This window comes from Gasterosteus aculeatus, chromosome Y, assembly GCF_964276395.1.
Source record: "Gasterosteus aculeatus chromosome Y, fGasAcu3.hap1.1, whole genome shotgun sequence".
In the NCBI taxonomy this organism is placed as follows: domain Eukaryota; kingdom Metazoa; phylum Chordata; class Actinopteri; order Perciformes; family Gasterosteidae; genus Gasterosteus; species Gasterosteus aculeatus.
Genome location: NC_135709.1, coordinates 622820 through 761842, shown reverse-complemented (window position 1 = coordinate 761842; position 139023 = coordinate 622820). Strand labels below are relative to the sequence as shown.

Genomic DNA, 139023 nt, shown 5'->3' with positions numbered 1-139023 from the left:
AGACTAACTATCTGAAAATCGCGTAATTGTGACCCTTGACCAAAGGGGAAGACAGGGGCAATTGACAATTGTGACCCTTGACCGAAGGGGAAGATAGGAGGGATTTTGAGAGTTGACTGAAATCGCAAAATCTCAGCCCTTGACCTAACAGGAAGACAGGAACAATATCGGGGTTTTCGGACAGTAATCTGAAAACAGATATTTGCGCCCTTGACCTATATTTATTAACCAATAGTTCTGGTTGGGTTTTAACTTGTATTTTTCCTACGTAAAAGAAAATCAAGACTTATAGTGACGACTATATTTTAAGTAATAAAAAGTATACTTCACCACGCCTGAAAGATGGGTGGTGTACACGGTAAAGGTAAAAAGGAAATGGGTTCTCCGGAGGGACCCATTGTGGATCTGATGAGAAGGAAATATGGAGATCAATCTCTAGAGTTTTTGCCCGAGTGGTCAAAAGATTTTGGGTTCCCTGCAAATGGTTCTTTCAGTAGAATAAAACTGAACATGTTACGAACAGGCTTAGAGGCAAAAGAGAAGCGTATAAAAACTCAGAGGGTGATAAAAGGCAAAGACTTGGAGGACATTGAGAAACAAAGTAAATGGTTAAAATGGTGGGAGGATGAATGTGAATGTAGAGAAAGGAAACAAATGGCTAAAGAATTGACATGCGCAAAAACCACATTGGTTGAAAAACCAGATACAAATGTTATTGAACAAAATGACCGATGTGCTTCTTCTCCCTTGTATCCGAGTCTCACAGGGGCTGGCGGCCCTCTCCTCAACACATGCCCACCGCCGTACCCTGCTTCATCTGCGAACCAGCAACCTCCGTCTGCAGGAGCACATATCAAAGTTCACTACACCCGGCAGAGGGAGGAAAAGGAAGCGGCAGTGAAAGCAGCACAGGAACGACTCCTCGGCGAAGAGGAGGAAAAGAGACAGGCTGCTCTCCCCACTCGCTCTCGCTCTCCAGGAGCAACCGGAGGGGACACTTCTGCCATCAACAAACTGATTGCAGAGCAACCATCTACATCAGATGTTTTTTCCCCCTCTTTCGACCCAGAGGGAGTTCCCCCGGATGCAAAATCTGTGCTCCAAACCCCAATGATTCAAGTACCAGGACACTCAGGTCCCATACTTGTTTTCCTTGGACTGATACGGACATTAGAGCTGCAATGGCTTATCTCCCGCCGATACAGCACTCGGGAAGACTGTTTGCTGAAGCATTCATGGACTTCTGTAAGCAATTCCTGCCCAACTTTGCTGAAATTCGACGTGTTCTAATGAGTCACGTGGGTCCGACTCACTACCAGAAGCTCAACCAGCTGGTTGCAGGAGACACCAGTGCGGCCGATGTTGAATGGAGTTCAAATCAAAATAAGCCGTACAGAGACGCACTCACGGCTTTGAACGACGGCATAAAGACTTTGTTCCCTGACAAAGTGGATATGACTCCCATCAACAATACCAAGCAGGCAGCGGGTGAGTCCGCCCATGATTACTACCAAAGACTTCTCACAGTGTTTAATCTTAACAGTGGCATTCCACAACCCGCCGCGTTAGGAGACGCTCTGGGGACGTGGGAATCACACCTGAAGAATGCTTTCATGAATGGACTATTGCCCGACATAAAAATGAATGTGCAGCGCTCTGTTGCTGGAATGGAAGACTCGCGACTCGCGGATGTAAAGAAACATGCTGCGCATGCGCAATCCATGGACATAGAGAGAACTGACCACGAGGGGAAAAGGCGCTCACGTCAGATTGAACTCGCCCAACTGACTATGCTCCAAGCTGTCACTCAACTTGCCAGAAACGACCGCCCACGGGATCCCAACCAACGGGGCGGATTCAGGGGGCGTGGTCGGGATATGACGAGGGGACGCTCCTCCTGGAACCAGGAGGGATCACAGCTGTCTCCACCCAATGACTATGATACGTGTTTCCGCTGTGGCGAACAGGGACATTGGCACAGAGAATGTCCACAAAATGCACCTCGTAGAGGATGGGGGCGTGGACTGGCCAGACGAGGAAGGGGTGGCAACGCACAATCCGATTGACGTGAGGCGGAGGGGGAGGAGGCTGCATGTGAGGGGGAGACGGCAACCACGCTGAGGCCTCACATGATAAGGGAAGTAAAACACACACACACCGCAGCCTGCAATGAAGAAACGCTTTCTGCACTAACTCCCTGCACGCACACTCACACTCACACACACACACCAGAGCAACAACAAGCTCTCGTGGACATCACAGAGCAATTGAGAACACAACAAAAGCTTTCACTTAAACACACATATGCAAAGTTTTCAGGAAAATCATTTGAAAATATGCCCACCACTATGGTGCAAATTCAAGGGAAACTTTTATCGTTTTTGGTTGATTCGGTGGCTACACATTCTGTAATACAACAAAAGTATTTTCCAGGTCAGAAACTTAGTGGAAAACAGGTTTTCTCACAAGGAGCTTCAGGGATGACTATTGTAGAGAGATTTACGGCACCTATGACCAGTACACACACTGACTCAACTGACCCTGAACCAGACATCACAGTAAAACATTCCTTTTTGCTGTCCTCTTGCTGTCCCATTAATCTAATGGGCAGAGACCTCATGTGTTCTTTCGGCATTAGCCTCATCTCCACTCCTACAGGGTTGCAAGTGGTGAGATGCAGAGCCATTGACCAGATGGCAAATACAGTTATAAGTGATCCAATGTTTGTGTACCAGTGGTGGCTTCCGGTTGACTCACAATCAGAACTGTCCCACCTGGCAGCATCACGCGTCCAGCCTGAGGCAGAGTGCATGGATGCTTCATATCTCCACTGCACAGCTCATGTGTCACATGGGCCAGATAAGCAATATGATGCATTATTTCTACAGGATCTGAATGATCAAATTGCATGTATGACATTGTTTTGGTCCACACTTAAATGTGCTGTGTCCGTTTCTCTCACCCCCTCTCAGCAGCACCTCTTTGATGTGGACTCTTCTTTCCCACACATCTCCTTGTCTAAAGCAGCAACAGACCAATGGAGAGATTTGGGACCTTTTGTCGCAGCGTGCGAGGCATTGACAGATTGGGAGGCTACACCAGATCCACTTGTGATGCGCTCTCCGTCGACAGGCTTCTTTAAACAGCCATTCGCATTTTGCACACCTGCTCTCAGATCTGTTTATGTCATGGATGAAAATAACATATTTTCTGACACACACACTGATACATTTTTGACTAATGTCTCCTCTATTTCTCCTGCCCTCAGTTCTGTTCCAGACACCTTGTGGGCAGCGCATAAATATGACGTGGGACTCATCAAAAAATGTCAACCTGTGGTCATCACTCCTCGATCAGACTTCCGTCCCCACAAACATCAATACCCACTGCGCCAAGAGGCCATTGACGGTATAACACCGGTGTTCAACTCCCTCTTAAAGGCCGGAGTCATTGTTCCATGTCCTGACTCGCCGGTAAGAACACCTATTTTTCCAGTTAAAAAGATCAGAGATGCAGGCAAACCAACTGAGTGGCGCTTCGTGCAGGACCTAAAAGCCGTTAATACAGCCGTCCATGCACGAGCCCCAAATGTTCCCAACCCTTACACCATTATGGCACAGGTTCCACCTGATGCTCGATGGTTTTCCGTGGTTGACCTCTCAAATGCTTTTTTCAGTGTCCCTGTGGACATTGACAGTCAGTTTTGGTTTGCGTTTAATTTCAATGGCAAGCCTTACACTTTCACACGCTTGTGTCAGGGCTACACAGAATCACCTACGATCTACAACGAGGCACTCAGGGAAAGTTTGGAGAGCCTCACTTTGTCTCCAGGAACAGCTCTTTTGCAGTATGTTGATGACTGTTTAATTGCAGCTCCAACACAAAAGCAGTGTGAACAGGACACACTCAAATTACTTCAACACTTAGCAGCGGAAGGACACAAGGCCAGCCTATCCAAACTACAGTTTGTTTCACAGAACGTTCATTTCCTAGGCCATAACATTTCCGGTGAAGGGAAGACACTATCACCAAAACGCATCGCCTCAATTGTAACACTTCCAAAACCACAAACCAAGAAACAGATGATGTCATTTTTGGGAATGTGTTCCTACTGTAGGTCATTTATTCCAAATTACTCCCAACTCGAGCAACCTCTGTCCGCATTGATACATGGGAAAAATATCAGCGCGCATGATAAAATTCAGTGGCTCCCTGCAGCCTCTCAAGCTTTCACGGACATGAAATGCGCGTTACAAGTTCCTCCGACTTTGGGTCGTCCTGATCCTCACAAACCGTTCACACAAACCGTGGATGAACGTTCTGGATGTATGACATCAGTGCTCCTACAATCCCATGGCGATAAACTACGACCAGTAGCTTATTTCTCTGCAAAACTCGATCCGGTAGCAGCAGGCTTACCACAGTGCCTTCGAGCTGTGGCAGCTGCTGAAAAGGCTCTTACAGCCTCTCGTGACATTGTAGGCTATGCTACGCTAACATTATTGGTTCCACATTCGGTTTCACTGATTCTTCTCGAACAGAAGTCGTCTCATTTGTCTGCAGCGCGTTACCTTCGATATCACACATGTCTCCTAGACATGCCGAATGTTACAGTAAAACGCTGCAATGTCCTCAATCCTGCATCTCTTCCCCCCACTCCGGAGGATGGAGAGGAGCATAATTGTTTGGCTGAGCTGGAAGCTCAGTGCACACCTCGACCAGACCTCGCAGACACACCTCTGCTCAACAGTGACGTGGTAATGTATGTTGACGGATCTGCTTCACGGGATCCCCTGACTGGTTCTAATCTTGTGGGTTTCTCTGTTGTTTCAGACTCAACTGTTCTGTGTTCCGGCCCTCTTCCATGTCACCTCTCAGCCCAAGCAGCAGAATTAATCGCACTAACAGAAGCTTGTAAACTAGCTAAGGATAAAACGACAACCATTCACACTGATTCCAGATACGCTTTTGGCGTGGTTCATGATTTCGGCGCGCTGTGGAGACACAGAAATTTTCTCAAATCGGATGGCAAACCAGTGTTACACCACACTCTGATAGCAGAACTATTGGATGCCATTTTGTTGCCCACAGCTATTGCCGTTTGTAAATGTGCAGCGCACACATCCGGCACAGGCGACATCGCAAAGGGGAATGAGCGAGCAGACTTAGCTGCAAAAGCGGCTGCTAGACGTCCTCTTCCCAAACCATCACGCCCAGTTCCTGCCATGTGTTCTCTTCCCTCCTCTCTTGCAGCCGTGCAGTCCCTCTCTACTTCAGATGAGAGACGTTTTTGGTCCTCCTCAGGCTCCAAATTCATAGACGGCATCTGGTATGGTCCAAATGGTAATCCATGCTTACCTAAACATTTCTTCCCTCACTATGCGAAATTGACTCATGGGTTAGACCATGTGTCAAAAGGGGGAATGTTAAGTATCATTGATGCAACATGGTTCACAAAAGGTTTTGCAGCTTACGCACAAAGGTTCTGCCAAGCGTGCATAACATGTGCAACTCACAATGTAGGTCGTTCAGTACAGGTGTCACATCATGCAGCACATCCACCGCCTGCAAGACCATTTGAACATGTAATGATGGATTTTGTGGAACTCTCCCCATCGGAAGGTAAGAAACACTGTCTTGTAATGGTAGACATGTGGTCCAAATGGGTTGAGGTGTTTCCCTCCAGTAAGCAGACAGCCTCCACAGTGGCTAAAGCCTTGATTTCAGAGATCATTCCCCGCTGGGGAATCCCAAGCAAAATTTCTAGCGACAATGGTTCACATTTTGTCAACCAAGCAATCACAGAATTAAGTGCATACCTGGGTATTGACTTAAAAACACACTGCGCATACCACCCAGCTAGTGGAGGAGCGGTAGAGAGAGAGAATGGAACATTGAAAACAAAACTGGCCAAATGTTGCACAGACACAGGTCTACCGTGGACAAAAGCACTGCCCTTGGTTCTGATGTACATGCGGATGAGGAAACGAACACGCAGCAACCTAAGCCCATTTGAAATCCTTTTCGCAGTTCCTCCCCATATAGGTGTGGAAGCTCCAGGAACACCACTCCCTTCCACCACAATGTGCGAGAATGACATGTTAACCTATTGCATTCGACTGTCTTCCACTTTGTCTGATGTAAGAAAACAGGTTGTAGCTGCACTTCCAAGAGAAGCAACGGGTCCACTACACCGACTGCAACCAGGTGACTTCGTGGTGGTGAAGGACTTCAGGAGGAAAAGTTGGAAAGCTAAACGGTGGCAAGGTCCATTCCAGATTCTCCTGGTCACCCAAACAGCGGTCAAAGTAACTGAAAGAGCAACTTGGGTCCACGCATCCCATTGCAAGAAGGTTCCAGATCCAGTACCAGCAGTGGGCTCAGGCGACCCTACCTCCACAACAAGTGTCAATCAACAGACACCACCGATCCAGTGACCACGGACGGGCAGTTGACCGACAGACACACAGTGCATTGTGATCTGTGTTGACTGTCTACAACGCGGATGCCTCACAAGAAAGAGGGTTGGCAGACTCCACATCCCAACGTGTACCTGCGGACCAACACAAGAAGAAGAACACGGCCAGGACCCCTCCACATAGACACAGTAGTCGTTTGTGTCACTACGGTTTTTTAGATTTTGTAATCAGCTATCTAAAGAGTGGTTCTCTCTTATCATGGAACGACTCTGACAATAACCCCAACAGTGACTCGGACTCCCTTGACGAGCTGAACACTTACGACCTCGACACATACGCATAGTGACATAGTGACACACTGTCTGTGTGCATTCCTGGTGTTCTAAATGTTTTTTGTTTCACAGTAGCTTGCTAAAACAATGAGAAATAACATTCTCACAAAAACAGCTTTTATCCTTGCATTTATTAGTATGTAACGTAAATATGATTGATATAATGACCTTTCCACAATATTCTATATCTGTATTGTGTGAAAGGGGATCAAGTTCTGGTATTGTGATTTAAACATGTTCTCATTTCTTTTTTATTTCAATACTGTACACATGACATCTGGGGTGTAACGCTCAAATCCTGTGAGAAGGTTTCCAGTCTTTATCTTCTCCTAACAGATTTCTTCCTATTTTCCCATTTCGGAGGGTTTTTTTAGGGAGTTTTTGTTCTGTGGCAGGAAAAGTTTTGTGAGCGATGTCCGGATGTTCATGTTTTGTGATATTTGATGTGGTAGATATCAGCTAGTAAATTTTTAGAGTAGTCATTCTAAATTGATTGCATAGTTTGTGATTATTATGTAATCAAAAGAGTGGAATGTAATGGGAAAATGATATGTGACCCTTTTAAAATGCTTCATTTGTATAACCAGTTTATTAGTTGCAAGTGCTTAGGTCACAAAGGCCCTGACATAAGAACTGATGTCTCCCACTTGGATTAGATGTTTCCAGCGTCATAGCTGTAGAGATTGAACAAAGTGTTTGTTATGTCTATGACCACCTTTGTTTAAGCATGTTGGGAGAGCAAGGATACGGTCAAAGAACTGACGTGTCTCACATGGACGAGGTGTTCCCAGTACCCTGGCTGTAGAGACTCAACAAGATGGTTAACGGTCTCTGTTGACGCCACCGATATCTAAGTTTAGGTATAAGAACTGCCTCGATGTGTTGAGAGGAAGAAAAAGGAGGTTCTTGACAGTCTACTGACCACGTAGCTGTTGTGACCCTTTTTCCCTTGCAAGGAAATAAACGGAGAAAAGACATACTTGACTCAGAGCCTTTGATTCTTACTTAACGATTGTCTGTGCAAAATCTTCCACCACAACACGCACACTGGCAGGGACGGAAATCCACATCACGGTATTAAGAAAGATTCTGACGGTATCCCGGTATATCACGGTATTGCTTTTTCATTAATTCATTGACCCCGAAAAGGAGTTAGCATGTTAGCTAGTTAGCGTGTTAGCTTGTTAGCGTGTTGGCGCTGCTAGCGTTGCCACCGGAGGCTCGAGCGACTTTGCAGCAAATCGTATTCTGATGCAACGTTCTCCAAAACCAAAAAACCCTCCAAACGGACTCCTCTTGTGTTGGTGCCTCTCTGGTCTCTCGTTGTTCCTCCTGTGTCGCTCTTTTCCGTGTTTTCATGTAGCAGCAGAGTCACCTGTTGTGGCGCGGACGATGCGGTCGTTGTAGTTCTATTTTTTAACTCCGGTCACGTTTAAATCTAAACGGGACGAAACCAGACGGCAACCCCCGTTTTTTGCAGAACGTCTCACAACTTGCATTCTCACGATCAACCACCAGGGGGCGACTCGTCTGGTTATACAGCAGTGGAATGAGACGCCACTCGGACGACGTATTCCCTCTGTGAACACGGGTTCATGGTGTCGACCTCTAGTCGATGGTCCACTTAGAGCCACAAAAGCGTAACGCAGAATGAATTGGTTAATTCATCAGGGGGATGATGTCCTTGTTCCGGAAACTACCGGGATTTCACACGGAAAAGATCGTTGACAGAAGCAGTTGGAACGTTGTGTCATTTGGAACTTTGGAGAAGAACGTGCCTGAGGAACGTTAGAATCCCAAGTGCATCAAGTGGATCATCACACACACACACACACACACACACACACACACACACACACACACACACACACACACACACGTCTGCCTCCCGGTTTGTTTGACAACAAATAGGCTACTAAGCCAAACTGTCAATGACGAACCCTTAAAGGGGTTTGGAAATAAAAATAAAGCAATGGGTTTTTCTTTCCACATTTACAAATAACATACAAAATATATGCTGTAACTTTATTATCAATAGCAAACTATTGAAACACCTTCAGTTTTGAACGAATCTGCTGAGCGTTTAAACGCGTCTGCTGTGACGTCACCAACAACCAACGGCTGAACGTAAATCTTACTTTGCTTTTTATGAATGGAAAACGATTTAAAGGCGCTGACAGTTTATTACAACAACACATAAACCTCAAACAGACACGATACTATGTGACTATTGTCACATCATCGGACGCGAGTGACGACGGAAACACGCCGCTTGTAACCGAGACGAAGCGCGGCGAGATCCACCAGGGCCGCAGTGTCCCCCTCCTCTCCCCTTCCTCCCCCCTTCCTCCTCCCCCCGACCACCCGCGCGAGCAGCGATGTATAATAATAATAAGTGCGGACGCGCCGCGGCCTGCCGAGAACAGCTGTAGCGCGGCGGCGGACCCGTATGCGGCCTCACTGGACCGGACCCGCGTACTAGTGAGGCCGCGCGGCTGATGAAGCTCGTTCCGGGGCGGTCCGTCGGTCCTTTACCCGACTCGCCCGTCGTGACACTGACGGGATAAAAGCGCAGTGCGTGTGTGTGTGTGTGTGTTGCGTTCACGGGCAGCTGTCAACGTGTCTCGTCCCGCAGGGACACCGGGGGGACACGACACACTCACCGGGACGGACATGGTGCCGGCGGGGGTCCGAGGCTCCCGGAAGGTCCGGCGCTCTTCTCTCCCTCCCGTCGGAGGCTTCCTCCGCGGCTCCCCGGGGTCAGTCCGCCTCCGCTGCCCGACCGTCGGGGGTCCGCGGGGCCTCCGCTGGATTCAAAAACGCGTCTCCGGCGGAACGAGGCGGAGGTTTTTCCGGCAGCAGCAGCGGCCCGAAGGTGCCGCAGAGCGGGCTCTGTGTCCCTCTCTGTCTCCCTCTCTGTGTCCCTCTCTGTCTCCCTCTCTGTCTCCGCCGCTGCTTCGCGCCGGTCGCGGTTCCCCCCTCGCGGACGCCCCGGTGAACGCGTCGGTAATCGGCGCTGAACGGCGGGTCTCCCGTCCGGGCGGCACGCGCTGACAGGCGTCAGGTGGGACCCGCCCCTCCGCGCTGCTCCTGCGGGAAGATCCGCTTCCCCTTAAAGAGACGCGATCACTCCCACAATTTACGGGGGCTTTGAACGCCACCCCCCCCCCCCCCCCCGCTGCGTTATTACATTGTAACACGTAGTAACATGAAGTACTAAAGCACATTGAACGAGAACAGATACAACAAATACCAAGACTGAATAATTTGATTACATCCATTTACGGATTAAACCCAGAGGCGGGACTTAGCTGCCATGGGTCAAAGGTCAGTCGGGTGATTCTGCTCGTTTTCTACAACGTGGCCCCGACCTCGATCATTTATCGCCGAGGCGTCATCGTGACGAGAAGGATGGATGAGAATAAAAACAGCCGGAGCGCTTCGGCCTCCCTGCTTCGGTTTCAACATCAGCCGCGGTTCTCCACGCGTCCGTAGCCGGGCTTCGCCAACGTGACACCACGCGTGTGTGTGTGTGTGTTTGTTTGTGCCTTTGGGAAAATCAAAAAATGCCATTTGTCTCTTTTAAATGAAGCCAACTCAACCGTTCAGTGACATGCATCCCTCATAAAGTGCACAAACCCCCCTGAGGTCCACTCACAGTACCTGAGCACCAGCGTTTAGAACACCATTAACTCAAACTGCAGCAGTGGAGGAGACCTTCGCGGTACCACCAGACTCCTCCATCGTGACGAGCATTAAACGATGGCGACACGTTCCCGTAGAGGCCGTCCGCCCTGATGCCGTGCAGGAGGATGATCCGCTGTATGAACCCTCCTCAGCTTCAACGCAGAGGTAAAGGCCCGCTTACAAACCCGCCCAAAAGAGGAATAAGAACAGAACGCGACCATGCAGAAGTTTGCAGTATTTTATTCACAATACAACATTGATACACGTCACATGTTTAAACTGAGAAAATGCATCGTTTTGAGGGAAAAAAATTTAAATTTGTATCCGTTCTGACCACAGTTTGCCACGTGGCCACAGTCCATCTAAAGGAGCCCCGGCCAGAGAAGAGGCCCGTGCTTCCGTGTATTCCTGAGCCTAGAAGCATTCCTGTAGGAGCTGCGGGGCCCTCTGAGGGCCTCCGCGGGGCCTTCACCCGTCACGCACGGAGATCGTTCCAGACGACCTTATGCACCGTGGATGCTGAGAACTTCAAACTCAAATCTTTTCCCTTCTGCTCCACTATTTCTCACCGCGGCGTTTGGGGGGGAATTGATCCTCCGCCCATCTGGACTTGTGAGAGACGCTGCCACTCGTAGCTCACCTGAAACCAAGAAGGCAACAAGACGACAGCGCATCCAGACCGAGAGGAGACCTGCACGATGCTGCAAACCAGAAGCCAGTCAGATGTGACCTTCAAAGGCCTTCTGAGGTTCTACGAGCAAACACAGTAATTAATAAGCTATTAGCTAAAGGCAAACGGCATGAAAGCACAGATCCGTCCGCTCTTGTGTCAATGGTCCGGGCTGCGGGTGGTGTAAGGGTGGAGGTGTAAGGGTGGGGGGTTTCCGCACACACTCTGGGGCCCACCACCAGAACGAGGACGGATGAGGCGACACCTCAGCAGAACAAAAACAACCCATCTGGCCTGTTTAAGATGTCCGGTTGGTGTTTATTGCGTATCTGACATTTACATGAATGAACAGAGCAAAGCAAGGAGACGTCCGTCCACCCGCTCTCTGTCCGCGGGACGCCGTGGTTCCTCGCGGCGTCCCAACAGAGCGGAACCGTTGTGTGCGTTGTGTTCCCACAGGATGATCGATGGGCATTGATACTAACCTGACAGGCCTCAGCTGAGGACCATGTTATATGCAAATAAAACAAGAGAACAAAACTACAAAAACTACATTTATTCTAAATCAGCCGCGTCAGGAGGAACCTCACTGCCCCCCAAAAGTTGCCTTTAGTGTCGGAAGCACAGGAGACATTCAGCCCCCCTCCAGCCAATTACCCCACCCGACCCCCACGGTCAGGAGAGGCGCCTGTGTGTGTGTCTGTGTGCGCTCAGCATGCCGCGTCATTGCTTTGTGTTGCTCTTTCGCACGGCCTTTTCTATCTCGAACTGCCGGTGGTCGACGCGCTCCAAGAAGTTCTTCCGCTCCACGTACCTGAACACACACACACACACACACACACGGGAACAGTTAGTGGAGCTGCTCCATGTGCCCATGAGCAAGACAAACCAACCCCCAACCGCCGCCCCGGGCAACAAAGGATGAAAGCGTCAGCTGTAATGTGAAGACAGAGTACAGGAATCAACTGCTCGTCGCACACACTTCCTCTCCTTCCACTTCAGCACGGGAAGCACTTGTGCAACTTTTTCCTGCAGTGCGTCTGTGTGCGTCTGTGTGCGTCTGTGTGCGTCTGTGTGCGTCTGTGTGCGTCTTTCATTTAAATAAAACGGCCCGTTGAGTCACAATGTTTTTTTGAGCAATGAAAGTCTTGCGATATTCATGAGTTGCTCCAGCCTCGGCTTAAAATAAACGGTTATTGACAGTGTGTGTGTGTGTGTGTGTGTGTGAGAGGCAGGTGGAATTAAACCAGCCCAGTAACCACGGCGATTTATTCCAGTTTACGTCTCGTGTGTTAAATCAGCTGCCGCTCTGATGCCAAAACAAACAGTAATTCCGTTGTCTTCTGAGTGTGTTTGGATTGATTTCCATTAACATGCATCCCTATCGGCGTCACCAGTTTCAGTTGTTGTTCAGATCAGAGGTCCACGACCTTTTTGCCCCGCGGACCGTTTTCATGTCAGACAGCATTTGGCGGCGCGGTGGAAGAAGGTCCGGCGGGCCGACCAGACCGAAGCTTCTCACCGTCTCACAGACGTCCGAGCTTCGCTGCTGGCGCCATGTTTTTTACCACATGTTTTGGTCTTAAAGGGCCGTCAATGATCAACGGTCGGGAGAATTCAATCGTACGTTTGAACACGGCGACCTGTGGGTGTGAACTCTCACCCCGCTCTGCCCCGGTTGTGGATGGCCAGGTCCTCGGTGATGCCCTCCTCCGACTTGAAAGCGTCCCAGTCCATCTTCGACTTCTCCAGCGTGCTCATTTTCAGTTTCTTTGACCCGATGCGACCCAAGATGCTGGACATGCCCGCCGGCCGCTTGGCGCTGCGGACGCAAAGCAGGTGACGAGTTATGTGACGGCGTAGCGGGCGGCGGCGGGCTACACGTGGCAGAAAGCTCATGACGAAGGTCATTGGCTACTGGTTCTCTACACAGACGTGACACATGGAGCATTCAGCCGACGACCATCTGATGTTATTCATCCAAAACGCCTTCATCTTCCTTTCCTCCCCTGACCCCTGACCTCTGACCCCAAGTAGAGGGGAGCCTGATTCAACGGGTCCCCACCAAGACGGCAAAAGCAGCATCCTCACACACCCAGCGGAGTGAATCAGTCCAATGAGCCAATTTACTCGCTGCCCTTTCACACACACGTCGATCTAAATGAGATGAGTTTTAAATGTCACAACAATTAGCAACGGACGCGCTTCCACCAACAGTATAAAACAGCCAGGAATCGAAGTTTGCTTCCCCCTGAAGGCTCATCGGCCTAAACGCTCCAGTGTGGTTGGTTTTGCTAAGCTAGGCTAACAACGTCCTCTCCCCAGAGAGACCGTGTTTGCAGTCTTAATGCTAAGCTAGGCTAACAACGTCCTCTCCCCAGAAAGACAGTGTTTGCAGTCTTAATGCTAAGCTAGGCTAACAACGTCCTCTCCCCAGAGACTGTGTTTCCAGTTCTTAATGCTCAGCTAGGCTAACAACGTCCTCTCCCCAGAAAGACAGTGTGTCCAGTCTTAATGCTAAGCTAGGCTAACAACGTCCTCTCCCCAGAGAGACCGTGTTTCCAGTCTTCATGCTAAGCTAGGCTGACAACGTCCTCTCCCCAGAGAGACTGTTTCCAGTCTTAATGCTAAGCTAGGCTAACAACGTCCTCTCCCCAGAGAGACAGTGTTTGCAGTCTTAATGCTAAGCTAGGCTAACAACGTCCTCTCCCCAGAGACTGTGTTTCCAGTTCTTAATGCTGAGCTAGGCTAACAACGTCCTCTCCCCAGAAAGACAGTGTGTCCAGTCTTAATGCTAAGCTAGGCTAACAACGTCCTCTCCCCAGAGAGACCGTGTTTCCAGTCTTAATGCTAAGCTAGGCTGACAACGGCCTCTCCCCAGAGAGACTGTTTCCAGTCTTAATGCTAAGCTAGGCTAACAACGTCCTCTCCCCAGAGAGACTGTTTTCAGTCTTAATGCTAAGCTTGGCTAACAACGTCCTCTCCCCAGAGAGACCGTGTTTCCAGCCTCAATGCTAAGCTAGGCTAACAACGTCCTCTACCCAGAGACTGTGTTTCCAGTTCTTAATGCTAAGCTAGGCTAACAACGTCCTCTCCCCAGAGAGACCGTGTTTCCAGTCTTAATGCTAAGCTAGGCTAACAACGTCCTCTCCCCAGAGAGACCGTGTTTCCAGTCTTAATGCTAGGCTAGGCTAACAACGTCCTCTCCCCAGAGAGACCGTGTTTCCAGTCTTAATGCTAAGCTAGGCTAACAACGTCCTCTCCCCAGAGAGACTTTGTTTCCAGTCTTAATGCTAAGCTAGGCTAACAACGTCCTCTCCCCAGAGACAGTGTATCCAGTCTTAATGCTAAGCTAGGCTAACAACGTCCTCTCCCCAGAGAGACCGTGTTTCCAGCCTCAATGCTAAGCTAGGCTAACAACGTCCTCTACCCAGAGACTGTGTTTCCAGTTCTTAATGCTAAGCTAGGCTAACAACGTCCTCTCCCCAGAGAGACCGTGTGTCCAGTCTTAATGCTAAGCTAGGCTAACAACGTCCTCTCCCCAGAGAGACCGTGTTTCCCAGTCTTAATGCTAGGCTAGGCTAACAACGTCCTCTCCCCAGAGAGACCGTGTTTCCAGTCTTAATGCTAAGCTAGGCTAACAACGTCCTCTCCCCAGAGAGACTTTGTTTCCAGTCTTAATGCTAAGCTAGGCTAACAACGTCCTTTCCCCAGAGACAGTGTATCCAGTTTTAATGCTAAGCTAGGCTAACAACGTCCTCTCCCCAGAGAGACCGTGTTTCCAGTCTTAATGCCAAGCTAGGCTAACAACGTCCTCTCCCCAGAGAGACCGTGTTTCCAGTCTTAATGCTAGGCTAGGCTAACAACGTCCTCTCCCCAGAGAGACCGTGTTTCCAGTCTTAATGCTAAGCTAGGCTAACAACGTCCTCTCCCCAGAGAGACTTTGTTTCCAGTCTTAATGCTAAGCTAGGCTAACAACGTCCTCTCCCCAGAGACAGTGTATCCAGTCTTAATGCTAAGCTAGGCTAACAACGTCCTCTCCCCAGAGAGACCGTGTTTTCAGTAACGTTGTAGTTTGGCATTAACATCAAAACATCGGATTCTGTGTGAGTGCGTGCTGACAAAGTTAATGAGGGAGTGGTGCTAATGGTCCTTTCCTGTTGTCTGACACACACACACACACACACACACACACACACACACACTCACACTCACACACAGGAAATAGCTCGTGAACACGCTGCTTCCTGTCTGCTGGAAGATGACTTCTCATTTCCTGTCGGGCGGTTTTGGGAGACGTGCACATACGATGTGAGTTGCCATGACGACAAAAAAAAAGTATCAAAAAGAAGACACTTAATATTCATAAATGCAAACTCATAAGGGGCTTTCATTTAGTAACGGCAGGTGGTGTGAGGATTGTACCGGCGCAGGTGTGTGTGTGTGTGTGTACCTGGTGCCAGGGAGAGCTGGTTGTCCCGGCGATGGGGCCTCGTCCTCGTCCCCACTCTCCTCCGCTTTGGCGTTCTGGCTCTTGAGATAACTCTGGGCTTCCTTGGAGTCCGCTGACACCACTTTGTTCACCCTGAGACAGAAACACGCCACTTGAGATGACGACGGGGCGATGCACGCGAAGGCTGCAGCACCTTCAGCTCGCGCGTCGCAGCGACGACTCCCGGGAAACGCCGAGTCTCACTCACGGCACCGAGCTAAGCCATGGTGGGGCGGGGGGTATAAATGCACATACACACATGTTCAAGTGCACACGTATAACATGTCAAACCAAACGTTGATTAACGCGCACTTTCCCTTACAAATGCACGCGTTACACAGGAAAAAGCGTCCTTTCAAGAGACCAACATCCATCAACACGTATCTCTGCTACGCAGCCGCTGAGCTGCATCTGCACAACAACAAAGGCTGCATGAGACACGGAGGCCATGTGAGGAACGTCCTCCGAGAACGCCGCCGCGCCACAGACTCCACGACCGCTGGCATCCATCACGGCGACAGCAGAAGGCCCCGCCCCCCTCCCCCCCCCCGTGATGTATGCTGATCACATGCAGGCATAATTACACAGAGCGCTCGGCGAGGGCGAAGACGGCATCGGAAGAACCAATGAAACGATGACGCGAATAAAGAAAAAAGACGCGGCCTCAGAGGTCAACATTAAGGACGCCACAGGACAAGGGGGCATGATGATGATGATGTTTGTCCTCAGGCGTTGGTCAAACTGAATAATAATAATAATGATAATAACATCATGTAGGTTTCAGCAGTGTCATCAGTCTCTGCATCAGGATCCGCCGATGGAGACATCCACCTGGTGCTGATGGATCCATAAGCATCAACGCCAATAAGGTAGAAGAAATGTCCGTGGTGTCCAAGCGGACCAAACGATGGACGCCAGCTCCCTCCTGAGGCAGCGGCGGGTAGATCCCACCCGGCCCGGCGGTTCATCCGGCACTTCTTTTCGTTTTAAACCTTTAATTATTGGTTTGTTCATTTTCTTGTTGTGCCTTGCTCTTGTTGCCATGGTAACCAGGCTCCGGCTCGGTCGTCAGGGCCGGGGTTTGGTATCGTCTGACGCGCCTTCACTCGGCAGGTCGGCGGCTCCACCTGCTGGACAACGCGAGGCTGCGTTTGATCGTCCTGCGGTTCGTTTTGGAGGCTTCGGGCGGAACGATGGGCGTGTGGAGGAACACGGAGCTCGTGTTCACTGCGAGGTCATCACCGTGGACGACGGCTGTCGAGTCGGTTGAAACGAGCTGCCGGGTCGTCCCGATGCTTTTGTGTCTTGAGACCTTTTAAAACTCTTGATTTGTATTCAGCGTTTCCTCCTCACGCGTTCCAATGCTTTGATGTTAAAAAGCAGAGTGGCGTTTCCATAAAACGTCCCGTTTGAACAAACGTAACCACGTCATCCGGGGCCTCCGAGGACTCACCTGACCTCTTCTCCGGCGAAGTCGAACACTTTGGTGATGGTGACCTGAGCCGGCTCTGACGCCTTGGTTCCTGTGCTCAACGCAGCCGCCGCCGCCGCCACCGCCAACGCCGGGGAATCCTCCTGAGGATCCGAGACGAGTCATCACAAAATACAACACACGCTCGGCCACCATTACAATTTTTGTGTTGCGATTAGTTGCATGATTTTATTTGAACATTGCTGCCGCTACCTTGGGCGCGGTGCCGGGGCGCGGGGCCGGCGGAGGGTCTTTGGGTCTGGTTCCGACGTCGGACAGGAAACTGGCCCAGAGGTCGTCGGACTTTTTCTTCTGTTTGGCGTCGTCCTCCTCCCGGACCGCCGGCACCGGCCCCTCCCCTTCCTCCTGCGGCGGCCGAGACTCCTCCTCCTCCTCCTCCTCCGCGTCGTCCTCGTCCACTTTCAGGCCTCCTCTCTTCCTCTTCCTGTGACGGGTTGGAGGGAACCAGTGAACTTTGTATCATCAAAGCCAATAAGAACAGCACATAAAAACTATGATTCTTTATACGGAACTAAAGTCTCTGTAACGTGACGAGCGAAGCGATTCATTTCCGCCGGAACTGGTGTCTGACCCACGCGGCCATTTTTATCAGAATGTGAAGTCGAGCACGGAAATGTGTGAATGGCAACATCTGGGAGGAGACCTTCTCACCTGGCACCGACCTCCTTCCTCTTCCCGCCCAGCTGCTCAGGAGGCTCCTCCCGCTCGCACTCACCGATGACGTCGTCCTCGCTGAGGTGATCATCTGAGGAGGAGGACAAAGACAGGGGGGGGGGGGTTGCGGGTCAATAGGTGGCCTTGAGGGTGAGACGCCGCGTGCCACCTGCGAGGTGAGTAAATGAAGCCCACCCCCCCCCCCGCTCACCTGACGGGACGTAGTCCGCGTCCTCGGTGGACGAGTACCCGTCAGAGTCGTAGTCGGAGTAGCCGTTCATCTCCGCAGCAGCAACAACAGGCCGGTGGAGGCAGTGACGTCAGCGTCAAGCGAACAGACGCGCGCTCGTTTCCCGCCTCCGGCGCGCCCGTGACGTGAACGCGCCTCTAGATTCTCCCCCCCTCCCTCCTCCTCGCGTGGAAACAAACACGCGGTCCGAGTGTCGCCGCTTCGACGCCGCACGCGACAAACGCCGCGGGAAACGGACGCTCTGGAGAGAAAGGAGGAACGCGGCGTGACGTCATCAGGCGTCGACGGAACGCGCCGAGGTTCAGCTGCTCCGCTGACTGCGCATGCGCGACGACAAGCGGGCAGCGGAGGAATGAACAGCGCCGCCTGCTGGCCGGAGGGCCAGTTTGCACGTTTTAACACTTATTCCGAGTTAACTTGTTCACACTTCGTCACTTTTGTCACTTTCTGTTCGCTAGTGCACTTAAAATGTGTTTATAAAGTATTATTTTATTCTAAACTAACCCGTAGCCTTAATACTACTAACCTATAGCATTATATTTCATTTTATTGTCGTACTGTTACGAACCAACCGCCAAGTCAAATCCCTGTATGTCTGACATATTATGACAATAACTGATTTAACACTGACACGATTGGGACAATATAAACACCAGCTCGGAGTTCAAATTGAATCTCACAGAGACAATTTAACTCTCTGAAATTTGCTGTGTTCATAATGTATATATATTTATATATATATAGCTTAATGCATTGCTTTACCTTTTTTTACGGTTACAAAAGGACAGTAGCAAATAAATAAATGTCTCAGGATATCGAGCAAAAGCAAAATGTATCCCAGTATCTGAATATGAATCTTTTCTTTGTGCCTTTGTTCCATATCTGGTGACTTTAAGTCACATTTTGAAAAAAAAAATTATTTAATCACTGCCTGCTAGTGATGCACTGTTGGGGTGAAGTGTTCCTTTGTGTTTCAAGGAAATCTCGTACTTCTTAAGCTAAATACAAATATATATTTGTATATATTTGAGTGCCATTTGATCAGAATGAGCATCTAGAGACACTTCATGTACACATGAGCACGTTATTGTCGAGGATGCACGGCGTGATTCAGTCCTTACTTCACACACCCTTTCATTCCTGTCGTCTAAACATCTCTCTCTAAATCTGTGATGCCAACGAGTGTTAAAGCTGCGCCCAATGGACCGGGAGGGAACGTTCTGCGTAGGAACATGAGGAAGAAAAGGGAAGAAGAAGATGTTGAGCTGTGCTTTGGTGTCGCTTCGTGCTCCGATTGACTCTAAATGAACTCTTCTTATTGGAGAAGACTTGAAACTAAAGATTGAGACCATAAACCTTCACAATGTTTACAGGCGGAATAAACCACGTGTTCTTTTTCTTTAAAAAAAAAAAAAGTGCGTGTTTTTCTCTGCAGCGTCTCGCGTCTCTTTTTGTTTGAGACGAGGCGACTGATACAGAACAGCAGCCTCATTTCACCGTGTGTGTGTGTGCGTGTGTGTGTGTGCGTGTGTGTGTGTCTGTGTGCACATGCATGAGTCATCTAAATAATGTTGTTCTTTGTAACAAGAGACCAAATTACTGGTCGTGACTCATTCTGAAAAACACGTGTTTAATGGGGAAAAAAGAGGGGGTTCAATTTGTAAAAACCACCCAATAATCCTCCAAATCCCATAAACACCCACCGGGCCGCTGTTTATCAGCAGAGATCGAGTTTGGTTCGAGTTCTCTCGTTGGTCGTGTTGTTCCTGGACGGACGGATGGAGACTAGACGCGTTACTAGACAGTAAAGATCACAAAGGAGACAAAGAGAGACGAACATTGTTCCCAAGAAAAAATAACCCATAATTCGCGCGTCACGACGTCTGAAGATGACCTGAATGACGAGTGATTAAGTGTAATTTGCACATGTTATTAAGGGACCGGGGGCCGATTGGCTCCGTGATCCGAGCGGTAAACTGAGGGTTACTTTCGGTTTTGAAAAGAAGCTCGATGGTCGAAACCCAAAGTGAGCGTTTTCCTCCGGTCGCTACAATGTGACACGGCAACGGTACTAATACGACGTCTGAGATTTCCCTCTTTCGTTTCTACCAGTGAAAGAAAAGAGGGTAAAATCATGCGAGAATAACAACACGGAAACGCTTTGTGCGTTTGCTATATTTGTATATATATTTGTGATATAGAGAAAATATCATCTATTGCTCGGGTGCTCAGTTCTTTCAACTTCACGTGCACGTCAATACTCGCGTGAATGTTCAGACAACTTTTACCTGTTTAGTTGCCACGAGGATCCTTTTACATTGACCGCGTCACCATTTGCGAACGAGGGTGTTACTGTCTCACGTTTATGTGTGAAACCAAATTCAGCAGCGAGGCGTTTTATGACCTTTAAAAGCACAAAACACAAAGTGAAAAAGGAAAAGTGTGATGCGCATTCAAACAGGAGCCAAAAGAATAGAAGATCAAAAGAGGTAATTAATAAATTAACGCAGGAATATGAGCTGCAGATGCAGAAATATATATAATATATAATGTATATATATAATAATTTTATATATATATATACACATTTACATTTCAGAGAGTTAAATTGACTCTGTGAGATTCAATTTGAGCTCTAAGCTGGTGTTCATATTGTCATTGTTAAACCAACTCTCAACCAAGTGTTAACAATTTAACTGGGAATAAGTGTTAAATGTCTCTATGTGAGTACTGGATAATGACTGCAGCTCTTTCGTAAAACTCACTCTTTAATCAACTCTTTGGCCGAACACCGGAAAATCAACTGAGGATTGTAATGTCCATTTTGTGGAGCACTATTGTTTCAGGGGTTTAATAACTGTATTTTATTATTTAATTTATTTTAAGACACGTATAACATTTCTAGGGGGCCTCGATGCCCCCACATGTCGTATTGATGCCACTGGGGGGGGATTGATTTCATCAGCTCTAAATGCCTCCGATTCCTGACAGGATTCAGGTAAAAGCACAGAGACACATTTACTGTTTACAATGTATCTAAACAGCATGTGGCCTGATACTGTGCCATAAGTCAGTTAATAAAATGGTTTTGTCAATAGGTGAAATAACGGTCCAGTTCATTCCACACGCAAAGAAGAAACACAATTTCATTTTGTAGAGAATAAATATATCTTCATAACTTTATAACAATAGAGGTTTATTTGCGGCTCTGCATTTCCACATTAAGCGCGATGGAAGGAAGAGAAGTTGGACGTTGAAAAGGAATAAAGGACTTATACGAGGACTCCCTCCTCATGTGACCTCGCCACAGGAAGAGGACACACAGGGACGGATGCTCGTCAACCTACTGAATTATAATTCAACATTTCTACTGTTGCCTCTTCCGTCTTTTGTGCGTGACTGTGAGAGCGTGGAGACCTTTGATGGAGTTTGTGTGTTTGTGCGGATCCCGGGATGATCCCAGCCTCTATAAATGCTAATGATGTGTGCAGGTGAACGATCGAGTCCTGCTTCAGACCAGCAGGGGAGAACCATGCAGCTACTCATTGCACGAAAATGATCCCGAAGATGGGTTTTATTCTAACTGTATTACCCGAGGAGACTTTTCCTCCTCCACGTGGCATCTTTCTCACCCTACGTACATTTTAAAGGCATTCAAAGGCAGGTCAAGTAAGTATGAGTTTATGAGAGTTCATCCTTTTTGCTTCACTAGACAAATACGTGTATTTAATTCTAACGCACCCAAAAAAACTCAATTCAATTTGAATTTCATAAAATATCAGTAAATTACGGGAATCAGGGACAGGGACAGTAATTCAAGGGTATGTGTGTGAATGTCATACCTTTGCATTTCATTTTCCACAAATAAAGAAAAGAATACAAATGAATTGAAAGGCCCGGCAAGTGTATTTGTTTAGCACATTGTGACGGCAGGGCAATTTAGCAAGTCACATAAAACCATTTGATGCATCAAAAATAAGGTCAAATAAAAGGGAACATTGTCAAAACATTACGCAAGCTAAAGATAGAATAAAAGTTGCAGTTCTGTTGCAGTGCCTTTTATCTGCCCTTTCGTGAAACCACTGTAATTGGTGATTAGCTTTAATAGCTATGCAGTTAGCTTACTAACCTTTCCAAGGCTAGCTGAAATCTAGCTAGCTAACATTACACAGTACATAATATTCGTCAATATCATTAATCTAATATAATGGAAATGGGACCAGATGAATCATAGATGTTAACAGTTGATTAATGATCAACACGAAGCAGAACTGGAAACTGATTTCCTACATTACTACTCAGAAAGTACTTTATTATGCTGTTGAATTACAGTAGTCCTTTGCCGTGGTTAAATTACAGCACACACTGTTAATTTACATGCAAGGGATGAATGTGTGACTGTATGTTACAGTTATTACGTATAAGATACTTTATAAAATTCACTGTATATGTGAATTGTGAGATGTATAGATTTAAAATAGAATAAAACTTGCAGAGTAATTTAAGAATGTCTTTAAGAATTCCGAATTGCAGAAACGGTCGATTGAAGGCAGCAGCAAACAGAAAAGTCTTTAATCTGGATTTGAAGGAGCTGAGGGACTCAGCAGACCTGCAGCTTTCTGGCAAAAACTGAACGCTGCTTCTTCATGTTTAGTTCTGGCCCTGGAAACAGAAAGTAGACCCGTCCCAGACGACCTGAGGGTTCGTGGCGGTTCATAAGGTATCAGCAGATCAGAAATGTGCTTTGGCCCCAAACCATTCAGTGCTTTATCAACCAGCAGCAAGATTAAGTTTTTCCAAATGTGGTTTATAACATAAATCCTCTAATCCATGATATATTCTTTAGGTGATAACAGGGTGATTTTGTAACTAACTTGATATGAATGTTCAGGTTGAGGTTTGAATCTGATAGATTTCTACCTTGGTTTGTGGTTTTTAACATTTTAACAGTGATTGAAGCTCAGCGCTGACTTTCAATCGTTCATCCTTGTTACCAAAAACAATTACTTCTGTTCTATCTTTGTTTAATTGAAGAAAGTTTTGACACATCAATTTGTTGACTTGTTCAATGCATTTACCCAGACCCTGCATCGTACTGTAGTCCCCTGGTGATATAGTTATATAGATTTGCGTTTCATCTGCATAACTATGATAACACACTTTGTTGTTCTCTATAATCTGAGCCAATGGAAGCATGTAGATGTTGAAAAGAAGGGGCCCCAGCATTGAACCTTGGGGGGACACCACATGTAATTTTCTTCAGCTCTGATGTTTAATTAGATACCGACACAAAGTATTTTCAGTCTGTCAAGTAGGATTTACACCAGTTAAGTGCTGTGCCAGAGAGCCCCACCCAGTTGATTAGTCTATCCAGTAGTATGACAGTATCGACTGTGTCAAATGCTGCGCTGAGATCTAGTAATACTGAAATTCTGCCATTGTCTGTGTTCAAGTGGATCTCGTTGAAAACCTTTAGAGCAGTTTCAGTACTGTGGTGCTGTCGATAGTGATGTTACACATCAAATTAAACAGCAGAACCAGGGCTAGAAGTAAATGCACACTACATTTAACGTACATGCTCCAACACAACTCAAAAACGAATGACTAAATATCATAACTCACACGAGAGACAATTGGACAACAGAGGTTATGCGTCAACCTATTGTTCGCAAGCCCGACCTTCCCCATGAAACTCCTCTGCTGATCCTCGTTGGATAACAGTGCTGTCAATCTCATGGAAATGGCTCAATTCTTTAGAGTGTAACGATTTCAATGAGGTGTCAACCTGCTTGTTTTGCAGCCTTTTCTATTACTTCCAAAATGTCTGAACAAAGTCCTAAGCCTTCATTTGATTTTTTGTGGTTATTTTTAAAATATATATAATTTCATACATGATCCAATTCAAATGGCACAGAGGACAAAAATGTGCCCAAATGGTCATTTTGGAAACCTCGCCTTAACCGCCTGTATGAAGCGCATCTCTAAAAGTGTGTCCTTCACTTTATCAAAATTATCCTTTGCAGAGAGAATGTTAAAATATGCTTTGATCTGATAGAAGTTTGAAGGTATAACATTATTATTCCAATGAGATCATCCGAAATGTGCTTATATTTTTTAGAGAGATTTCAAGCTGTTTTCTTGTTTCCACATTGGGATTTAACCCAATAAACGGATCGTGCACCTTCTACATCATTGAAGACGTAGACGGTGCATGGTCATCAGGACGGCCTTGGCTACCTCCTTGTCCTCTCGTGTTAGACTGAGGACTGATAACCAGGTAGAATCTGTATTTCAAGAAAGGTTGAGCCAGTGCTAGCTGGTTAGCGGGCTAATCTGAATCCTGCAACGTTACATCAAAGTCTTTAACTAAACATTTACACTAACACTTGTTTAAACGAAAATTTGTTATCCATCTATATCCATCTAAAACTCTCGCCTCTCATCTCTCTGTCATTGCTTTAGGTTAATTCGCCTTTGAATAATCCAAATGCAGGATGAGTGTCCATTTCACGAATGACATGCTCTGTGGTGAATGTCTTTGTGTCCTGCTGAGGCTTTCCCATTGTGGCCGTCTCTCCAGCTACCTTCCTGGTTCCGTCAATGATGCTGAAATAGCTCACTGGTCCCATCCTTTCTTTTTCTGCTCAGCAAGACCCCTGTTCCTTCTCAAAGAACAGAGGTGCGTTGTGCCGCACTGCTGCTGGGTCTCCTTTGATGCTGAGGACAGCACAGACACATATGAAAGCAAATGAAACTGAGGCCCCGATGCTCCCCAACTCCCGAGCACTCACAACTTGGTAATTGGTAATTCTGGGAAGAAGAAAGATAGGCTTTTTCCTCTGTTACAGAACTTATCGCTATGTCATTTATATATAGATATGATGATCTAAGATCGCGTCGGTAATTTAAATGACTTCTCATCCTTTATTTTTAAATGCTTTATTATATATCCCTCCAGGCCATAGCCTTGTATTTTATTTCATAGCGTAGAGTCAAATTGTAAATTTGTAAATAAAGGTCTGTCTGTCTTGTTGTCCGTTGTCCTACTGTCTGATGTTATGCACCAACCGCCAAGCATAGTGCCCACCCTTCAGTTCCCCCTGGTAAAACAATGTCATCTCCGCCATGTGAATACTGGCTCTGAAGACCCAGATTTTGCACCCTGTCTGAGTTTTGGTGTCTTTGGAAATATGAAACTCCGGTAAAGGTTATAAGGCACTGCTATTGTGAGCAACTTGGCCAATACGTATAGTGCAAATGTACTTTGCCAGGACTTGGAAATCTTTGGAGGCAACTCTTCCTCGTGTGGAAGATTCATTTGTCACAGAGGTCAATAGTTTACAATGTACTTTATTCACTTATTCATAACTGCCACTCTAACCTAATTCAGACCTCCACGTTCGTCAGCGTTGGCCGCAGTAGAAGGAGATTGAGGCAAAGCAGAGCCGGATTATCGGGTTCAAATCGCGGACGCGACACTCCGACCGATCGTAACTCAATCCACCAAGCTACGTAACGCTGTGGCATCCAGGCGTGTAAACTCAAATATATACTGTTAGGGATTTAAGCCAGAAGTGCACCCCTAGTCAGGGAAACCTTAACAATACCCCATCCCGTCCACGGAAAAATAAGGCTCTACGTTTTAGAAGTAAAAACAGTAACTCTCGACCATTTGCACTAGAAATGTCCGACAGACAAACCCGCGTAGCCACAGCTCATTCACCCAATGGCCAAGACTGAAATGTACTTTAAAACAATTCCAGTACTGTATTTCATGAATGTGGAAACAATGTTTGCGTTATTCAGACTTGGATTTAACAAGACTGAAAAGAGGAGATACGTTATCTGGTAAAACGACTTCTGATTTCCTCTGAAGTCGACGGATCCGATGCACACAGCGTGACTTCAGGCGGCCGCCTGTAATGGAGAGAAGCTTTCCTAGAACACTCTCACCACTTCGTCAGGGGATCTGTCAATGGCCACAGTGTACCTTGACATTGTGTAACCAGGTGCCTGAGCACTCGCTCCCTCAAGATCCTTTCAGGAACGTGATGAAGAGTTCACTCCAATTCCTGCACAGCCTCAACAGAACGGCTCTGATCGGGGGGGTTTACTTTGTACGTATAATAATACATTTAACAGAAACTGCAATTTGGTCCTTTGTCACGCGTGGACTCGCTTAACAATAACACTGTGTTATGATTATTATGGAGAAACTGTGTAATCATGTCCATGATGCATTGTTAATTACTTTTGCCTTTTTGTAAATCTGGCAAATGAAGGAAATGAGGTTATTTGTTCTTTGCGGCTCCACAAGCTCTGAGGACCTGCACCTCCACCGGGGCCCGTCACGATTTTTTAGTTTCTTCTTTTTTAAAGCATGTTCATAATCAAATGCAGATAAGATGTTTTTTGTTGACGCATATTGAACATATTATAATTCCCTATGAATTGGATAACTACACGACTGGCTGTTGTAAGTCAATTTAAAAGTTGAATTCATTTGCGAACCAGGTTCTGGGTATTTTCCCAAGGAACTCGAGTTGTATTTCCTTGGTGTAAACAAGGTTTCTCCTTCAATCATGAATGACGATGGTGTCTCTCTCTGATGTGTGGACCAGTGGGAGCTGATCCAGCCCTCCCCTGAGGGGGGGGCGGGGGGGGGGCACAGATGTTTGTCACCTCGGAGAATAAAACTCGAGCCGAGGAACGACTCCTGTAGCCCTGATGCACGTCTTGTATGTGTGTCAACTCGGCTCCAGCATTGAATTGTTCAATGATCTCACAGGGGTGTAAGTAAGTAAAAACGCCGGTGTTTTCCCTCGGTGAAAGTCTGCGTTTGTTTTCTTGTTCTCAACCAACCACATAATAACAAACGTAGGATCAAAATAAGTCAACGTGGTCCTGGTTTCACTAGTTAAGAACATTGGTTTGCTGACTCAGCGCCTGTGTTTGTTTGAAGCAATCGTCCGATCCAACCTCCTCAAGTGAACTTTCTCGCTCTCCAAACTGCGTCAGTCGCTGCGGCTGTGTAATAATGACGCGCATGAGTCAACATCTGGATGTGTCAAAACCGTCGGCTGAGTCCCTCAGCGCCTTTAAATCCACATTAAAGACCGTTCTCTTTGCCGCTGCCTTTCATTGACCGTTTCTGCAGGTCGGAGTTCTTAAAGACATTCTTAAATTACACTGCTTTTATTCTATTTTACGGCCAGGACAGACTTTGTGAGGGAGGCCGGTGGTGGCGCTCAAATGTTTAACCTTTCCCCCCATTTCTCCATGCATCACGTCTCACTGTGTCTCTGCTCCTCCGCCATCATCTCCATCAGGTGACCTGACGCCATGGTAATGCCGACCATCATGTCTGATGCCAGTGGCCATCATTACAGCCAGTAACGGTACATTCTGGTGCGGTAAAGGCCGAAGGTCGGTGCGTGATGTGTGTGTGAGAGAGAGAGACATTAAATCCCACCTCTGCTGTTGTTTCCACGCAGCTTTTAAACCATCACCACGTTTATTTCGGCGACCGCAGGGACGATGTAAAATGCACCCAATATGTTTTGTATGTTTACCCCTAACAAACATTTTGGATGAATTTCATTAACATTTTTTTTTTTTTGCTGTGGGCTTCTAAATGGAGTCTAATGACCTTCGACTTGATGATATTGCAACAAATCAATATTACTGTTGCAGAAGGCTGTTATGTCTCAGCAGCTTTAATCCACCCACCCTGCATGATGCATCCCTACAAGATACAAGACCATTCACCTTCCAACTAGGTTCTACTCAGTCTTTAGATTGACCTTTTTTTTGTGACATGCGAACAGTCTTTTCAAACTAAACAATAAGGTTTCTTAATATTTAGTTAAACAAAAAAGGTTTTTACTTAAAATAAGCACCACATGTTTAACACACCAAAATGTTACAATTCACTGGACACAAATTGTGGCCTCGTCCGTCCTCTCCCTTAGGCCTTGTCGTTTGCACAACCTGGGGTATCCGATATCAGTAAATATCATATTTAACCGGCCCGCCAGTCATTAGGACGCACACGGCTGCCTAAAAGCACCAGAAGGCACTACAAAAACTACCGGTGACCAAGGGTTCGTATTCATCCTCATGGTTGGGTTCTGTTCATTTCTACAGTAGTAGAGTAGTTGATACTATTTGTACCCTCTGATTCTGGTGTCTTCATCGTGTGCTCTTGTTCTGCTGACATTCATTCCTTAAGGCTCCGTAGTAATTAATATAACCATCTGATACCAGCCCAGAAGTAGGAATATTCATCCAGCGAACCAAACCCACCTTGGAGTATCACAATAGCCAGTGTATTATTTGTGTGTCCATTGAGGCAAATTGGTGAATCCAGATGTTTTGATAAAAACATGATGTCATTTGGTTGTAATCGGGTATTTTTCCAAGAAGGTGCGACGCGTTGAGTGGGCCGTTCTGACAGTAACTCCTGGGACACTGTTTTCCTTACGGTGGCCTCCCGGTAACGTGAACAAGTGAGAGAGTCTCTCCAGAGCCCGTGTAGTAGAAACATGACGGTGCAACATGGAAAAGTCCTTACGTTGATACGAAGTCCCGCTAAATCCTACACATACCTTCGACCAAGGAGTAAATATCTGTTGATTTTTCTCGGAACAACGTGAAACAGGATTAAGCACTTGAGATTCATCCATTACAACAATGGCTTTTTAGTATTTATTTCCCTGTTGTTACCAAGATTCTGCCGTCCCTGGATGGATATGAAGACAAATGAACGTCAACAATCCGGGAGAGCAAATCAATCTCGAACGAGCAAAAAGTCCCCTTGAGCGTCCTCATGGTTGTGCGTGTTCATCCTCATGGTTGTGCGTATTCATCCTGATGGTTGTGCGTATTCATCCTGATGGTTGTGCGTGTTCATCCTCATGGTTGTGCGTGTTCATCCTCATGGTTGTGCGTGTTCATCCTCATGGTTGTGCGTATTCATCCTGATGGTTGTGCGTATTCATCCTCATGGTTGTGCGTGTTCATCCTCATGGTTGTGCGTGTTCATCCTCATGGTTGTGCGTGTTCATCCTCATGGTTGTGCGTATTCATCCTCATGGTTGTGCGTATTCATCCTCATGGTTGTGCGTGTTCATCCTCATGGTTGTGCGTGTTCATCCTCATGGTTGTGCGTGTTCATCCTCATGGTTGTGCGTATTCATCCTCATGGTTGTGCGTATTCATCCTCATGGTTGTGCGTATTCATCCTGATGGTTGTGCCTATTCATCCTGATGGTTGTGCGTATTCATCTTCATGGTTGTGCGTATTCATCCTCATGGTTGTGCGTATTCATCCTCATGGTTGTGCGTATCCATCCTCATGGTTGTGCATATTCATCCTCATGGTTGTGCGTATTTATCCTCATGGTTGTGCGTATTCATCCTCATGGTTGTGCGTATTCATCCTCATGGTTGTGCATATTCATCCTCATTGTTGTGCGTGTTCATCCTCATGGTTGTGCGTGTTCATCCTCATGGTTGTGCGTATTCATCCTCATGGTTTGTTGGTTCATCCTCATGGTTGTGCATATTCATCCTCATGGTTGTGCGTGTTCATCCTCATGGTTGTGCGTGTTCATCCTCATGGTTGTGCGTGTTCATCCTCATGGTTGTGCGTGTTCGTCCTCATGGTTGTGCATATTCATCCTCATGGTTGTGCGTATCCATCCTCATGGTTGTGCATGTTCATCCTCATGGTTGTGCGTGTTCATCCTCATGGTTGTGCGTGTTCATCCTCATGGTTGTGCGTATTCATCCTTATGGTTTGTTGGTTCATCCTCATGGTTGTGCATATTCATCCTCATGGTTGTGCGTATCCATCCTCATGGTTGTGCGTGTTCATCCTCATGGTTGTGCGTGTTCATCCTCATGGTTGTGCATATTCATCCTCATGGTTGTGCGTATCCATCCTCATGGTTGTGCGTGTTCATCCTCATGGTTGTGCGTGTTCATCCTCATGGTTGTGCGTGTTCATCCTCATGGTTGTGCGTGTTCGTCCTCATGGTTGTGCATATTCATCCTCATGGTTGTGCGTATCCATCCTCATGGTTGTGCGTGTTCATCCTCATGGTTGTGCGTGTTCATCCTCATGGTTGTGCGTGTTCATCCTCATGGTTGTGCGTATTCATCCTTATGGTTTGTTGGTTCATCCTCATGGTTGTGCATATTCATCCTCATGGTTGTGCGTATCCATCCTCATGGTTGTGCGTGTTCATCCTCATGGTTGTGCGTGTTCATCCTCATGGTTGTGCATATTCATCCTCATGGTTGTGCGTATCCATCCTCATGGTTGTGCGTGTTCATCCTCATGGTTGTGCATATTCATCCTCATGGTTGTGCGTATCCATCCTCATGGTTGTGCGTGTTCATCCTCATGGTTGTGCGTATCCATCCTCATGGTTTGTTGGTTCATCCTCATGGTTGTGCATATTCATCCTCATGGTTGTGCGTATTCATCCTCATGGTTGTGCGTATTCATCCTCATGGTTGTGCGTATTCATCCTCATGGTTGTGCGTATTCATCCTTATGGTTGTGCATATTCATCCTCATGGTTGTGCGTATTCATCCTCATGGTTGTGCGTATTCATCCTCATGGTTGTGCATATTCATCCTCATGGTTGTGCGTGTTCATCCTCATGGTTGTGCGTGCATGTTGAACTGGAGCCTCGCTAAGATGAAGCATTGTTTAATCTCAGTGTGTAACGGGTTCCACACAGTAATCACGCTGCTCTCCAGTCTCATTAAAAGGGATAGAAAGGCTGTATTGAATTGTACCAAATTAAAAATGCACCAGACAATGCAATAAACAGCAATTACAAGGGCTGTGTTATTAAAAATAAAGCATTTTTTCCTTAAGGGTTTAAATCCAAATTATTAATTTAATGTACAGTGAGTTGAACAGATGTTGGGATCTTTGGAGAAAATCTCTTGATTAGTATTTTTCAAATGAAGATGGAAATCGTTCTCATTTTGCACAGAACAACTGCAACACGGCGTGTTGCTGAATGTGTCTGTGGTCTGCGTTGTTGTCCACCCCTCTGTCTGTCCGTCGGATGGGGGTTCACTGAAAGGACACGGTTCCTACAACATGTTTAATCCACAGTGAAAACCGATGCTGCATCTCCAACTGCAAGAAGTGCAGTGAAGCCCTGCAGGGCAACGTAGCGACAGCAGCTCACGGCAAGCTTGGTTGGCGAGGTGCATCAGTTATTTCCATACCGTGACAATCTGGATGCCAATTCTGACCAACAAAAGACACTTTTTTTACTTACTGGAAAATTTAAAAGAGAGATACTTTAAGTCTGGGTTCACCCGCATTTCTGAAACTCTGAGCTACTTTAACAATATCGAGTAGTAGAGCTGCCTGTTTGATACAACACGTCCTGAATAACAAAGTTGCACAGATCACCCTTTTATAATAATAATACTAATAAGTGAATATGTGTCAATGTTAATTATCCTCAATGAATTCCACAACAATGATGGAAACACAGATATATTTAAACATGCAACATTTTTATTTCTGTTAATCAGTTTCAACATTCAATGTTTCACATTATACATACATTAGTACTATTGATCAAATCGTTAGCAATATCAACAAACGTGATTGACATCTTTGTCACCGACAGCTTTTCTAATGGTACCCTTTTAACCATGAAGAATATAGAACCCTTGTCGCTGTCTTCAGGGGCAGAAGAGTCAGGACTTCTTCTTTAGCTGTGCTGTCCACGGCTCGTCCACTGGATGCTAAACCCTCTGCACTTGACCAGATCCCGGTCCAGATGCCCCGTCAAGTGTTCGGACTATAGCCGACACTCGTACTTGAGTAGAGAGATGGGCTCGTTTGCTCAGTCGGGCTTCTGTTTGCAACCAGAGGGATCTGCTCCGTGCTGAGTCCCCACGCAGAGTCCTCTGTCTTCAGCTTGGACTGTCTGCACACACTATGCAAACGTGACCCTCAACTGGGCTCCTTCAACGCTCCTTCTCCTCCAACGGCGCTGCAAAATATAAAGAAAAAGGTTCAAAATGTTATTATTACGGAACAAAAGGCAACCGAAGAATCAAGAGCAGTAAAATCTTTGACGAGCCTTAACATTTCTAACACGTTAAAGGACAACATTTTATTAACCGTTCCCTTCTTTAAAAGAAGTCACGTATCAGCTCAGGACAGAAGAATTGCACAGAATTACCCCCCTCTCCCCCCTCCCCCCCCCTCCCCCTCTCTCCCCCCTCTCTCCCCTCTCTCCCCCCTCTCTCCCCTCTCTCCCCCCAACCACCCTCTGTTTAAAAGAATCCAATCCCAAGTCTCCGAGGGCGCCATAGAAAGACATCAGATGATGGCATTACGTGATATTATTGAATTTCATTGTGCGCGGTGTTCGTGACCCATCCGGTGGGCTGGGGGGGGGGGTTGAGGAGGGGGTTTGAGGGGGGGGGGGGGGGGTCTGGTGACGCGCAGTGCGGTCGGGCCGGAGAGGATAAAAGGGCGCGCGCAGTCTCCCCGGTTCACCGTCAACGCGCAGCAGCAACATCTGCCGCAGACATCAAAGCGCAACGAGCAACTTGTGCCGCAGACATCAAAGCGCAACGAGCAACTTGTGCCGCAGACATCAAAGCGCAACGAGCAACTTGTGCCGCAGACATCAAAGCGCACCAGCAACTTGTGCCGCAGACATCAAAGCGCACCAGCAACTTGTGCCGCAGACATCAAAGCGCACCAGCAACTTGTGCCGCAGACATCAAAGCGCAACGAGCGGGAAAGTCACATCAAAGGTAAGCGGCTCTTTCATCTCCGGACTAAAGTTCCCGACCAGCGGTGAAAGTTTCCCAGAATGTAGAAGTATGCGAGTATGTGGCCGACGCGGGTGTTGACGAAGTACTACTCGTGTCTCTCACCAGATGCGGAGGTACTTTGCAGTGTTTTGCGTGTCGCTCGTCTTCCTCTCGGAGACCGTCGGCTTGGTCATCGCGGTGAGTGACGCTGGACGGACCTTCTCTCACGTACACCGGCGACACACAGCACGTCATAGAGCTTCAACGCATTTACACAATGTGAATTAAATATCTGTTTTCTTCTAATTTAAACAAGAACTTTAAATGCACAATGAAGACAACCTATATATATACATGTGGGTACAAATACAGAGTAATCACCTTACACCTTAAATAAACATGTTATTTCATGAATGTGTCTTGGAGACATTTGGGTTTTAGAGAATTTAAATGACATATTTGTTTCATTTATGGAGAAAAGAACAATGCAAAGCTTAAATGCAATAAAAGCAGCTTCAAACTGAATGCATTGTGAGTGAGTGTAGTGAATATAAATATGGAAATTGGATACGAACATGTTTCATGTTGCATAAATGATCACGGTGTGTCTGGTGACCCTGCAGGCGAAGGAGAAACGCGGCTGGACGCTGAACAGCGCTGGATACCTGCTGGGCCCCCGTAAGTACGGCAGACACGCACACACACACACACACACACACACACACGCGCACACACACACGCGCACACACACACGTGGACTCACAGGAGACTTTACAAATGATTCACCCAAACCAGCGAATTATTTGGCTGTGCTTTTCCTTCAAAACGCCGGTCACATAAGATCTTGAATATTTATTTTTGTACCAAACATTTAACAATTACAATCTTTTAATCATAACCAAGAACTGTTGTTGTCTAATTATATTTTTTTTAAAAGTTCATTTAAAAGAGGCGCTGTGGTCGGTCTGTGCGTTTACCGCCATGATGCATCGACACGACGTCCTGAACCGACACGCGTGAACATCTCAGCCGTTCGGCTCCTTCACGCTCACTTCATGCGTTTGCTGCCGTCAGACTCCATCCCGCCTCCGTGCGCTCACGCCACGCGTGTTCTGTCCCGTCGAGGCATGTTCGTTTTTTTCAAAGACAAAACGAGCCGCGCGATTAAAAATCCCGGCGGTCGTCAGTGGAAATAGCGTCTGGTAGCTTAGCGTCTTGTTTAGGCCCTGTGGTGAAAAGGCTTCAACGGGGATTCGTCAATATTTAGAGGCAAGTTAACACGTATGTGGACAGCAGACACTTTACTCACATCCATTAATCACACTGTCCACACGTTTAAAATTGTGTTAGTTGATATTTTACGGTCACAACAAGCTCAGGTGAAGGTTGCTCCTGTGTTGCAGGTCGTATTGATCACCTAATTCAGATAAAGGATTCTCCCAGTGTGCGAGGCAGAGACGACCTGGTGACCCCATGTAAGATAGAAACGTACGGCCGCTGCAGGGCCTTGGTGTCGGGGGGGAGGAATTGCTCTGTCACACACATCCCGCCTCCTGAGCTGTCACTCATCTGGGAGGACGTCTGTCCGCCTGCTGCTGTCGCTGCTTACGCGTCCAAACGTGGCTAAAAAAAAATGTATTAGTTGTAGTGGGAAGCTACTTAAACACAGACCAGCTGACGCAGGTTAATCAGTGGGTTTAGTTTTTTATGGTTCCGCTCACTTTGCAGCCATTTTCCACAGCGACAAACGTGGTTTATTGGCGTGAGGTTGCGTGTTTAATGTCGCACACGGTAGGACGCGACATCGACACTGATAAATCTTTAAATTAAATTAAATTAAATTAAATTAAAATAAATTTATTTAATCTTTAAATTTACCATCTGTGAGATTAGATAAGTAATGTCAGACACAGATGCTGTTGATGCAGGAAGGCGTAGCTTAGCATAAACTACTGGCATTGAAATGAAACAGCAAAGCTGTGTTATAATATATCATTTCAGCTAAAACTTGAGTAACGTAAATCTTAATATCATGCTTTTATCTCTTTTATTTTAGTTGTGTGAAATATATATTTTTTCCCTTTTAAATGGAGCTGGTCGTGTCTCTGCACGGACGTTATGAACCTTTAAGTTGAGACCGGCTAATTCCTGGATTCAACAGTTTTTGGTATAAAAGCTCACATTTGCAAAGGAGAGGTAACTTTTTCCCAGCATGCCGTTCGACAGTATAAAGCCCTTTTCTGTACGATCTGTTTGCACCTCAATCTACTTTAAGAGCTTTTTAAGTCATTTTACACCGAACCAGAAATTACAACGCAACGCAATTCTCTTCCCATGACACAGTTTAACTGAAAAAAAAGAGAACAAGAACATTACATCACCTGTTATCAGACCAGATCCCTCCCCTTCCTCTTTGACCTTTCACAATAAAAGCCCCTGGATGTAAATGCTGAGGAACTGTTTACCAGAGGGAGGTGAAATTGACTCATTCCACTAAAATGAAACAAAAAAGTCTGGCAAAAAAGTGGGCTTTTTTGACATGGAGTGTTTTTAAAAACCTTCAAATTACCGTCATCGAAGTGGTTTAAGATCTTTCACTTACAGGTTATGCTTTTCTGTAAATAGACACAATATCAGTCAGACACGGGGAGAACATACAAACCCCACAGAAAGCTGCTGGACCACCAAGTACCACTGTCTGAAAAAGACCCCAGTCAGCAGGAACGGTTTGTTCATTTCGGCCCTTCCTGGTCACTCCGAGGTCACGGATTTGAATTGTACTCGTAGTTAAACACACACAGCTAAGCAGCTCGAGCTCTACTCAAGCTAACGAGTAACCCAAATTACCTCCAGCCAATTAGCATCCGTCCCGTCGAACCTTTCAGTGGGACACGCACTATTCAACCAAACGATAAGAGGAGTCTTCTAAGGGTTCTAAGCAGACCTCTGGGTCAGCAGTCAGTGTGGACCTCTTCATTGGGGCGCCACACATCAGGAGGTTGGGGGGGGGACACGCCGCCGCCTGATGGGACTCTTATGTCGCCATCGACAGAGGTCTCCGTGTGGCGTTTGCACAATGTGCGAGTGTTGGGACGAGGCTTGTTTCAGAGGACACCTCGCTGTGACCTGCAGGCTCGCAGGAACACGGCGACCGCTAGCAAAGCATCGCCGCGGCTAAGCATCACCGCGGCTAAGCATCACTGTAAGCATCACCGCGGCTAAGCATCACTGTAAGCATCGCCGCGGCTAAGCATCGCCGTAAGCATCACCGCGGCTAAGCATCGCCGTAAGCATCACCGCGGCTAAGCTAACCACAAACCATTTCACCAGCATTGTTCTAACGCTTTCTTTGTGTGCATGTGACACCGCTGCCAAAGACGTGTTCCATTTCTTTGCCGCAATTCCACGAGCCAAGCCCTGCAGGTGGTCCGTACAAGAGTCTCAACCAAACATTTCAAAGCAAATAGAGTGATGTAATAAGCAAGTGGACAACATTGTCCTTTAGATATTCTCTGAAGAGCAGATGTAGTTTGAACAACAGCCTCGGCTGAAATGCTGTAATAAGTGAACTCACTTATTTGTTTGACTGCATCAATCGTGATGTCACTCCTCATTGTCCAGATGGAATAGATGGACACAGGACACTAGGAGACAAGTCGGGTCTAGCTGGCAAGAGGGACATGGGCCAGGAGGAGGACTTCAGAACAGGTCTGTCTCTCTATCTCACTCAGTTTTCTGTGTGGTATTTTTTGACGATTGAAGTAAATGGAGGCCTGATTTAAACGATATCAAGACATCTGTTCAAACTCTCACTCGCATGGGAGTCAAATGCACACAACTCTGCCACCATTGTACTATTTAAAATACTCGCTTATCAGGAGTTTGTCTGTTTCAGAAACAGAATATTTCGTATATGCAAACAGAGCAGTTGTTTGAATCAGAGTTTTCTATCATGTTGACATTTTTCTGAAGGAATCTTTAGGACTCTTCTCGGTGTCAGGATGTCTTAGTGTCCGGAGACACTGATATTCTCACGTGAGAACTTCCAGTTGGCTGCATTCTGTTGCTTTACGTCCGCAGGTTCCCAGAGAATAGCAGATGGAGACGTCATCCACACCATCATTGACTTTCTGTCGTACCTGAAGCTTAAAGGTACGTTCATCGTCTCTATGTGGACTCATCTCAAAGCGAGGAGTGATTCTCTGCAGAAGACCCACAACCGCATTGCCAAATACGCAGCAAATGTTTCATCATCGATGTTTCTTCAAACCAAAGACACGTCGAAGGTCGCCTTGAGATCGACGACGCATTGAGCGGCCGTCATCAAAACGATAGATCAGAGTTGCCCAACAGGTCGATCGGCAGTAGATCGTAGTGGATTGTGACGTGACGCATGCGCGGGAGCTAACGGAAAACTAATGCTAATTAGCGGCGAACCCCACTATAACAGTAGGGAGAACACTGCTGTTAGAATGTTACGATGCCACGTTAACGTGGGACGCGACCCCCCAAAGGGTACGCCAGCTTCAAAGGTTACCGGGTTGATTCATAATCACTTCACACTGTTCATCGAACCGGTTTCTGGTCCAGAAACGTCAACGTTCAACGTATCAGGTGGTTTGCAGGAAGCTGCACTAATACATACGCACATTTTAAGCGGGGTAATGATGTGCATTGTCTTTATTAACACTACAACGTGTGTGTGTTGCAGAGATGGGAGCCTTGGACATCCTGCCGTCCTCTGTGACATCAGATGAACTGGCCAATCCCTAACGCCGGTTCCTCTTTCGTGCGTCTCCGTCTCCCCGGGTCCACGTTCCTGTTGTCCGGACTCCCGCCGCCCTAAATGTTGCTCCGTCACACTCTGATGCTGGACGTACCGGCGTTTGGGCGGTTTACAAATCGTACAGATGCTTCTGTTGCTGTGTAAATAAGTCACTTTTTACGGAGGACCTCTGTTCAGTAAACAACAGTGTTATCTTATTATGCTTATTATTATTATCGTCTATCGATTTATGAGAATGGGAAATAAATAAACGAATCACGTTGCGCTACTTGAATTCTTTCTTGCCGTCATTCATGCGTTTGGGATTTCAGAATAAAACGCATATGATATTTCTTGTCACATTACAGGTCATTTAGCGGACGCTTTTTTATACAAAGCACTCACGCTGCATTTTTAACACGTGGCTTCTTACATCTTTTCCGGGGAGCAATTAGGGGTCATGTGTCTTGCTCAGGGACACCGCCGGGGCTCGAACCGCCAACCTTGCAGGTTCAGGCTCACCTTCTCCACCATCGACTCCAACCGATCCGTAGAGATGAAGAAAGAAACACAAAAACGTATTTTACCATCAAATTTCTGAGTGATGTCAACTCCACAAACCATACAATGTAACATTAGTGTTATTAATATGAATTATGACAATACATTAAGTTCTGTCCAACTGTACTTTACGTATTTCAGGGTTTACAAGGTTCCATTCTGCGGACATGTTACATGCTAACGTGGCTGGAATAAAGCCCATTATGTTTTAAAACTTGAAGGTGTGAAGATGTGAATCCAGCATTGTAATCATATTTTTAATAATAGGCATGATTATCCACGTACAGGCATGGAAACATTTAAAAACAGCTTTTTTAATGACTTGTAAACAAAGGTATCACGTACTTGATAACAGGCAGGTTTTATTTCATCAAATTCGACTCCAGCCAAATTAACCCGATGGTTGATGTCACAAACTAATCTGCGCTCAAACGTTAATTTAAACTACTAGACTTCAGTCATCAAGATAATTGCGCTCATCCAACTTCTAAAGTCACATCACAAAGTGAGTCTAGCCATAAGAACACAAACTGTACATGTTTTACTTCCGTGGCTCAGTGTGCTGAATGCCTACAAGTCCTGTTAAGGTGCCCTATTATATTTATTTATGACTATTACACATGTATTTGTCTATTCTGGATGAAAAAAGGTGTGTGTCATGTCTTGACACATCAAGAATTGAAGTGTGTAACTGTAACTATCAACAGGGCCCTGTGATTGTGAATGGTTTGTGTGACGGTCATTAGATGATTTCAGTGCACACAATGATTCTTACAACATGATTCTCAATGTGAAACTCACGAGACAAACTCGTGTTAAAAGCACCAAAGTGATTCGGTCTCAATAGAGAAATCCGCCTGTGAGACGCATGCGCAGTATCACACAGAGGACAACCAATCACGCTCGAGCAACCGCACAGTGACATTTGCATCTCGTTCATATATGAACACCGTCCTGTTCACATCGCGACATTGTCAGTCTGCGACAGAGACTTGAATCATGCCTGAGGTTGTGAAAGCGCCCAAGAAGGGCTCCAAGAAAGCCGTGTCCAAGGCCGTCAGCAAGAGCGGCAAGAAGAAGAGGAAGACCAGGAAGGAGAGCTACGCCATCTACGTCTACAAGGTGATGAAGCAGGTGCACCCCGACACCGGCATCTCCTCCAAGGCCATGGGCATCATGAACTCGTTCGTGAGCGACATCTTTGAGCGCATCGCCGGCGAGGCCTCTCGCCTGGTTCACTACAACAAGCGCTCCACCATCACCTCCAGGGAGATCCAGACCGCTGTGCGCCTGCTGCTGCCCGGCGAGCTGGCCAAGCACGCCGTGTCTGAGGGGACCAAGGCCGTGACCAAGTACACCAGCTCCAAGTGAGCCTGATGTAGACCACCAACCCAAAGGCTCTTCTAAGAGCCACCCACCTCTTCTAAAGACCGTTTCCTCCAGTGTTTAATTGAATACAATTGTCACTGCAGGTATAAAGGCTATATAGATCTTTGAATCATAAAAACTTGGGATATTCATCCTAGTTTCTCATCGATGCTTAAAGTGAGATTTCCATTTATATATTGAGGAAAAATGCGTATATCGTCCAACTTACTTCTAGGGAATCTATAAACCCAAAGGCTCTTTTAAGAGGCACCCACTTCTAAAGAATAAAAAAGTGGCGCTCCGAGAGTGTTAGACTGGATTTACAGTCCGTGCACATGTGACATCCTGTCCCAAAACCCTCACATTGGGACAGAAAAAATCCCCATTGGATAATGTCAGGAGGGATTCATCTCCCGGGATGGACTACAATTGTCATTTGTACAGAATGAACGATGTGGAAGACGTTTCCTTCCTATAACCGAAGTGATTCAAATAATTGCGATTAGTGAGCAAGGTGTATGGCAGGACCGCTGCAGGGACAACGGTCAGAACCACCATCCACAGAAGCCTGTGGGGAGGGAAAGCACAGAGACTTTAGGAGAGGGTAATGTTGGTTTATGATGACGGTAATATTAATATTCATAATAGCAGCCGCAGGTGTCAGCAGGGCCACGGTAGGAGGCCAGATATAACCATGACCCATGGAAACCTGTGTTGCGAAAAAGCCCAAATACTCCATTGAAGGAACAAATAAATGTTACATTAATGTTTACAGCAAAAGAAATTGGGATATTAATGGTGTTAGAGGCGGTTGGTCCTGACTCCTGCGTGGCCCTGTTGACACCAGAGTCCAGACAGAACTACGATTGACGGAGACCTGCAAGAAAGCACAAAAAAAAAGATCCGGGAAAGAAGCTGAATTAGTGATCTGTATTAACGAGATGTGGATTATTGTAGAAGGAGAGAGTGAGAGGAGCTCGGTGTGTCCTAAGAAGTCTCCCGGCAGTCTAAGCCCATAGCAGGCAGAAGTAACCAAGACAAATCAGGTGGTCTTCTCGCAGACCGCCTTTGATCAGTCTCAAATCAATTAATAGTAAATGTGAACAAGACAGTAGCAGACGTGAACAACACATGATAAGTGGCGTTCTCGCAGATGGCAGAGCTCTTTTTCTGTGGATTTCAGTTTGATGTTTCTAAGACATTATTGAAGTCTAACAAGCTGGTCGGTCTGCATAACAACGGAAGCTTATGCAGTGTTTTCTGATAACATCGCCCAAAGGAAGCATATACAGGGCAAATAAAATCGGTCCAAGCTCAGAACCTTGTGGAACCGTGAGCAACATTGGTGGTCATCGAGGATTCACCGTTTACGAGCACAAACTGGGATTGATCCAATAAATAGGATTTAAAACAGCTGAGAGCAGTTCCTTTAATATCAATCTATCAATTCTAGTCTCTGCAACAGGACAGAATGATCAATGGTGTCAAATGCTGAGGCCCAGCAAGGCAAGAAAAGAGATGAGTTGGACTTGGAAAACCGTGCTTAAAACTCATATAGTCAATAACAGGTACCAGTATGAGCTGTTCTTGTGCCCATCCCCAGATTTGCATAGTTTGCTATTTTAACTTTGTGCAATCAACATGATGTAAACAGGCTGCAATTGTGTAATTTCATAAGTGTTGAACATAAAACATGTTAATTCAGTTTAAAATCTCTATTTATTTCTGTATGAATTAGTCAAACCTTTTGATTGTTATGCATAGAAATACTTTTTTAATGAATGTCAGTAATGGCAATGATGGTTATTTGTATTCACTTAAATGCAACTGCATCTGTGCTAATAGGATTCATCAGCACAACAGAAATAACGTATGTGTTATAGTAACAGTGCTATGGGAGCATAAAAGTGTAATTGAGGATTACACATTGATGTATAAAATAACAGAAGACATGTCCACAGTGAGGAGGTCTGATTAAACTGCACCATAAGCCACCACCGTCTCCAGTGTGTTTACTGTTCGCAGTATAACTCTAGTTTATTAAAAACTGATCAACATCTGATGGTTATTTTTAAATTGCAATCCTGAATAAACATGTGGAGCAGTTGGAAAACGACTTTTGATGGAGATGTGATGCAATTTAAATACTTTTAGGAGAGAAATGAGTGTGAAAAGCCGCTGGTCAGCGCTGTCCTCGGCGCTGAGTAGGTGACGTTTGAAGGCTCCTCAAACCAAACGCATCGATCATCAGAGCTCCACGTGACCTGAACACGCAGAGAAACTAGTCCGCTATCGGCTCCTCCGCCTTCAGCCTCCAGCACCTGAAGCACATTTAGCTTTTAGTCTTTAATCAGTGGAGAGAAAACACACGTGACTCGACTTTCACGCTGCACGAGCAGCTCCGGGCCGGGTTGAGTCTCCACGGTTCTCATGGTGCGTTTAAGTGCAGTCCGCTGCTTCGAGCTCTTCATCGGTCTCAGTCTCCCGAGTCCTCGACGACGCAAACGCACAACAGCGGGACGAAATGGCAGAAGAAGCTCCAGCTGCGGCCGCCGCCGCCGCGCCCAAAGCGGCCAAGAAGAAGGCGTCCAGGCCGAAGACGGTCGGTCCCAGCGTCTCCGACCTCATCGTGAAAACCGTGGGCGCGTCCAAGGAGCGGAGCGGCGTGTCCGCTGCCGCCGTCAAGAAGGCTCTGACCGCCGGAGGATACGATGTGGACAAGAACAAGGCCCGCGTCAAGACCGCCATCAAGAGCCTGGTGGCCAAGGGGACTCTGGTCCAGGTCAAGGGGATCGGGGCCTCCGGCTCCTTCAAGGTGAGCAAGACCACCGCCGACAAACCGGCAAAGAAAGCCGCTCCTAAAGCCAAGAAGCCCGCGGCCAAGAAACCCGCAGCGGCCAAAAAGCCCAAAGCAGCGGCAGTGAAGAAAGTTGTAGCCGCTAAGAAGTCACCGAAGAAGGCCAAGAAACCCGCAGCGGCCAAGAAGGTGGCCAAGAGCCCCAAGAAGGTAGCAAAGAGCCCCAAGAAGGTGGCCAAGAGCCCCAAGAAGGTGGTGAAAAAGGCCCCCGCAGCCAAGAAAACCCCCGTGAAAAAGGTCGCTAAGCCCAAAGCCAAGAAAGCAGCAGCACCCAAGAAGAAGTAAACTGACCTCAGTCTGAACAACCAACGCTTCTATAAAAGGCTCTTTTAAGAGCCACCCAATCCTCCCTTAAAGAGCTTTTACTTCATTATTCAGCTGTAGACTATAGCTGTGATTTCCAGAATGTATCATACAAGGGCTAGGTCATTCACTCATGTAACATTAGCTAGTATGAGCATCTAGGGAGCAGACACATGGGCTACTTAAACATAGCAAAGAATACCCATCATGTAAAACTGCACATAGAATTGTTTAAAATTGTTGTTGATGGTTACAACGTATACTAAATTTTGATATTAAACAGGAGATCAACTCTTCGGAGAGAGTGCGTGGCCCTTAAAAGGACCGTTGTGGTTTTGGTAGTAAAAGTCGGCCTTTATCCACCGAAGCCGTACAGGGTGCGTCCCTGTCTCTTGAGGGCGTAGACCACATCCATGGCGGTCACCGTCTTCCTCTTGGCGTGCTCGGTGTAGGTGACGGCGTCGCGGATCACGTTCTCCAGGAAGACCTTCAGCACACCGCGGGTCTCCTCGTAGATCAGACCGGAGATGCGCTTCACTCCGCCGCGGCGAGCCAGACGGCGGATAGCGGGCTTGGTGATGCCCTGGATGTTGTCACGGAGGACTTTACGGTGACGCTTGGCGCCTCCTTTGCCGAGTCCCTTTCCTCCCTTTCCTCTTCCGCTCATGTTGTCAGATAAGTTTGAAACAAGACAAGCGAATAGGGTCAGTTCACAGATATTTAAACCCAGTCGGAGGACGTGACAGAAGACACGTTGCTTGAAGTTGGTTCCCTCGCGCCCCCTGCTGAACTACACCACTAATCAATGAATGTCTCCTGCTCGTTGTTGGACCTTCGAAATGTCCTTTGAATTCAGCCTTTGATGAATCTATGGAGGGATTTCTAAAGACAGACCCCTTTATAATATTTAGCAAAAAGTTAAATCCTTAATTTCTGAGTGAGGCTACTGCTGGTCCATGTTTTAGATCACTACATTTTCTCAGCACATGGATCAGCTGAGACTACAATGTTAAACAGCATCTGAAACCTTTATTTCTAGCAGAAATCAAATTAAAGATGCCTCTTTGCATGAATTTAAAACATTTTTTATGTTACCTTTAATTACCTGAGTAACCGATATCAGTTCATACTCCCAATATTTAAATATTGTAGAAAGAACAAGCTGGGTGTACAAACGTGCTCTATCGATCGGCCAACATAAAAAATGATCTTTCCTCATTTTTTCTGAAGTGAGTGAAGGTCCTTACTAGAGGAGTCCTCAGGGTTGCTCCTGTTGCACCTCCCTCCAACTCTTCCACAGCAGAAGATCTCGACTCTTCCCCAAAGCAACCACGCAACTTCAGCCTGTTGAACTGACCCACGCCGTCGTCACGGCCCATCGCCAGCAACATGGTGACGTTACCTAGCAACCGTCGACACCATCAGCGAGAGGCAACCACCAGACACTCGACTACAACAGACGTGTGTGGGTTTACCTGCACGGTACGAGGTCAGCTCCTTCCCACTCTGACTGTTGGTGATGTTGCTCTCGGCAACGGCAGCGTGCAGCCCGGCGTGGTATGCCATCTTGGGCTCGTGGACGTCAGCGCAGTCTCCCACCACGAAGATGTTGGAGAAGCCTGCAGGTTATCGGCCAGACAGCTGGCTGCCAGCGGGGACAGATCACCAGTCAAAGGCACAGAGGACTTCACGTGCTGTCTGAGTGTGACGACCTCGCTGTCAAACGGGGCTGATCTGTTTGAATTGATGCGTATGTTGAAAGTTGTTAACTTGCCTGCGGTATTTTGCCACACTTGTCTTGGCGGTGTCAGATTATGCCAAGAATATAATGCAAATTTTCCTCAGAGGCCTTTAGTCTGTATACTTCCCCCGTCCCGAAACCCTCACAGAAACAGGGAAAACTTTTGATAGGGAGATTAAAAAAAAACTTATGGAGAACGGCAGAGGATGCCAGACTGAAAGATGTGTACAGAATAAACAGAGAAGATGTAAAATACGTTAAATTCCTCCAACAGAAATGATTCAGATATACTTATGGTATGCAATTCTTCATATGTCCAACAAAGTAATATCAATATCACTCACACACCTTACGGTCCTTATGACAGCAGTAGAAGAATGGTTGAGATTATGCCTGTTAGCTGGGGCACTTTGACATTGAGGACGTACATTGTAAACATCTACATGATTAAAGACATTATTCATAAAACTCTGGATTGACAACTTTTCTAAAATCATGAGTTCATGTAGGTGGTCGCGTTAAGGAATAAGTTCTTTACAGAGAGTGAGGTGGCTCTTAAAAGAGCCGTTGTGGGGTCAGTAGGAGCAGACTTCTCAAGCTCGCTCCCCGCGGATGCGGCGGGCCAGCTGGATGTCTTTGGGCATGATGGTGACCCTCTTGGCGTGGATGGCGCACAGGTTGGTGTCCTCGAACAGGCCCACCAGGTAAGCCTCGCTGGACTCCTGCAGAGCCATAACGGCGGAGCTCTGGAAGCGCAGGTCGGTCTTGAAGTCCTGAGCGATCTCTCTCACCAGACGCTGGAAGGGCAGCTTGCGGATCAGCAGCTCCGTGGACTTCTGGTAGCGACGGATCTCCCTCAGGGCCACGGTACCGGGCCTGTACCGGTGAGGCTTCTTCACGCCGCCGGTGGCCGGGGCGCTCTTGCGGGCGGCCTTGGTGGCCAGCTGCTTCCTGGGGGCTTTGCCTCCGGTGGACTTACGGGCGGTCTGCTTGGTTCGTGCCATGATCGACTGGTCTCGCTCTGGTGAAGTGAACTCTGAGCGGAGACACTCGGCTCTTAAAGTGTGGACCGGCTGTGGAGCGGTGACGCAGCTTCAGACCTCGGCTCCTGATTGGTGGAGGACTCCTCCCGGAGCTCAGCCGCGCCTCCACAGGAGAGTCTGCGATGCTCATTGGTGGAAAACTATTTCAAACTGTCCGCCGAATCTCAGAGCTCCCGCCCTCGGTGCTCGTGCCTGGAGCCGCCCGGCTCGCTCCACGGACACGTGCATTGTTTGCTGGTGCACCTTATTTCTGACTTTTTTTAACTTTATTTTTAATTTAAATTCCTCTTGCACCACGTTGTCTTGTAATCATTGTCTTATAAAATATTTCTTATCAACCTACATCTTATATAAAACTGTTTTTTCATGGACTACTGGGATGTATGATTGTATGTGTATGTGATGTTTTGTACTAGTGTGTCTCTCGTGAGCAACTAGTCATTATAATTTGTGGTGATTGTGTACTTTACAGTTTTGTGCTACCACTATAAATTGAATCATGGGCCCCCACCTATAAGCTTTCTTTAGCTTCTTTGGGGGACCCATTCACCTTACCCAATTAATCTTGTACCTCCCCAGCTGTGTTATGTTTCAAGTGGTATTGTGTGAATAAATAAAATTCATTCATTCATTCTCTGATTCAAATTCCTTGTATGTCTTATATAATTTGGTAATAAATGTTCCTGATTCCTGATAATATAAACCATATAGTTTGAGATTAAATTCCTCTCTACTGCCAGTCACTGACTTGAGCTTATTTGAATTTACGTTAAATAGACTGTTTACAGCAGATGGAACAAAGCTGACGCCAAGCAGAGCTGATTGGCTGTTGCCCTGCGGACACGTAGTAACTATTCACTGTGTAACATCATTAACTACTATTCACTGTGTAACGTCATTAACTACTATTCACTGTGTAACATCATTAACTACTATTCACTGTGTAACGTCATTAACTACTATTCACTGTGTAACGTCATTAACTACTATTCACTGTGTAACATCATTAACTACTATTCACTGTGTAACATCATTAACTACTATTCACTGTGTAACATCATTAACTACTATTCACTGTGTAACGTCATTAACTACTATTCACTGTGTAACATCTTTAACTACTATTCACTGTGTAACGTCATTAACTACTATTCACTGTGTAACATCATTAACTACTATTCACTGTGTAACGTCATTAACTACTATTCACTGTGTAACGTCATTAACTACTATTCACTGTGTAACATCATTAACTACTATTCACTGTGTAACATCATTAACTACTATTCACTGTGTAACGTCATTAACTACTATTCACCGTGTAACATCATTAACTACTATTCACCGTGTAACGTCATTAAATCACAGATTACAACGGTCCCAACGTCTCGTTGCCATCTGTAAAGATAATCTTATTTATAAGAGAATTTTTATTTTGAAAAATGAACTGTTCAAAGGAAAAGGTCAGTCGAAGAGAATCCACATGCAAACACCTATTTACCCGATCAAGTGCAACAAAGACTGAATGTGCGGACGGGAACAGAATCTTCTTCCCAGCAACAGGTTGTTCAGCCAAAGGAAAGCGCTGATGGACCATCTGTTAGAGCTCAGGATATGACTCCTCTAACACAACCTGGATATAATGATCATAATCAAGGTGATATCTATCACATCATTCAGAAGCAAAGTGACATAACCACTCTTCTAGCTCAACACAATCTCTCTTCTACTTTACCACCAAGAGACATTCCCGTTTATGATGGGATCCCTTGCAATATGGAGTTTTCATCAGGGCATTCGAGAGAGGAGTGGAAAGAAAGACTGATGACTACAGCTATTGCTTTCCTAGAGCAATATACCAGAGGGTATCCAAAGGATTTAGTCCACAGCTGTCAACATTTGTCTTCGGCTGAGGGCTATAAAAGAGCAAAAGAGCTGCTTAAAGAACATTTTGGTAGCGAACATGAGATTGGTACAGCATACATGGACAAAGCAGTTGCCTGGCCAGCGATCAAGCCAGAGGACTTGAAAGCATTGCGAGCGTTTTCATTATTCCTGAGAGGTTGTTGCAATGCAACAGCTCACCTATATGGAGGAGTTGAACTTCGCTTCCAGCATGAAGACCATTCTTCTGAAACTTTACAAGCTCAGAGACAAGTGGAGGAATAGGGCATGTCAGCTCCAGGAACAACATGGACGTCGAGCTAGTTTCTCTGACTTGGTAGACTTCATGGAGAGACAAGTGAAGATATTGTCGGATCCACTTTTTGGGAACATCCAGGATGTCACAGTAAGAGAGAGGCCGAGACCAAGAGGAAGCAGTTTTTGCAACTACTGCAACACCTGTGGAAATGCCAATACAAGAAAAAATGACAAGTGGAATGAAAAATGTATCCGTCACTAACCCTCAAAATTCCTGTTTGTTCTGTGAGAGAGATGGTCACACATTGGTGCGGTGTCCACAGACCAGGAAAAAGATGCACAGGGAAAAAATTGACTTCTTAAAGAAAAGGGGAGTCTGTTTTGGCTGTTTGAAGGTAGGACACATGAGCAAAGACTGCGATAGTTGTTTGACTTGTGACATCTGCAACAAAAATCATCCTGAAATACTTCATATTGAATAAAGAGACATAGGAAGGAAAACAGAATTGGATGGAAAATCAATTAGGAGCAATGCTGTTCTCTCACCTCATACATGTGGGCATATTGGGGCCGGTGAAGAAGCCTGTCTCTTCTCTATTGTTCCAGTACAAGTTAAGACCCCCAAGGGAGACACTGTTGCAGACGTATGCGTTTTTGGACCATGGAAGCTCAGCCACCTTCTGCACAGAACGCCTGATGAGAAGACTGAATGTAACAGGACAAAAGACTAGTATTCTTTTGCGTACAATGAACCAAGTGAAACCTGTGACTAGTCATCATATCCCAGGTTTAGAGATATCAAGTCTGGACAAAACTGATTTCATACAACTGCCCAATGTATTTACACACAAGATCATGCCCGTTTCCAATCTCAACATTCCCAGACAAGAAGACCTGATTCAATGGCCTTACTTGAAGGACGTCAAGATTCATGAAATAGATTCTGGCATTGACCTGCTCATTGTCAGGGGTGCGGGTGGAAGGCAGGACTCAGATGCAGACTTGCAGGAAACAAAAGGACTTTAATAGTCAAAGGTCAAAAACACAGGAACCGGGAGGAAAAACAGCAGGCAACATGTGTGACGAAAGACAATGACGCGACAAGTGACACAAGAGACACACGGCTTAAATACACAAGGGAGGTGCAGGTGATTGGACACAGGTGGAAACTATTAGACGATCACAGGGGATGACGGGACAAGGCAGGAAGTGAAGTTACCCGGGGACACGAGTGGCAGAAAACTACAAAATACAACAGGAAGTGAACCACACCGTGACACTCATAGGCACAAATGCGTCTAAGGCATTGGAACCTTGGGAGATGGTCAACAGCCAAGCCAATGGACCATACGCTGTGAGGACCCTGTTGGGGTGGGTCATATATGGTCCTCTGAGAGGAGACAACAGCAGGGATGAGAATGGCTGCCCTGCTGCTGCTGTCAACCGACTGTCCATCGTGAACTTAGAGGAGCTACTGGTTAAACAATACAATCACGACTACAATGAAGAAACCTGCAAGGAAACAGAGAAAATGTCCAGAGAAGAGATAAAATTCCTGGATATTGTGAATCACTCATCATGAATTACAGATGGTCACTATTGCATAGACTTACCTTTCAAGCAAGAAAATCCCTGCATGCCAAGCAACCGTTGCATAGCAGAGCAACGCATCCAAAACCTGAAACGCAAGTTTGTTACAAATGAGAGGTTTCGCGAAGAATATACAACTTTTCTCAAAGAAATGGTTAACAACGGCTATGATACCGGAGGATCAGCTGAATCGTACTGATGGGAAACTCTGGTACATCCCACATCACGGGGTGTATCACCCGAGGAAAGGAACCTTGAGAGTGGTCTTCGACTGTGTGTCACGGTGTGGTTCACTTCCTGTTGTATTTTGTAGTTTTCTGCCACTCGTGTCCCCGGGTAACTTCACTTCCTGCCTTGTCATGTCATCCCCTGTGATCGACGCATCCCTTGACACTGCGGCGCTGGCTTCAAGGGAACATCGCTCAATGAACAATTGCTACAGGGTCCAGATCTTACCAACTCACTTACAGGAGTACTCCTCAGATTCAGACGAGAGCCTGTTGCCCTGATGGCTGACATCAAAGCAATGTTTCACCAGGTCAGACAACCATATTGACTACTTGCGTTTCCTATGGTGGCCTGATGGTGACGTGCAGCAGGATCTCGTCGAATATCGGATGAAAGTACACCTCTTTGGAGCAGTGTCATCACTGAGTTGTGCCAATTTTGCACTAAGAAAGATCGCTGAAGATAACCAAACTCACTTTCCAGCAGAGGTTATAGACACCGTAAAAAACAACTTTTATGTTGACTGTTTGAAATCCATGTCCACAGAACAGGGCGCAGTTCTTATGGTAAGAGACCTGACCACTCTCTGCCAGAAGGGAGGATTCATACTGACTTGGACAAGGACAACCTGCCGACGGAAAGAGCACTAGGATTGGACTGGTGCGTTGAGACAGACGTGTTCACGTTCAGAATGACTGCACCCTCACGAGCATACACCAGACGCGGCATCCTGTCCGTGGTTGGTCTGTATACGACCCTTTGGGATTCCTGGCGCCATTTGTTCTGCCAGCCAAACTGATTATGCAGGAACTCTGTAGAAAACACCTTGGATGGGATGAAAACACACCCCAAACCATTTCTCAACAATGGACACAATGGCTGACAGATCTAAACAACATGACAGAGTTAAAAGTGGACCGTTGCATGAAGCCCACAAACCTTGGTCAAATGGGACATGCACAGTTACACCACTTTTCCGACGACAGCGAAAGTGGATACGGTACATTTTCATATCTTCGACTGGAAAACAACGAAAAGGAGGTGCACGTTGCCTTCATGATAGGAAAAGCAAGAGTAGCACCATTAAAGCAAGTAACGATTCCCAGATTGGAGCTCACTGCTGCAGTTCTAGCTGTCAAAGTTGATATAATGCTTCGGAGAGAATTACAGCTTCAGCTGAACAAATCCTCCTTCTGGACGGATAGCACAACAGTGCTGAAATACATCACCAACGAAACAAAACGTTTACGAACCTTCGTAGCAAATAGAATCTCCTTCGTAAGGGACGCTACCGACGTGTCACAATGGAGATATGTCAGCACAAAGGAAAATCCAGCAGATGAAGCCTCACAGGCGTCTTTTTCTAAACCACATGAAGCTTTGACGTGTGTGTGTGTTTGTGTGTGTGTTTGTGTTTGTCTCGTGCGATCGTTTGATCAATGTGGACGTTTTATAAAATCCTACCATGGAATATTCCTTTTGTACATGACTTCTAATAACTGCTTTTCCCCTAAAAGATTAACCGGCGTCTCCGTTCTTCTTTCCTCATTTCAGGTTTTCAGATTCAGAGAAGAAGAAATGTGAAGAGGAGGCAAACGGATGAATAAAGGAAATAAAAGGCTTCATATCAGATGCGAGTTCTCTTTAGAAGATGCTTTGTGGTACTTGTGTGGTTGGTAGTAAATCCGCTGATGAGGAAACACGCCCCCCCGTGGTGACGCAGGAGATGACACCGACGGGACGGTTCTGCTGGTTGGTTTGGTTCCACGTGCAGAATGCTCACAAACACAATACAATCATCTTGAATTACACAAATCCACAGTTATTAGATCCGCACCGTCACAACAAACACGAGCTCATCGGACGCCTGAAGGACCCCCCCTCACCTGCTGACCTCATCGAGTGAGAAGGTCCACACTACCCGTCCTTTAGAGTCTGGACCTGTGTACTCAGACCCCCCTCTGACCTCAGACCAGAGAATGACCTCTGACCCCAAACCCCCCACCATCAGTCCACCTCTCAGTGACAACAGATTGAACTCCAGATCCTGCACTGTTCATTATGTCACATTACAGTATGTTTTATTAAGTTATATTACATTACATTCTATTCTATTATATCATATATTATTTTCTATTAAATCATGTTGTTACATTATATTCTACTATTTTATAATTCATGACATATTAAAGTAGATTTGAACTATTTAGAAATGCAGAAAACTTAAGTTCATATCACTGTAAGTGTTTCATGGGAAAATGACCTCTGACCTGTGTGTGTGTGTGTGTGTGTGTGTGTGTGTCTCTAGGTACATGTGCACTATTGTATTCCCAGTTCTGTTTGAGTGGAGAACAAAAAGGTCTCAACTTGTGTCTTTGATGGAAGAAAAGGAATGAAGTGGATTTGTAGCCTGACGTGTTTCAATGTAAAATAACAAATTTCATACGTTTCTTAAATCTTTCTACACAGAGACGCTGATGTGTAAAAAAAAGGCCCAGTGGACACAATTTACTGTGAAAGTATTTTATTAACATTAAATTTATACAATTATATTCCTGTTAACCCAAAGTAATACACGGGACTAAACATTATATTAACGTTATATTAACGTTAAGAAATTAGATTTGAACACATTCAGAAAGATTTGAAGTTAAAATTAAATCGGATCAAAAAGAATTAGAAGAATTAGAATTAGAAGAAAACGTATTTCATAATTTTGTTCCTTACAATCAATCCTTGAAAAAACAATTACATGCTAATGAAGCACACACACAAATGAGGGCAATTTATTCAATTCAATTCATTTTATTTTGTAGAGCCCATAATCATAAATTACAAATTTGCCTCAGAGGGCTTTACAGTCTGTACACATACAACATCCTCAGCCCCGAAACCCACCATCGGCACAGAGAAACTCCCCAAACAATGAAAAAACCCTTACAAGAGGGAAAAAAGGGAAGAAACCTCAGTGAGAACGTCAGAGGAGGATCCGTCTCCTGATGGACAGACTACAATGGATGCCATGTGGACAGAATGAACAATGTATAATACATGCAATTCCTATGACAGAAATGATTCAAGTAATTGTGAGTAGTAAGTCAGGCGCACAGCAGGACCACTGCAGGGACAACCACCATCAGATAGAACCACCATCAGATAGAACCACCATCACATAGAACCACCATCAACAGAAGCCTGTGGGGAGGGAGAGCACGGAGACTTTAGGAGAGGGTAATGTTGGTTTACGAGTACAGTAATATGATTAATATCTAAAATAATGACGATGATGATGGCAGCAGCAGGCGTCAGCATGGCCACGGTAGGTGTCAGGACCAGGGTCCAGAAGGAACCACGATCTACGGAGACCTGATAGGGGAGAAAGCACAAAAAAAACTCCGGAAAAAGAAAGAAGCTGAATTAGTGATGCGCATTAATAAAACGTGAATTATGGTAGAACGAGAGCGTGAGAGAGGAGCTTGTGTGTCCTAAGAATTCTCCCAGCATTCTTAGCCTATAGCAGCTTAACTAAGGGCTGGTCCGGGCTAACCTGAGCCAGCCCTAACTATAGGCAGAATCAAAGAGGAACGTTTTAAGTTTTACTTTAAAAGAGCTGACCGAATCTGCCCCCCGGACTGAAAGTGGAACCTGGTTCCACAAAAGAGGAGCTTGACAACTGAAGGCTCTGGCCCCCAGCCTACTTTTTAAAACCACAGCAACAACAAGTAACCAGCATCTATGGAGCGCAGTTGCCTTGTAGGGCAATAAGGTGTTACAAGCTCTTTAAGATACAACGGTGCCTCACCAGCAAGTGCCTTGTAGGTGAGGAGAAGTACCTTAAAATCTATTCTTGATTCAACAGGGAGCCAGTGCAGAGAAGTTAATACAGGAGTGATATGATCCCTTTTCTTAGTTCTTGTTAATACACGTGTAGCAAAACACGCTGCAGCATTCTGAATCAACTGGAGAGGCTTAAGAGATTTACAAGAGCAGCCTGATAACAAATAAATACAGTAGTCCAGTCTGGAAGTGACAAACGCATGAACTAATTTTTCTGCATCACTTTGAGACAGGAAGTTCCTGATTTTTGATATGTTACGTAGATGAAAATAGGCAGTCCTTGAAGTCTTCTTAATATGCGAGTTGAAGGTCATATCCTGGTCGAAGAGAACTCCCAGATTCCTGACGGTGCTGCTGGGTACCAGAGCAATTCCATCCATAAAAACTGTATAACGTGACAGCTGGCTTCGAAGGCGCTCTGGGCCTATCAGGATAACTTCCGTTTTTTCGAGTTTAGCATCAGGAAATTGCCGGTCATCCAAGTTTTGATGTCTCCAAGACATTCTTGGAGTCTAACTAACTGGTCCGTCTCTTCTGGCTTGATCGACAGATACAGTTGAGTATCGTCTGCATAACAATGGAAGTTTATGCGGTGTTTCCTGATAAGATCGCCCAAAGGAAGCATATAGAGGGTAAATAAAATCGGTCCAAGTACAGAACCTTGTGGGACTCCGTGACCAACATTGGTGGTCTTTGAGGATTCACCGTTTAAAAGCACAAACTGGGATCGGTCCGATAAGTAGGATTTAAACCAGCTGAGTGCAGTTCCTTTGATACCAATTAAATGTTCTAGTCTCTGCAACAGGATACAATGGTCTATGGTATCAAATGCGGCACTGAGGTCCAGCAAAACAAGAAAAGAGATGAGTCCTTGGTCCGATGCAAGTAGAAGATCATTCGTAATTTTCACCAGTGCTGTTTCTGTACTGTGATGCACTCGAAATCCTGACTGGAAATCCTCGAACAAAGCATTGTTTTGTAGAAAGTCACATAATTGATTTGCGACGGATTTCGCAAGGATCTTAGAGAGGAAGGGAAGATTAGAGATAGGTCTGTAGTTAGCCAACACCTCTGGAGCAAGAGTAGGTTTCTTAAGAAGAGGTTTAATTACAGCTACCTTGAAGGACTGTGGTACATGTCCTGTCAACAAAGACAGATTCATAATATCTAATAAGGATGTGCTAAAAAAAAACTTCCTTAAGCAGCTTGGTCGGAATAGGATCCAAGAGACAAGTAGAAGATTTAGACTTTGAAAATAAGTCAGTCAGTTGATCAAGGTTGATGGAAGAGAAGGCATCCAAACAGGCATCAGGGCCCACTGCTGCATCCAAGGTTCCTACATCGGAGGACAGGTCGGCACTGGTTGAAGGCAGGAGACCATCAATTTTCTCTTTGATAGTTAGAATCTTATCATTGAAGAAGTTCATGAAGTCGTTACTAGTGAGGTCCAAAGGAACACACGGCTCGACAGAGCTGTGACTCTCTGTCAGTCGGGCTACAGTGCTGAAGAGAAACCTGGAGTTGTTTTTATTTTTCTCTATTAATGATGAGTAATAAGATGCTCTTGCGTTACGGAGAGCCTTCTTATACGTTTTAAGGCTGTCTTGCCAAACTAGCCTAGATCCTTCTGATTTGGTGGAACGCCATAATCGTTCAAGCTTCCGCACAGTTTGCTTTAGGTTCCGTGTTTGAGGGTTATACCACGGAGCAGACTTCCTTCTTGTTGCTATTCTTCTTTCCAGAGGAGCAATAGCGTCCAGCGCCACTCTCAAAGAGCCTGTAGCAGTATCGACAAAATTATCGATCTGGGACGGACTGAGGTTCTCACAGGAGTCTTCTTGTATCTTGAGGCAGGGCAAGAACTTAGAGCAGAAGGAATGGCTTCTTTAAATAAGGCTACAGCGGTATCCGATAAGCGTCGACTGTAGAAACCCTTTGCAGGAGGAGGTGATTCTGATAGTAGAAATTCAAAGGTTATCAGACAATGGTCCGACAGGAGAGGGTTCTGTGGAAAAATAGTTAAATGTTCAATCTCAATCCCATACACAAGAACCAAGTCGAGAGTGTGGTTAAAACAGTGAGTTGGTTTATTTACACACTGATAGAAACCAATTGAATCTAACAATGAAAGGAATGCAGTACTAAGGCTGTCGTTGTCGACATCCACATGAATGTTAAAGTCACCCACAATAATTACCTTGTCCGTTTTAAGGACCAAACTCGTTATCACAGAGACATTGATCTCAAATTGGGGGCGGGGGGGGGGGGGGGGTGACACATAAAGAGTAAGATTAAACCCTAATTGGGACCCAACATCTAAATGATCTACTGATTCATCTACAGAGGCAGTCCAGACCAGCTCAGGTACCCCTCACCTCCTCCACCTGCATCTACACCCACATGAACCCACATCAGCTGTACAGACTGAACTATGTGGTGAGCAGAGAGGAAGGTTCTCCAGCAGGAGGAGACTCTCCCTCCTGAAGAGAACACAGAGACATTGAGGAACCAGACCAGAACCAAAACCCAGGATAAAGAGGTCCAGTGAATGTGGTGCTGAAGGTGTGGAGGTGGACCAGTGTGTCAGAGGAGACTCGGTAGAAGGACAGAGAGCCAGCAGGACAGTCCACATACACTGCTACTCTACCAGAGGAGGAGGAGGAGGTGATGCGTGTTTCTGTCTCATTGTGAAAGACAGTGTAATATCCATCAGAGCATCTCAGACTCCAGGACTGATCATTCATTCCAAACCAACAGTCTCCACTGTCTCCTTTCCTCCCGATTCTTCTGTAACTCACTGATACGTAAACTCTTCCACTCCACTCGACCTCCCAGTAACAGCGACCAGTCAGACCAGTGCTACACAGCAGGTTACAATAGTGGTCAAATCTGTCTGGATGATCAGGATATGACTGATCCTCCTTCACACGTGTCACCTTTATGTTGTTGTCAGACAGTTTGAGGTATTTGTTTACTGTGTTTGGGTCGATTGTGAGTTCACAGGAATCTGATGAGAGAACAAGACACAATACAGCTGCAGTTATTAATCATGTGTTCATCTACTGACACTTTGATGGTGACATCACAGAGGTGAATGAGTGATGTCACAGTGTGAAGATGGTTGAATCTTCATGAATCAAAGCACACTTACACTTCCTCAGACCTGGTCTGAACCATCGGACTCCAGCAGGCTCCACCCTGAAAGGAGGAGGGGGGTCAGAGCAGCATGGAGACATGGACATTACATCACACACACAGCTTTGTCCTTCATGTCCACATGGACCACCTCTTCTTCTTCTGATTGGCCGATGACCACAGCTCATCAAGAGATCAACCAGCTGCTCCCACATCCAGCAGGTTCACATCAACATGATGGTTCATCAGGAGTCTTTGTGTCACCTGATGGATGGAAGTCCACTAATCTCTCTTTTAGCAGTTTTTGGTCTCCACCACCTTCTGAAGCTTGGAGCTAAAAGAGGCTAACCAGCTGTGTAGAGCTGCAGACATGGAGACTATTCTCTGTGGGTTCATCTCTACCACATGACTGAAATCACTACAGCACCACAAACCCTCTGATGGAGGTCGGGGAGGAGGGTGGGGAAGGGGGTTGAGGAGGTACAAAGGGTCTGACTGTGACACTGTTGTTCACATCCCATCTCCTAGCAACAGTCAACACTGGTTGACACCTGTAGTCTGAAGGTGAAGGTGTTACAGCTCAGGTGGGTCTGCAGCCACAAAGCACTGCCTGAGTCCCCCTAGAACTTTGGTCCAGTCCTTAACAAACCTCTTTGGGCTCTGACACACCAGGTCCAACATCAGCTGTTGGTTCTTCACTGAGCGTCTGTGGTCGACTGTCACCTGTAGTTTCAAGTCCATTCTTATCATCCAGGGAACTGGCTCTCAGTGCAAAGCACCAAAACCAGGTGAAGCTGAACTTTCCTCCTGTGATGAACCATCAAGACGTTTTTTGAACAGATTGTTTCTTTGACGGTTTGTCTTTCAACGATAATGTCTGGACTAAAGGACAACACACACTGGAGGCAGATGACCAGCATCTAAATATCCAAGTGTTGTTTCAGAAGAGCCCACAAACCTGCAGCGTGTTGATGTTGACTCATATGAACCCACCATGATGCCATCAACGTGTCAGTAGACACTGTCCTCTCTTATAACGTGGAGACAAGACAAAGCTCCAGAGTAACAAGCCTTTCATCACCTTCCTCCCTGTTTAGGCTCATCCTGGCTACTGTTCCTCACTACTTCTGTCTGTGTCGATGGTCTCATGTGGGACACAAACAGTTTGATGAGTCTCTGGTAGTTTGAGGTCAGTTTGGTGAGTCAAGGTCTTATTAACCAGGCTGACAGTGGGACAGAGAAAAGGTTTCCAGCTCCTCTACAGACTGATGGTCTGTGGCTGCAGCCTCTTCATACCTGAGAGTCTCCAGTCTCCAGTGTGGATCCTCCAGTCCAGCAGACAGCAGCTTCACCCCTGAGTCTCCTGGATGATTGTAGCTCAGGTCCAGCTCTCTCAGATGGGAGGGGTTGGAGCTCAGAGCTGAGACAAGAGCAGCACAGCCTTCCTCTGTGATCAGACAGCCTGACATCCTGCAAATACACAAAACAACACACGTGTTGTGGTGGAAGACACACGTCACATGATCTGAGGGAGCTGTGAGGACTAGAAGGTCACCGCAGGAATGAGATATTGTCGGCTACTGAGGGGTCACATAAACATGGTTACACACCCACTAATGTACACCAACACTCCAGTAACATTACTGACAACTAGAATTGGTCTTCAATATTTCTATTTGTAACATTATAATAACAATAAACTTTGATTTAAAATCATGCAAGCAGAAGGAATCTCATGAAATTCAGAAATGTACCACTGATGTAAATTACATTACAGGTCATTTAGCTGACGCTTTTATCCAAAGCGACTTACATTGCATTTATAATCCATGGCTTTTACATTTTATCCCGGGAGCATCCTCTCTACCCCTGCGCCACGTCAACCCACCATAAATAAAGACACCAAGTGGAGATTAATTGAATCCTGACCTGAGAGTCTCCAGGTCACAGTGTGGACTCTCCAGTCCTGCAGAGAGCAGCTTCACTCCTGAATCCTGCAGGCCGTTGTAGCTCAGGTCCAGCTCTCTCAGACTAGAGGACTGGGAGCTGAGAACTGAGGACAGAGCTTCACAGCTTCTCTCTGAGAGGTTACAGTCACTCAGTCTGAAGAAACAACAATGAAGAAAATATGAACTAGTAGAAAATATGGCAGCATGTTTAAGTCATGATGTATGAATCTAACTCTCTTACTTACAGAACTTTGTTGGAGGCTTTGACCACTGGCAGCAGCCTCAGAAGAGCCTCCTCTGAAGCACAGTATTTCTTCAGGTCAAACACCTCCAGATCTTCTCCTGATGACAGTAAGATGAAGACCAGAGCTGACCACTGAGCAGGAGACAGTTTATCTGTGGAGAGACGTCCTGATCTAAGGGACTGTTGGATCTCCTCCACTAGAGAACCATCATTCAGTTCATTCAGACAGTGGAACAGATTGATGCTTTTCTCTGGAGACACATTCTCACTGATCTTCTCCTTGATGTACTGGACTGTCTCCTGATTGGTCTGTGAGCGACTTCCTGTCTGTGTCAGCAGACCTCGCAGGAGAGTCTGATTTGCCTCCTGGGAAAGACCCAGGAGGAAGCGGAGGAACAAGTCCAGGTGTCCATTAGGACTCTGTACGGCCTCGTCCACAGCACTCTGGTAGAGACGCTTTGGTTCAGGGTTGACTATATAGCGTCTAGACAACAAGGAGGTTGGTTGTTCTTCTGACAGCAGATTGACACCAGAGCTGAAGAAGGTCAGATGGACATGAAGAGCAGCCAGAAACTCCTGAACACTCAGATGGACGAAGCAGAACACCTTGTCCTGGTACAGTCCTCTCTCCTCTCTAAAGATCTGAGTGAACACTCCTGAGTACACTGAGGCTGCTCTGATATCGATGCCACACTCTGTCAGGTCGGATTCATAGAAGATCAGGTTGCCTTTCTGCAGCTGATTAAAGGCCAGTTTTCCCAGAGACTCGATCATCTTCCTGCTCTCTGGACTCCAGTGTGGATCCGTCTCAGCTCCTCCATCGTACTTGACCTTCTTCACTTTGGACTGAACCACCAGGAAGTGGATGTACATCTCAGTCAGGGTCTTGGGCAGCTCTCCTCGCTCTCTGGTCTTCATCTCCCCCAGAACTGTTGCAGTGATCCAGCAGAAGACTGGGATGTGGCACATGATGTGAAGGCTTCGTGAGGTCTTGATGTGAGAGATGATCCTGCTGGCCTGCTTCTCATCTCTGAACCTCTTCCTGAAGTACTTCTCCTTCTGGGGGTCTGTGAACCCTCTGACCTCTGTCACCATGCCAACACACTCAGGAGGGATCTGATTGGCTGCTGCAGGTCGTGTGGTTATCCAGAGGCGAGCAGAGGGAAGCAGCTTCCCCCTGATGAGGTTTGTGAGGAGCACATCCACTGAGGCCGACTCTGTGACATCAGTCAGGACCTCATTCTTGTGGAAGTCCAGAGGAAGTCGACACTCATCCAGACCGTCAAAGATGAACAGAACCTGGAACTCTTCAAACCTGCAGATTCCTGCTGCTCTGGTTTCACTGAAGAAGTGATGAACAAGTCCCACCAAGCTGAACTTCTTCTCTCCCAGCACATTAAGCTCTCTGAAGGTGAATGGAAAGGTGAACTGTATGTCTTGGTGGTCTTTGTCTTCAGCCCAGTCCAGAGTGAACTTCTGTGTTAAGACTGTTTTCCCAATGCCAGCCACTCCCTTAGTCATCACTGTTCTGATTGGTTCCTCTCCTCCAGCTGAAGGTTCAAAGAGTTCTTCTCGTCTGATGGTTGTTCCTGGTCTGGCTGGTTTCCTGGATGCTGTTTCAATCTGTCTGACCTCATGTTCTTCATTGACCTCTGCAGTCCCCCCCTCTGTGATGTAGAGCTCTGTGTAGATCTCATTCAGAAGGGTTGGGTTTCCTGCTTTAGCGATCCCCTCAAACACACACTGGAACTTCTTCTTCAGGTTGGATTTTAGTTCACGCTGACAATCTGCAGGAAGAAGTCCTGAATGAAGACAACAAAGAAGATCAATAGGTCAAAGAATATATTTAAACATGTGTTTTCCTCAGAGAATGACCATGAATATATTCTGTCCATCTCTTGAGACATTAGTAAAGGATTCATCAGCATGGTGAGTCTTTAGAGAAATCCTCTTACTGCTCTGCAGACGCTCAGCCAGCTCCTCCTGCTTCATTATCCTCAGGAAGTGCACTGAGATCTTTACAAATGCCTCTTTGCTCCTCCTCTGCTCTTCATCCAGCACCTCCTCATCCTCCTTCTCTGAGCATTGTGGGTAATCTGAATTTACAACCTTCTGGATCTTCTTCAGCTCGTTCTTCACAAAAGTGAGGATGTTCTCTTCCAGCAGCTGGAACAGAATATTCTATGAATGACACAAACTAGAACATGGAAGCCACCATCAGGTCCATGTTGAACAGACGGACAATCCACTTGTCTACAAAGTGCAGCATGGAGATGATGGTCAACTGAGAGATGTAAAAGTAGTTGTACATGTACACACCATAAAGATGGAGTCCATGTGAGGACAGTTTACTAGTTGAGTGACAGTCATCAGTTTGATCTGGTTTTAGTTCTTACTGTGGGTCATAAAAACAACATCTGCAGTACTCTGCATCTGCATGGAGTCCAAAGACCACATCAGCTGGTCCACAGAGCATCAAGTTTGTTCTAATCACATGTTCATTCACAGTCATCTGTCTTCAGAAACCTGCAGCTGTCTCCAGATGTGACCTCTGCTGATCCTGATGTGATGGAACTAGCTCACATTGAGTTTACATAATTGCTGTACTTCATAACTGAGGATCAGAACAGTTCTTCACCTGTTAAGAACTTACTCTGGCTCATAAGAACAGCGTTCATCTCTGAAGTTAATCAGACGATCTTTGGACAGATTACTCTTCATGGACACACATGTGGGTTCAGGAGACTTTCCTCTCTGCTGATGTGACCTGAAAGAAACACTGAGATGACATCATCACATCATCATCTAATCATGAAGCATCAGCTCACATAGTGTCCGTCCTCACAGAGACCAAAACAAGTCAAAGGTGCCTGACGTGAGGTCAGGAAGTGGACCAGGTCTACTGGTCTTGCTGGTCCCACTAAGAATCAACAGCTCAGTCTTTCAGCTCACTGTTTTCTTCACCAGTCAGTTTGGTTTAGTCCCAACAGGTCTCACCAAGTCCTCCATGGAGCTCTCCCTCCCTCACTGGACACTGCTGAAGGGCCCTTGAGCAAGAAACCCAGAACCTCCACCACAGAGTCTGATAGAAACACCTCATCCTCAGCCTGAGACCCTCACCTTGCATCAACAGAGGGACCATCTTTGAAGTCTTGAGGAGGGCTCGTAGACCGGATACGCTCTATGTTCACACAGCGGGGTTCAGGTCCAGGATCAGGTCCAGGTCCTGGTCTCTGGTGGATCCTGGTCACACATGTAGAACCAGAGTCAGTGAGTCAAAGACGTTGGGACATGGAGGAGACCGGAGGACAGTTGGAGATGGTCCTCTCACCTCTGAGCTTTGGTCTGGCTGTCATGTTCCCCACACAGAGGAGCTTCAGAGGGACGGACTCCGTCCTCTGGGTCCTCACCCTGATTCATAGCAGAGTCCACAGCTTCACAACCACCTGCTGGGAGAGCTCACACATCTTCAAAGGACAAACACACAGAGCTCATTCACCTCAACACTAAAACTCTCATGGGACACTTTGTGTGTTGTGTCTGTTAAAGTTTAGACTTCTGGAGGAAGACAAACTTCCCTTTTCCTTCTTTAAAATTTTCGTCCTGTAATGAGGGTTAAAGGCTGAAGGACGTGTGACCACAGTGGTGCATCCATCACAATGTAGATGTGAATCTCCCTCATTGTGTATTATTGTGTGTGTGTTTGTGTGTGTGAGAGTCGCTCTGCAAGAAATCAGGAACAAAGACATATCAGCACACTGCGAATACTGAACAGCAATATCTGCAACAGTTCTTTCTTCTTGCTCTTCCATAAAGGACAGATATGTGGAGGACACGCTGCTAGTCGTCCTGTGGACAGATTGTCCCCCTCAGCTGTGGATCTGTTAAAGACTTCTAGTGAAAGACAAACTTCTTTTTTCCTTCTTTAAACCCTGTTAACGCGTGAAGAGACGTCATTTTAAATGCTCGTCCTGTTTTACAAGATAAATGTCATCTCTCGTCTTCCAGCAGATGGAGCTGTGGTGTTTCTCCTCTTGATCTCCTTCAGAGTCCAGAAGTCTGTAAAACTGATGGAAACCTGATGGAAACACTGGTTACCATGGTAACATGGGGAAGCTTTCTCCTGATGGGATGGTTCACTTCACCATGTGATCAGTTAGTAAAAGGTCGACTTCAACCTGCTGATCAATGAGAGAAAAACTGAAGACTAAAGAAAACAAACACATTCAAACACTAAAAAGTGACTAAATGTGTTTAAAGCAGATGAAGAAGTGAACATGAAGCTTTGTGGACTTAAAGGATTGAAGAGGCAGGTGAGACAAACAGAGTCTCTCAGGTGTGTTTCAGGAACAAAGGCCCAGGTGAGCTCTGTGGTCCCTGCTGGGTCCTAGTGCCCCTCCGTCTGCTACCTTCTCCTCCTCATCAGTAACAGTCCTCACAGACCCCAGATCAGACTGAGCTCCTCTTCTTCATCACAGCGTCATCATTCAGACTAACAGCAGCTCCTCTCTGCCTGCTCACACAGGCGCCATCTTGTTTCCCAGCTTTAAACAATCACACCTTCACAACCTTCAATGATGTCATTCAACCAATCACAGCTGCACTTACTGAGCTTGTAGACATGAACTTCCTCAGTGAGCAGCTCTCTTCTGTCCTCAGCAGGTCCGTGTAGAAAAGGAGCTCCGTGCTTCACTTCAGCTTCCATCAGACGGAGTGAAGTGACGCAGCTTGTTGTCCTTCATCAGAGAGGGTGTGTCCTCACGTCACCATCAAAGTATGCGGTCTGACTGGTTGACTGAGTGTCAGTCTGAGCTGTTTACAGGGTCAAAGGTCATCGTGAACAGAATCGTCCTCACTGCTCAAACAAGACTCTTTGAGGATCAAAACCAGCATCTGTGGAACGATCCTTCCACCTTGTAAAGAGTTGCTATGACAACAGACTGGATGCTGTAGTTTGGACCAGATGGTTCAGAGGACCCGTGCACGTCCCTCTTTGTCTCCTGGTCTTCTTCTACATGTAGACTAGTAGGGAACACGTGATGAAGCAGGAACCTTTGTAACAAATGTAGTGAAGAGTTTATATTGAATAAAAACATCCACTAAGACAACAGAGTCTGAGCTGAGAGTGTTTTTATTTTTCACTCCTCTTTGATGATCAGGTTGAACCTGTCGGGGCGGAACAACTCACCCACGTATCAGTGTGAAGCTGCTTGTTAAACCATTTACCTTCATGACAAACTGCAGCTTCCTCAAGTACGTGTTGTTACATGCAGGATTCTACTCCCTCATCACGTGGCACCTTGAACCCTCTGAATATATCTGCTCTGCAAAGGATTGTGGGTAAGAACAGCCAGTAAAGAAGCCTGCTTGTGTAGGGTAGGAAAGGGCGGCACTGCCTAACCTGCCAAAATTCAAACATAAAAATATTTCAATTAAAAAAATGTTTATTTATTGCTTCTAGGACCCTGAAGCGAGCAATAAAGATTAAAGCCGACCCCTCTCAGCCCGGACAAAAACTGTTTGTGCCCCTTCCATCTGGCAGGAGGTTCATCAGAACCTGATTTGTTACTAAATAACTGCAAAATGTCTGAATGAATTAAAGATCAGAAGTTTCCATCTGGAGCCAAAACACACACTCACACATTCCTCCTCCTCTTCTTCCTCTTCCTCCTCCCCCCTGCAGAGTCTAGGAACGGCGTTCCGGCGCTGAGCATCAACCACGGGTCGGGGGCGCTGACCCCGATCCACCGTCCCTGACCGCCGCTGGCATCGGCTCCACGTGGTCAGCGACGGAAAGGTGGGAGGAGCTAAATAACAACTCAGAACTGAATGTTTTTGAAAACAACCTATTTGTTCATTTTTATTCATGGAGAGATTTTACATGAGACTCGGGTAGCGAGCTGGAGGCCGGGGGGGACAGTCAGGAGACAGACGAGTCCGGCTGCAGGAGAGACGCCAGGAGACCAGAGGTGAGAACCTGGAGGACCTGGAGTGAACATCTAACAAGCTCACGGACGCCGTCCTGCGGCGCTCACTCCTCCTGGGGCCCCTTCAGCTGTGTGTGTGAGGCGGGACCCCACTGTGACACCAGTGAGTATGTGTGTGTGTGTCTGCCTCACGTTTCCCTCCTCTTCCTCCTCTTCCTCTTCCTCCTTTTCCTCCTCAGCCGTCCCAGAGTTCTCCTTCTCCTCGGGCAGCAGCTCGACAGGAAGGAACTGGAATCTGTGTGCGTGTGCGAGTGCGTGTGCGTGCGTGTGTGTGTGTGACGGTGACGGTGTGGAACCAGAGAGGAAGCCGTAACAAGTTCAGGAAGCGAGGAGTTTATCACCCCGCCGGAAACCTGCATTTATTTTATTTCAACCCAAGGCGATCTTACCTCAACCTAACTATTTCATCATCTTTGTTACACATAACTAAGTTGTTTCTTTAAAGACACCGTTATTGTTGGAATGCATTAAGCATTCGAGTATTGTTCTTTATTCCAACATCTTCTATTTCTTCCGTGCAACCTTTCAACTCCTTCACACTTTGAGCTATTAAAACTATTCAAATATTAAAATATTCAGCTCATTCAGGAAAGGGGGGCTATGACTTTTCAGCTTTCTACCTCTTAAGATTGAATTTATATAAATCAATAATCATGAATATTTTAACATGGTTTTCCAATGGAGTTTGTTTTCAAATCCTCTTAAACTTCTTCAACTTTCAGATTTTTCAGCTTCGCCAATCTTTCAGCTACAGACACCATTTCAACTCTCAAATGTTGACGCAAGTCTCAACTGTTTTATGAAAAAAACACTTAAAAATCTAACAAAACACTGTAACTCCCACAGTAAGTATTTGCAAAAAAGATTTGCTACACCAACTTACACGTTTGGCCTCTTCATCTGCCCTCTGCCGCTTTCCGGATGGACGGTCACTCTCCTCCGGCGTGATTGTGTCACCTGAGTTGCAGGACACAATTTCGAGGGTGACTGTGTCACTTCTACCAGCAGACAGTTCACTGGAATTTAAATGCGCCGCAGGGTTCAAAGCGTGAGAAAAAAGTAACGGCTTATAGTCCGGAATTTACGATACATTGAGGACTACAGATTTATTGCAGACCTTATTGTGTGTAAAAATGTCCTTTAGTTATAATGAGGATGATGTATAATATAGACATAAAAAAAATAGAATTAATAAACATTTTTAACAAATTGCATGAACCTAATTAGAGGGTATTCATTAATACAGTACATTAATGTGATAGAAGTAAATAAAATGGGGCGAAAATAGTAACTTTGTTCCTCATTTGCATGATAAATTCTTCATTCATTCTTTACGACATACAAACATATGAATATATTTTAGTTTTCGACAGCAGAAGGAAACCGAAGCATCACAAAGACAAAATGTAAACTGCAGGTTCAAAAGAAACAACTGTGAAATAGTAATGATTTGAAGTCAAGTGATGTTTAGAAAAACTGAAATTTGTATTGATTAGGTTTTAAATTTAGGCTTCACTTCTTTTATCAATGTATTCCAATGTAAATTAAAAACAGTGAATGAAAGTCATTCACATTTTGGTTGTAGCTGTCACATTCCTTTGGATGTCTTTAGATTACATTTCAGTAAACTGCATACGGATCTTTGTGGGAAATGATTCCCATAACTCATGAACTTCCTCGCACAAATTTCCAAAGTAGAAGCACATCACGTTGGAGTTCTGGTGAAATGGGTTCTCTCGCAGTCGATTCCCTTTGATGAACTGGACACTCCACATTTTAACGTCTCGTAACTCCATGGTTACAAATTACAAATTTAATTACGCACACTAATAGCATTTTGTATATTAATGTGTGCACAGAATCCCACTTCATGCCGCGTCCTGCAGTAGGTGACCACTGGGGCTCTCAACATGGCTCAAAAATGACGTGAGAATATTCGCTTAAAAAACACAGATATTCAAATATATTTAGTTAAGTTTAAACCAATTTAACAACATATTACCTACAACTGACTTCTATCATTTGAAAATATAATAATGTAATATAATTACTAAATCTTATACTAGTCTCTTGGATCCGATTTCTGTCTGCTTAAGGACGTCTTCACTCGATATGATGAATCTGTCCTTGTTGACAGGACATGTACCACAGTCCTTCAAGGTAGCTGTAATTAAACCTCTTCTTCAGAAACCTACTGTTGCTCCAGAGGTGTTGGCTAACTACAGACCTATCTCTAATCTTCCCTTCCTCTCTAAGATCCTTGAGAAATCCATTGCTTCATATATTCATTCATTCATTAGACGGTGACTGCTGGGAACAAAAGCTCAGCCGCGCCTCCAGAAGCGAGTCTCCGCTGCTCATTGGTGGAAAATGATTTCAAACGTTCCGCCAAATCTCAGAGGTCCCGCCCTCTGCTCTCGCGCCTGGAGCCTCTTCTCTGGTTGGTGCGCGCGTCAGGGACCGTCCCGCCCACTCCGCGGACATATAAAGGAGGGTTGGACGCGACCATCGACACTTCCTTTCCTCCACACAGTCTAACGATGAGCGGCAGAGGCAAAACCGGCGGCAAAGCCAGAGCGAAGGCCAAGACCCGCTCCTCCCGAGCCGGGCTCCAGTTCCCGGTCGGCCGCGTCCACAGGCATCTGCGCAAAGGGAACTACGCGCAGCGTGTCGGCGCAGGAGCCCCCGTCTACCTGGCGGCCGTGCTGGAGTACCTGACCGCCGAGATCCTGGAGCTGGCCGGAAACGCCGCCCGCGACAACAAGAAGACCCGCATCATCCCGCGTCACCTGCAGCTGGCTGTCCGCAACGACGAGGAGCTCAACAAGCTGCTGGGCGGAGTGACCATCGCTCAGGGCGGCGTGCTGCCCAACATCCAGGCGGTGCTGCTGCCCAAGAAGACCGAGAAGCCCGCCAAGAAGTAGAGACGGAGGCCTCCATCTGCACCACAAAGGCTCTTTTAAGAGCCGCCAACCCCACGAAAAGAGCTGCGGTCCACATGTCTCAGTATGAAGCATAATAACAAACTCCTTTCTAGTGCTTTGCATTTGTTCTGATATGTGTTTGTGTAAAATATACTGGTAACAATGGTAATTAACTGATTTGGGATCAACTGACCAGATAACTATTTGATCAATATTTGGTTATAGATCAAGTCATTGATGCAGTGTTTAACACTGGCTCAGTGCCTACGATCTATTTTCCTGTTGTCCTTTTTGATGTTTTGCTATTTCAGTAAATCCCAGTGTAATCAATGTAAAAATACAGTGGATATTTGTCGAATCTGTCTCACTGATTCCAGTCCATCAAATGTTCTATTTGTTTATTTATTTAAAAGGATCCCCATTAGCTGACGCTGAGACGACAGCTAGTCTTCCTGGGGTCCAAAAAATAAATACATAAAAGAACACTTAACTGACGTTCTATATAATCTAGTATATATTGCCAAGATCAACTTGTTTTTCTGTTTGCAGTGTTGTGTTCATTCATTGGTTAAATACTAGTTGATGGTCGCATGAGATGATAATCTAGGTTTAGATAATAAAGACTTTTAATAGTGACTAAATGGTAAAATATGTGAATAAATTCCTATTCATTCAAAGTTCTTTTGGAATTTTTGTCAGTCGTTTCCTCGACACAATTGAGGGAATTTTTAGCTGTTTGTGGCTTATCACTTTTCCCGATGTGTTCATTTTTAAAATGGGACAGTATTTACTTTTTTATAATGGTTTTATATTAATTTATATTATAATGGTCATAATTTCATCTGTTATACATCTTTAATTGAAATGTACAAATTGTTTCATTATTGCTTATCGATTTAAAGCAGAAACTGCCTTGTTGCCTGATATTCGTTCAATGGTTTATTATTAATCTACCAAAAATACACTTCATTCATAATAGTCACTATTGTATATAAACAAGTTCTACTCATTTATGTATCGAGGAAAATGTGTAATCTGTTGTCCAACTTGTTATTTCTAGGGAATCTATAAATCCAGGTGCATCTGTTTAATTTAAGAAAGGGAACCTCAGACAAAGCGCAAGAAGGACAAGTTTAATAGAAATGGAAACACTTTGACCTGATTGTAGACGTTTAAGGGCAAGATAGTGTAGAGACACCAGCAGTGGGTCAAAGGTCTCATGTGTGTATGTAGACTAGGAGACATCAACTAGAGAGACGCACAATAGTGGGACAACATCAGAATGAGGGATCTTAAAGACTGCGTGTGTGTGTGTGTGTGTATAATAAACAGTGTATAACAAAAGTATTGTGTTAACTAAAGAGAAGGAAAAGCTCTTTAAGGGAGGATTGGGTGACTCTTAAAAGAGCCTTTTATAGAAGCGTTGGTTGTTCAGACTGAGGTCAGTTTACTTCTTGGGTGCTGCTTTCTTGGCTTTGGGCTTAGCGACCTTCTTCACGGGGGTTTTCTTGGCTGCGGGGGCCTTTTTCACCACCTTCTTGGGGCTCTTGGCCACCTTCTTGGGGCTCTTTGCTACCTTCTTGGGGCTCTTGGCCGCCTTCTTGGGGCTCTTGGCCGCCTTCTTGGGGCTCTTTGCTACCTTCTTGGGGCTCTTGGCCGCCTTCTTGGCCGCTGCGGGTTTCTTGGCCTTCTTCGGTGACTTCTTAGCGGCTACAACTTTCTTCACTGCCGCTGCTTTGGGCTTTTTGGCCGCTGCGGGTTTCTTGGCCGCGGGCTTCTTGGCTTTAGGAGCGGCTTTCTTTGCCGGTTTGTCGGCGGTGGTCTTGCTCACCTTGAAGGAGCCGGAGGCCCCGATCCCCTTGACCTGGACCAGAGTCCCCTTGGCCACCAGGCTCTTGATGGCGGTCTTGACGCGGGCCTTGTTCTTGTCCACATCGTATCCTCCGGCGGTCAGAGCCTTCTTGACGGCGGCAGAGGACACGCCGCTCCGCTCCTTGGACGCGCCCACGGTTTTCACGATGAGGTCGGAGACGCTGGGACCGACCGTCTTCGGCCTGGACGCCTTCTTCTTGGCCGCTTTGGGCGCGGCGGCGGCGGCCGCAGCTGGAGCTTCTTCTGCCATTTCGTCCCGCTGTTGTGCGTTTGCGTCGTCGAGGACTCGAGAGACTGAGACCGATGAAGAGCTCGAAGCAGCGGACTGCACTTAAACGCACCATGAGAACCGTGGAGACTCAACCCGGCCCGGAGCTCCTCGTGCAGCCTGAAAGTCGAGTCACGTGTGTTTTCTCTCCACTGATTAAAGACTAAAAGCTAAATGTGCTTCAGGTGCTGGAGGCTGAAGGCGGAGGAGCCGATAGCGGACTAGTTTCTCTGCGTGTTCAGGTCACGTGGAGCTCTGATGATCGATGCGTTTGGTTTGAGGAGCCTTCAAACGTCACCTACTCAGCGCCGAGGACAGCGCTGACCAGCGGCTTTTCACACTCATTTCTCTCCTAAAAGTATTTATAATACTTCAAATCTCCATCAAAAGTCTGTTTCCAAACTGTCCACGTGTTGGTTCAGGGTGTCGACGTAAAACCACCATGAGATGTTGATCAGTATTTGATAAAGTGCAGTTTTTGTGGAAGCAGCAAACACACTGACGGTGGTTACAGTTGAATCAGAGCTGCTCACTGTGTCTTCTGCTAATAGTTTTATTCAACACGTTAATCATCAAATATACTCACACACTAATGTTGGTTTTTTGGGAAGCTTTTATATTCCTATAGGACTATTATTGTAACACTTTATTTCTATTCTGATGAATTCTATGCGCACAGATGCAGTTCAGTTCAGTATTCAGCTGATGACGGAATTCAGCACTAAAATTTTGAATTTTTAGTGCTGTCATTATTATATTGTGATTATTTTGTATGTAGATCAACTGTGAACAGCGAAGCACATGACACGCGATTAGATGAATGAATAACTTATTAACTCACGATGCTTCTACTTCAGCCCAAATAACAAGCTGTCTGCTCGACACACGAGAAGGTGACATTTCTCTCTCAGTTGGTTTTATGTCCTGAGAAATCATGTTATTGATGCTTAATATGCATCAACTTATAATCATCAAACACACTCAAACTCAATGCTGCTTATTTTGGGAAGCTTTGATTAAGAAACACTCATTGACATTATTAGTGTAGAGCTGATGAATGAAGTCACCACAGATGCAAAGTTATATTCAGGTGAACATATCAATACTAATATTACTGTTAAATAGTTAAGTATTCCTAAGAAAAATTCAAAAATACTTAGTTCCAACCCTTGTATGAGTGTGGAACCTTAAATGCAGTAAAACACTGAAACAATTCACAAGCAATAATATGAAATTAGAATGAGAATTGAGTTTGTGGCGTATCTCTGATTCATCAGCATCCAACGTTTTACAAATTAACGATTGTGTTCAGACTGACACTCTGAAATTGCATAATTGGAACCTTTGGCCTGACAGGAACAATATTGTGTTTGGGATAATAATTATCTGGAGATCTCTAGAGTTTTTGCCCGAGTGGTCAAAGGGTCAAAGTCGGCTGTCTTCAGTTGCTCATCTACTATCTGACAGGACAGAAAACTCCTGGAGAAAATTGGGAGAAATCCATAAAGGACGTTATCTAGCATCCGTCCCCAGGTTTTCACATCCAATTGTGACAGAATATTAATGTGTACAGTGTTTATATGATTTACATGACTATGCGTTGTGTTTGATTCATACTGCATTCACTTCATCGAACATGTTAATGTAATAACTAATATACTGTATAACATCACACAAACTACAATTCTAGACTAAACCTGTTGTGCCTTCCATTAAGTCACTTCGGACGCCTCAGGGGTTTCAATATGCTGTTCTGTTTATTCCTTTATCTTTGGATAAACAACTTAAACGTATAACAACAAAAATAGACCGTTACTAAACTTATAAATAAACCAACAAACAAACAAAAAAAACAAGCTAAAATTGAAAAACCATATGCCTGCTGGCGTCCACGTACCTCCAACATTCGATTCCAAAAACCCCTCCAAACTCTCTTTAAGGGCTCCTCCTTTGTCTTCCCCTGACCTACTAATTGGCACAGGTGTGCAACCCCAACTCCCCGTTCCAAGGCCGCAAGGTCAGGATTGGGCAGCAGGGGTCATTAAAGTAACCTCATCACCAATGGCTCCTACGAAACCTTATTACACGTATTATACTTTCCACCACTACGGGAGCACTTCTTGCTTAAATCACTATTCAGCAATAGTTGAACGTGGCAGAGGACAAGCTGATGCAGTCAGTAGCTACTCGCTGGAATTCAGTTTTTTACAAGCTGGAGAGGCTCTGAGAGCAAAAGGAAGCTGTGAGCACAGTGACCACAGCCCTCTGCCCTGTAGGGAGGAACACATTGTGCTTAGATGAGGGAGAATTATCCCTTATTCACAGGGGGGTATTGAGAGCATTGACCGTCCAGCTGCCAGTGCATTTCTGGATGTTAGGTTTAAACATCTTGGTTTTCGAGACAAAGACAATGTGGGGGTAATGAAAAAGCGTCTCCTTTCTGAAATACAGAAAGTCTATCAGACAGGACGGGCAGCTCCCAGTTTAGCCCCAAGCTCAACATCTACTGGCGCGATGCTCATTGGTGGAAAACTGTCCGCCAAATCTCAGAGCTCCCGCCCTCGGTGCTCGTACTGTCCGCTCCACGGACACGTGCAGTCAGTCTGCTCACCGGTGGCTGAGGGGAGGTACGTACCGTACGCATTAAGACCGAATTAATGTATTTCACTGTCTGTTTAGGTACACTTCATCATTTCTTTATGTGTAATATTGTAAGGGCATATGGGACGAGTGACGTCCATGTTTTTATTTGATTTCTGCAGGTATGTACTTTTATTCTATTTTATTTTATTACCATGTTCAGCAAATGTGATGTTCATTTATATGTATTACGTTAGGAAGTCCGACAATTGTGGTGTAATCCTGCAGGTATTTATGTAGTATGTGTGAATAGAGGATATATTTCCTAAGGAGAACATGCAATGTGATCGGAGAGAAAACAGTTTGATGCGGACATTTATTCTCCATAGTTATTTGTATTTGTTGTATTTTGTTTTATGCTTTTGAATGAATGTAATTCAACTGTCAGTCTGCTCACCGGTGGCTGAGGGGAGGTTACTGGTTGTGTATGTGTAACGGAGTTAGAAATACACTGTCATTTATTTTATTTTTTGGCTATTATTCAACAATCTTGTTGAACGTGTGTGTGTGAATTTTATTTTGATAAATCAAATTTGCGGAAATTGCGATTCATCTCTACTGCGCCTCCTCGGCTTCCGTAGTCCCGTTTTTCCTTCACAGTAGTGTTACACTGTTGAAGGTAAGTTGAGAGAAAAACGACGTCGCACTATTTCGCTATGTTCTTAAATATAACTGTTAACATCAGCTACCATTAGCGTGGGTAACATGACCACGGTTCTCAGCTGTGTTGCGTCATTATTCTAGACGATGGAGTGGTGATAAAAGTATACGTTTGGTCATTGTTTAATTTCGCGCCGTTTGTACTCGCTACATCCGGTCGTCCTGACGTACACGTTCCCCTCCATAGACCCCGTGTGGAGGGAGCTGATGTGCGGAGACCAGAAGGCAATGTCTGTGTTTCATTGTCTTCTGCAGGAGCAAATAAATGCTGAAAAGATCAGTACCTGAGTCGACTACTTCCATGCCCTAAACACATCTGTTACAGATGGAGAAGAATCACGTCAAGGCGGTTAAATGCAGAGCAATAATTGTTTTCTATGGTTGATATTTATTTGGGTGTCTTTAAAGGAAAGATGGCGAAAGTCAAGAAGGACATCTTAAAAATTTTAAAGCAGCTCAAGGAGGAGGAGTTCAAAGAGTTCAAGTGGCACCTGGAGAACGAGCCGATCCCAGAAGACCCCCGAGCAATCCCAGGCTGTGACCTGGAGAACAAAGACCGGATGGACACGGTGGACCTCATGGAGCGGCACTACGACACAGACTCGGTTGAGGTGACCATGAAGGTTTTGGAAGAGATGCAAATGAACGAGCTCGCTGAAAAAATTATCCAACTCTACCGGTAAGTTGTTACAAAGAGGAACAAAGACATCAGATGTGGATATATATATATATTTATATATATCGGATTTGTAATGTTGTGAGTCTCATTAGAAGTCATTTGGTCACAGGCAAGTATGAACACTAACTGACCATCAATACAAATTGAGTCTCATAATTGGTGTTCACTCAATAAGAGGTACGATTCCACATTGAGGAGGAGACTCATGAGTGAAGCTTTGTTCTGCTGGACCGGAGATTCTACACTAGAGACTCTCAGGTATGAAGATGCTGCAGCCGCAGACCATCAGTCTGGTAGAGGAGGTAGAACTGGAAACCTTTTCTCTGTCACACTGTCAGCCTGGCACACCAAGCTGATCTCAAACTACCAGAGACTAACGCTGTTTGTGTCCCACATCAGACCATCAATACAGACAGAAGTAGTGAGGGACAGTAGCCAGCATGAGCGTAAACAGGGAGGAAGGTGATGAAAGCTCTAATCAAACAACCCTTTGCAGTTCATTTATAAAATGACGCGCCAGGCAGTTGCGAGCACGTTGGGCAGCGAGCGGTGAACAGCCGTTCAGTTGGCCAACGGGCCTTTTCGGGATCAATAAATGAATGTGTTTCGTCAAAAATAAATACCGCGATATACCATCAGAATCAAGAAACAAAATACCGTGATATGAATTTTTGCCCATACCGAGGCCTACTTCCATCCATCAGGTGACAGAGACTCCTGAGGAACCTTCATGTTGATGTGAACCTGCTGGATGTGGAAGCAGCTGGTTGATCTCATGTTAGACAGAACTACTCTAGAAGATGATCACGTCACATGTTGTGTTCACAGCTTGTTGTCACTGAACCACAGTGGACAAAGAAACCACCTGATGATGTTTAAACATTTGATTCACTGACTGCTGAAGGAAACTGTGAGATGGAAGATGATGATCCTGATTATAATAGATGATGAATAAGTGAACATGATGGTCATCAGCCAATCAGAAGAAGAACAGGTGGTCCATGTGGACATGAAGGACAAAGCTGTGTGATGTAATGTCCATGTCTCCATGCTGCTCTGACCCCCCTCCTCCTTTCAGGGTGGAGCCTGATGGAGTCCGATGGCTGACACCAGGTCTGAGGAAGTGTAAGTGAGCTTTGATTCATGAAGATTCAACCATCTTCACACTGTGACATCACTCATTCACCTCTGTGATGTCACCATCAAAGTGTCAGTAGATGAACACATGATTAATAACTGCAGCTGTATTGTGTCTTGTTCTCTCATCAGATTCCTGTGAACTCACAATCGACACAAACACAGTAAACAAAAGACTGAAACTGTCTGACAACAACAGGAAGGTGACACATGTGAAGGAGGATCAGTCATATCCTGATCATCCAGACAGATTTGACCACTATCGTAACCTGCTGTGTAGCACTGGTCTGACTGGTCGCTGTTACTGGGAGGTCGAGTGGAGAGGAGACGTTGATGTATCAGTGAGTTACAGAGGAATCAAGAGGAAAGGAGACAGTAATGATTGTGTGTTTGGAATGAATGATCAGTCCTGGAGTCTGGTCTGCTCTGATGAAGGTTACTCTGTCCGTCACAATAAGACACCAACACGCATCACCTCCTTCTCCTCCTCCTCCTCCTCTTCTGGTAGAGTAGCAGTGTATGTGGACTGTCCTGCTGGCTTTCTGTCCTTCTACAGCGTCTCCTCTGACACACTGATCCACCTCCACACCTTCAGCACCACATTCACTGGACCTCTTTATCCTGGGTTTTGCCTCTGGTCCAAGTCTGGTTTTGATTCCTGTTCTGGTTCCTCCGTGTCTCTGTGTTCTCTGTAGGAGGGAGAGTCTCCCCCACTGTCCTGCAGACTGTCCCGCAGACTGTCTCTATTGTTAGGGATTTAAGTAGAAGTGCACACCTAGCGAAATCATAGTACAAGTAGAAATGTATAGTCTAGAATTGTAGTTTGTCTGATGTTATACAGTATATTCGTTATTACATTAGAATGTTAGAAGTGAATGCATTATGAATAATCAAACAGAATGTAGAGTCATGTAAATCATATAAACACCGTACACATTAACACCTGGGGACGGATGCTAATTGCCGTCCTTTATATTTCTCCCCATTTTCTCCCCAAAGAGTTTTTTTGGGAGTTTCTTCTCTCAGTTAGTAGATGAGCAAAGAATGTACGACAGCCCTGCGAGGCAAACTTTCTGATTTTGGACCACATGTGTTTAACATGAGTTAAACACATTATATATATATACAGCAACTGGATGCAAGACAGCCGATTGAGGCAAATGTGTTGGACCACATAAACAATGTTAGACCTTATGATGAACTCTGATCATTTATGATCAGAATTAAAGTGTACTAGTTATAAGATGAAGACAAACTATGCATGCTTTGTTATATTCACTCATTGAGGCATAAAGCCAACTGTATCTACATTGAATGCATTGGAATGTGAAAGACAGATAGGACAGAGAAGGTCTCAGGTTACAGCTTCAGCTTCACACCTCAATGTGAAGGGGACAATCCAGGAGGAGACACGTTTGAAGGAGACGCCAATGACATTCAAATGCACCCAAGAAGACACATCTGAGGAGTTTTCAAATGACCAAAGCGGGGAAAGGACTGTTAGAATTCTCCTGCAGCCGCTTTGATAAGTCACTTTAGACTTAGTGAGAGAATTCTCTATTTTGCGAAATATTTTATTGTTCGGATTGTATTTCACTTTGTAACTATTCCTTATCACTTTGTTTAGTAATTAAATACTTTTTGATTTCTAAATATGAGCAAGTTGACTCTTTTGATTCGTTTCTGGCCAGGACGAGAACAAAGGAGTGAGGCCTCCTTCGAGGGTCCAAATAAACCCTTAACACTATGCGGTCTCACACTGTCCATGTGTAGGAGCCATTCGTGATATTTGTGTACAACACTGTACTGGGAGCCAATCTCAGGTTGTGTATTATTGTGACCCAGAGTCTACATAATGGGGCACAGGTGCATTTGACACAGGGTAATGGTGCATGGCTGACGGGGAGATTGCACGGTTTTTACCACTGATACAGTACATATATCCTATTTATTTGTATCAACTAGATGCTTTGGGTTTGGGATGATTGTTTTCATCCACATATTCTGAAAGATTTGAGATCATTATTCTCATTGGATGATGATCATCCATGAAGTCTCCTACCGAGCAAGCACATTTAAAGAAATATAATCTGATTGATTAGAGAGACGAGGCAGTTAAATGAGTGATTGGTGAGTGATGAGTGATCCCTGATTGGTCGCTGCGCTGGTGAATGCAGATGAATGTGATGGTCGATGAGGTTTGTACAACCTGGCTTTAGACTAAATAGATCTTTATGCATGAAGGCCTGTAGTTTCCTGCGTTTTCCTGGCTCCAGATGACTCAGATCTGGAAACACTGGAGTCTCCGTTGACGTTGGAAAATACTGCACCTGAAGTTCTTCCTCATCCACAACTGTGCGTGCCCACGTAATTAAATACTGCTCCGATTGGTCTACCCACTCTTTTAGAAGGTTCACATGAAAGACTTGATTATTTTTCTGCCGATCTGGTAAAAAGAGTTCATACGTAACAGGGCCATCTTTTTTTGTAATCTTGTATGGCCCCTGCCACTTATGGCGCGTTTCCACCAAGCGGTACGGTACGGTACGGGTCGGTACCCTTTTATTTGTGTCTCCACTGCCAAAAGTTGAGAATAGTACCAAAAATCCGAACCGTACTGTACCCCTTTTTGGGTACCCTTCCTTTGGGGCACCTGGCACAGTTGTTTGGTACTAAAGGGTGGAGCTAGACTCACTGCAGAACGTTGATTGGTTGAAAGAGTGTCGCCATTTGCCCATGCCGCAAGGGGAAAGACAACACACGTATTATTCCGCTGTGTTTTACCTTGCAGCGTGTAGCCTTTGCTCAAACAAAGATTGTCGTCTCCTTGTGACAAACAGCCACATATCGAGAAGCAAGAACAGGATCGGCTGTATGTCCTCCATTGTTGTTTGCGGTTAGCTTTCAGTTTTCGCGCGATCGTAGCCAGGAGACCACTGTCTGATGTTGGTAGCAATAACAGAACTTTCTGGCCCTCCTGGAAAATTCTTCTCTTAGATGCCTTATCATAACTTCTCTTCTGACGCTAATGTGCGTCTGTCAGATGACCATTGGCAAGCTCCTGATATTGGTTGAGTTTGTCACTCATTTTCAGGACATACGAGAGCTCACTGCACTGCTGTTGTCGCATAGGACCCTCCCAGGCATTCTTCAAGACATCCATGGGACCACTCACTGGATGTCCATATAGCAGCTGGAAAGGTGAAAACCCTGTAGAGGCTTGTGGAACCTCTCTGGGTCAGATTGGGACCGATGGCTGCCATTTGTGCTGTTTGCATACAGAGTCATTCACAAACTTCTTCAGCATATACTTGAGGGTCTTGTTGAAGCGCTCCACTAGGCCATCCGTTTGAGGATGGTACGTACCTCCAACATTCGATTCCAAAAACCCCTCCAAACTCTGTCAAGGGCTCCTCCTTTGTCTTCCCCTGACCTACTAATTGGCACAGGTGTGCAACCCCAACTCCCCGTTCCAAGGCCGCAAGGTCAGGATTGGGCAGCAGGGGTCATTAAAGTAACCTCATCACCAATGGCTCCTACGAAACCTTATTACACGTATTATACTTTCCACCACTACGGGAGCACTTCTTGCTTAAATCACTATTCAGCAATAGTTGAACGTGGCAGAGCACAAGCTGATGCAGTCAGTAGCTACTCGCTGGTATTCAGTTTTTTACAAGCTGGAGAGGCTCTGAGAGCAAAAGGAAGCTGTGAGCACAGTGACCACAGCCCTCTGCCCTGTAGGGAGGAACACATTGTGCTTAGATGAGGGAGAATTATCCCTTATTCACAGGGGGGTATTGAGAGCATTGACCGTCAAGCTGCCAGTACATTTCTGGATTTCCACCACTACGGGACTACTTGCTTAAATCACTATTCAGCATTAGTTGAAGTCTATCAGACAGGACAGGCAGCTCCCAGTTTAGCCCCAAGCTCAACATCTACTGTTAGCTCTACCTCATGGGCTTCTAACTCAGGTCTTCTACCTCATGGGCTTCTACCTCAGTCCTGCCTCCTCAGGTTCAGGTGTACCAAAAGGATACATATGGACTGATTTTGACATGCAGGTTTTGTCAGGACAACATCACCGGTCAGCCACCAGTGATGTGCTCATTGAAGTACATCAGTACTCAGAAGAAAAAGTGATCAACGTTGCATACTTTTGTTGACGTGTTAACATGTTCATGTAACGTGAATTAAGAAGCAAGCTTTCAATCTTAGTTATTAATTATTTTAATGTTTTTGTTATTTCACTTATGAACTTTTAGTGATGGAAAGACTGTCGTAATAGCTCGGTATATTGTGAATGAGGACGTTACCTCAGTACACTTCTGAGCTTACAATAAATAGCTAAATAAGGGACTTGGATGGATGTCTTTTATTTCTCCATCACCTCTTTTGTACAATAAGCACAACGATAGAGAAGTCTCACATACGGCCTCCGTCGATTCCTTTATTTTACACGGCAGTGAGGATTATGACATCGAGGTGCAGCTGGTAGAGTTCAGAGGGCAAGGTGGTCCTCAGAGGAGCAGATCGCCATCACTTGGTCAGTTGAGGAGTAGCTTGTGGGCACCGCTGCCATCATGATTGAATGTTGGCATTTCAGTTTCTGGTTTCATAAAAATGGTCTATTGGTTATCTGACCTACTATCATCATTGAGGCTGGATCGTGACGGACCTTAGTATTGATATGGACACATAACAATTAGATCTTAGCGTTCTGATCACTGGTTATTTACAAGGAAGTCAGCTGTTTATAGAGAACGTGGGTGGCCCTTAAAAGGACCGTTTGGTTTATAACAGAAGTCGGCCTTTATCCGCCGAAGCCGTACAGGGTGCGTCCCTGTCTCTTGAGGGCGTAGACCACATCCATGGCGGTCACCGTCTTCCTCTTGGCGTGCTCGGTGTAGGTGACGGCGTCGCGGATCACGTTCTCCAGGAAGACCTTGAGCACACCGCGGGTCTCCTCGTAGATCAGACCGGAGATGCGCTTCACTCCGCCGCGGCGAGCCAGACGGCGGATAGCGGGCTTGGTGATGCCCTGGATGTTGTCGCGGAGGACTTTACGGTGACGCTTGGCGCCTCCTTTGCCGAGTCCCTTTCCTCCCTTTCCTCTTCCGCTCATGTTCACTGGTCGGTTTGGTTCAAAGATGATGAACTCGAGTCAGTTCACAGATATTTAAAGCCAGTCTGAGGACGTGATGGAAGACGGAGGCGGGGCTTTGACGCGGCGCTGCAGCGCCTCCTGCTGAACGAATGTGTTTTATTGTCTTCTGCAGGACCAAATAAATGCTGGAAAGATCAGAATCTGAGCAACTTCTTCCATGTTTTAAACACATCTGTTACATGGTGAGTTTTGTCAAAGTTTTCTACTCAAAAGTACTTGTGGATAAAATATCGACGATGATCTTGATCCAACTCTAAATCCATCAGCAGATATTAATTTTTGAATTATGTCTATTTATCCCATCTGATGTTTTGGCGACGTGGTTCACTAGTAACGTTAATGTACATCTGATGTTATTTATTATGGTTATATACCAGTCCAGACAAAGGTCTTCTTCGCCAGAATACATATAACTTATTGTACGATGTGTTTAATCACGCACTGGCCTGGCATCCATGGTTTGTAACTCGTGAGTTGCAACATTAGGAATAGTTTTCTGTTCTAGTTCTAGGCAGTGAGATGTTTATAGAATAAAAATTAATTAATGCAGACTGATGCCAAGATCAGTGACTATTCTCATGTATGAATCATGAAATGATGGTCTTGTAAGGAATAAGCTCTTTACAGAGAGTGAGGTGGCTCTTAAAAGAGCCGTTGTGGGGTCAGTAGGAGCAGACTTTTCAAGCTCGCTCCCCGCGGATGCGGCGGGCCAGCTGGATGTCTTTGGGCATGATGGTGACCCTCTTGGCGTGGATGGCGCACAGGTTGGTGTCCTCGAACAGGCCCACCAGGTAAGCCTCGCTGGACTCCTGCAGAGCCATAACGGCGGAGCTCTGGAAGCGCAGGTCGGTCTTGAAGTCCTGAGCGATCTCTCTCACCAGACGCTGGAAGGGCAGCTTGCGGATCAGCAGCTCCGTGGACTTCTGGTAGCGACGGATCTCCCTCAGGGCCACGGTACCGGGCCTGTACCGGTGAGGCTTCTTCACGCCGCCGGTGGCCGGGGCGCTCTTGCGGGCGGCCTTGGTGGCCAGCTGCTTCCTGGGGGCTTTGCCTCCGGTGGACTTACGGGCGGTCTGCTTGGTTCGTGCCATGATCGACTAGTCTCGCTCTGGTGAAGTGAACTCTGAGAGGAGACACGCGGCTCTTAAAGTGTGGACCGGCTGTGGAGCGGTGACGCAGCTTCAGACCTTGGCTCCTGATTGGTGGAGGACTCGTCCTGGAGCTCAGCCGCGCCTCCACAAGAGAGTCTCCGATGCTCATTGGTGGAAAATTATTTCAAACTGTCCGCCAAAAGCTGCCCGCCCTCGGTGCTCGTGCCCGGAGCCGCCCGGCTCGCTCCACGGACACGTGCATTAGGGTTGTCTCGACTATACAACTATATATTTATTATTATTTATTCATTGCTAATGTCAAGCTCTGAAACGTTTAGTCCACGGGTAGACTTCCCAAGGTGACAATCAAAAGGATGAAAATAGTGATCTAGTAGCGAGGCTCTAAAGATTGTCTGAAGTAAACTGATGTGACAAACACTTTTAAGAGCCACCCACTCTTTCCTGAAAGAGCTTTTCCTTAACTTAAGTTATTAACACAATAATTGTTGTGGATTAACTCCCTTCAGTTTGAACTGTGTTCTATTCTTTCTCCAACACGTTTACTTAGATTCCCTAGAAAAAACAAGTTGGACGATATACACATTTTTCCTCAATACACAATAGTGACTATTATGAATGGTGTATTTTTGGTAGTCCTGTTAGCAAACAAACCATGGATGCATATGAGGCAACAAGGCAATTTCTTCTTTAAATTGATGAGCAATCATGAAACAATTTGTACATTTCAATTAAACAACATGTATAACAGATTGAATTATGACCATTATAAATAATTTAAGAAAATACTGTTCCATTTTAAAAATGCATTTTTAAAAACACATCAGGAAACACATCAGGAAATTTTTAAAAACACATCAGGCACAAATAGTTACAAATTCCCTCAATTGTGTGGAGGCAACAAGGTTTCACATGAACAAAATCAAAAAAGCCAAAAGAACGTTCAATCTACTATTTATTCACATCATTTGACTATTAAGTCACGGCCACAAAGAAGAGGAATCAGGACTCAGGAAACATTTATTGTCAAAATATGTCAAACATACAAGGTCTTGGCGGTTGGTGCGTGACAGTAGACAGTGTAATAGACAACAAGACAGCAGTGCACAAGTAATAAAATTAAATAAAATTAAATACTAATGCAATGGGTTAGTGGAATAAGGCTATGGGTTAGAATAAAACAAGAGAATAAAGTTAAAGTTAAAAATTAATTAATTAAAAATAAAGTGCACTATCGAACAAGTGACGAAGTGACAAGTGACGACGAAGTGACGAGTCTAAAATAACAGTGACATGTGCAGTGTGAAGGGGAGTGACCGGTGGGATGTTATAGTCAGTCAGTGGGGGACCGGCTCTGTTGATGAGCCCGACTGCCGACGGGAAGAAACTGTTGGTGTGGCGGGAGGTCTTAGTCCTGATGGACCTCAGTTTCCTGCCAGATGGAAGGGGCACAAACAGGTTTTGTCCGGGGTGAGAGGGGTCGGCCACGATCTTTTTAGCTGCTTCAGAGACCTGGAAGCGAACAATTCCTGCAGGGACGGCAGATTGCAGCCGATCACCCTCTCTGCAGAGCGGATGACACGCTGCAGCCTGCCCTTGTCCTTGGCTGTGGCTGCAGCGTACCAGACGGTGATGGAGGAGCAGAGGATGGTATTGTGGAGACCACCCGATATTTGGCTGAATCAAACATTCCACGGAGTGAAGAGCCGCTATAATATTGGGTCAAATACAAACATGTGTACCCACATCTGTTTGTATTAGCACGTAATCTTATGAGCATTCCTGCCTCATCGTGCCGTGTGAGCGCCTTCTTTCTAAGGAGGGGGAAACAGTATCTACAAAAAGAAACCGACTCAACCCCAATTCTGTGAAGAAAATCGTGTTTCTCAATAAAATTCAATAATAATTTCATGCCCCATCCCATGTGTCCACAAGCACCTCAATATCCTGTCATAGGAAACCTGTCCAAAAGCACGATCACTGCCCCACTGACCTTTCCTCTGTAAATCACTTCCCACATTCAAACAATTCACACAAGTCCCTGTGACTGCCATGAACTGCACATGCAGTAGGAAGCACTTGCTGGAATTTAAAATTATATTGCTAACAAATAACAAATATATATATATATATATATATATATATATATATATATATATATATATAGACATATAGATATATATCTTATATTAATTCTATTATCACAAACATACAGTACATGCACAACGGTGCAGAAAAACATAGATAAGTGTTTGTTCCACTTCTTGCCAATGTACAGAGAATTGAAATACACAAACAAGGACACAATTCAAACCTGAAAAACAATAGTTTTATTCATATAGGAATCCATGCATTTATTAGATGATTTATTGGTTCAACTTTTCATAATCATGTTCAACCCAGAGACTGGGCCAAAATATACTGGTAGGCTATTAGATACATTTGCACTATAGGTTTTCAACAGCAGGTCATCATAGAGTTTGCGATGCATTGAAGCAGAGCCTTCTTGGTGATGTTCAGCTCCCACTTGAGGTCTTGGCTTATCCAAACCTAGAGAACCATCAATCAGTAATTAACCAATGAATGAACACAATGCTGCGAACAGAAAAACAAGTTGACTGTTGATCTTGGTAGTATATACACGGGTTAATATAAAACGTCAGCTGGTGGATTAGAGTCCACCACATATATGCTTATTTATTACAAAATGTAATGTCTTAATATATTTAAAGAAAGATTTGAAATACAAGCATAAGGAAACGGTCTTTAGAAGAGGTGGGTGGCTCTTAGAAGAGCCTTTGGGTTGGTGGAAGTAAATACTGTTCCATTTTAAAAATGAACACATCGGGAAAAAGTGATTTCAACATGGAGCAGATAAGCCACAAACAGCTAAAAATTCCCTCAATTGTGTCGAGGAAACGACTGACAAAAATTCCAAAAGAACTTTGAATGAATAGGAATTTATTCACATATTTTACCATTTAGTCACTATTAAAAGTCTTTATTATCTAAACCTAGATTATCATCTCATGCGACCATCAACTAGTATTTAACCAGTGAATGAACACAACACTGCAAACAGAAAAACAAGTTGATCTTGGCAATATATACTACATTATATAGAACGTCAGTTAAGTATAAGGAAACGGTCTTTAGAAGAGGTGGGTGGCTCTTAGAAGAGCCTTTGGGTTGGTGGTCTACATCAGGCTCACTTGGAGCTGGTGTACTTGGTCACGGCCTTGGTCCCCTCAGACACGGCGTGCTTGGCCAGCTCGCCGGGCAGCAGCAGGCGCACAGCGGTCTGGATCTCCCTGGAGGTGATGGTGGAGCGCTTGTTGTAGTGAGCCAGGCGAGAGGCCTCGCCGGCGATGCGCTCAAAGATGTCGCTCACGAACGAGTTCATGATGCCCATGGCCTTGGAGGAGATGCCGGTGTCGGGGTGCACCTGCTTCATCACCTTGTACACGTAGATGGCGTAGCTCTCCTTCCTGGTCTTCCTCTTCTTCTTGCCGCTCTTGCTGACGGCCTTGGACACGGCTTTCTTGGAGCCCTTCTTGGGCGCTTTCACAACCTCAGGCATGATTCAAGTCTCTGTCGCAGACTGACAATGTCGCGATGTGAACAGGACGGTGTTCATATATGAACGAGATGCAAATGAAACTGTGCGGTTGCTCGAGCGTGATTGGTTGTCCTCTGTGTGATACTGCGCATGCGTCTCACAGGCGGGTTTCTCTATTGAGACCGAATCACTTTGGTGCTTTTAACACGAGTTTGTCTCGTGAGTTTCACATTGAGAATCATGTTGTAAGAATCATTGTGTGCACTGAAATCATCTAATGACCGTCACACAAACCATTCACAATCACAGGGCCCTGTTGATAGTTACAGTTACACACTTCAATTCTTGATGTGTCAAGACATGACACACACCCTTTTTCATCCAGAATAGACAAATACATGTATAATAGTCATAAATAAATATTATAGGGCACCTTAACAGACCTTGTAGGCATTCAGCACACTGAGCCACGGAAGTGAAACATGTGTAGTTTGTATTCTTATGGCTAGACTCACTTTGTGATGTGACTTTAGAAGTTGGATGAGCGCAATTATCCTGATGACTGAAGTCTAGTAGTTTAAATTAAGGTTTGAGCGCAGATTAGTTTGTGAGGAATCAAGTAGCCCGACATCAACCATCGGGTTAGTTTGGCTAAAAGAGCTATTTGTCGGAGAGGTCGCAAAGAGTTTATTTTAATTGTGTATTATGTTGTAGCAAGTCCCTGGATTGTGGTGTTCCTCAAGGAAGTTGCCTCGGACCTTTGTTATTTTCAATTTTTATGAATGATATGCCGTATATACTCAGTAAGGCTACATTAACTATGTTTGCTGATGATTCCACTCTTTATTATAAAGCTGAGCTGAGATGAGCAAATTGTATAACTGGATCAAAAAAAAAAATCAACTTGTTCTAAATATTTCAAAAACTATGAGTATAATATTTGGTTCTCAGCATAGACTATCTGATAATCCGAAAATGAATATACAAGTAAATGGTCAAAATGTACAGCAGGTAAAAAAGGTGAAGCTTCTTGGACTTTGGCTGGATTCCACATTGTTATGGTCTGATCACATCAACATAGTGTTTGCTAAAATGAGTAGAACTGTAGCAGTAACGCTTAAATGTGCACAATTTCTAAATTCACGGTTGTTCAGTCGTGTTGTTTGTACATTGGCTTTGTGTCGTCTGGATTACTGTTCTGTTGTATGGTGTGCTGCAGCAAGCAGTCATTTAAAAAAAATTACAAGTGGCTCAAAATAAGGCTGCAAGACTGGTTCTTGGTTGTTCTTTGCGAACTAGTGTTGCAGAGATGCATGACCGTCTTGCTTGGCTGGTGGTCAAGCATAGACTATCTGCTAATATGTTAGTATGTTTTCATAAAAATAATTAACACCCAGATTCCTAAATTTCTTTATGACAATATAATTCACTATTTAGATATGCATTCACATTACATTAAGAGGGGCGAATAGTCATCAGATTTCTTTACCCCTACCTAAATCTGACTCTATGAAGAGGGCCGTGTTTTATAGGTCAATTGTGCTTTGGAACAATCTCCCAGTTGGGGTTCGTGAAATCAAGGGAAAAACTGGTTTTAAAAAAAAGATTAAGACTGCATTTGTTTTCAACATCATAACCTCGTCTGGAATGGTTGAGCGAGGTTGCATCATGTGTCCTGGTGTTTTGCATTATTATTTATTACTTTCAGTACTTTCAGAATTGTTACTTTTTCTTGCCTTTTGTGTTTTTATATATGATATATGTGAGTAATTGTGATTGTGATTACTGTTCTTTTATGTATTTTTTTTTCTTGGACCCCAGGAAGATTAGCTGTCGTCTCAGCGTCAGCTAATGGGGATCCTTTTAAATAAATAAACAAATAGAACATTTGATGGACTGGAATCAGTGAGACAGATTTAACAAATATCCACTGTATTTTTACATTGATTACACTGATATTTACTGAAATAGCAAAACATCAAAAAGGACAACAGGAAAAGTCGTAGGCACTGAGCCAGTGTTAAACACCGCATCAATGACTTCATCTATAACCAAATACTGATCTAATAGTTATCTGGTCAGTTGATCCCAAATCAGTTAATTACCCTCAAAGTGTTTTATACACAAACACTTATCAGAACAAATGCAAAGCACTAGAAAGGAGTTTGTTATTGTGCTTCATACTGAGACATGTGGACCGCAGCTCTTTTCGTGGGGTTGGCGGCTCTTAAAAGAGCCTTTGTGGTGCAGATGGAGGCCTCCGTCTCTACTTCTTGGCGGGCTTCTCGGTCTTCTTGGGCAGCAGCACCGCCTGGATGTTGGGCAGCACGCCGCCCTGAGCGATGGTCACTCCGCCCAGCAGCTTGTTGAGCTCCTCGTCGTTGCGGACAGCCAGCTGCAGGTGACGCGGGATGATGCGGGTCTTCTTGTTGTCGCGGGCGGCGTTTCCGGCCAGCTCCAGGATCTCGGCGGTCAGGTACTCCAGCACGGCCGCCAGGTAGACGGGGGCTCCTGCGCCGACACGCTGCGCGTAGTTCCCTTTGCGCAGATGTCTGTGGACGCGGCCGACCGGGAACTGGAGCCCGGCTCGGGAGGAGCGGGTCTTGGCCTTCGCTCTGGCTTTGCCGCCGGTTTTGCCTCTGCCGCTCATCGTTAGACTGTGTGGAGGAAAGAAAGTGTCGATGGTCGCGTCCAACCCTCCTTTATATGTCCGCGGAGTGGGCGGGACGGTCCCTGACGTGCGCACCAACCAGAGAAGAGGTTCCAGGCGCGAGAGCAGAGGGCGGGACCTCTGAGATTTGGCGGAACGTTTGAAATAATTTTCCACCAATGAGCAGCGGAGACTCGCTTCTGGAGGCGCGGCTGAGCTTTTGTTCCCAGCAGTCACCGTCTAATGAATGAATGAATATATGAAGCAATGGATTTCTCAAGGATCTTAGAGAGGAAGGGAAGATTAGAGATAGGTCTGTAGTTAGCCAACACCTCTGGAGCAACAGTAGGTTTCTTAAGAAGATGTTTAATTACAGCTACCTTGAAGGACTGTGGTACACGTCCTGTCAACAAGGACAGATTCATCATATCGAGTGAAGACGTCCTTAAGCAGACAGAAATCGGATCCAAGAGACTAGTAGAAGATTTAGTAATTATATTACATTATTATATTTTCAAATGATAGAAGTCAGTTGTAGGTAATATGTTGTTAAATTGGTTTAAACTTAACTAAATATATTCGAATATCTGTGTTATCTTAAGCGAATATTCGAACGTGTTCCATGTTGAGAGCCCCAGTGGTCACCTACTGCAGGACGCGGCATGAAGTGGGATTCTGTGCACACACTAATATACAAAATGCTATTAGTGTGCGTAATTAAATTTGTAATTTGTAACCATGGAGTTACGAGACGTTAAAATGTGGAGTGTCCAGTTCATCAAAGGGAATCGACTGCGAGAGAACCCATTTCACCAGAACTCCAACGTGATGTGCTTTTACTTTGGAAATTTGTGCGAGGAGGTTCATGAGTTATGGGAATCATTTCCCACAAAGATCCGTATGCAGTTTAATGAAATGTAATCTAAAGACATCCAAAGGAATGTAACAGCTACAACCAAAATGTGTCTGAGAGGAAGGAGAACGAGTCTCAGTGCCAAGAAACATGGGAGGTCAAAGGTCGGCCAGCAGTGGACTACTGACCTCCAGGACGATGTACTCGCCGGACTCCCGGGACGTCCCGGAGAGCGGTGAGCCCGAGGAGGACCGGGTCCGGAGGAGGAGCCGCACGTCCGAGCAGCGAGAGCTGCTGCCCGAGGAGAAGGAGAACTCTGGGACGGCTGAGGAGGAAGAGGAGGAAGAGGAGGAGACCCCACACACACAGCTGAAGGGGCCCCAGGAGGAGTGAGGGCCGCAGGACGGCGTCCGTGAACTCGTTAGATGTTCATTCCAGGTCCTCCAGGTTCTCACCTCTGGTCTCCTGGCGTCTCTCCTGCAGCCGGACTCGTCTGTCTCCTGACTGTCCCCCCCCGGCCTCCAGCTCGCTACCCGAGTCTCATGTAAAATCTCTCCATGAATAAAAATGAACAAATAGGTTGTTTTCAAAAACATTCAGTTCTGAGTTGTTATTTAGCTCCTCCCACCTTTCCGTCGCTGACCACGTGGAGCCGATGCCAGCGGCGGTCAGGGACGGTGGATCGGGGTCAGCGCCCCCGACCCGTGGTTGATGCTCAGCGCCGGAACGCCGTTCCTCAACTCTGCAGGGGGGAGGAGGAGGAGGAGGAGGAAGAGGAGGAGGAATGTGTGAGTGTGTGTTTTGGCTCCAGATGGAAACTTAATAAATAAAAATAAATAAACATTTTTTTCATTGAAATATTTTTATGTTTGAATTTTGGCAGGTTAGGCAGTGCCTACCTTTCCTACCCTACACAAGCAGGCTTCTTTACTGGCTGTTCTTACCCACAATCCTTTGCAGAGCAGATATATTCAGAGGGTTCAAGGTGCCACGTGATGAGGGAGTAGAATCCTGCATGTAACAACATGTACTTGAGGAAGCTGCAGTTTGTCATGAAGGTAAATGGTTTAACAAGCAGCTTCACACTGATACGTGGGTGAGTTGTTCCGCCCCGACAGGTTCAACCTGATCAACAAAGAGGAGTGAAGAATAAAAACTCTCAGCTCAGACTCTGTTGTCTTAGTGGATGTTTGTATTCAATATAAACTCTTCACAACATTTGTTACAAAGGTTCCTGCTTCATCACGTGTTCCCTACTAGTCTACGTGTAGAAGAAGACCAGGAGACAAAGAGGGACGTGCACGGGTCCTCTGAACCATCTGGTCCAAACTACAGCATCCAGTCTGTTGTCATAGCAACTCTTTACAAGGTGGAAGGATCGTTCCACAGATGCTGGTTTTGATCCTCAAAGAGTCTTGTTTGAGCAGTGAGGACGATTCTGTTCACGATGACCTTTGACCCTGTAAACAGCTCAGACTGACACTCAGTCAACCAGTCAGACCGCATACTTTGATGGTGACATTGAGGACGCACCCTCTCTGATGAAGGACAACAAGCTGCGTCACTTCACTCCGTCTGATGGAAGCTGAAGTGAAGCACGGAGCTCCTTTTCTACACGGACCTGCTGAGGACAGAAGAGAGCTGCTCACTGAGGAAGTTCATGTCTACAAGCTCAGTAAGTGCAGCTGTGATTGGTTGAATGACATCATTGATGGTTGTGAAGGTGTGATTGTTTAAAGCTGGGAAACAAGATGGCGCCTGTGTGAGCAGGCAGAGAGGAGCTGCTGTTAGTCTGAATGATGACGCTGTGATGAAGAAGAGGAGTTCAGTCTGATCTGGGGTCTGTGAGGACTGTTACTGATGAGGAGGAGAAGGTAGCAGACGGAGGGGCACTAGGACCCAGCAGGGACCACAGAGCTCACCTGGGCCTTTGTTCCTGAAACACACCTGAGAGACGCTGTGTTTGGCCGTTTCTCAATACCTAAGACGGCGAGAACGGACTCGCGTTCCCGCGAGAATAGACTCGGGAGACAGACTCGGGAGTCCTGACTCACGGGTACGGGAGAACGGAGAACGGACATTTCCGCAATTGGAACAGCAGCTGACTTGATGACGTCACCACAGTAGGCGGTCTTTGTTTACGCACGCAAGTGGAAATGTATAAAAAGCCAGCAGCGTGTTAACGGTTGTGGAAGGTGTTTGTTGAAATTGCAAAAGTATTCTGATTGAGTAGCTGGCAACGAAGAGCACAATAAAAACATATTGGTATTATTATATTTAATAATTAATTAATTTGAGTAGTAACTACATGGATCCGTACTTTAACATATTTAACTAACGTTAAATGACCGAAAAATAAACTAACAAATTGAACAGAATCACATTAAAAGGTGATTCTCGAGAATAGGCGGCTGGAATGAGCGCTGACCGCCCGGTGCGCGAGAGGTTACGTTATAACGGCTCCGTTAGATTTGGAGGCATTTTTTTTAAATAGGCTGAACGTTGACCACACATTTGTTGCTTAAACCGCTAACTTGTATCCTTAAAAAGTGTTCACATCACATTCCGTTAATTAACAATAGTGGTATTTAATAAAAGACGACTTACAGTTGTGCGTTTTCTCATCTGCCATCGCAGCTTGCTGAGGTGAAATGCATTCTGGGATATATGTCTCTCACAAGAACAGACGAGCCTGCTTCGATGCATGCCCGGTAAAATGGGCGGGGCGAGTCACATCCGGGTATTATGACCGTTCTCGGCCAGATGCGGACTTGAGAATTGGAACAGTACTCGGGCTGTGACTGATGACGTTTCACGAGTCCACGAGAACAAAAGTCCACACAAGAACGCATATTGAGAAACGGCCACTGTCTCACCTGCTGCTTCAGTCCTTTAAGTCCACAAAGCTTCATCTTCACATCTGCTTTAAACACATTTAGTCACTTTTTAGTGTTTGAATGTGTTTGTTTTCTTTAGTGTTCAGTTTTTCTCTCGTTGATCAGCAGGTTGTAGTCGACCTTTTACTAACTGATCACATGGTGAAGTGAACCATCCCATCAGGAGAAAGCTTCCCCATGTTACCATGGTAACCACAGTGTTTCCATCAGGACAGCTACAGGTCACCTTACTGGTCTGTGTTTTACTGACTTCTGGACTCTGAAGGAGATCAAGAGGAGAAACACCACAGCTCCACCTGCTGGAAGACGAGAGATGACATTTATCTTGTAAAACAGGACGAGCATTTAAAATGACGTCTCTTCACACGTTAACATCGTTTAAAGAAGGAAAAAAAAAGTTTGTCTTTCACTAGAAGTCTTTAACAGATGCACAGCTGAGGGGGACAATCTGTCCACAGGACGACTAGCAGCGTGTCCTCCACATATCTGTCCTTTATGGAAGAGCAAGAAGAAAGAACTGTTGCAGATATTGCTGTTCAGTATTCGCAGTGTGCTGATATGTCTTTGTTCCTGATTTCTTGCAGAGCGACTCTCACACACACAAACACACACAGAATAATACACAATGAGGGAGATTCACATCTGCATTGTGATGGATGCACCACTGTGGTCACACGTCCTTCAGCCTTTAACCCTCATTACAGGACGAGCATTTTAAAGAAGGAAAAGGGAAGTTTGTCTTCCTCCAGAAGTCTAAACTTTAACAGACACAACACACAAAGTGTCCCATGAGAGTTTTAGTGTTGAGGTGAATGAGCTCTGTGTGTTTGTCCTTTGAAGATAATAATGTGTGAGCTCTCCCAGCAGGTGGTTGTGAAGGTGTGAAGGTGTGGACTCTGTTATGAATCAGGAGGAGGACCCAGAGGACGGAGTCCGTCCCTCTGAAGCTCCTCTGTGTGGGGAACATGACAGCCAGACCAAAGCTCAGAGGTGAGAGGACCATCTCCAACTGTCCTCCACTCGTCTCCATGTCCCAACGTCACTGACTCACTGACTCTGGTTCTACATGTGTGACCAGGATCCACCAGAGACCAGGACCTGGACCTGATCCTGGACCTGGACCCAGCTGTGTGTCCATGAAGAGTAACCGGTCTATGGAGCCTCCTATAGTCTTCAAAGATGTTGGTCCCTCTGTTGATGCAAGGTCAGGGTCTCAGGCTGATGATGAGGTGTTTCTATCAGACTCTCTGGTGGAGGTTCTGGGTTTCTTGCTCCAGGTCCCTTCAGCAGTGTCCAGTGAGGGAGGGAGAGCTCCATGGAGGACTTGGTGAGACCTGTTGGGACTAAACCAAACTGACTGGTGAAGAAAACAGTGAGCTGAAAGACTGAGCTGTTGATTCTTAGTGGGACCAGCAAGACCAGTAGACCTGGTCCACTTCCTGACCTCACGTCAGGAACCTTTGACTTGTTTTGGTCTCTGAGGGCGGACACTATGTGAGCTGATGCTTCATGATTAGATGATGATGTGATGATGTAATCTCAGTGTTTCTTTCAGGTCACATCAGCAGAGAGGAAAGTCTCCTGAACCCACATGTGTGTCCATGAAGAGCGATCAGTCTCAAGGTCGATGGATTGACTTCAAAGATGATCGGTCTCAACGTCGATTTATTGACTTCAAAGATGATCGGTCTCAAGGTCGATTTATTGACTTCAAAGATGGACGCCGTTCTTATGACCCAGAGTAAGTTCTTAACAGATGAAGAACTGTTCTGATCATCAGTCATGAAGTACAAAAATTATGTAAACACAATGTGAGCTAGTTCCATCACATCAGGATCAGCAGAGGTCACATCTGGAGACAGCTGCAGGTTTCTGAAGACAGATGACTGTGAATGAACATGTGATTAGAACAAACTCGATGCTCTGTGGACCAGCTGATGTGGTCTTTGGACTCCATGCAGATGCAGAGTACTGCAGACGTTGTTTTTATGACCCACAGTAAGAACTAAAACCAGATCAACCTGATGACTTTGCTGATAAACTGTCCGTCTTCATAAACAGTCTTCAGCATCTGGTTTCCATGGTGATCAATCATGACAGAAGCCAAAATCTTTAACTAATGTTGTATTGGTGTTGTTGGGCCAAACACCATGTGAGCTGATGGTTCATGTTCCTCCACAGAGAGGACCAGGAGAGCTCAGAGGTTCCCTCAGGTCCGTCTGCCCAGCAGCATCAAACACACCTGGACGCCATCTTCATGGTGTGTACATGAACAACTACTTTTACATCTCTCAGTTGACCATCATCTCCATGCTGCACTTTGTAGACAAGTGGATTGTCCGTCTGTCCAACATGGACCTGATGGTGGCTTCCATGTTTTAGTTTGTGTCATTCATAGAATATTCTGTTCCAGCTGCTGGAAGAGAACATCCTCACTTTTGTAAAGAACGAGCTTAAGAAGATCCAGAAGGTTGTGAGTTCAGATTACCCACAATGCTCAGAGAAGGAGGATGAGGAGATGCTGGATGAAGAGCAGAGGAGGAGCAAGGAAGCATTTGTAAAGATCTCAGTGCACTTCTTGAGGAGAATGAAGCAGGTGGACCTGGCTGAGCGTCTGCAGAGCAGTAAGAGGATTTCTCTAAAGACTTATGATGCTGATGAATCCTTTACTAATGTCTCAAGAGATGGACAGAATATATTCATGGTCATTCTCTGAGGAAAACACATGTTTAAATCTATTCTTTGACTTATTGATCTTCTTTGTTGTCTTCATTCAGGACTTCTTCCTGCAGGTTGTCAGCGTGAACTCAAATCCAACCTGATGGAGAAGTTCCAGCGTGTGTTTGAGGGGATCGCTAAAGCAGGAAACCCACCCCTTCTGAATGAGATCTACACAGAGCTCTACATCACAGAGGGAGGGACTGCAGAGGTCAATCAAGAACATGAGGTCAGACAGATTGAAACAGCATCCAGGAAACCAGAAACAACCATCAGACGAGAAGACCTCTTTAAAGCTTCAGCTGGAGGAGAGGAACCAATCAGAACAGTGATGACTAAGGGAGTGGCTGGCATTGGGAAAACAGTCTTAACACAGAAGTTCACTCTGGACTGGGCTGAAGGCAAAGACCACCAGAAGATAGAGTTCACATTTCCATTCACCTTCAGAGAGCTGAATGTGCTGAGAGAGAAGAAGTTCAGCTTGGTGGGACTTGTTCATCACTTCTTCAGTGAAACCAGAGCAGCAGGAATCAGGTTTGAAGAGTTCCAGGTTCTGTTCATCTTTGACGGTCTGGATGAGTGTCGACTTGCTCTGGACTTCCACAAGAATGAGATCCTGACTGATGTCACAGAGTCGGCCTCAGTGGATGTGCTCCTCACAAACCTCATCAGAGGGAAGCTGCTTCCCTCTGCTCGCCTCTGGATAACCACACGACCTGCAGCAGCCAATCAGATCCCTCCTGAGTGTGTTGGCATGGTGACAGAGGTCAGAGGGTTCACCGACCCCCAGAAGGAGAAGTACTTCAGGAAGAGGTTCAGAGATGAGAAGCAGGCCAGCAGGATCATCTCTCACATCAAGACCTCACGAAGCCTCCACATCATGTGCCACATCCCAGTCTTCTGCTGGATCACTGCAACAGTTCTGAAGGAGATGAAGACCAGAGAGGGAGGAGAGCTGCCCAAGACCCTGACTGAGATGTACATTCACTTCCTGGTGGTTCAGTCCAAAGTGAAGAAGGTCAAGTACGATGGAGGAGCTGAGACGGATCCTCACTGGAGTCCAGAGAGCAGGAAGATGATCGAGTCTCTGGGAAAACTGGCCTTTGATCAGCTGCAGAAAGGCAACCTGATCTTCTATGAATCCGACCTGACAGAGTGTGGCATCGATATCAGAGCAGCCTCAGTGTACTCAGGAGTGTTCACTCAGATCTTTAGAGAGGAGAGTGGACTGCACCAGGACAAGGTGTTCTGCTTCGTCCATCTGAGTGTTCAGGAGTTTCTGGCTGCTCTTCATGTCCATCTGACCTTCTTCAGCTCTGGTGTCAATCTGCTGTCAGAAGAACAACCAACCTCCTTGTTGTCTAGATGCTATATAGTCAATCGTGAACCAAAGCGTCTCTACCAGAGTGCTGTGGACGAGGCCTTACAGAGTCCTAATGGACACCTGGACTTGTTCCTCCGCTTCCTCCTGGGTCTTTCCCAGGAGGCAAATCAGACTCTCCTGCGAGGTCTGCTGACACAGACAGGAAGTCGCTCACAGACCAATCAGGAGACAGTCCAGTACATCAAGGAGAAGATCAGTGAGAATGTGTCTCCAGAGAAAAGCATCAATCTGTTCCACTGTCTGAATGAACTGAATGATGGTTCTCTAGTGGAGGAGATCCAACAGTCCCTTAGATCAGGACGTCTCTCCACAGATAAACTGTCTCCTGCTCAGTGGTCAGCTCTGGTCTTCATCTTACTGTCATCAGGAGAAGATCTGGAGGTGTTTGACCTGAAGAAATACTGTGCTTCAGAGGAGGCTCTTCTGAGGCTGCTGCCAGTGGTCAAAGCCTCCAACAAAGTTCTGTAAGTAAGAGAGTTAGATTCATACATCATGACTTAAACATGCTGCCATATTTTCTACTAGTTCATATTTTCTTCATTGTTGTTTCTTCAGACTGAGTGACTGTAACCTCTCAGAGAGAAGCTGTGAAGCTCTGTCCTCAGTTCTCAGCTCCCAGTCCTCTAGTCTGAGAGAGCTGGACCTGAGCTACAACGGCCTGCAGGATTCAGGAGTGAAGCTGCTCTCTGCAGGACTGGAGAGTTCACACTGTGACCTGGAGACTCTCAGGTCAGGATTCAATTAATCTCCACTTGGTGTCTTTATTTATGATGGGTTGACGTGGCGCAGGGGTAGAGAGGATGCTCCCGGGATAAAATGTAAAAGCCATGGATTATAAATGCAATGTAAGTCGCTTTGGATAAAATAGTCAGCTAAATGACCTGTAATGTAATTTACATCAGTGGTACATTTCTGAATTTCATGAGATTCCTTCTGCTTGCATGATTTTAAATCAAAGTTTATTTTTATTATAATGTTACAAATAGAAATATTGAAGACCAATTCCAGTTGTCAGTAATGTTACTGGAGTGTTGGTATACATTAGTAGGTGTGTAACCATGTTTATGTGACCCCTCAGTAGCCGACAATATCTCATTCCTGCGGTGACCTTCTAGTCCTCACAGCTCCCTCAGATCATGTGACGTGTGTCTTCCACCACAACACGTGTGTTGTTTTGTGTATTTGCAGGATGTCAGGCTGTCTGATCACAGAGGAAGGCTGTGCTGCTCTCGTCTCAGCTCTGAGCTCCAACCCCTCCCATCTGAGAGAGCTGGACCTGAGCTACAATCATCCAAGAGATTCAGGAGTGAAGCTGCTGTCTGCTGGACTGGAGGATCCACACTGGAGACTGGAGACTCTCAGGTATGAAGAGGCTGCAGCCACAGACCATCAGTCTGTAGAGGAGCTGGAAACCTTTTCTCTGTCCCACTGTCAGCCTGGTTAATAAGACCCTGACACACCAAGCTGACCTCAAACTACCAGAGACTCATCAAACTGTTTGTGTCCCACATGAGACATCAATACAGACAGAAGTAGTAAGGAACAGTAGCCAGGATGAGCCTAAACAGGGAGGAAGGTGATGAAAGGCTTGTTTCTCTGGAGCCTTGTCTTGTCTCCACATTATAAGAGAGGACAGTGTCTCCTGACACGTTGACGGCATCAAGGTGGGTTCATATGAGTCAACATCAACACGCTGAAGGTTTGTGGGCTCTTATCAAACAACACTTGGATATTTAGATGCTGGTCATCTGCCTCCAGTGTGTGTTGTCCTTTAGTCCAGACATTATCATTAAAAGACAAACCGTCAAAGAAACAATCTGTTCAAAAAACGTCTTGATGGATCATCACAGGAGGAAAGTTCAGCTTCACCTGGAGAGCCAGTTCTCTGGATGATAATAATGGACTTGAAACTACAGGTGACAGTCGACCACAGATGCTCAGTGAAAAACCAACCGCTGATTGTGGACCTGGTGCGTCAGAGCCCCCAAAGCGGTTTGTTAAGGACTGGACTAAAGTTCTAGGGGGACTCAGGCAGTGCTTTGTGGCTGCAGACCCACCTGAGCTGTAACACCTTCACCTTCAGACTACAGGTGTCAACCAGTGTTGACTGTTGCTAGGAGATGGGATGTGAACAACAGTGTCACAGTCAGACCCTTTGTGCCTCCTCAACCCCCTTCCCCACCCTCCTCCCCGACCTCCATCAGAGGGTTTGTGGTGCTGTAGTAATTTCAGTCATGTGGTAGAGATGAACCCACAGAGAATAGTCTCCATGTCTGCAGCTCTACACAGCTGGTTAGCCTCTTTTAGCTCCAAGCTTCAGGAGGTGGTGGAGACCAAAAACCGCTAAAAGAGAGATTAGTGGACTTCCATCCATCAGGTGACACAAAGACTCCCGATGAACCATCATGTTGATGTGAACCTGCTGGATGTGGGAGCAGCTGGTTGATCTCTTGATGATCTGTGGTCATCGGCCAATCAGAAGAAGAAGAGGTGGTCCATGTGGACATGAAGGACAAAGCTGTGTGTGTGAGAGTGATGTAATGTCCATGTCTCCATGCTGCTCTGACCCCCCTCCTCCTTTCAGGGTGGAGCCTGCTGGAGTCCGATGGTTCAGACCAGGTCTGAGGAAGTGTAAGTGTGCTTTGATTCATGAAGATTCAACCATCTTCACACTGTGACATCACTCATTCACCTCTGTGATGTCATCATCAACGTGTCAGTAGATGAACACATGATTAATAACTGTAGCTGTATTGTGTCTTGTTCTCTCATCAGATTCCTGTGAACTCACAATCGACACAAACACAGTAAACAAATACCTTAAACTGTCTGACAACAACAGGAAGGTGACACATGTGTGGAAGGAGGATCAGTCATATCCTGATCATCCAGACAGATTTGACCACTATTGTAACCTGCTGTGTAGCACTGGTCTGACTGGTCGCTGTTACTGGGAGGTCGAGTGGAGTGGAAGAGTTTACGTATCAGTGAGTTACAGAGGAATCAAGAGGAAAGGAGACAGGGGAGACTGTTGGTTTGGAATGAATGATCAGTCCTGGTGTCTGAACTGCTCTAATACAGGTTACTCTGTCTGGCACAATGAGACAGAAACACGCATCAACTCCTGCTCCTCCTCCTCTGGTAGAGTAGCAGTGTATGTGGACCGGCCTGCTGGCTCTCTGTACTTCTACAGAGTCTCCTCTGACACACTGATCCACCTCCACACCTTCAGCACCACATTCACTGGACCTCTTTATCCTGGGTTCAGTTTCAGGTCTTCTGGTTCCTCAGTGTCTCTGTGTTCTCTGCAGGAGGGAGAGTCTCCTCCTGGTGGAGAACCTTCCTCTCTGCTCACCACATAGTTCAATCTGTACAGCTGATGTGGGTTCATGTGGGTGTAGATGCAGGTGGAGGAGGTGAGGGGTACCTGAGCTGGTCTGGACTGCCTCTGTAGATGAATCAGTAGATCATTTAGATGTTGGGTCCTAATTAGGGTTTAATCTTACTCTTTATGTGTCACCCCCCCAATATGAGATCAATGTATCTGTGATTAATTATCCTCATTTGTGTGTGTGCTTCATTAGCATGTAATTGTTTTTTCAAGGATTGATTGCAAGGACAAAAATAATGAAATATGTGTAATTCTATTTGATCCGATTTCATTTTAACTTCAAATCTTTCTAAATGTGTTCAAATCTAATTTCTTCAGATACTTCTGCTTTGTTAACGTTAATATAATGTTTAGTCCCTTCGTGTATTACTTTGGGTTAACAGGAATATAATTGTATGAATTTAATGTTAATAAAATACTTTCATAGTAAATTGTGTCCACTGGGCCTTTTTTTTACACATCAGCGTCTCTGTGTAGAAAGATTTAAGAAACGTATGAAATTTGTTATTTTACATTGAAACACGTCAGGCTACAAATCCACTTCATTCCTTTTCTTCCATCAAAGACACAAGTTGAGACCTTTTTGTTCTCCACTCAAACAGAACTGGGAATACAATAGTGCACGTGTACCTAGAGACACACTCACACACACACACACACACACACACACACACACACACACACACACACAGGTCAGAGGTCATTTTCCCATGAAACACTTACAGTGATATGAACTTAAGTTTTCTGCATTTCTAAATAGTTCAAATCTACTTCAATATGTCATGAATTATAAAATAGAATATAATGTAGCAACATGATTTAATAAAAAATAATATATGATATAATACAATAGAATAGAATGTAATGTAATATAACTTAATAAAACATACTGTAATGTGACATAATGAACAGTGCAGGATCTGGAGTTCAATCTGTTGTCACTGAGAGGTGGACTGATGGTGGGGGGTCTGGGGTCAAAGGGCATTCTCTGGTCTGAGGTCAGAGGGGGGTCTGAGTACACAGGTCCAGACTCTAAAGGACGGGTAGTGTGGTCCTTTTCACTCGATGATGTCACCAGGTGAGGGGGGGTCCTTCAGGCGTCCGATGAGCTCGTGTTTGTTGTGACGGTGCGGATCTAGTAACTGTGGATTTGTGTAATTCAAGATGATTGAATTGTGTTTGTGAGCATTCTGCACGTGGAACCAAACCAACCAGCAGAACCGTCCCGTCGGTGTCATCTCCTGCGTCACCACGGGGGGGCGTGTTTCCTCATCAGCGGATTTACTACCAACCACAAGTACCACAAAGCATCTTCTAAAGAGAACTCGCATCTGATATGAAGCCTTTTATTTCCTTCATTCATCCGTTTGCCTCCTCTTCACATTTCTTCTTCTCTGAATCTGAAAACCTGAAATGAGGAAAGAAGAACGAAGGCGCCTTTTAGGGGAAAAGCAGTTTTTATTAGAAGTCATGTACAAAAGGAATATTCCATGGTAGGATTTTATAAAACATCCACATTGATCAAAAGATCGCACAACGAGACAAACACAAACACACACACACGTCAAAGCTTCATGTGGTTTAAAAAAAGACGCCTGTGAGGCTTCATCTGCCGGATTTTCCTTTGTCTCCATATCTCCATTGTGACACGTCGGTAGCGTCCCTTACGAAGGAGATTCTATTTGCTACGAAGGTTCGTAAACGTTTGGTTTCGTTGGTGATGTATTTCAGCACTGTTGTGCTATCCGTCCAGAAGGAGGATTTGTTCAGCTGAAGCTGTAATTCTCTCCGAAGCATTATATCAACTTTGACAGCTAGAACTGCAGCAGTGAGCTCCAATCTGGGAATCGTTACTTGCTTTAATGGTGCTACTCTTGCTTTTCCTATCATGAAGGCAACGTGCACCTCCTTTTCGTTGTTTTCCCGTTGAAGATATGAAAATGTACCGTATCCACTTTCGCTGTCGTCGGAAAAGTGGTGTAACTGTGCATGTCCAATTTGACCAAGGTTTGTGGGCTTCATGCAACGGTCCACTTTTAACTCTGTCATGTTGTTTAGATCTGTCAGCCATTGTGTCCATTGTTGAGAAATGGTTTGGGGTGTGTTTTCATCCCATCCAAGGGGTTTTCTACAGAGTTCCTACATAATCAGTTTGGCTGGCAGAACAAATGGCGCCAGGAATCCCAAAGGGTCGTATACAGACCAACCACGGACAGGATGCCGCGTCTGGTGTATGCTCGTGAGGGTGCAGTCATTCTGAACATGAACACGTCTGTCTCAACGCACCAGTCCAATCCTAGTGCTCTTTCCGTCGGCAGGTTGTCCAAGTCCAAGTCAGTATGAATCCTCCCTTCTGGCAGAGAGTGGTCAGGTCTCTTACCATAAGAACTGCGCCCTGTTCTGTGGACATGGATTTCAAACAATCATCAACGTAAAAGTTGTTTTTTACGGTGTCTATAACCTCTGCTGGAAAGTGAGTTAGGTTATCTTCAGCGGTCTTTCTTAGTGCAAAATTGGCACAACTCGGCGATGACACTGCTTCAAAGAGGTGTACTTTCATCCGACATTCGACGAGATCCTGCTGCACGTCACCATCAGGCCACCATAGGAATCGCAAGTAGTCAATATGGTTTTCTGACACTTTGACCTGGTGAAACATTGCTTTGATGTCAGCCATCAGGGCAACAGGCTCTCGTCTGAATCTGAGGAGTACTCCTATAAATGAGTAAGATCTGGACCCTGTAGAAATTGTTCATTGAGCGATGTTCCCTTGAAGCCAGCGCCGCAGTGTCAAGGGGTGCGTGGGGGAGGCAGGACTCCGATGCAGACTTCTTGGAAATTAAAAGACTTTAATAGTCAAAAGGCCAAAAACACAGGAACCGGGGGGAAAAACAGCAGGCAAGAAACTACGGCCATCCACGTCAATAGACAATGATGCGACAAGTGACACAAGAGACACACGGCTTAAATACACAAGGGAGGTGCAGGTGATTGGACACAGGTGGAAACTATTAGACGATCACAGGGGATGACAGGACAAGGCAGGAAGTGAAGTTACCCGGGGACACGAGTGGCAGAAAACTACAAAATACAACAGGAAGTGAACCACACCGTGACACGCAGTCGAAGACCACTCTCAAGGTTCCTTTCCTCGGGTGATACACCCCGTGATGTGGGATGTACCAGAGTTTTCCATCAGTACGATTCAGCTAATCCTCCGGTATCATAGCCGTTGTTAACCATTTCTTTGAGAAAAGTTGTAAATTCTTCGCCAAACCTCTCATTTGTAACAAACTTGCGTTTCAGGTTTTGGATGCGTTGCTCTGCTATGCAACGGTTGCTTGGCATGCAGGGATTTTCTTGCTTGAAAGGTAAGTCTATGCAATAGTGACCATCTGTAATTCATGATGAGTGATTCACAATATCCAGGAATTTTATCTCTTCTCTGGACATTTTCTCTGTTTCCTTGCAGGTTTCTTCATTGTAGTCGTGATTGTATTGTTTAACCAGTAGCTCCTCTAAGTTCACGACGGACAGTCGGTTGACAGCAGCAGCAGGGCAGCCATTCTCATCCCTGCTGTTGTCTCCTCTCAAAGGACCATATATGACCCACCCCAATAGGGTCCTCACAGCGTATGGTCCATTGGCTTGGCTGTTGACCACCTCCCAAGGTTCCAATGCCTTAGAAGCATTTGTGCCTATGAGCAGGTCAATGCCAGAATCTATTTCATGAATCTTGACGTCCTTCAAGTAAGGCCATTGAATCAGGTCTTCTTGTGTGGGAATGTTGAGCTTGGAAACAGGCATGATCTTGTGTGTAAATACATTGGGCAGTTCTATGAAATCAGTTTTGTCCAGACTTGATATCTCTAAACCTGGGATATGATGACTAGTCACAGGTTTCACTTGGTTCATTCTACGCAAAAGAATACTAGTCTTTTGTCCTGTTACATTCAGTCTTCTCATCAGGCGTTCTGTGCAGAAGGTGGCTGAGCTTCCATGGTCTAAAAAACGCATACGTCTGCAACACAGTGTCTCCCTTGGGGGTCTTAACTTGTACTGGAACAATAGATAAGAGACAGGCTTCTTCACCGGCCCCAATATGCCCACACGTATGAGGTGAGAGAACGGCATTGCTCCCAATTGATTTTCCATCCAATTCTGTTTTCCTTCCTATGTCTCTTTATTCAATATGAAGTATTTCAGGATGATTTTTGTTGCAGATGTCACAAGTCAAACAACTATCGCAGTCTTTGCTCATGTGTCCTACCTTCAAACAGCCAAAACAGACTCCCCTTTTCTTTAAGAAGTCGATTTTTTCCCTGTGCATCTTTTTCCTGGTTTGTGGACACCGCACCAATGTGTGACCATCTCTCTCACAGAACAAACAGGAATTTTGAGGGTTAGTGACGGATACATTTTTCATTCCACTTGTCATTTTTTCTTGTATTGGCATTTCCACAGGTGTTGCAGTAGTTGCAAAACTGCTTCCTCTTGGTCTCGGCCTCTCTCTTGCTGTGACATCCTGGATGTTCCCAAAATGTGGATCCGACAATATCTTCACTTGTCTCTCCATGAAGTCTACCAAGTCAGAGAAACTAGCTCGACGTCCATGTTGTTCCTGGAGCTGACATGCCCTATTCCTCCACTTGTCTCTGAGCTTGTAAAGTTTCAGAAGAATGGTCTTCATACTGGAAGCGAAGTTCAACTCCTCCATATAGGTGAGCTGTTCCATTGCATTGCAACAACCTCTCAGGAATAATGTAAACGCTCGCAATGCTTTCACGTCCTCTGGCTTGATCGCTGGCCAGGCAAATGCTTTGTCCATGTATGCTGTAGCAAACTTATGTTCGCTAACAAAATGTTCTTTAAGCAGCTCTTTTGCTCTTTCATAGCCCTCAGCCGAAGACAAATGTTGACGGCTGTGGACTAAATCCTTTGGATACCCTCTGGTATATTGCTCTAGGAAAGCAATAGCTGTAGTCATCAGTCTTTCTTTCCACTCCTCTCTCGAATGCCCTGATGAAAACTCCATATTGCAAGGGATCCCCATCATAAACGGGAATGTCTCTTGGTGGTAAAGTAGAAGAGAGATTGTGTTGAGCTAGAAGAGTGGTTATGTCACGTTGCTTCTGAATGATGTGATAGATATCACCTTGATTATGATCATTATATCCAGGTTGTGTTAGAGGAGTCATATCCTGAGCTCTAACAGATGGTCCATCAGCGCTTTCCTTTGGCTGAACAACCTGTTGCTGGGAAGAAGATTCTGTTCCCGTCCGCACATTCAGTCTTTGTTGCACTTGATCGGGTAAATAGGTGTTTGCATGTGGATTCTCTTCGACTGACCTTTTCCTTTGAACAGTTCCTTTTTCCAAATAAGAATTCTCTTATAAATAAGATTATCTTTACAGATGGCAACAAGACGTTGGGACCGTTGTAATCTGTGATTTTTATCTTTTTAATTTTGACTTATTCATCATCTTCAGAGCGGAACAAGTATTCTAGAACATGTTGATGCAATCAAATGCACCACTTAACCGTATCTTCTTGCTGTTGGGATGAAGAGGAGCACAATCTATGGGTTCTTCATTATTCTGGAAAAGCAGGTCATACTTTGCAGGTCAACCAGTACCCTAGGAGCTTTTGACGAACTCTTTAAAGCACACTTTGTATTTGGTACCATGTACAACCAGATGCTCCACAACATGTACACCTTCATTCAGACAACCATTTACAACATAGATATTGGTCAAGTCCAGGAGTTTTATCACACACATGTGCACCAGATCAGACATCCTTCATTTAATGTTTTCCACTTCCAGGACCATATTTTCCTGCTCCAGGACAATCTTTTCTTCCTCCAGAACCCATTTTTCCTGGCCCGGGACCCTTTTTTCTCCCTCCAGAATCCTCTTTTCCTGGCCCTAGCTCTTCCTCCAGCTGCTTTGTCTTGGCCTGCTCAGCGTGGAGGGCAATAAGCAGGTTCTTGTGTTCTCCCATGAGAATCTCGTACTCTTCATTACATTTTGTCTGGTCCTGGAAGAGTTTGGATGTCTTCTCTGCGAAGTAAACCTCAAGCTCCCTTCCAACCAGAAGCTGAATGTTTTCCTCATGAACTTTAAACATTTCCTTGAGACTCTCCTTCATCAGTTGACAGCTCTTCCCCTCTCTTTAGAAGGGCATTTGCAGTTGACGATCGCCATGAACCATTCAAAAAAAACACAAAAGATATTCTGTCCATTGATACAAATTCCCCACTACCTTGGTTTGTTAAGCTTAGTTTTCCTCCCTGTAGGGTTTGTATAATCAAAATATGCATTTACTCATTCATATTAATGCTTGTCAAAAGTGGACACCTACGTTGAGATGGTCCCTTGTATTTTACACACACTATGAAAATGTTATGATTTCCTACTTGATTTACACACTTTAATTCATCTTTATTTTGTGTGATAATTTGTCGTGTTGTATGTCGTGTTGCACAAGGCTCAGCTCTGCACAGACTATGTCTGTCAAGAAGGATCTGTAATGGAGAGCATTGGGTCGTGCCCTAATTAGATGATTTCACTGCCATGCGGAGCTGCCAACAAGCATAGTTGCCCAACGCAACGCTAAATAATAAAAGCTGCTTTTGGCTTATTTTTTTTTCTGAAACCCTTTGCTTTTTTACCACTCCCCCCACAAAACTGCAGCCTTCACGCCGAGGGCTTCAGTGGCACAGCTGGGCGGACCAGCAGCCTCTCCCACACTGGCACCCAGTTCAGCACCAAGGACAGAGACAACGACCGCTGCGCCCAGTTCGCATCGGGAGGTACGCAGCTTCCCTCCCAACTCGATCCTCGTCTCAATCTGTCCGTTCTTGTAACGCATCTTGTTAAACACTCCTTGTTAATGTGTTTAGCAATTGCCTGGAGACACGTGTGGACTCTCCAACAAACTGTGTTTGAAATGAATTCCTGAGGGAGAATTTGAACCAATATCTATTCACACATGGTTTCCAGACTGTATTTCAAGGATTACTCAGACGATGGTATGAACATACTACAGACGACAGAAACAACGCCTCGTGTCATCTTATCTTATGAACAGTTACTCGATTCAAATCAAAGTCAGAGGCTTAATGGATAAACCTCAGGAGACCCTATCGTAAAACCGACCCTTTTTTATTAAGCACAGACGTTAACGTAACTAGTCCACAACATCTGTACTTCAATCGCTAAAGGACAGGCAGAACATGTAATAATATCTGAGATAATTGGCATGTCTTATAGTAATAGTAGTCAACGATGTTACACAGTAAATAGTAGTTAATGACGTTACACAGCGAATAGTAGTTAATGATGTTACACAGTGAATAGTAGTTAATGACGTTACACAGCGAATAGTAGTTAATGATGTTACACAGTGAATAGTAGTTAATGACGTTACACAGCGAATAGTAGTTAATGAAGTTACACAGTGAATAGTAGTTAATGACGTTACACAGTGAATAGTAGTTAATGACGTTACACAGTGAATAGTAGTTAATGACGTTACACAGTGAATAGTAGTTAATGATGTTACACAGTGAATAGTAGTTAATGACGTTACACAGTGAATAGTAGTTAATGATGTTACACAGTGAATAGTAGTGAATGATGTTACACAGTGAATAGTAGTTAATGACGTTACACAGTAAATAGTAGTTAATGACGTTACACAGTGAATAGTAGTTAATGATGTTACACAGTGAATAGTAGTTAATGACGTTACACAGTGAATAGTAGTTAATGACGTTACACAGTGAATAGTAGTTAATGATGTTACACAGTGAATAGTAGTTAATGATGTTACACAGTGAATAGTAGTTAATGACGTTACACAGTAAATAGTAGTTAATGACGTTACACTGTGAATAGTAGTTAATGACGTTACACAGTGAATAGTAGTTAATGACGTTACACAGTGAATAGTAGTTAATGACGTTACACAGTGAATAGTAGTTAATGACGTTACACAGTGAATAGTAGTTAATGATGTTGCACAGTGAATAGTAGTTAAACCCACCTCCTACTTCTCGCGTCCCACCGACCTCACCTCTTTCGCCCTCACTTTCCTCTTTCACCGCCCTCTCTCCTAACCAAATTCTTACCCTAGTAACCTCTGCCCGTCCGACCACCTGCCCTCTTGACCCCATTCCATCACATCTTCTACAATCTATCGCACCTGTCCTTCTTCCGTTCCTCACCTTTCTCAACAACAACGCTCTGTCATCTGGCTGTTTTCCCAATTCTCTGAAGGAGGCAAGAGTCAACCCTCTCCTGAAGAAACCCACCCTCAACCCTTCTGAAGAAAACAATTACAGACCGGTCTCTCTTCTTCCCTTTTTGTCCAAAACCCTTGACCGTGCTATCTTTAATCAATTCTCCTCTTATCTCCACTGTAACAACCTCCTTGACCCCCACCAGTCAGGTTTCAAGGCAGGCCACTCCACAGAGACTGCTCTCCTTGCTGTCTCTGAGCAACTCCACACTGCTAGAGCCGCCTCTCTCTCCTCTGTCCTCATCCTTCTGGACTTATCCGCTGCATTTGACACAGTCAACCACCAGATCCTTATTTCCTCCCTTCAGGAACTTGGTGTCACAGGCTCTGCTCTCTCCCTTTTCTCGTCCTACCTCGATGGCCGCACCTACCGGGTAACCTGGCGAGGATCTGTGTCGGAACCTTGTCCTCTTTCTACTGGAGTTCCTCAGGGTTCCGTGCTGGGTCCTCTCCTGTTTTCGCTTTACACCAACTCTCTTGGCGCTGTCATTTGTTCGCATGGCTTCTCTTACCACAGCTATGCCGATGACACCCAACTAATTCTCTCCTTCCCTCACTCGGACACCCAGGTGGCGGCTCGGATCTCTGCCTGTCTAACTGACATCTCTCAGTGGATGTCCGCCCACCATCGGTAAATCAACCCCGACAAGACTGAACTACTTCTCTTTCCCGGAAAAGATTCGCTTACCCAGTACCTGACAGTCAACTTTGGGAACTCCGTACTAACGCCCACTTTGACCGCTAAGAACCTCGGCGTCACACTCGACAGCCAACTCTCCCCGACTCCCAACATCACCGCGACAACACGATCCTGTAGATACTCGCTCTACAATATCAGGAGAATACGTCCCCTTCTCACTCAGAAAGCAGCGCAGGTACTGATTCAGGCTCTTGTCATCTCCCGCCTGGACTACTGTAACTCCCTCCTGGCTGGTCTCCCTGCCACCGCCATTCGACCTCTGCAGCTCATTCAGAATGCAGCAGCTCGACTGGTCTTCAACCTTCCGAAATTCTCCCACACTACTCCACTCCTCCGCTCTCTTCACTGGCTACCGGTGGCCACCCGCATCCAGTTCAAAACATTGGTGCTCACGTACCATGCTGTGAATGGATCGGGTCCAGCTTACATCCAGGACATGGTCAAACCCTACATCCCAACCCGCACTCTCCGCTCTGCATCTGCAAAACTACTCGTCCCTCCCTCACTGAGAGCAAAACACTCGACTAGGTCTCGACTCTTCGCTGTCCTTGCGCCGAAATGGTGGAACGAGCTCTCTGAAGACACCAGGACCGCAGAGAGCCTTCACATCTTCCGCCGCAAACTAAAGACACACCTCTTCAGACTCTACCTCGACTAAACAAATTGTAGCACTTAAATTGTACTTGTAACGTCACTCATCTATAGCAAATTGTAAATTGGCTTATTTGAGGAAATTGCACTTTCTTGTTTCTTGTTCTCCTGAGTTTGTACCCTATAGTTGAACGCACTTATTGTACGTCGCTTTGGATAAAAGCGTCAGCTAAATGACATGTAATGTAATGTAATGTTACACAGTGAATAGTAGTTAATGACGTTACACAGTGAATAGTAGTTAATGATGTTACACAGTGAATAGTAGTTAATGACGTTACACAGCGAATATAGTTAATGATGTTACACAGCGAATAGTAGTTAATGACGTTACACAGTGAATAGTAGTTAATGACGTTACACAGTGAATAGTAGTTAATGACGTTACACAGTGAATAGTAGTTAATGACGTTACACAGTGAATAGTAGTTAATGATGTTACACAGTGAATATTAGTTAATGACGTTACACAGTGAATAGTAGTTAATGATGTTACACAGTGAATAGTAGTTAATGATGTTACACAGTGAATAGTAGTTAATGACGTTACACAGTGAATAGTAGTTAATGACGTTACACAGTGAATAGTAGTTAATGATGTTACACAGTGAATAGTAGTTAATGACGTTACACAGTGAATAGTAGTTAATGACGTTACACAGTGAATAGTAGTTAATGATGTTACACAGTGAATAGTAGTTAATGACGTTACACAGTGAATAGTAGTTAATGATGTTACACAGTGAATAGTAGTTAATGATGTTACACAGTGAATAGTAGTTAATGATGTTACACAGTGAATAGTAGTTAATGACGTTACACAGTGAATAGTAGTTAATGACGTTACACAGTGAATAGTAGTTAATGACGTTACACAGTGAATAGTAGTTAATGACGTTACACAGTGAATAGTAGTTAATGACGTTACACAGTGAATAGTAGTTAATGATGTTACACAGTGAATAGTAGTTAATGACGTTACACAGTGAATAGTAGTTAATGACGTTACACAGTGAATAGTAGTTAATGACGTTACACAGTGAATAGTAGTTAATGACGTTACACAGTGAATAGTAGTTAATGACGTTACACAGTGAATAGTAGTTAATGACGTTACACGGTGAATAGTAGTTAATGACGTTACACAGTGAATAGTTACTACGTGTCCGCAGGGCAACAGCCAATCAGCTCCACTTGGCGTCAGCTTTGTTCCATCTGCTGTAAATAGTTTAACGTAAATTCAAATAAGCTCAAGTCAGTGACTGGCAGTAGAGAGGAATTTAATCTCAAACTATATGGTTTATATTATCAGGAATCAGGAACATTTATTACCAAATTATATCAGACATACAAGGAATTTGAATCAGAGAATGAATGAATGAATTTTATTTATTCACACAATACCACTTGAAACATAACACAGCTGGGGAGGCACAAGATTAATTGGGTAAGGTGAATGGGTCCCCCAAAGAAGCTAAAGAAAGCTTATAGGTGGGGGCCCATGATTCAATTTATAGTGGTAGCACAAAACTGTAAAGTACACAATCACCACAAATTATACTGACTAGTTGCTCACGAGAGACACACTAGTACAAAACATCACAAACACATACAATCATACATCCCAGTAGTCCATGAAAAAACAGTTTTATATAAGATGTAGGTTGATAATAAATATTTTATAAGACAATGATTACAAGACAACGTGGTGCAAGAGGAATTTAAATTAAAAATAAAGTTTAAAAAAGTCAGAAATAAGGTGCACCAGCGAACAATGCACGTGTCCGTGGAACGAGCCGGGCGGCTCCAGGCACGAGCACCGAGGGCGGGAGCTCTGAGATTTGGCGGACAGTTTGAAATAGTTTTCCACCAATGAGCATCGCAGACTCTCTTGTGGAGGCGCGGCTGAGCTCCGGGAGGAGTCCTCCACCAATCAGGAGCCGAGGTCTGAAGCTGCGTCACCGCTCCACAGTCGGTCCACACTTTAAGAGCCGCGTGTCTCCGCTCAGAGTTCACTTCACCAGAGCGAGACTAGTCGATCATGGCACGAACCAAGCAGACCGCCCGTAAGTCCACCGGAGGCAAAGCCCCCAGGAAGCAGCTGGCCACCAAGGCCGCCCGCAAGAGCGCCCCGGCCACCGGCGGCGTGAAGAAGCCTCACCGGTACAGGCCCGGTACCGTGGCCCTGAGGGAGATCCGTCGCTACCAGAAGTCCACGGAGCTGCTGATCCGCAAGCTGCCCTTCCAGCGTCTGGTGAGAGAGATCGCTCAGGACTTCAAGACCGACCTGCGCTTCCAGAGCTCCGCCGTTATGGCTCTGCAGGAGTCCAGCGAGGCTTACCTGGTGGGCCTGTTCGAGGACACCAACCTGTGCGCCATCCACGCCAAGAGGGTCACCATCATGCCCAAAGACATCCAGCTGGCCCGCCGCATCCGCGGGGAGCGAGCTTGAGAAGTCTGCTCCTACTGACACCACAACGGCTCTTTTAAGAGCCACCTCACTCTCTGTAAAGAACTTATTCCTTAACGTGACCATCAATTCATGATTCATACGTATGAGAATAGTCATGGATCTTGGCATCAGTCTGCATTAATTAATGTTTATTCTATAAACATCTCACCGCCTAGAACAGAAGAACTATTCCTAATGTTGCAACTCACGAGTTACAAACCATGGATGCCAGGCCAGTGCGTGATTAAACACATCGTACAAGAAGTTATATGTATTCTGGCGAAGAAGACCTTTGTCTGGACTGGTATATAACCATAATAAATAACATCAGATGTACATTAACGTTACTAGTGAACCACGTCGCCAAAACATCAGATGGGATAAACAGACATAATTCAAAAATTAATATCTGCTGATCAAGATCATCGTCGATATTTTATCCACAAGTACAAGTACAAGAGTAGAAAACTTTCACAAAACTCACCATGTAACAGATGTGTTTAAAACATGGAAGAAGTTGCTCAGATTCTGATCTTTCCAGCATTTCTTTGTTCCTGCAGAAGACAATAAAACACACATTCGTTCAGCAGGAGGCGCTGCAGCGCCACGTTAAAGCCCCGCCTCCGTCTTCCATCACGTCCTCAGACTGGCTTTAAATGTCTGTGAACTGACTCGAGTTCATCATCTTTGTACCAAACCGAACAGTGAACATGAGCGGAAGAGGAAAGGGAGGAAAGGGACTCGGCAAAGGAGGCGCCAAGCGTCACCGTAAAGTCCTCCGTGACAACATCCAGGGCATCACCAAGCCCGCTATCCGCCGTCTGGCTCGCCGCGGCGGAGTGAAGCGCATCTCCGGTCTGATCTACGAGGAGACCCGCGGTGTGCTCAAGGTCTTCCTGGAGAACGTGATCCGCGACGCCGTCACCTACACCGAGCACGCCAAGAGGAAGACGGTGACCGCCATGGATGTGGTCTACGCCCTCAAGAGACAGGGACGCACCCTGTACGGCTTCGGCGGATAAAGGCCGACTGCTGCGGCCGACGGCACCCAAAAGGCCCTTTTAAGGGCCGCTCACCTTCTCTATAAGAGGCTGATTTCCTTGCTTGACGCGTTTTCTCATGAGGTCACGAGTATGAACACTTTTAAACGCCTTAAAAATTATGTCCTTGTGTTTCTTAGTGTGGCGCTGACAATAGAGGCCTTAAACTTAAACAATCTGGTCATTTAAATCATTCACAATAAATGACGTCCACCCCGTGGCCGCAGGAGTTTAAATCATTAACTGAAAACATGGCGGTGCAATAAAATAAAATTATATGGGATTTTAAATATTAGATCTGTCATCTAAACTTGTTTTAGTAAATTAACCAATGTTGATCTTGACTATGTCTTACTATGGAGGGAATAAAATGACATTTATAAGTGCTTTTATGCTTAAATAAAAGAAATATATATGTGTATGTCTTTGTAACTGTTTTAACCAGTTACAATTCACAGAATATCGACCGATTTGTGTGAAGATCTTCCTCGTCGGATGGTGTTGAAGTCATTCAGGCCTCTTCTGGTCGCCGGCCTCGTCTCTCTGAGTCTGATCAGGAATCAGGAAACATTTATTTGCCAAAATATGTCAAACACAAGGAATTTGTCTTGGCGGTTGGTGCGCGACAGACAGACAAGACAACAGTGCACAAGTAATAAAATAAAGTGGAATGAAATGCTAATGCAATGGGTTAGTAGAATAAGGCTATAGGTTAGTATAAAACAAGAGAATAAAGTTAAACATTTTAAATATTAAAAAGTTAAAAAGAAAAATATTAAGCATAAAGTGCACTAACAAACAAGTAACAGACAAGAGACAAAGTGATGACAAAGTGATGAATTGCAGTTAAAGTGACATGTGCAGTATGAAGGGGAGTGACCGGTGGGATGTTATAGTCAGTCAGTGGGGGACCGGCTCTGTTGATGAGCCCGACTGCCGACGGGAAGAAACTGTTGGTGTGGCGGGAGGTCTTAGTCCTGATGGACCTCAGCCTCCTGCCAGATGGAAGGGGCACAAACAGGTTTTGTCGGGGTGGGAGGGGTCGGCCACCATCTTTTTAGCTCGCTTCAGAGACCTGGAAGCGAACAAGTCCTGCAGGGACGGCAGATTGCAGCCGATCACCCTCTCTGCAGAGCGGAGGACACACTGCAGCCTGCCCTTGTCCTTGGCTGTGGCTGCAGCGTACCAGACGGTGATGGAGGAGCAGAGGATGGACTCCATGATGGCCGTGTAGAAGTGGATCATCATCGTCTTTGGCAGGTTGAATTTCTTCAGCTGCCTCAGGAAGAACAACCTCTGCTGAGCCTTCTTGGTGATGGAGCTGATGTTCAGCTCCCACTTGAGGTCCTGGGTGATGATGGAGCCCAGGAAACGGAAGGAATCCACAATAGCCCCAAGAAGGTAGCAAAGAGCCCCAAGAAGGTGGTGAAAAAGTCCCCCGCAGCCAAGAAAGCCCCCGTGAAGAAGGTCGCTAAGCCCAAAGCCAAGAAAGCAGCACCCAAGAAGAAGTAAACTGACCTCAGTCTGAACAACCAACGCTTCTATAAAAGGCTCTTTTAAGAGCCACCCAATCCTCCCTTAAAGAGCATTTCCTTCTCTTTAGTTAACACAATACTTTTATGTTTATTATATACACACACACACACACACACACAGTCTCTATTTAAGATCCCTCATTCTGATGTTGTCCCACTATTGTGCGTCTCTCTGGTTGATGTCTCCTAGTCTACATACACACATGAGACCTTTGACCCACTGCTGGTGTCTCTACACTATCTTGCCCCAACAATCCGGTCAAAGAGGAACTTCGGCTTTCTGTCTGAGGTTCCCCTTCTAGCTTCTCCTTTCCCTCTGTTAATTTAAACAGATGCACCTGGATTTATAGATTCCCTAGAAATAACAAGTTGGACAACAGATTACACATTTTCCTCGATACATAAATGAGTAGAACTTGTTTATGTACAATAGTGACTATTATGAATGAAGTGTATTTTTGGTAGATTAATAATAATAAACCACGGATGAATATCAGGCAACAAGGCAGTTTATGCTTTAAATTGATAAGCAACAATGTAACAATTTGTACATTTCAAATAAACATGTATAACAGATGGAATTGTGACCGTTGTAATAATAGTAAGTAAATACTGTTCCATTTTAAAAATGAACACATCGGGAAATAGTGTGTAGTGATTTCAACATGGAGCAGATAAGCCACAAATAGCTAAAAAATCCCTCAATTGTGTCAAGGAAACAAAAACAAAAAAAGCCAAAATAACTTTGAATGAAGGTGGATTTCACATATTTTACTATTAAGTCACTATTAAGAGTCTAAACCTAGATTATCATCTCATGTGACCATCAACCAATGTTTAAATCAATGAATGAACACAATGCTGCAAACAGAAAAACAAGTTGATCTTGATAATATATACTAGTTTATATCAAACGTCAAATGTTGGTGATTTGAGTCCACCACATATATGCAGAATTAACTTAGAATTAACACAAAAAACACAAGCATAAGGAAACGGTCTTTAGAAGAGGTGGGTGGCTCTTAGAAGAGCCTTTGGGTTGGTGGTCTACATCAGGCTCACTTGGAGCTGGTGTACTTGGTCACGGCCTTGGTCCCCTCAGACACGGCGTGCTTGGCCAGCTCGCCGGGCAGCAGCAGGCGCACAGCGGTCTGGATCTCCCTGGAGGTGATGGTGGAGCGCTTGTTGTAGTGAGCCAGGCGAGAGGCCTCGCCGGCGATGCGCTCAAAGATGTCGCTCACGAACGAGTTCATGATGCCCATGGCCTTGGAGGAGATGCCGGTGTCGGGGTGGACCTGCTTCATCACCTTGTACACGTAGATGGCGTAGCTCTCCTTCCTGGTCTTCCTCTTCTTCTTGCCGCTCTTGCTGACGGCCTTGGACACGGCTTTCTTGGAGCCCTTCTTGGGCGCTTTCACAACCTCAGGCATGATTCAAGTCTCTGTCGCAGACTGACAATGTCGCGATGTGAACAGGACGGTGTTCATATATGAACGAGATGCAAATGTCACTGTGCGGTTGCTCGAGCGTGATTGGTTGTCTTCTGTGTGATACTGCGCATGCGTCTCACAGGCGGATTTCTCTATTGAGACCGAATCACTTTGGTGCTTTTAACACGAGTTTGTCTCGTGAGTTTCACATTGAGAATCATGTTGTAAGAATCATTGTGTGCACTGAAATCATCTAATGACCGTCACACAAACCATTCACAATCACAGGGCCCTGTTGATAGTTAGTTACACACTTCAATTCTTGATGTGTCAAGACATGACACACACCCTTTTTTCATCCAGAATAGACAAATACATGTGTAATAGTCATAAATAAATATTATAGGGCACCTTAACAGGACTTGTAGGCATTCAGCACACTGAGCCACGGAAGTGAAACATGTACAGTTTGTGTTCTTATGGCTAGACTCACTTTGTGATGTGACTTTAGAAGTTGGATGAGCGCAATTATCCTGATGACTGACGTCTAGAAGTTTAAATTAAGGTTTGAGTGCAGATTAGTTTGTGACATCAACCATCGGGTTAATATGGCTGGAGCCGAATTTGATTAAATAAAACCTCCCTGTCATCAAGTATTTGGATAAAAGCGTGATTATATAGGTTTTATATAATTTTTTCTGAAATCCTAAAAAACATTGTGAATGACGGCAATAATGAATTCAAGTAGCGCAATTTGGTTGTTTTATTATTTATTCATCAGGTTAAGTTGAATAGGACATTTGATGGACAAATATCCACTGTATTTTCACATTGATTACAAACACCGCAGCAGACAAATCAATGATTTAGTCTATAACCAAATACTGATCTAATAGTTATGTGGTCAGTTGATCCCAAATCATTAAAGTCTTTTGTACACACTTATCTTATAAAGCTGAGCTGAGATGAGCAAATTGTATAACTGGATCAAAAAAAAAAATCAACTTGTTCTAAATATTTCAAAAACTATGAGTATAATATTTGGTTCTCAGCATAGACTATCTGATAATCCGAAAATGAATATACAAGTAAATGGTCAAAATGTACAGCAGGTAAAAAAGGTGAAGCTTCTTGGACTTTGGCTGGATTCCACATTGTTATGGTCTGATCACATCAACATAGTGTTTGCTAAAATGAGTAGAACTGTAGCAGTAACGCTTAAATGTGCACAATTTCTAAATTCACGGTTGTTCAGTCGTGTTGTTTGTACATTGGCTTTGTGTCGTCTGGATTACTGTTCTGTTGTATGGTGTGCTGCAGCAAGCAGTCATTTAAAAAAAATTACAAGTGGCTCAAAATAAGGCTGCAAGACTGGTTCTTGGTTGTTCTTTGCGAACTAGTGTTGCAGAGATGCATGACCGTCTTGCTTGGCTGGTGGTCAAGCATAGACTATCTGCTAATATGTTAGTATGTTTTCATAAAAATAATTAACACCCAGATTCCTAAATTTCTTTATGACAATATAATTCACTATTTAGATATGCATTCACATTACATTAAGAGGGGCGAATAGTCATCAGATTTCTTTACCCCTACCTAAATCTGACTCTATGAAGAGGGCCGTGTTTTATAGGTCAATTGTGCTTTGGAACAATCTCCCAGTTGGGGTTCGTGAAATCAAGGGAAAAACTGGTTTTAAAAAAAAGATTAAGACTGCATTTGTTTTCAACATCATAACCTCGTCTGGAATGGTTGAGCGAGGTTGCATCATGTGTCCTGGTGTTTTGCATTATTATTTATTACTTTCAGTACTTTCAGAATTGTTACTTTTTCTTGCCTTTTGTGTTTTTATATATGATATATGTGAGTAATTGTGATTGTGATTACTGTTCTTTTATGTATTTTTTTTTCTTGGACCCCAGGAAGATTAGCTGTCGTCTCAGCGTCAGCTAATGGGGATCCTTTTAAATAAATAAACAAATAGAACATTTGATGGACTGGAATCAGTGAGACAGATTTAACAAATATCCACTGTATTTTTACATTGATTACACTGATATTTACTGAAATAGCAAAACATCAAAAAGGACAACAGGAAAAGTCGTAGGCACTGAGCCAGTGTTAAACACCGCATCAATGACTTCATCTATAACCAAATACTGATCTAATAGTTATCTGGTCAGTTGATCCCAAATCAGTTAATTACCCTCAAAGTGTTTTATACACAAACACTTATCAGAACAAATGCAAAGCACTAGAAAGGAGTTTGTTATTGTGCTTCATACTGAGACATGTGGACCGCAGCTCTTTTCGTGGGGTTGGCGGCTCTTAAAAGAGCCTTTGTGGTGCAGATGGAGGCCTCCGTCTCTACTTCTTGGCGGGCTTCTCGGTCTTCTTGGGCAGCAGCACCGCCTGGATGTTGGGCAGCACGCCGCCCTGAGCGATGGTCACTCCGCCCAGCAGCTTGTTGAGCTCCTCGTCGTTGCGGACAGCCAGCTGCAGGTGACGCGGGATGATGCGGGTCTTCTTGTTGTCGCGGGCGGCGTTTCCGGCCAGCTCCAGGATCTCGGCGGTCAGGTACTCCAGCACGGCCGCCAGGTAGACGGGGGCTCCTGCGCCCACACGCTGCGCGTAGTTCCCTTTGCGCAGATGCCTGTGGACGCGACCGACCGGGAACTGGAGCCCGGCTCGGGAGGAGCGGGTCTTGGCCTTCGCTCTGGCTTTGCCGCCGGTTTTGCCTCTGCCGCTCATCGTTAGACTGTGTGGAGGAAAGGAAGTGTCGATGGTCGCGTCCAACCCTCCTTTATATGTCCGCGGAGCGGGCGGGACGGTCCCTGACGCGCGCACCAACCAGAGAAGAGGCTCCAGGCGCGAGAGCAGAGGGCGGGACCTCTGAGATTTGGCGGAACGTTTGAAATCGTTTTCCACCAATGAGCTCCAGGAGGAGTCCTCCACCAATCAGGAGCCACGGTCTGATTAACTGAGGTTCAAGAGAATCAAAAATCTGTGGATGATTATCTGAGGTTAAGATGAATGATTATTATAACACATTCTTTAGATGTTATAAACTAGTCTTTAGAGGGCCATCATGGTTTATGGCCAAAAACGTCTGAATACATCAGTAAATTCAGTAAGTTCCCCATTACACGTATGTGTGCAATTCTAACATTAATATGTTTAAATAATTGTCTTCATACTTTGTTGAGCTGAGGGGATTTATTATTATTTTTTGAAGAGTAGACATGAGTATCATATGTAATATTTCATGCCAATGTACATGAGCATAGAGGAGGTCAACTCGAACTAGGATCAAGTGGAATTAGTGTGTTACCAATTTTGGATCTGGTTTAAAGACAGTTCAAAGATTGAGAAGAGGGGAATATCATGTCATTAATACTGATTTCATCTTTACTTTTCTTAAAAACTATACAGTAATATTTCATAGAAATGTGCATGAGCATAGAGGAGGTCCACACGAACTAGGATCAAGTGAAAGCCGAGTGTTACCATTTTTGGATCTGGTTTAAAGACAGTTCAAAGTTTGAGAAAAGACACTTTACAAATTAGTGCCTTTAGGGCTGTGAGCCCTTTTACCGTAAAAACCTTAAATAGAGTTTGAGTTCTTACGGTAAACACGTGCAGTGGTCGACGGGCGTAACCAACACGGCTCGGAGCGGAGACAGACGTCTCGGCGTGCGGAATTGGACGTGTGGCGTGACAAGAGGTCTAAATGCGCGACGGTCGCGCGCGCAACGCGTGACACGCGAGAGCGCTGCTGTATGGAACTGTGCACGTGCAACGAAGACTTGAAGGCACCACTTTCTGCTGCGCTTCAAAGCAGCAGTGACGGGGCTCACTCGCCCGCGAAGAGACGTCCGCTTAAGTAAGTGAGCAGCTTAAGCGTAAATGTTTAGGTGTTCAGACGTCTGACAGAATGTGTTACTGCTTCGTTCTGTTGTTTGTGCCAAAACCGCCGCAGCGTAACGGGAAGAGGATAAAGCGCAGACGTGAAGCTAGCGCTAGCTAGCGTTAGCCAGCGCGTCACCGGTTACCTGCGGGACGTTAGCGTCCACTTTAGCTAGCATATGCCGGCTAGGGCTAACAGCGTAAACCTTCCTACTGATAACTTACATGTGCTGCTGCTTGAATCGATTCAGTAACCCGCCAACATATAAACGTTAAGACTCCACAGCTGTAAAACATGTATTGTCGATGTATTGTTAGCCAACGGTCATTAATTAAGTACCGTTAAATGGCTACTGGCTACGGCTAGCTAACTAACGGCCGCCGCGAAGGCGACATGGAGACGCACGTCACCATGTTAGGAATAGAAGCACGTGGCTAAGTATTGTTGGTACACATATAACATTTTATATGTATATTCTGCATTAATAGGTTTGATTTTTTTTTTTTTGGGACAAAAAGGGATGTGTGGGATCTGAAATTAGAAGGTAATTTATGCTAACGTTAGGTTTCAATAATAAGGGCTATTGTGAGCGTTCCAACATGACAATGTAACACACTCTGGGATTTAATTATTTTCATGGAAAGGGAAGGAACTTCCCATTTAAAGTCAAGTGAAGACCACACATACCCTCCTGCGTGCTGACGGGATGGCAGGACTGGACTCCGCTCACAGCAAACCGGGTTCTTCGAATGCCTGCAGCCCCCCGGATGACCGCAGCGTCCCCGCGTGGACCGCATCCCCTTCAGATGCCGGCCTGCCTGAGGTCCTTTCTCCTCCTCCTCATCCTCACCAGGAGGCTGTCCAGCCAGGCGCCCTGGACTCCGGCACTTTAAGGTTCCTTATTAAAATGACCAAATGCCTCATCATATGCTCCAAAATGACTGCATTGTGTACAGCTTTGCATTCTTGTATAGTGTGAACACAAATGTAAACAGTGGATTTATTGTTTTTGTGGGTTAAGATTAAGGACTTAATTGCAGGTTCCACTGTCCCTATCAGCTGACCTACTCAGGATTCCTCCAGGAGCCACAACCCAGTCAGTATCACCTCCTCACTGCGTAAGTCAACATTTATTTTACAGTCCCGTTGGACTGATTTACTAACACCCAATGTTCGGTACCAACAACAGACATAATGTGACGATCTGCAGCTTGTCTGGGCTCCGGTGTCCTCTGGTGTTGGTGTAAATCAGCTGAAAGCATCATCAGAACTGCACTCTACTTTTCACTGGGATTCATTCACGGTCCCTTTTTTAATTTGGATAAACTTGAATGATACCAGTGTTACGTAGGGAGCAACAATGTTGAATGTGGTGACATGGAGGTGCCTGAGGATGTGGAGTGGTGAAGTGACTTCAGGCGGTCTTGGTGTTCTCAGCCCGGCGCCTGGTCCGTGGTTTCAGGAGGGAATGACTGAATTCACATCCCACGTCACGCAGCCCGTGAGTTCTACCATAAGCACACATTTTCATTCCAATCCATTTAAAAAATAATAGATGTTTAATTGAGTTAACCGGTTTTTAATAAAAAAATGCCGGCCTCCTAATAATAATGATAACTTTACTAATATAACACCTTTTACGAACAAAGTAGAACTTTTACAGACCAAGTCTGATGTCCTTTACTTTTTTTCCTCTTTTTAAAAACTCCTCACATCTCTTGTGACAACCATTGATCCCATTATCTTAAATATAATTGTGGGATTGGAATAGTTGGCAATATTTAGTTGGGAGAAGTTGCTTCTTGAACTATTCGACTGTGACGGCGGCGTGACTGTCTGCTTAGCGGGCGCCTGACTACGTATTTGGGACAAGAATCACAACCTTAAATTGCTTGGACAATACTCTTGATCAGCACTCTGCATTTGTTTATTGTTGTCGTTCATTTAAACCGCTTTAGAGAGAGAAAGTTTTTTCAATAATCCCGAAAAAAAATCTCTATTTTCTTTAAAAACGTCGATTTGGACACTGGCTCCACTCCTCAGTGGTTCTCCACCAGTATCTCCTCTTCTGTCAGCCGGCCAGGATCCTCCTCCTCCACCGAATGGACGCCGCTCTCAGTCCACAGAAGCACATTTGTTTCCTCTGTTTAGCTTCAGGATGATCTTCCTGCTGGCTGTATCTCCCCCTACCCTTTGTGCTCACGCCGTCCCGAGCAGTGCGAGAGAACTTCTAATAGTTCAATTCCTGAGTAACCTCATATCAAAATGGACATGACCTGTGCTTTTATAGTGACCGGATGCATAGATCCTTAAAATATGTCTAGGAAAGATGTCTAGGTTGTCATTATGAGCTGGGAGTAGACATGAAAATATGGAATACTTCTATCTATAAAAACATCAGAAATAAGTATATAATAATCAGACTTAAAGTACAAAACCCTGCTTTCCATTGAACACGACCAACAAACTGCACAGTGAATCAACAGAGAATCTTTGTTATTTCTGCCGGTTCATTATAGAAACAGGCATTGATTTCCAGATGAACTAAACGACTCCTGCCCTTCATGTCTCCTCACGTCCCTGCAGGGCTTCTGTGATGCTGCTGGGGATGGAGGGGGGCTGCTGCTTAACCCCTGCGAGCAAATGCCTGTATATCACACCCTGACCTCCACTCAAAGGAAAGGTGACGTAGAAGGTGTGCAATCATCAGCACAAGAACTGGATTGAACACTGTGAATCACCTCCCCTAAGCTCCGCCCCATCGGGCTTCATCCGCTCCACACGTGACACTTTTCAATTGTCTTTCCAGCAATAGAAGAAGCCGTCAGAGCTGTTGCTTCACCTCAAACAAAACAAAATCTTTTCTTTCTTCTTCACCAGATATGAGAGCGTTGGGGATTCCCAGCCAGGTAGGAAACCAAAGTTTGTTCCTTTTCATGTGTCAACTGTATTTGTGGTATATTCAGAGAGATAAAAGAATTCATTCATTTCTTTGAGCGTCAGCTCTCTCTCTCTCATACATATATTAAACATCACTGAGTGATTGATTCATGAATAACAAGCTGTTATTCACTCATGCAACTTCCCCACTACCAGCAGACGAGATGTTCCCTGTATGAGGAGAACCGAGATGAGCCGCCTCAAGCCCCTCCAGCACGGTAAGGAATCGCATAAACTAAAGTACAACAGACAACTGAGTCTCAAATTCATTATTTATTAATATATTCAAATTAAGTTCCATCTTTTCTCACTTGTTAAAAAACACACGTGCATTATTTTCTACTGTTGACCGACTATGAAACCCTCCAGTGTTGGCAGCTGCCTCTTTTTTGTTTTTGCTGATAAAATGACCGAAATTAAACATTATAAGACATTATGGAGAATTTGAAGTCCTTCCACTAAAAACTGCAGTTATTTAACTACTCTTAATTAATACTTGACTAACTAAACTGACATAATTGTTTGGATGTCTGTACCACGGTGATGAAACTGCTCTTGTTAAGCTTTTCAACGACATCCATTTAAACACACACAGTGGCAAAATTTCATGATTAGTATTACTAAATCTCAACGCGACATTTGACACAGTCAATCATGACATTATTACACAAAAATCTGGGTTTGAATCCTAATTGAAGTACCAAGAATACTTTGTGTCTGTAGCTACACGTGGTGTTCCTCAAGGTTCAATGCTGGAGCCCCTTCTGTTCAACGTCTGCATACTTCCAGTCGCTAACATTATAGAAATAAAAAAGTATGTATCTGTATATATCATAACTGCACACAAATCCATATTACTATATCGCCATATTATACAAGGGTTGAGTAAATGCATTCAACAAATAAACAATTGGATGTGCCACAACAATAGTTTTGGGGGCCAAGGCACAACAATTGAGTCTGCGCTCAATCGTATGTGTAAAAAACTGCAAACCAAGCCAGAAATCTAGCTGTAGTTATGGATTCAAAAAACAATCAAAACGGTCCTATAAAATAATTACAAACTAATCCTATTATCATTTGAACAATATATAAAGGATTAGAGGTGGAACAGACTCCCAGAAACTTATAAAATAAGACCGAAGAAGAAGAAGTTTCCTGGTGCTGTTAATTAAACCAGTTTCAACAAGCTGCAATTCATAAACAGAAGTGCAGCTTTTATTGTACTTTAAGCTTGTTTATTAATTAAATTAAATGGATTTAATGTATGTTTACAGCTTTTAAGTGTCCTTTTGCCTCATGTTGTAATGATTTTATGTGGAGCACTATGAATTTCCTTGATATTCTTTTCTTTTGTCCCTGCAGAAGCGCTGGCACTTTGTGTGAGATCAAATCCAGGAAACCCTGCCACTGCACCCGATCCCAGTGCCTCAAACTGTGAGTAGACTCTCCTCATACCACCATGCATTGTAAGGATTTGCAACCTTTTTAGCCACTAATGTGTGCTGGTTTAGCAATAAAACGTGCCTGATATTTTATATTAAGGAAAATGAGTGCAGAGAGGCTGTTGCCACGTGTGATTTATGCATATCAGGTGAACAGGGTTCACTTTCGTTTTTTTGTCTTTGTCAATGCTTTGTTACATGGAGACATGCAATTAGGTGAAGTAGATTAACTGTCTCTGACTCGACACACACACACACGCTATCTCATGTAGTTCAGCATGTGTGTTTCTCTTGATCTCTTTCAGATACTGCGAGTGTTTCTCCAATGGAGTGATGTGCAGAAACTGTGACTGCTCCAACTGCCACAACGATGCAGAGCATGAAGCGAAGCGCCTCCAGGCGATTATGGTTGGGGATGCTTCCTTGTTCACGTTTGCGTATTAAGTTTAGCAAATGGATCAGTGTGTCAGTTCACTGAAGGGCTTCAACGGAAGCTGTAAGAATAAATGAACCCCCTAACGAAACAAAACAACCCAGTGGAAAACCCCGTACATAGGATGACCGATCACAACGCTGGAAACCAAGGGTTGATTAAGACCCTCTTTATTACTGAGATTTGTGAAGTCACTTAATCCTACGCAGAGTCTGACATAAGCCGTGCCCGACGACTGGTGGCCCACCAGATATCTCTCATGAGAAAAATGTCGTCTAAATAAGGTCAAATATAGGTTTTCATATAACTGTGACATTGTAGCGGCAGAATTACACTGTCATGTCTTCTCGGCCACCTGCTGGTTAAAGTGAAGGTGGATCTCAGCAGAGTTCAGTAAAGGTGGACCAGCTGAAAATGCTGTGTGACTTTTGCCAACTGGGCAGGCCGTGCACAGACAGACCCCCAACGGTGCCCAAGCACCGGCCCCTTTGCCCTGGACGGGCAAACCTTCAACACGCTCCGGTGCTTCAAAGCCTCGTCCAGCTGTTATCTGACATGTGTGATGTTAAATGAAGAGAGAGAGAGATGCAGACAGGCAGATCATTTAATGGCAGTTTTACTGTTCTACAAATTACACGAGGTCCCTACTATTGTTTAATTATTGAAATGAAAGGTAGTTCTTAACTTGGTGACAGTCTGGTATAGTATTAGTTTTATGCTGCTAATGCTTCAACCGTAAAATAAAACGGTAAACATCTTCCAAGAGATGGCTCCAAGGAGCTCCTATAAATCTCCTTCAATTTATTCAGAGCGGAGTTGCAATAACTTTTAAGTTAGAATATTTTTTGATTATTTAACATATTATTTGGTTATACAATATGGCCTCTTTTATTTATTCAATTTGGTAATTTGAGTTAGTTTGTTTGGATAAACGCGTTAATTAAATTACATGTAATGTATAAGCTGAAAATATTCTACTTGTTTTTTTATTTATTTATCATTATTATTTTTATTATATATTATATTTATTATTATTATTTCGTGAAATCGTTTTGGCGATGGGGGCCCGTTTGGTTTGGTTTGAGCACCCCCCCCCCCCCCCCAAAATGTCTGTGCACGTTCCTGCAACTGGGGACGTAAAAAGCCGTTCATACGAGGAAATAACTAGTGATACTTTTTTATTTTCATTACCCAACAAGCATCAGATTTGAAGACCAACGGAAACGGTGACGGTTGCTGATCCGTGTGTGCAGCGCGTGGCGACGCGGCGGCTGCATCCATGGAGTCTAACAGCTGTTTGATCTGCTTCCTCAGCGCAGCTGCTGGAGACGTCTCGCTCGCCGCGCTGCCTCTCTTTGCTTTTTCCTTCCCGTGTGAGGACAGCGAGTCGACTCGCACTGAGCACAACAACAACAACATGACGAAACACGGCCGTCGGCTAATGCAGCCGCACCAGAGGTCCATTAACGCTTCACTAGAACGTAATTGCACTTATTCAGTCTGAGTAAAACCTGTACTGGTCTATTTTAGTAGATTCAGCATTTGAGCCAAATCAGGGCTTTTTAACAAATAGTTACCCCATGAACATGTCTACGGGGTTTTTACATAGACGGCCTGTTTGTTTGTTTGGAGATTCTCACGGTATTCAACCTTTATGTCTTTATGAAGCTCCTTCTATACAGAGCTTGTATAAAGGCAATGAAGTAGTCCGTGACGATGAGGAACGAGTCTACAGAGGATTAAAAGGCCCTCTGGCCTTGCAGAGTCTTGTTCTTTGCGTTGTGTTGCGTTCAGAAGCCTAAACATCAGGATTGTGTCTCCATCAGCATCATGTTTCAGCCACGTCGCTGAGCTCAATGGACCACGTTTTATATCAGTTTGTATTCTGTCGCTCTGACGTGCGCCAGATGTCCTTTCAATCATTTCCTCCTCAGCGACATCAGAACCAAACAGAAATCCCCCTTTTGGACGATGCAGACTGAAAGCATTTGGTTTGAGCCTCATCCCGCTTCAGGCACTGCTTACGTCTCGTGGCCGAGCGTTGGAACGCTAAACGCTCTCCCTTTTGTTGCCTGCATGACGTTTGACGTGTGCGTGGTTGGATCCTCGTTACCGCCGCTGTCCTCGTGCAGTCGTGTTTAGGTCGTAACCCGGATGCCTTCAGGTCGAAGACGACCGGCGGGATGAAAGCAGGAGACAAAGGCTGCTGCTGCAAACGCTCCGGCTGCCTCAAGAACTACTGCGAGTGCTACGAGGTGTTCACACACACACACAACCCTAAAATAGAACGTCATTCGACATTCTCATCAATTTCATTTCTGTTTCATACTTCCCGGTTGTTCAGTTGCAGCAAACAAAAAGACACTTGATCGTATTCACACATGAACGGTCAAAAGAAACTGAATGGATGACGTAGTGATGAGTGAGTCGTGCGGTTGTGTGTTCGCGCGCAGGCCAACATCATGTGCACCTCCAGCTGCAAGTGTCTCGGCTGCAGAAACTACGAGGAGGCGTCCGACGTGGCGCCCCGAGAGAAGAACGCCGACGTCGGCAGCAAGTGAGTCCGGCAGCTTCTCAAACTGGTGTCAAAGACAATATAACAATTCAAGCACCGGATGTATCTCTGTTAAACGCTTTAGCGCAGAAATCGTCTTCCTCTCAAAGCAAACGAATCACCTGCTCTGCAGCAGCAGCGGTGACCTCTTTGTATGTCGCCGCAGGAGGGGGCTCGCCCGTCCCGCGTGTGCGCTCAGATCGCCTGAGTCGGTGATCACTGCGGCCGTGGTGGAGGCCGTGTGCGGCTGCCTGCTGGCCAGGGCTGAGGAGGCGGAGGGCGAGGCCCGGGGCGGCGTGCAGGGCGAGCTGCGGGTGCTGGAGGAGTTCGGACACTGTCTCGCACAGATCGTCCAGGCCGCGTTTAAGAGCGACGAGCACTAAAGAGCAAAGACACAACAGCTTTAGAATATTCACTTTATTCGTTTAATATTTAATATGTTTAATATTTTTACACTGTTCTGAGAAATGTCAAATTTTCATATTGATGTTCTCCTGATGGAGGCAATGTCTGATCTATGTTTTTCTCCACTTTAAGTCTCTGGAGTGTGAACAATATGTAGTAATAATTCTGCTTACAGTTTGAATTTTCAGATTTTGTTTGTCTTGTTGTTAAGTTATATTTTGTGTACTTTAAAATGCTTCGTGCTGTTTGGGAGATCGTATCTGCTGAGAAAAACAATAAACTCTTTATTTTCCCTAATGTTGATGTATGCTGTCTTGAATATACTGCAATCTGGAAACTAACCGTCACAACCGATGTTTTTATTAGTGTGTAATCGTTCGATGGCTTAAAATGAGTTGTTAAAATCTAGATTTTGTAGAAGAGTCGTCCACTAAACAGCAGTTTGCAGGTTTCATCCCCAGACTGCTGGACACCGAACCCCAAATTGCTCCTGAAGGTGGTGCCATCTGCGTTTGAATGGAAGTGTGTATTATTTTCAAACCTGTTGCTTATCAAGTCTAAACGTTCGACCGCTCTCTTGGATCACACCCCGAATCTGGGAGATCCAGGAGCGTATCCCTCCCAATCAACCAGGTACTGTCAACCCCGTCCCCTGGGCCTGACGTCCACACGGGGTGATCATCGATGAGCTGGGGGGGTGGAGGGAGGACGGCCGGAGGTCACTGGTGGAGACAGGCTTAAGGAGGGAAACATGGAATGTATCTGCGGACAGAGGAAGGGTTCATTATTCTGGAAAGGACCCACATAACGGGACGCCAGCTTCCGTGACTCCGTTTGAAGTGTAAGGTCCCGCAAAGAAAACCACAGCTTCTGCCCGACCTCCTCATCCTCGGGCAGGGGAGCGATGTCGGTCTGCCGGCCGCTGTTGTTGTTTTCGGCGGCGCGAGTGAGTGCCGCCTTCACATTCCTCCAAACCTCCCGAACCCTCCGGAGATGCTCGTCCACCGAAGAAACTGCCACCTCCTCCTCCTTGGGCTGGGAACGCCGGGGGTCGGAAACCGTAACAAGCCACGAATGGGGACGTACCTGTAGCGGAGCACGAGAGGGAGTTGTGTGCGTACTCGATCCAGGGCAGGAAGGAGCTCCAGGAGACCGGGGGACGATCCTGAGGAGATCCTGATTAGCCCGATCTGTCTGGGGATGAGAGCCAGAGGAGAGACTGGCTGCTGCGCCTTACAGAAAGCGCTCCACACACGGGACGCAAACAGCGGTCCGCGATCTGACACGATATCTATAGGAATCCCGTGGAGCTTAAACACATGATTGGTCAGAAGGTCAGCAGTTTCCAAGACAGAGGGTCATTTGGGGAGGGGAACATAGTGCACAGGCTTGGAGAAACGATCAATGATGGTGAGTATGACTGTGTTACCTTCGGATGGGGGTAACCCGGTGGCGAAATCCACGGCAACATGTGACCAAGGACGGCTGGGGACGGGTAAAGGACGCAGCAGACCAGCAGGAGGCCGATGGTGAAGCTTTGCTCCTGGCACAGACCGAGTAGGCAGCCACAAACTTCCTTTGCCATCCCCGGCCACCAGAAGCGATGGCGGAGTCAATTTAGACGAATGTCCCCACTGAAGGACCTGTGACCGGACTGCAGGAGGGACGAACAAACGAGCAGGAGGACCACCGGCAGGATCCGGAACGTCCTTCTGGGCCTCCTTAACCACCGACTCGATCTCCCACTGTTCCGTTTTCTCCCCACGGAAAGGGCAACCCGGCACACATAGGACTTTACTCAAGATTCCTCATTTGTTTGTTTATTTCTTAAAAGGGGAACCAGGTAAAAAACCTGGAATAATAAGAAACGCAATACTTCAATTTCCATGTGCACACCACAACCAACACAGCTCCCCAGTTCTTTATCTTAATAACATTATTCAAAAATACAAATAAACATTATTAATATACTATAATCCACCATCATCAGTTTCGTTATTTGCATGTACACATTCAATCATTATGCACCACATTCACAATGCATGCAGTCTTTTCTTAGCAGGAAACTACAATTCCCAAAATGCCCCACGGCAAACCAGGAAGTACCCACGTCACACAGCAGTCTGGCTTATATGTTTAAAGTATGAAACACAAAGAAAGTAAACACAGCAGCAACACATTTAAGGTGACATCAGACAACATGAAGCGTACATTATAAAGGAGACAAGACAACATTGAAAATCAAGAGAGCTTACCAAGTGGCTGCACACCGGGTTGGAAGTCGTTACCAACTAAGTGAATCGCGCTTCCCTTTCACTCAGTAAACACTGGTCACGTGACCTCACAGCACACTCCTCTCTTAAAGGGACACTACACTATTGCGCTGCTACCTCAAAGTTTCTCCATATAATACTGGCATTTACATATATAGCTCTGGCAGGTAAACATTTGATCACACATGCAAATCCGAAATAACAAAACGTCATGAATTAAAAACTCCACAGAAAACACAACACCTCCCACTTAAGTTCCTGATGTTATCCAGGGAACTTACTAACTCACTTAAAAAGAACCTTTTTATTTATTTATTTATTTATTTATTTTTTATTTTTTTAGAACCCTTAAATGTGCACAATGTCTATGTGTAAGCGTCCGATGAAGGCACGACTGACGGGGGAACAGTTTAGTCCACTGTCCAAGTCAATTACATCCCTTTGGCAGGTATGCAGTGTACTGCCCGGGTATGCGAGGTATGGAATGTGAGTGCTCTTCTTCATGTGTGTGCAACGTAATTGGCCTGGTGGCAGCGCTAGGCTTGCACCACGCAGCCAACAGGGCTAAGATGGTAACAGGGTGACAGGGGCTTGGCCGGTGAATGAGAGGGGTTTGGGACGATGCCGATGTCATGGCGGTTTGGGTGGATGAGTTTTGTCCTCCACTGGGAGAAGGACCACCAGTCTTCTCACGTCTCTCCTGATAACCGTCATGGGCAGCGAAGAACTCCTCTTCTTTTGGCCACCCGCCAGGGATACAGGAATTCCAGCGCACGTTGCAATGTCAGCGTCCCTAACAATCCCTTTACTGTCAGGATAAACTGTCAGAATCCGGCCCAGGCGAAACTGCCCTCTCAAAGCATTTGGGTCAGCAATCCAGACGAGGTCGCCGACTTTGACGTTCCTCTCCGTCCGGTGCCACTTGTGTCGAATGAACAGATTTGGGCCAGCTAGTTCCCTCCACTTTGCCCAAAACCGGTCCACTCCGATTTGAATAGCCCTCAGACGACGCCAGGGATGAGTGTCTAGGTCCAGCCCGCTGGTGTCTCCTCCAAGCGATGCTCGACCCAGTATGAGGGAGTTGGGCGTTAAGTACTCAACAGAGTCCTCCTGTTCTTGAGCTCTGGCATCAATTGGGCGTTCGTTTGTCAGGTTGGCTGCCTGATAGAACAGAGTTTGGAGCTCCCCCCATGTGAGGGACCCTGTAGTTCCTCCTAGGCTTATCAGCGCCTTCTTTAAAAGCTTCACAGCTGCCTCCGCAGCTCCATTCCTGTGGGGTGCATCTGCAGGGTGAAAATCCCACTTCCATTCAGTCCCGTTCTTAGCAGCCACATCTTCTATAGACGCAGCCTGCAAGCAAGCCAGATGTTTATGCAGCTCATGCAGAGCCGACTTGGCCCCAATAAAGTTGGTGCCTCTGTCGGACCATAGTTTTCCTGGATGCCCCCTCAGAGCAACAAAGCGGGAGTATGCTTGGAGGAAACTTTCTGCCGACTGGTCATCGGTGAGGTCCGCATGGACGGCTCTCGAGGCCATACAACAGAAAACAATGCCCCAGACCTTCTTGCTGGTCCTTCTTTTAACCGCGTCTTTCACCTCGAAGGGGCCAAAAAGGTCGAGGGTCGCATTTTCGAACGGGCTCGCCCTACTGGTACGCTCTTGAGGGAGATCACTCATTACTTGCTGACACGTCTTTGCTCGTTTCTTTCTGCAGGTGACACAGTTGTTCAGCACCTTCTTAACTGTTCTCCGTCCCTGCATGATCCAGGCTTTCCTCCTTGTCCGTAGAAGGGTAGAGGCAACACCTTCATGGTTTTCTTCATGTGCCTCCCTGGCCAGTAGGGTTGCAAGCCACGACTGGCATGGGATCAGCAGTATAGCCACTCGATCTTCATCCCAGCATTGGATTCTCCCTCCGCAGAGCAAGAGTCCGGTTTTTTCCTCTTCCTGGACAACCAGGCGATCCAGGGTTGCGTCGCGGAACTCAACCCCACACTGAGCTTCGAGAGCTAGATCTTTGAAAGCTGTTACTCGTTCTTCCACAGACAGGCATGGTCTTGCCTCCCACTTTGACCGAACTGGAGCCTGGCTGTTACCCAGCCAGATTCCTACTGCTTGTCTCACCCAGGCGATGGTCCCACACAACCGTGCAAGTGAGCTGAACCGCTGGGGGTCCACAAGGCGGACAACTGCAACACTGGTTGGGCCTGACCCTTTCCTGGGCTGGGCTCCTACTGTGACCAGTCCTGTGAATGCCTTCCTCCGAAGTCCCCCGATCTCAGCAACCAAGGGATTGATCTCTCTAGCAGTTTTCACCGGCCATTCTGACTCAGGCAACTTCAAAAATTTTGGGCCTTCCTGCCAGACAGATCCTTCAGCAAGCTCCTCCGGGGATGCCCCCCTTGTGATAAGGTCGGCGATGTTCAGTCTACCTTCGACCCACCTCCAGCTATCTACTGATCCAGCCTTTTGGATTTCTCCAATCCGGTTTGCAAAAAATGTCTGATAGCCATAGCTATCCTTCTGGATAGCTCCCAAAATTGTCTGACTGTCAACAAAATGAATCCACTGATCGACCTTAATGTAGCAGTGCTTCTCGAAGTATGTCTTCAGGCGGGATGCAAAGACAGCCCCGCAGAGTTCTGCTTTAATGACATCACCTTTCTGGTCTAGAGGAGTGAGCTTGCCCTTTGATTCAACCAGCTTAACTGCGACTGCATCTTCTGTCTCCCACCGTAGATAAAGAACGGCGCCGTAGGAAGCTTCACTACCATCGGAAAATGTGATTCTCATTGGCCGGCCTATGGCTCCATGAGGTGTGAGACTCCTGTTGAATCGGAGTTGGCCAAGCCTCACATTCTGCTCAAAAAGTTTTATTGCAGCTTCTCGAAGACGTGGCGAAAGAGGGTCGTCCCAGGTGTCCTTGGACTGACGGTCAATTCCTGCTTCCTGAAAGGATTCTCTTACGAGCATCACTCCTCGTTGCTTGGCGGGTGAAGCCAGGCCGATGGGGTCATAGAGCCCCGCGATCTGACTCCGCAGCATGCGTCGAGTGAGAGGGTCGGGGGTGCCGCCTCTGACCTCATCCTCTCGTAGATCCAGACCGGTCCTCATCTTTCCTCGTCTCCTTGAGAAGTTCACAGACGTCAGCACACAGAGTTTGTCAGATTCAGGTTCATATCCCAATCCCAATGCCTTATTCTCCTCATCCCGCATCTGGTTGGGTAGTATCAGGGTCTTGGGCTCTGTTGACCTGACATTGCTGGGGTCAGTGGGTTTCTCACTCCTCCCACTTTGGCCTGTCAGGACCCAGGGCTTGAGGGAGAAACCACCTGCTCTTAGGATTTCTTCCACTCCTTCGGTCATCCTAACCAGAGTTTGGAGATCATTATGCGATGTTAGAACATCGTCCACATAGCAGTCCTCTGTCAAGATTCGGCGCTCTTCAACCATGGATGAAAACTGGGGCAGGTTTGCCGTTTCTCTCATGGCAACCTGATCGATGCACCCAGCAGGCTTGTCGCCGATGTTGACCCGGACAATGGCAAACACACCAATTTCATCTTCGGGGTTATCCCTCCAGAGGAATCGATGGAGGTGGACCTCTTCGTCCTTCAGCCACACAGAATTATACATTTTCTTCACATCGCCAAGAGCAGCATACAGTCTGCTCCTAAATCTTAGCAGGACACCTCGAATTGGGTTGAGGACATCAGGGCCTTTGTGCAGGAGGTTATTCAGGCTCAACCCTTTAAACTCCTGGCTACTGTTCCAGACTATCCTCACTGGCGTAGAGCTAGAATGAGGATTTGGGGCAACCAAATGGCTGATGTACCAGATTGGGCCATCCCACCGTTTGATCTCTTCCTCTGTGAGCTTGATGGCTGCCCCTCTTGATACCATCTCGCGGATCTGCACTCCATAAGCCACTTTCCACACAGGTTCTCTTGCTAGCCGAGCCTCGGTGTTCCGGAAGGTGGCCTCCACTGCTCGGCGGTTATCTGGCAGAATTGCAGGGTTCACTTTCCACGGGTAGGCCGCATCCCAGTGTGGGGCGTCACTGTGTTTGTCCGCTAGCACATAAGAGAGGCAGTCCTTTATCTTTTCTAAGTCCCTTTCTTCTCCAAGGGTCATCTCTCTGCCTCCCGGAGGGCACTTGCTGCACTTGCAGCTCCCGCATTTTGGGTCACACGCTGCCCCGATACTATCCCACTTAAACCACTCAAACACCTCCTTGTTCGAAGCGGTGGTTTTGCTGAGGGTAACTTCTCCCATCCTCATTGGGTCCTCACTCAGGTCTTTGGTGTTCACAAGAACCTCCTTGTACACCATTGAGGATGTTCTCATAGATCTTGCGAAGTGAGTTTCCGACTGATGCAGCGTTAGGTCTACTACCTCGAAGAGATCAGGGTGAGTACCACCAACAGCTTTGCCCAAAGGGCCGTCCCAGAGGACTAGATCTCCCTCCAACTTGAACGGCTGTGGAACTAAACGACCTTCCCTGTGGCTGATTAGAAGATCGATGTGCTCAGGGCGGACCAGCTCTTCTGCAGCGATGTCAGGAAAGATCCTTTGCAGCTGTTGTGGAGTGACCGGCTGACTTATCTCTGCAATACTTTCTAGGCCGTAGCAGAGTAGTTTGTGCTCCATTACCGTCCCCTTCATGGTCTTCACTCTTAGTCGCAGGGAGTACCTCTTGGTTGTGACTGTCGTTGTCATTCCTCCTATTCCGTGGACAATTAATTTGATGCTCTCACCAATTAGTCCAAGGCGCTGGGCAGCGTTGTTTGTTATGTAGTTGGTGTCAGAGGCAAGGTCGATAAGAGTGCCTATTAGCTGGCCTGAGTTCGTCGTCACTTCCAGTAACATCATTATAACTGGGTACTCTTTCAGTCCACCTCCAGCAGTGCAGATTATGGTTGAGGCTTTGTTGGAAAATGCCTTCCTGAATTCTGCTCTTAGTTCCGGAGTGACTTTCGCCAGGAGCTCCTCTTGCTTGCTGGTCAGCCCAAGGCTTTTCCTCTCCATCCTTCTGGTACCTTGCTCCTCGTGGCCAGCGTCTTTTTCTTGAGCGATGCACTTGGGGCAGAGCAGATAGTGGTGAGGCTCTTCTTTACGGCAGTCCATTTTACTGCAGAGGAACTTTGGGTTGCAACGGCCATCCTTCCAGTGGAAGCACAGGCACCGATTGCATATTCCATGGGTCTTCAGATGGGCTTTCCTCTTCTGGAGATCCATTTCCCTGAAGACTTTGCAGGCAAACAGCCTGCCAGCGTGTGTCTCATCGGCACAGGCTGTACACGAGTCCAAGCGTGGTTTTAACTGAGACGACGCCCTTTGGCCTGAGGTAGCTTTGGAGAATGCTTTCTTAACTCCTCTTTCTGGCTTGTCTGCTGGGCCTTTAACTGAGGAGCTTCCTTCTCTTGGGTTTGGCTCCAGCTGATCCAGCTCCTCCAGGATTGCTTCCTGCTTCTTCAGGAAGCGCAGTAAGCAGTCAAAGTGGTTATGTGGAGCGAAACTGCTCACAGGCTTGGTCTTGTGCTTAATCCATTTCTCCTTCAGACAGCTTGGTAGCTTGCTTTCAAGTGACTGTGCCACCCAACGGTTCCTTAGAACCTCCTCTTCTCCCAGGATCACAAGGTTACTAAGAGCCCGCTCCACTGCTTGGATCAGCTCGATCGCTTTTCTAGGATTATCTCCCTTCACAGGGGTTAGGCCCTGAACCTCTTCTGAGATCTTCAGAACGATTTTCGCCTTGTTCCCAAAGCGGTTGTCGAGGCGCCTGAACATTTCATCTGCCGACGCACAGCTGGACAGAACCAAGTCTCTCTTCACCCTGTCGCTGAGACTTGCTAGGAGGTGGAACCTTGTAACACCAGCAGTCCTCTGTGGGTTCCCCAGCTGTTCGAGCTCTTCCCACTCAGCCTTCCACCGATAATAGTCAGTCATGTCTCCCGAGAACGTGGGCAGGCGCGTTCTTTCAAGACTGATCTGTGGTCTGAAGCCATAAGCCCCGGGATGCACGCCAAGGGTGCTTTGTGGAGGAGCATTTGAAACCACAGGAGCTCTGGTGGGCACATGCGTTACAGTGGGGTCTTCGGGGGCTTTTGGGGTCTTTTGGGGGTGCGTGCCGGACTTGCTACGTTCTTCATCAGAACTCCCTTCTTCAACCTCTTCCTTCCGCTTCATCTTTTCCCAGCTCCGCGCCCAGTCATGTAGTCTGTTGACCAGCTTGTATAGCTGCTGCTTGTAGAGTGTTATCTTGGCTCCAGAGACAAGACTTTCCCATTCAAGCGCTTTTAGCTCAAGCATTTTGATCCTCTCCAGCAGACCCTCCCTCAGGACTTGAAAGTCTTCCTCCGGCAACTCTTTCACCTCAATGTTCTCCATTTCAGCACATTTCTCCTCTGCACCATCAGCATAGAATTTAAGGTCAACATAAGCAAATTTGTTCCATAATGTCTCCTTCGCGAGCTGGAGCGTTTCTGTATAGGTGGCAAGGCACGTCGCCATCTTCTCCTCTACGTGAGCCACTTCTCTGCTTGATTTTTCTTCGTCGCCTTCCACTTCTCCTAGGGCATCAACATATTCAAGACCAGTGTCGTGGAACTTTCCAAAGTCCACACCAAGTGCTCTGATCTCGTCGATCAGCACCCTTTTTTCTAGGAGGTCTTCAGTGAGGGACAGCTTTTTGTCTCTCTTGGTGAAACACGCCTGTGCTGTTGAGCGCTTTCCTTTTAGAGCCACTAATTCCGCTGAATCCATCTTCCTTTCCCGACACTGACCGAGGCGCTGCTCCACAGAGGGGTCTATTCGGCCTTTTCCTCTTCCTTTGGAGTTTCTTCGCTGGTCAATGCTGCTAGGGCGGTTGCGGACTTAGCTTGACGTGCTCAGAACCGTTGGTTTTTTACTGTTCCGTTTTCTCCCCACGGAAAGGGCAACCCGGCACACATAGGACTTTACTCAAGATTCCTCATTTGTTTGTTTATTTCTTAAAAGGGGAACCAGGTAAAAAACCTGGAATAATAAGAAATGCAATACTTAAATTTCCATGTGCACACCACAACCAACACAGCTCCCCAGTTCTTTATCTTAATAACATTATTCAAAAATACAAATAAACATTATTAATATACTATAATCCACCATCATCAGTTTCGTTATTTGCATGTACACATTCAATCATTATGCACCACATTCACAATGCATGCAGTCTTTTCTTAGCAGGAAACTACAATTCCCAAAATGCCCCACGGCAAACCAGGAAGTACCCACGTCACACAGCAGTCTGGCTTATATGTTTAAAGTATGAAACACAAAGAAAGTAAACACAGCAGCAACACATTTAAGGTGACATCAGACAACATGAAGCGTACATTATAAAGGAGACAAAACAACATTGAAAATCAAGAGAGCTTACCAAGTGGCTGCACACCGGGTTGGAAGTCGTTACCAACTAAGTGAATCGCGCTTCCTTTTCACTCAGTAAACACTGGTCACGTGACCTCACAGCACACTCCTCTCTTAAAGGGACACTACACTATTGCGCTGCTACCTCAAAGTTTCTCCATATAATACTGGCATTTACATATATAGCTCTGGCAGGTAAACATTTGATCACACATGTAAATCCGAAATAACAAAACGTCATGAATTAAAAACTCCACAGAAAACACAACACCCACGATGCTGCCCCCACCACACAGGTGGAGGGAATGATTGGTTCTGTATCCTGGGGACTCGAGGGTGAGTAGATGCGCGAGAGAGAGTCCGGTTTCCCATCACGGCTTCCGGGACGATAGGACAGGGTGTAATGGAACCTGCTGAGGAACAGCGACCAGCGGGCTTGATGGGGATTGAGTCGGCAGGCAGAGCGGAGGTAAGCCAGGTTCTTGTGATCCGTCCATATAAGAAACCCTTGCTGGGAGCCTTCAAGCCAGTGCCTCCACTCCTGAAGAGCCAGACCCACCGTCAGCAACTCGCGGTTTCCCACGTCGTAATTTCTTTGGGCTGGACTGAGTCGACGGGAAAAGAAGGCACAAGGATGCAGCTTCTGAGTGAGGGGATCTCGTGTGCTGTGTCTCGTCAGCTGACGCATTCCATCCGCTCCGTCAATGCGCTCGACAAATGCAGCGTTGTAGTCTGCGATTCAGAGGACACGTCTGAGCCGTCCTTTGGGGCCCAGTATATCCCATCATGCATTGCGGCCCGAGGAAGATTATATTTGTTATTCAGGATGGAGAGAGGTGATCCGGCAGCGGGAGAAACGGGAGTTCACTTTGAAGTGTTGGTAGTAGAATTCCCTTGAATATCTAGCGATATAAATGTTATAATGTGATATACAACATAAGATGTTAGTTTATGACGTTGGTAACCAACGTGTTTTTAAATACACACAAGGCTCCGTCATGCCACACCCCCTCCCCCCTGGGTCCTAGGTCCCTCCAGGTATGGCTTCTTATGAACATTCAAGGGGACATTTTATGGAAACTCCACTTTGATCGTGCTTCTGCACGTTAATGTTTACCAACCCCCAAACGCTGGAAGAAAGGACCTGCTCTTTATTCATGATTCCTGCGATGAATTAATACTAACGAACACAACTTGTTTACTTTGAGTTGGGAAGAAGCTGTTGGTTTTCCTGTGTACATGTGAGGTTTCTGGGACAGAAGACGTCTCATGTGCACAGATTGTAAGACCTTCTGAGGCAAATGTGCGATTTAGGGTTTTAAGAGAGAAACGAGAACCTGGCGTCACCCATCGGCTTGTGGACTAAATGTGGAGCAGTTAAAACCCGCCCGGTGTTGCTCAAATATGTTTGTGTACCTTCACATCCGTGTAGAGCCCCCGGCACTCAATCCACTTAATTAAGGTACACGATTGGATTGTGGAGGCTGTGGAGTGAAGAGAATCACATCAGTGATGCTTCATTGTAAGAGCTTTCACAAATGAGGTTAATTTGTGATACCGAGAAATCCTCTATTGGAAATAAAAACATCCCCGTGAAATACTTTACTGATGCCGTTGCTCGGTGGGACGCGGGGCCCGGCACAGCGGCCCTGCTATTGATGTTCCTCGCTGCAGATCACGGCCCTGACGTCAGCCCGTGTTTTTCTGCTGTTTTCCGGAGCCTCCAGTAAACAGGAGTCCTGTCGCTCCTGATGGGGAGCAGAATCGAACCGGTTGCCATCGCGGATAAAAGCAGGCGGGAACTGGGCTCCGAACCACACGCTGCTCCCGCTGCAGCAGATATGGTGAGTGGAGACTTTTGCTCTTTGAAAACTCGTCGAACTCAGTTTGTGTAAATTTGTTTGGCTGTAAAATATGAAGTCTAATTAAAATATGAATTAATTGATTTGTCTAAATCACAAGTGTAGAATCATAGTCGAGTAAATACTCATGATGCAACTGTACAGTTTACAGTTAGCTTTCATTTGACTCAGTGTTAACAGCCATACTGATCGTTTTATTCCTAATATATTTGACTTATTTTTGGTTTACAATTTGTCTTCATATAGATACAACTGCTCAAGTATTTTACTAATCAATTTCTTTATTGATTCATAATCAGAAACAAAAAGTGTTGCAAACTGGTGGGACACTCAGCAACAGAATACCGATCAAAGTCAAATTTAAATAGACAATTTGAACAATGCAAGTTGACACTAGTTTGTTAATATAGACTCTAAGTGACACATTGTCATTAGAGCTGATTATTTAGGCTGCAGATCTGAAGCTTTGTGTTCCTTCATGTCGCAAAGCGCTCGTGTTTCACCACAACTTTCTATTCTTCACACATCGTGTTCATGTGCGTGAGTGTCGGTGTTTCTCTGTGTACATTTACTCAGACGCTGGTAAACGCAGCATTAATTAGTAATTCATTCAATTTTATTCATTCAACTGACAAAAAAACCCACATGTGGCTTTTCAATGAGCCTTTTCACCTTTCCAGCCGCATGTTTTCTTAGTGTATATATATATATCGTGTGGTATATATATATATATATATATATACACACACATTACCATTAAACTACTGAACCAAGCGGAGCTCATCCCACCTGTTTGCATGCTCTTGTTGCAGAAGATCACGGCCCTGGTTGGGTGGACCGTCGCCCTCGTCCTCTCCCTGTTGGTTGAGTCCTGTCGTCCACAGAAGGTAAAACTCACCAGCTGCTGCTGTTCTCCTCCGCTGACTTTCTGTGTCACGCTCAGCAGAGCAGACGTTGTCCTCTCTCCCCTCAGCTCAACGTCCACTGGGGTCCTCAGTCCATGATGTACTTGAAGGGAAAACGTGAGTTTGACCCCTCAGCCGACCGGTGCTGACGTCACGTGTTCAGAGCAGATGCTTCATCTTTCTCGTCACTTTGTACACGTTTCTCCGACATCGGGCCGAGCGGATCACATAGAACCGCCATCACATAGAACCACCATCAGATAGAACCGCCATCAGATAGAACCACCATCAGATAGAACCACCATCAG

General features: G+C 45.6%; 15 protein-coding genes, 3 long non-coding RNA genes and 2 pseudogenes across 33 annotated transcripts in view; 9 read left to right on the top strand and 11 right to left on the bottom strand.

The window, feature by feature from the left end:
* The window catches only part of LOC144391277 (uncharacterized), an 8721-nt gene extending 993 nt beyond the window's left edge, over nucleotides 1–7728 (top strand). Inside the window, exons 2-3 of one of the 3 annotated variants that reach the window (XR_013455186.1) lie at nucleotides 829–3473; nucleotides 4665–7728. This is a non-coding gene — a long non-coding RNA (uncharacterized LOC144391277). Of the gene's footprint in view, nucleotides 3474–4664 lie in introns of all 3 variants that reach the window. The other 2 variants (XR_013455185.1, XR_013455184.1) reach the window with 2 other exon arrangements.
* The window catches only part of LOC120812735 (breast cancer anti-estrogen resistance protein 1-like), a 42363-nt gene extending 32503 nt beyond the window's left edge, over nucleotides 1–9860 (bottom strand). The window contains exon 1 of the mRNA XM_078097892.1: nucleotides 9415–9860. Coding sequence (XP_077954018.1) covers nucleotides 9415–9426 — 12 coding nt within the window. The 5' untranslated portion in view covers nucleotides 9427–9860. The remainder of the gene's footprint in view (nucleotides 1–9414) is intronic.
* Nucleotides 9861–10662: 802 nt separating this feature from the next.
* On the bottom strand, nucleotides 10663–18305 carry LOC120812784 (craniofacial development protein 1-like). Its single transcript, XM_078097893.1, has 7 exons — nucleotides 17958–18305; nucleotides 17744–17837; nucleotides 17285–17516; nucleotides 17054–17175; nucleotides 15562–15693; nucleotides 12772–12930; nucleotides 10663–11922 (listed from the first exon to the last, which is right to left on the bottom strand). The coding sequence occupies exons 1-7, from the start codon at nucleotides 18025–18027 to the stop codon at nucleotides 11832–11834; spliced, it is 900 nt and encodes a 299-aa protein (XP_077954019.1). The 5' UTR covers nucleotides 18028–18305; the 3' UTR covers nucleotides 10663–11831.
* Nucleotides 18306–32483: 14178 nt separating this feature from the next.
* LOC120812405 (galanin peptides-like) lies at nucleotides 32484–37860 on the top strand. 2 transcript variants are annotated; one of them, XM_040168329.2, is made up of 7 exons: nucleotides 32484–32808; nucleotides 32935–33006; nucleotides 33432–33486; nucleotides 34212–34283; nucleotides 36430–36516; nucleotides 36889–36960; nucleotides 37520–37860. In XM_040168329.2, the coding sequence occupies exons 2-7, from the start codon at nucleotides 32935–32937 to the stop codon at nucleotides 37579–37581; spliced, it is 420 nt and encodes a 139-aa protein (XP_040024263.1). In that variant the 5' UTR covers nucleotides 32484–32808; the 3' UTR covers nucleotides 37582–37860. The 2 variants fall into 2 exon arrangements, with proteins under 2 accessions (XP_040024263.1, XP_040024265.1); XM_040168331.2 differs by lacking the exon at nucleotides 34212–34283.
* Nucleotides 37861–41930: 4070 nt separating this feature from the next.
* On the top strand, nucleotides 41931–43354 carry LOC120808627 (histone H1 pseudogene; annotated as a pseudogene). The gene has a single exon (XR_013455183.1). The product of XR_013455183.1 is annotated as a histone H1 pseudogene (transcript).
* Nucleotides 43355–44956: 1602 nt separating this feature from the next.
* On the bottom strand, nucleotides 44957–45582 carry LOC120814183 (histone H3). The gene has a single exon (XM_040169597.2). It carries the CDS (start codon nucleotides 45405–45407, stop codon nucleotides 44997–44999), a length of 411 nt encoding a protein of 136 aa, XP_040025531.1. The 5' UTR covers nucleotides 45408–45582; the 3' UTR covers nucleotides 44957–44996.
* Nucleotides 45583–55307: 9725 nt separating this feature from the next.
* LOC120814770 (protein NLRC3-like) lies at nucleotides 55308–60907 on the bottom strand. Its single transcript, XM_078097890.1, has 7 exons — nucleotides 60891–60907; nucleotides 60527–60737; nucleotides 58573–60373; nucleotides 58308–58481; nucleotides 57675–57848; nucleotides 56395–56441; nucleotides 55308–56250 (listed from the first exon to the last, which is right to left on the bottom strand). The coding sequence occupies exons 1-7, from the start codon at nucleotides 60891–60893 to the stop codon at nucleotides 55673–55675; spliced, it is 2988 nt and encodes a 995-aa protein (XP_077954016.1). The 5' UTR covers nucleotides 60894–60907; the 3' UTR covers nucleotides 55308–55672.
* An 11-nt stretch (nucleotides 60908–60918) lies between these two features.
* LOC144391278 (uncharacterized) lies at nucleotides 60919–63396 on the bottom strand. Of its 3 annotated transcripts, none has more exons than XR_013455190.1 (5): nucleotides 63180–63396; nucleotides 62552–62630; nucleotides 61903–62017; nucleotides 61692–61814; nucleotides 60919–61338 (listed from the first exon to the last, which is right to left on the bottom strand). It is a non-coding gene; the product is annotated as an uncharacterized LOC144391278 (long non-coding RNA). The 3 variants fall into 3 exon arrangements; XR_013455189.1 differs by having other exon boundaries at nucleotides 61903–62020; nucleotides 63180–63395; XR_013455188.1 differs by lacking the exon at nucleotides 62552–62630 and having other exon boundaries at nucleotides 61903–62020; nucleotides 63180–63377.
* Nucleotides 63397–67034: 3638 nt separating this feature from the next.
* LOC120812408 (histone H2A-like) lies at nucleotides 67035–68162 on the top strand. The gene has a single exon (XM_040168335.2). It carries the CDS (start codon nucleotides 67099–67101, stop codon nucleotides 67480–67482), a length of 384 nt encoding a protein of 127 aa, XP_040024269.1. The 5' UTR covers nucleotides 67035–67098; the 3' UTR covers nucleotides 67483–68162.
* Nucleotides 68163–68599: 437 nt separating this feature from the next.
* On the bottom strand, nucleotides 68600–70495 carry LOC144391273 (histone H1 pseudogene; annotated as a pseudogene). The gene has a single exon (XR_013455180.1). The product of XR_013455180.1 is annotated as a histone H1 pseudogene (transcript).
* A 1487-nt stretch (nucleotides 70496–71982) lies between these two features.
* On the top strand, nucleotides 71983–76391 carry LOC144391271 (neoverrucotoxin subunit alpha-like). 2 transcript variants are annotated; one of them, XM_078097888.1, is made up of 4 exons: nucleotides 71983–72249; nucleotides 73331–73601; nucleotides 74680–74726; nucleotides 74871–76391. In XM_078097888.1, exons 2-4 carry the CDS (start codon nucleotides 73336–73338, stop codon nucleotides 75431–75433), a joined length of 876 nt encoding a protein of 291 aa, XP_077954014.1. In that variant the 5' UTR covers nucleotides 71983–72249; nucleotides 73331–73335; the 3' UTR covers nucleotides 75434–76391. The 2 variants fall into 2 exon arrangements, with proteins under 2 accessions (XP_077954014.1, XP_077954015.1); XM_078097889.1 differs by lacking the exon at nucleotides 71983–72249 and adding an exon at nucleotides 72402–72675.
* A 2769-nt stretch (nucleotides 76392–79160) lies between these two features.
* LOC120808644 (histone H3) lies at nucleotides 79161–81033 on the bottom strand. The gene has a single exon (XM_040161675.2). It carries the CDS (start codon nucleotides 80997–80999, stop codon nucleotides 80589–80591), a length of 411 nt encoding a protein of 136 aa, XP_040017609.2. The 5' UTR covers nucleotides 81000–81033; the 3' UTR covers nucleotides 79161–80588.
* Nucleotides 81034–86690: 5657 nt separating this feature from the next.
* Nucleotides 86691–87256, bottom strand: LOC120812416 (histone H2A-like). The gene has a single exon (XM_040168342.2). It carries the CDS (start codon nucleotides 87224–87226, stop codon nucleotides 86843–86845), a length of 384 nt encoding a protein of 127 aa, XP_040024276.1. The 5' UTR covers nucleotides 87227–87256; the 3' UTR covers nucleotides 86691–86842.
* A 2189-nt stretch (nucleotides 87257–89445) lies between these two features.
* Nucleotides 89446–98598, top strand: LOC120812418 (protein NLRC3-like). 5 transcript variants are annotated; one of them, XM_078097884.1, is made up of 12 exons: nucleotides 89446–89754; nucleotides 91225–91303; nucleotides 91841–91966; nucleotides 92055–92180; nucleotides 92532–92717; nucleotides 93158–93236; nucleotides 93390–93600; nucleotides 93754–95542; nucleotides 95634–95807; nucleotides 96267–96440; nucleotides 97663–97709; nucleotides 97854–98598. In XM_078097884.1, the coding sequence occupies exons 3-12, from the start codon at nucleotides 91878–91880 to the stop codon at nucleotides 98438–98440; spliced, it is 3462 nt and encodes a 1153-aa protein (XP_077954010.1). In that variant the 5' UTR covers nucleotides 89446–89754; nucleotides 91225–91303; nucleotides 91841–91877; the 3' UTR covers nucleotides 98441–98598. The 5 variants fall into 5 exon arrangements, with proteins under 5 accessions (XP_077954010.1, XP_077954011.1, XP_077954009.1 ...); XM_078097885.1 differs by lacking the exon at nucleotides 91225–91303 and having other exon boundaries at nucleotides 91844–91966; XM_078097883.1 differs by lacking the exon at nucleotides 91225–91303.
* Nucleotides 98599–110127: 11529 nt separating this feature from the next.
* Nucleotides 110128–110945, top strand: LOC120813486 (histone H3). The gene has a single exon (XM_040169367.2). It carries the CDS (start codon nucleotides 110166–110168, stop codon nucleotides 110574–110576), a length of 411 nt encoding a protein of 136 aa, XP_040025301.1. The 5' UTR covers nucleotides 110128–110165; the 3' UTR covers nucleotides 110577–110945.
* A 5823-nt stretch (nucleotides 110946–116768) lies between these two features.
* LOC120812422 (histone H2A-like) lies at nucleotides 116769–117356 on the bottom strand. Its single transcript, XM_040168349.2, has one exon. The coding sequence runs from the start codon at nucleotides 117330–117332 to the stop codon at nucleotides 116949–116951; it is 384 nt and encodes a 127-aa protein (XP_040024283.1). The 5' UTR covers nucleotides 117333–117356; the 3' UTR covers nucleotides 116769–116948.
* Nucleotides 117357–118082: 726 nt separating this feature from the next.
* LOC120812421 (protein lin-54 homolog) lies at nucleotides 118083–126562 on the top strand. Of its 4 annotated transcripts, none has more exons than XM_078097881.1 (12): nucleotides 118083–118464; nucleotides 119133–119382; nucleotides 119529–119606; nucleotides 119926–119989; nucleotides 121075–121171; nucleotides 121369–121397; nucleotides 121588–121646; nucleotides 122794–122865; nucleotides 123179–123281; nucleotides 125439–125561; nucleotides 125760–125863; nucleotides 126027–126562. In XM_078097881.1, the coding sequence occupies exons 2-12, from the start codon at nucleotides 119195–119197 to the stop codon at nucleotides 126241–126243; spliced, it is 1134 nt and encodes a 377-aa protein (XP_077954007.1). In that variant the 5' UTR covers nucleotides 118083–118464; nucleotides 119133–119194; the 3' UTR covers nucleotides 126244–126562. The 4 variants fall into 4 exon arrangements, with proteins under 4 accessions (XP_077954007.1, XP_077954006.1, XP_077954005.1 ...); XM_078097880.1 differs by having other exon boundaries at nucleotides 118170–118464; nucleotides 121585–121646; XM_078097879.1 differs by having other exon boundaries at nucleotides 118170–118464; nucleotides 121075–121183.
* LOC144391269 (uncharacterized) lies at nucleotides 125983–128602 on the bottom strand. Its single transcript, XR_013455178.1, has 3 exons — nucleotides 128521–128602; nucleotides 126807–128117; nucleotides 125983–126239 (listed from the first exon to the last, which is right to left on the bottom strand). It is a non-coding gene; the product is annotated as an uncharacterized LOC144391269 (long non-coding RNA).
* A 283-nt stretch (nucleotides 128603–128885) lies between these two features.
* Nucleotides 128886–136043, bottom strand: LOC144391268 (uncharacterized). Its single transcript, XM_078097877.1, has 2 exons — nucleotides 135959–136043; nucleotides 128886–135555 (listed from the first exon to the last, which is right to left on the bottom strand). Exon 2 carries the CDS (start codon nucleotides 135301–135303, stop codon nucleotides 129169–129171), a length of 6135 nt encoding a protein of 2044 aa, XP_077954003.1. The 5' UTR covers nucleotides 135304–135555; nucleotides 135959–136043; the 3' UTR covers nucleotides 128886–129168.
* A 229-nt stretch (nucleotides 136044–136272) lies between these two features.
* Nucleotides 136273–139023, top strand: part of LOC120812832 (uncharacterized) — a 4199-nt gene continuing 1448 nt past the window's right edge. Inside the window, exons 1-3 of the mRNA XM_078097882.1 lie at nucleotides 136273–137792; nucleotides 138623–138697; nucleotides 138784–138832. Of these exons, the coding sequence (XP_077954008.1) occupies nucleotides 137700–137792; nucleotides 138623–138697; nucleotides 138784–138832 (217 nt within the window). The 5' untranslated portion in view covers nucleotides 136273–137699. The remainder of the gene's footprint in view (nucleotides 137793–138622; nucleotides 138698–138783; nucleotides 138833–139023) is intronic.

What these genes read in the sequence shown, in the direction of transcription:
- LOC120812421 (XM_078097878.1), top strand. Translation starts at nt 119,195, where the DNA reads ATGGCAGGACTGGACTCCGCTCACAGCAAACCGGGTTCTTCGAATGCC. An exon ending in CAGTATCACCTCCTCACTGC is followed by an intron (nt 119,607 to 119,925) that starts GTAAGTCAACAT and finishes TGGTGTTCTCAG; the next exon opens with CCCGGCGCCTGGTCCGTGGT. An exon ending in AACGCCGACGTCGGCAGCAA is followed by an intron (nt 125,864 to 126,026) that starts GTGAGTCCGGCA and finishes ATGTCGCCGCAG; the next exon opens with GAGGGGGCTCGCCCGTCCCG.
- LOC120812422 (XM_040168349.2), bottom strand. Translation starts at nt 117,332, where the DNA reads ATGAGCGGCAGAGGCAAAACCGGCGGCAAAGCCAGAGCGAAGGCCAAG.
- LOC120812405 (XM_040168329.2), top strand. Translation starts at nt 32,935, where the DNA reads ATGCGGAGGTACTTTGCAGTGTTTTGCGTGTCGCTCGTCTTCCTCTCG. An exon ending in GGAGGAGGACTTCAGAACAG is followed by an intron (nt 36,517 to 36,888) that starts GTCTGTCTCTCT and finishes TTACGTCCGCAG; the next exon opens with GTTCCCAGAGAATAGCAGAT. An exon ending in GTCGTACCTGAAGCTTAAAG is followed by an intron (nt 36,961 to 37,519) that starts GTACGTTCATCG and finishes TGTGTGTTGCAG; the next exon opens with AGATGGGAGCCTTGGACATC.
- LOC120812784 (XM_078097893.1), bottom strand. Translation starts at nt 18,027, where the DNA reads ATGAACGGCTACTCCGACTACGACTCTGACGGGTACTCGTCCACCGAG. An exon ending in CGCGGACTACGTCCCGTCAG is followed by an intron (nt 17,838 to 17,957) that starts GTGAGCGGGGGG and finishes CCTCCTCCTCAG; the next exon opens with ATGATCACCTCAGCGAGGAC. An exon ending in CCAGCTCTCCCTGGCACCAG is followed by an intron (nt 12,931 to 15,561) that starts GTACACACACAC and finishes TTGCGTCCGCAG; the next exon opens with CGCCAAGCGGCCGGCGGGCA.
- LOC120812416 (XM_040168342.2), bottom strand. Translation starts at nt 87,226, where the DNA reads ATGAGCGGCAGAGGCAAAACCGGCGGCAAAGCCAGAGCGAAGGCCAAG.
- LOC144391268 (XM_078097877.1), bottom strand. Translation starts at nt 135,303, where the DNA reads ATGGATTCAGCGGAATTAGTGGCTCTAAAAGGAAAGCGCTCAACAGCA.
- LOC120808644 (XM_040161675.2), bottom strand. Translation starts at nt 80,999, where the DNA reads ATGGCACGAACCAAGCAGACCGCCCGTAAGTCCACCGGAGGCAAAGCC.
- LOC120814183 (XM_040169597.2), bottom strand. Translation starts at nt 45,407, where the DNA reads ATGGCACGAACCAAGCAGACCGCCCGTAAGTCCACCGGAGGCAAAGCC.
- LOC120814770 (XM_078097890.1), bottom strand. An exon ending in AAAGCCTCCAACAAAGTTCT is followed by an intron (nt 58,482 to 58,572) that starts GTAAGTAAGAGA and finishes TTGTTTCTTCAG; the next exon opens with ACTGAGTGACTGTAACCTCT. An exon ending in TGTGACCTGGAGACTCTCAG is followed by an intron (nt 57,849 to 58,307) that starts GTCAGGATTCAA and finishes GTGTATTTGCAG; the next exon opens with GATGTCAGGCTGTCTGATCA.
- LOC144391271 (XM_078097888.1), top strand. Translation starts at nt 73,336, where the DNA reads ATGGCGAAAGTCAAGAAGGACATCTTAAAAATTTTAAAGCAGCTCAAG. An exon ending in AAAATTATCCAACTCTACCG is followed by an intron (nt 73,602 to 74,679) that starts GTAAGTTGTTAC and finishes TCCTCCTTTCAG; the next exon opens with GGTGGAGCCTGATGGAGTCC. An exon ending in GACACCAGGTCTGAGGAAGT is followed by an intron (nt 74,727 to 74,870) that starts GTAAGTGAGCTT and finishes TTCTCTCATCAG; the next exon opens with ATTCCTGTGAACTCACAATC.
- LOC120812408 (XM_040168335.2), top strand. Translation starts at nt 67,099, where the DNA reads ATGAGCGGCAGAGGCAAAACCGGCGGCAAAGCCAGAGCGAAGGCCAAG.
- LOC120812418 (XM_078097885.1), top strand. Translation starts at nt 91,878, where the DNA reads ATGAATCAGGAGGAGGACCCAGAGGACGGAGTCCGTCCCTCTGAAGCT. An exon ending in AGCCAGACCAAAGCTCAGAG is followed by an intron (nt 91,967 to 92,054) that starts GTGAGAGGACCA and finishes ATGTGTGACCAG; the next exon opens with GATCCACCAGAGACCAGGAC. An exon ending in TGTGACCTGGAGACTCTCAG is followed by an intron (nt 95,808 to 96,266) that starts GTCAGGATTCAA and finishes GTGTATTTGCAG; the next exon opens with GATGTCAGGCTGTCTGATCA.
- LOC120813486 (XM_040169367.2), top strand. Translation starts at nt 110,166, where the DNA reads ATGGCACGAACCAAGCAGACCGCCCGTAAGTCCACCGGAGGCAAAGCC.